The sequence below is a fragment of the Trichosurus vulpecula genome, chromosome 3 (assembly GCF_011100635.1).
Source record: "Trichosurus vulpecula isolate mTriVul1 chromosome 3, mTriVul1.pri, whole genome shotgun sequence".
NCBI classification, from domain to species: Eukaryota; Metazoa; Chordata; class Mammalia; order Diprotodontia; family Phalangeridae; genus Trichosurus; species Trichosurus vulpecula.
The window spans coordinates 58,164,694-58,308,872 of NC_050575.1; the positions used below are offsets into that span (position 1 = coordinate 58,164,694).

Here is a 144,179-nt window from a genome sequence, read left to right on the forward strand (position 1 = left end):
ATAGCTTATACCTTTATATAGTGCCATACAGTGAATCAAGAGCTTTCCTAATAATCCCATAATGTAAATAGTACAAGCTCCATCCATTGTTTACTTTAAAAAGCAGGCCGAAAGATTGTGGCTTAAGCATAGTAACCCATAATTTATAGATTGAGGATTTAAACCCTAGTTCTTCTAAATCACGTGTTCTTTTCTACTACACAGATGTATCCAGTTTCATATGTCCTATCAAGATCTCCCACCTAACTGCATCTTCAGTTCTACTGAACTAACATATATACTTCAATATCCATCCAGATAACCGACCTTCCCCTAAAAATCATGTCCCAAACCAAAAGCGTTATCCTCTCCATGATATCATCTCTGTTCTCTCACCCCTTCCTCTGCTTCCTTCTTCACATCAAAATAATCCCTAAATAAAAGGCAACATTATATTAAATGAGCTATAAAGTGCTTTGCAAACCTTAAACTTTTATATAAATATTAGTTGCACTGAAAAACAGCTGGACTTGTGTCAGAAGACCAGGTTGAAATTCTGGCTCCCTCCTGAGTCCATCCCATCTTCCAGGATAGGTACCCTTAATGCCCAGGCCTGACCCGTGCTACTCTATCTCAGAAACCTTCACTTGATCACTACTGCCTTCTCCACTCCTTCATACATTCTACATTTCAGCCAAATGGACTAATCCTCATTCCCAGATCATTCTACCCTTTCTAACTTCTGTACCTTTGCATACACTCTACCTCACTGGGCTCAGTGGTGAGAATACAAATACAAAAACAAGATAGTCCTTGCCTTCAAGGATTATAGTCTAATGGGGGAGATTATTCCTGAAGGGAACTAGTGACCAGGAAGGACAATTTTTGCTTGAAGTTACCTGGATGTACATAGAGGCTCAGGGGAGCAGATTTGGCACACCAGTAGCAATGACAATGGTTCCTAAAAGTGGAAGGGGAGATAGGAGGGTGGGAAGGTAAACAAATGGGCAGATCAGGAAAAACCTCATATAAGAGGGTATAAAGTAGCATTCCCAAAATGAGAGAGACCAGGAAGGTCTTCATGTTGGAGGTGATAACTTACATCCTCTCATAAGTCCTCCTGGGAAGTCCACTCAGCATTTACTACATTAAGTACATACTATGTGGGCAGCTAGTGGCAGTTGGTAGGGGGCCAGGCCTGGAATCAAAAAGACCAAAAAGTTAAATCTAGCCTGAGGACACTTAGTAGCTGTGTGACCCTGGGCAAGTCAGGAAGAGTCAGACACAGTTGGGAGATGACTGAACAACTGAATACACTGTGTGCCAGGGGTCCTTCATATTTCTCAGCATTACATAGGTATCATCATATCACATATTTTATCTATTTTCCCTCTCTCTCACTATATTACTGGCCCACCTATTCCAAGTACTCATCTCTTCAATAATACATGCTTCTATTGTACAGTTGTTCATTTGTAATCTACTGCAGGCTAGGCAGCTAGGTGGCACAGTGGATAGAGCTCTGGGTCCAGAGTCAGGAAAAACTAAATTCAAATCCAGCCTCAGATACTTACTAGCTGTAGGACCCTGGACAAGTCATATATCACTGCCTCAGTTTCCTCAGTTGTAAAATGAGGACAATAAAGCCATCTACCTCTCAAGGTTGTGATGAGAACCAAATGAGATAATATTTGTAAAGCTCTTATCAAGGTATGTGCCAGGTACTGGGATACAAAGAAAGGCATAAGATAGTCCCTGCCCTCCAGCTACTCATAATCTAATGGGGGAGACATTACATAAAAAGATGAAAATGGTTGGGTGTTACAGGTGGGGAGGGGGGGAGGGAGAGGTGGGAAAGGATCTGAGTTAAATAGTGGAGGATATGGAAGAAGTTCTTCAATGTTCATCTTCTATGCTCTCCAATCAGATGGAGGGAGGTGCTCCAGGGGCCCAGTCTCACATCTGCCACTGACTTCTAGGCATCTTCAACTGGATGTGCCTTAGGTAACTTAAGTTCAGCATGTCCCTCAGCCCTTCCCTCTTCCTAACTTCCCAACCAAGGTATCACCATCCACTGAGGCTTGAAACCTAAATGTCATCTTTGACTCCTCATTCTCACCTTCCATATTGAAAAAGTTGTCAGAACACTAATTCACTATTGGTGGAACTGTGAACCAATCTAACCATTTTGGAAAAAAATCTGGAATTTTACCCAAAGAATTATAAAACTGTGTATACCCTTTGACCCAGCAATGCCACTATTAGTTCTGTTTCCCAGAGATAAGAGAAAAAGGAAAAGAACTTAACATGTTCTAAAATATGTATTGCAGCTCTCTTTGTAGTGGCAAAGAACTGGAAATTGAGGGGATCCCTGTCAATTGGGGAATGGCTAAACAAGTTGTGGTATATGATTGTGATGCGATCAGAAATGACTAGCTGGTTGATTTTAGAAAAAAACATGGAAAGACTTGCATGAAATAATGAAGAGTGAAATGAGCTGAACCAAGAGAACATCGTATACAGTAACAGCAAAATTGTTTTAATAACAACTTGGAACAACTAAGTCATTTTGAGTATTATAAATACTCAAATCAACTACAAAGGACCTATAAAGGATGATGCTATCCACCTCCAGAGAAAGAACTCTTAAATAGAAGTATGCATAGTGTGGTTTTACATACATGTATAGTTGTGTCTAATGGTAGCCTTCTCTAGGGCGGAGGGAGGAAGAAGGGAGAAAAAAAATAAAAAGTGCACATCAGAGAACAAAAGAAAACTTAGAAGGAAACACAGAAAAGCAGGGTAGCTTTGAAAATGATGTGTAGTATTTATTACATAGTTTTTCAAAAAAAGTAAACAGTGTGAAATGGAAATTCATGGTTTTATTTTGAATCTTCTTTTTATGTTGTATTGTGCACATGGAAATGGTGTTTGTTTTGGGTTGTTGTTTTTTTTTTGTCTTTTTGTACTGAAGTTCAAAATAAATTAAAACAAAAAAAGAAATAGTTGTCAATTCCCATCATTTCTACCTCCACAAGATCTCTCATATGTACCCTGCTCCATCCTCTGACACTGTTACCACCTTGGTACGGGCCCCTACCACCTCACACCTGGACTGTTATAATAACCTGCTGGTTGGTCTCCTTGCCTCAAATCTCTTCCCCACTCTGGTCCACCCACCACTCAGCTGTCAAACTGGTCTTCCTAAAGCAGGAATCTGACTGAGTCACCCCCACCCCCCAACCTCCCACCTGACACAATAAACTCCAGTGACTTCCTATTCCCTCCAGGGTCGAACTTAAAATACTGTTTGACTTTTAAAGCCTGCTATAACCTAGTTATTTCCTACCATTCTAGTCTTCTTATACTTCACATCCTTCCACATACCCTTCGATCCAGTGACACTGGCCTCTTCATGGTTTCTTGAACAAGACACTCCATCTCTCAACTCAGGCATTTTCATGGTCTTGCCCTATGCCTGGAATTCTGTCCCTCCTCATCTCTGACTCCTAACTGCCCTGGCTTCCTTCAAATCTCTAATAAAATCTCACTTTCTACAAGAAACTTCTCTTAGTCTCCCTTAATTTTAGTGCCTTTCCTCTGAAATTATTTACAATTTATCCTGTATATATCCTGTTTTGCATATAGCTGTTTGCATGTTGTCTCAACCATTAGACTGTGAGGTCCTTTAGAGTACGGTCTGTTTTTTGCCTTTATATCCCCAGCACTTAGCATAGTGCCTAACATGTAACGGGTGTTTAATAAATGCTTATTCTTGTTAAGGAAAAATTTCTAGTCATTAAGAACACTGCACACCTTCCCAAGTGTTATGCAGCTACTCACTCCATAATTTAATCTTCCAACTCAATTCTGGGCCTAGACTCACAGCTGTGATAGGGCCATGCTAGACTGTAATAATATTGGGAAAACCCTGGCGCAAATTACTTTTTTGAAGCATTTTGCAAAAAATGTATATGTTAGGTTTGAGACCCCATAGCTGTGAAAATAACTGAGTATAGTATTTCCCAGAACTATGCCCCCAGGCTCTTCCACAACTTTTAATTGAGTGGGGGGAGGGGAGGGAAGAGGTTAAAAAAAAAACCTTACGTATTACCCTCTAGGGTCCTGTATAACTTATTAGGTATAGTACTTATTTGGCAGCTATACTGCCTTGTATCACTAATTATCCTGATACATTATTACAAACTGCCTGCAATCATAGTTCTTCGTCTACATTTATTGTTCCTATTACATTGGAAGTTCCTCAAGGGCAATGACTTTGTCTTACATATCTTTCTATCCCCTAGAGTACCTTGCATGTAGCAGTACTCATTAAGAATCCATTGAATATATGGAGAATTGGAATCCTCAGTGGAGAAGCTGAGATCATATGCGATTGAGCAAATTACTCGAGTGAATGTACAAGCAGAAGAGCAAGAAATAGAAGTGGAAAAGAAGGAGCTCACAATCGAGCCAGAGAGATAGGAGGAAAGCCAGGACAGTGCAGTATATCAGAGCTGGTTCCTAGTACAGCTGTAAACATTAAGCAAGAAGGAGGGGAGAGCGTGACCATATGCTCTGGTAAAAATAGAGGCTGCTGTGGAGCTGGAGACGCGTCACTCAAATTGACAGTTCTGACAGTTGTGACTCTGTCATCCTCCTCCACCTTATCCTTATACCCAATTAATCCACTTCCTGGAAACTGCCTACATCTATATTTTCACTTGAGGAATGATTCACCCTTGAGTCCTTACGCCTGGCTGCTGTCTGTCTTCTCTGGGACAGACCCCCACCAACTTGTCATAGAATCAGGTACTGTTAGGCTTGCTTCTAGGGACCTTGGAGATCTTCTGGTTCAATCACTTCTTTTAACAAATGAAATGAAGCTCAAAGAAGTAAAGTAACCTGCCTAAGGCAAACAGCATAGCAACGCTTGAACCAAAACTTGAACCAGGTTTTCTGCCTTCCAGTCCAGTGCTTTTTCCACTACACATGTACTTGCTCTGGTCTCTGACCTTTATATCACTGACATTGACCACAACCAGCAACCTTTACTTCCTGCTTCCTTCAACCACCTCATCAGCCAGAGGGTAAAGAGTCTTACAGGTCAATCATACCTGACCTTGGGTCTTATAGGTTTCCATTGGCATCCCCCTTAGCCCACCCTATTTGTCCCTATGTGAAGAGAGCCTCTGGTGGAAACAATGCTTACTCTGCAGCATGAGTGGCCACTCAGCATGCTCAGAGTGCTGCTTGCCAAAAGCAACTGACTCAGCTCACAAAAGAGAATTCCAGATACCTCAGTGAAAATACTATGATCTAGGTTACCCTTACCTCCCTTTGAGAGTAAAACAAATGGCTTCAGGAGCAGGCCCAAATGGATCACCTCCATCAAAGTAATCAATACCCTTGAGAAGTTCTCAGCAAACTTTCCAGAAGGCTCCCTAACTTTCTGATCTAAAACAGATTACCTTTTGGCCAAAAAGACCTTTGTATCTTCACAATTATCAGAATCTAACTATCAGTTGGATATCTGTCCCTCATACCAAGAACCCTTTGCTGAGATGCTGGAAAGATTTTATTCAGGAACTCGGGGAGGCTTTCCATGACCTAGTTTACTGCCTTGGAGTTATCCTTGACTTTTTCTCTTCCTTACCCCTCATATCAAACCAGTTGCCAAGACCTGTATATTCTACCTTCTAACCCTCTCATCAGTCTCCACTCAAAAAAAAAGGCTAATTCAGGCCCTCTCAGCCTTACTGTAACAATATCCCTCTTAACTGGAATCCTGGCATCCAGTCTCTGCCCTTTCTAATCCGTCCTCAATACAGGTGCCTATATGATATTGTCAGAACACAAATCTGACCATGTCCCTCCTACCCACCCTCAAAACCCCTCAACCCCCAATCAGACATCTTCAACAATTCCTATTGCCTCTAGGATAAAAGACAATATCCCAGTATTTAAAGCCTTGCACTGGCTTCTACCTTTTCGGTCTTATTTCACATTACTCTCCTTCAAAAACTCTCCATTTTGGTCAAACTAGCCTGTTAGTCTTGGAAAAGAATTTAAATCACTCATAAATGAACCATAAAGAAAAACCCCAGGACCACATGGATATACAAGTGAATTCTACAAAACATTCAAAGAATAATTCCAATATAAATTATTTACCAAAATGGGGAGAGAAGAGTTCCTATCAAACTCTTTCTATGAGACAAATATGATTCCAATACCTAAACCAGGGAAAGAAAAAGCAGAGAAACAAAACCATAGACAAATAGCTATGACAAATATTTAAATTAATTGATAGGTTTAGTGACATAACAATCAAGCTACTAAAAGGTAACTTTGTAGAGCTAAAAAAAATAGTGAAATTTATGTGGAAGAACAAAAATGAGAAATAGTGGAAAAAGTAGGAGCAAAGAGGGCTTAATAGTGTCAGATATTAAACTATATTACAAAGCAGTAACCATTAAAATGATTTCTTATTGGTTAAAAAAATGTATAGGAAAGTCAATTAGTAGAACAGATTAGGTACATGGGACCCTGAAGCAATAGAATATGATGTAGTGTTTGATAAACCAAAAGACTCCACTTCTTGGGATAGGGACAAAACTGTTTTGACAAAAACTGTTGAGAAAGCTGGAAAGCAATCTAGCAGAATTTAAGTTTAGACCATCATTCACACCATAATACTAGAATAAGCTCCAAATGGATATATGACCTAGATACAAAAGGTCACATCATAAAATTAGAGGAGTGGGGAAGGTGATACTCTTCAAACTATGGATAGTGGAAGAATTCTTAGCCAAACAAGGAATAGAGAGAAATACAAAAGACAAAATTAACAATTTTGATTACATGAAACTGAAAAGGTTTTTTTCACAAATTAAATTGATGCAGTTAACATTAGAAAGACAACTGTTAATTGAGAAAAATCTTTGTAGCAAATTTCTCTGATAAAAGTCAGACATCCAAATATAAAGAGAATTGATACAAAAATGTAAGAACAAGAGACATTCCCTAATAAATGGTCAAAGACAATTTTCAAAGAAAAAAACCTAAAAACTAAAAACTTCCCCAAATAGCTAATAAAAGAAATGAAAATTAAAATGATGTTGAGGTTCCACACTAAACCCCTGATAACAAAAAAAAAAAAGGAAAATGACAGTTGTCAGAAGGGTTATGAGAGGACAGTCACATAAATACAATGTTGGTGGAAATATGAAATGATCCAGTCATTCCGGAAGGTGATTTGGAACCATACACTAAACTGTTCATACACTTTAGCAATATAAGTGTTAGACTTATACCCCAAAAAGATCAAAGAAAGATGGAAGGGAAAGGATTCATATGTACAAAGATATTTATAGTAGCACCTTTATTATATCAAAGAACTGGAAACAAAGTGGATGCTTATTAGTTGGGGAATGGCTGAATAGAATTAGAAAGTCATGAAATATTATTACATTGTAAGAAGTAAAGAGAGACTTGGAAAGACTCATATAAACTGATACAGAGTGAAATGGGATGAACAAGAAGAACAACGTATATGGTGTCTACAATATTGTACAGGAAAACAACTGTGAATACTTAAGATCTATGATCAACAAAAAGACCAGTCACAACTCCCAAAGACTGATGACGAATCATGCTTTGTACCTCTTGGCAGAGAGACGATGGACTAGAGGTGCAGAATGAGACATATATTTTTTGACATAGCCAATTTGTGTATCTGTTTTTCATGATTATAAAGATTTTTTAATAAGGGATTAAATAATAATTTGGAGGGGAGGGAGAGTTAGGAGGTATTGATAGTCATGCCAAAAAAAAGAAAAAACAGCAGCAATGAATCATTGAAAAAAGAAAAAGAGAGCCAAATGAAGTTCAGAAGAAGACAAATAGGGAAATATTAGATCTAGGATGGTAAATTTTAAATATAAAAATCTCAAAAAATCCACCACACTATACATAGTGAACAGTCAGAACTTTGTATTCAGTCTTTTATTTTTCTCTGATTTTCTTTGTACTGGGAAATGTTTGTATTGGGTTTTTTTTTGTCAAGTTCATAACAATAAAAAGGGAAATTTTAAAAATCAAGGCAGCATCTATATGGAAGATAGATTGGAGAAGAAAGAAATCCATCAAGATCAATTAGGAAGCTATTCCTATAGTTCAAGTGAGAGGTGGTGAGGACCCAAGCTGGGATGGTTGCTATGTGAATGGGAAGGAGATAGTTGGAAGACATATTGTGGAGGTAGAATTGCTAAGAGTTAGCAACTTATTGGATATGAGGGTTGAGGGAAAAAGAATTCAGGATGATTTCAAGGTGGCAAATCTGGATAACTGGAGAGATGGTGGTATTCTCAACAAAAATAGCAAAGTTAGGAAGAGAGGAGGGCTTAGAGGAAAGATAATGAGTTATGTTTTAGATACATTGAGTTTGAAATGCTTATAGAACCATAGCCTGTATGGAGAGATTGTGTTTGATCCTTAGCCTTGGCCTCTACTTCCAGGTCAGGGGATTTCCATTCTTTCGAAAACTTTTGGTCCTACAGGTCTCACCATTTTTTCCCCTCACACACACAAAAGGGTACCTCAGAAGTCTATCTGTTCAATTCCTTCTTGTACCATTCAAAAAAGTCTCTTTTCAATTCTATGCTATCTTATCTTGTCAGTCCCACTCAGCCTCACTGCCTACATAGCATGTTTTCCACTCACATAAACACTCTACCACTGAGTCTAAGGTTCAGAGGAAACATTTCCATTCTGCTTGGCTTCCCATCCCTTGTTGTTCTCCAAAGAGGTTAGAATGGGTGATTCAAATTACCCAAAAGGGATTGAGGAAAGGAAGAACTGGATCTTCCAATGTAGATGCTTATTCTAAGGGAGAGGAATATTCTGTAGTTCCTGGTGCAAAGGCAAAGGAGAACTAGAAGCATTGACTACTCTGGGCAGTGGGGTATAGCTTCACCCCAACAAAGACCAATCATTCTCAAATGTTTATATTCCTCATAATCTCAAAACAAAAATGGCTCTGATTGGATCCTTTGAACGTCCTCTGTGGATTTAGCCTTGACGTAATTCATTAGGGTTACTCTAGCTCTCTCTAAAGTTGGTGAGTTCTTAGAAGATTCAATTTAGCTAATGTGCCTCCTGCCCCTCCACACTATCAGAACCTTATAACTTGTATGCAAATATTGATGATATGATTATTAAATTTGGGGATGACATGAAACTAGGAAGGATAATTAACATAGTGTATAATAGATTTAAAAACTTTAAAAATCTCCCATGGCTTGGATGGGAAAAAAATGCATAAATTCAAGATTGGGGTGGACAAAGCTAAATAGCATTTCATGTATAAAAATACCTGGGGGGGAAAGGTTAGTCAGCTTCAAGTTCAATATAAATTAACATTGTGACAAGATAGCCCCCAAAATGAACACAATCTTACACTGAATTAATAAAAGTATGTTCATAATGAGAGAGGTGATGGTTTCACTACATTTTGCTCTGGTTAGATCACAGTTGGAAAACTTTGTGCCGAATTACTTGTCATATTTTAGGAAGGACATTGACCCTAAAAAAAGAAGATAGCTGTCTTGACGTAGGTGAGGGGTTTTCATGGGGAAGAGAGGTTATATTTATTTACAAGATCAGTCCACTTTGTTTTCTGACAAACTGCCACTCAAGCCAACCCAGAGGAAGCAGTAGAATCATTCATGAGACAGATAGGTTAAGCTACTGTCATCACCTTCATCATCTTTCCTTCAAACCTTAGTGGAGACAGCCCAGGATCCAAAATCCACAGTCCCCAGGAATAACGGTGCCCCCAGACCAGTGGTCTGAATACCAGCCTAGCCCCTGTCCACAGAAGCAACATTTTTCTAGATGTTACCTGTCAAATCTTCTACAGGGACCTGCCTCTCAGAAGCCACAGCTACTAAAAATCCAGAAAAGAAAGTTCTTGCCACCAAAGTCTTTGGCATTGTCAAATGATTCAATCTCTGAAACAGATAAGGTTTTATCAATGGAAATTACATTAAAGAAGATGAATTACCGTCTAATTTTGTACTGCATCCAAAGGACCATTGGGTTTTTCAGTTTGACTAGAGCTTACACCTCTTCTATGCATTGTCTCCCTTTATTAAAACAGGAGCTCCTTGACATCAGACACTGGCTTATGGTTCCAGTTATATCTCCAGTACCTAGCACAGTCCTTTGCACATAGTAGGTGCTTAATAAATGCTACATTCATTCATTTTCTGTGACTTTGGAAAAGATAACTAGGACCAATTCCTCAAAGTCACAGAGAGGTAGGCTGTAGTTCAATGAATATAAGGGAAAACTTCCTAACAATTAGAGCTGTCTAAAAACTTGGTGCCTCATGAGGTAGTAAGAGAGAGAGGAAGCATGACCACTTTTCAAGAGTCTTACAGAGTGGATTCATGCATCCCATAGGGGTTCAGACTAGATAACTTTTAAGCTCCCTTTGAAATGTAAGTTTCTATGACCAAAAAAATTCATGGATCTCACTTTTTTGTATGTCACTGGAAAGACCCTCATTTGGGTAGTCATTGAAGTTACAAGATGGGGGGAACCCTACAAGTTTTACTGACAGCCAAATATCCTGATAAAAATATTATTAGCATTACAAGAAACTTCTGAGGAGGGAAGGGAGAATATATTTTTCTAAAGATTTTTTATGAAAGAAGATTAATTTCTTAAATTGTTTTATGTGCAGCCATATCTGGAAGTAAGGAGCATAAACCTAATAATCCTCATAGGCCTTCTGACCAAGGAGGCTTTCTAAATGCAGGCAGGTGGCCTAGTTCTCACATCTCTACTCCAGCAAAAACCTAAAAGTAATACCAAAAAAAAATCAATAAATCCAATGAACAATTGTAGTAAATGATTTGTCTACCCCAGAACAGCATAAAAATTCAACTAGAAATTCGCAGGCAATAAGAAAGAGGGCCTACCAGCAAATCATGCTCACACAAACAAGCCAGTATGCTCCCGGTACACTAGAAACTACTCAGAGGCACATGTAGCTTACAAGGCTCTGTGTCTGGAGGCAGGAAGAGAATTGACTCTCCCAAGAAAACACTATCATGTACCTTGAAGAAACCAAGAGCCTCAGTGGCCAATGTTGTATGTTTGTGGTCATAGCAGCCCTCACTCTAGGAAGCCACAGGGACCTGGTCTCCAAGGTCCCTGGTACTCTTTCCTGAGATATCAGCTGTCAGTGTGCTGGAGCTAGCAAGAATTGGTTAGTGAGAACTGATGTTAAATTTTCAGTGTGAGCATTTGCACCTCAGAAATCTGAAGACACTACAAATAAAGGCTTGATTTATTGTTTCATTGGCTGTCTAGACATATGAAAGTGATGGAGAAAATGTTAATAATGCAGATTAAACATGCTTAGGGAATTTTTGGAGAGGCAGTTGCTGAACATTTCCCAGCATAACCTTCTATAGAGGGCCCTAAAGATCCAAGGCTTTGAAATTCAAAGATTCAAGGGGGCCTAATCCCAGGAGCAGGACTGACCTAGTTTGAGACCAAGCAAGGCAGACCACTACATCCAAAAGCACAGTAGAGAGGAGAGCCTGGCACTGGCACCAAGTCCCAATTCAGGAACTAAGGCAGGAGAGATGAATAAATAAAAGAAGATACAGATGTCTAAAGAATTATAATAGCTCCAAAGATAGCTTAGAATAGAAAATGGCAAATCTTACCTAAGTAATAGACTCTGAAAACTATAATAGGCTAAACAAAAATCAAATGACTTCATAATTCAGAGAGAAATATTATAACAAAGGCAAAAATGTGAAAAATAGAAGAAAATATAATGTACTTGCTATAAAAAACAACTAACCTAGAAAACAAGTCAAAGAGATATAATTTAAGAATCATTAGACTTCCTGAAAATCATGATAAAAATTTTAGATGCTATATTCCAAGAAATCATAAATGAAAACTGCTCAGATCTATTAGAACCAGATAGCAAAATGAAGAAAGAATATATTTATAATCCCCTGTAAGAAACCCCAAAAGGAAAAGTTCCAGAAATGTCATAGCTAAAATCCAGAACTCCCACATCAAAGAAAAAATACTGGAAGAAGCCAAAAACAAAGAGTTTAAGTACTGACATAGTTAGGATCAAATAAGATTTAGAAGCTACCACTTATAAGGAGAAATAATCATGGATTGTGGCATCCCGAGAGACAAAAGATACAGGCTTACACCCCAAAATACCTTACCCAGCAAATCTGAGTATCATACTACATGGGGAAAAATCAATCTTTAATGGAATAATGGATATTTAAGACTTCCTGGGGCAGCTAGGTAGTGCAGTGAATAGAGCACCAGCCCTGGTATCAGGAGGACCTGAGTTCAAATCCAGCCTCAGACATTTGACACTTACTAGCTGGGTGACCTTGGGCAAATCACTTAACTCTGATTGCCTCGCCTTCCTGCCCCCCCCCCCCCACAAAAGACTTCTTAATGAAAAGAATAGAAGCTGAGTGGGAGCTTTGAGATGCAAATACAAGAGTCAAGAGAAACCCAGGAAGTTAAATTCATTTGGGCAACTGGAAGGGATTGTAAGATGATGAAGTGCTAATAATCTAATAGGAGAAGAAATCTGTCCCTTCAGGACTTTAATGTCTTTGGAAGAAAATGAGAATGTTAAATTAAGAAAAATAGAGGAGGAGTGAATACAAATTAATTCTGTTCCAAGGGCCTGAAAAGGGAACTAAAAGGAATGATAAAATGAATATACTCCTGTAGAAAGAAAGTAGAGAACATGAGAAGAAGAGTATAAAAACATGGGAAGGAGGAAGATGAACCTTACTTTTATTTGAACAAGAACACACACAAAGTTAGGTGCAGAAATTTGCCAAACTCAACAGGGAAACAGGTGGATATGTGGAGAGAGGAAGGGAAGGAGGTTAAGAAAGAGGATAATACCAAAGGGAACAGCTGGAAGCAAAGCAAACTTATTGATCCTAAAGGGCAAATTAAAAGGAAAAAAATAAAGAAATAAAAAGATCTGGAAACTAAGCGGTGTAATGGCAAGCAACGTGGGACTTTTTGCTGTTTTTTTTCTTTTGGAGTGCTTCTCAGCGCTAAGGCAATCAAGTGCCTTTGATTGAGTGTTGCCTTTGTTTGAATCAAGAGTCATTGATTGAATCAAGAGTCTTTAATGACCTGCTTAAGTCACAAGAAAGCCTAAGTCACATGAGTTTGAGTCACATGGTTGTGATACACGCTGACCCTGAGGAAGTGTATATATACTCTGAGGTCAGCATTTTGTTTTGGGCCCTACTCATTGGAAGAGTTTTTGTATGATTTGGCCAGATGAGACTCTGGGTAGGAGTTATGGAGCCCCCTGGCATTGAAAACCCAGATATTTGTGCTTCTCTCTCTGGTAACTATGTATGTATTGCTATGGACAGACAGAAGCCCTGTCTGCTGATTTGTGTTATTTGCTCTGTTTATGTAATTTCTGCTTGTAATTTCTGTTTGTGCTTTCTCTGAAGTTCAGGGTTCTGACTTTTTCCCCTGAACTAAGTGAATGATATATGTATATTTAGTTAAAGTGAGATTATAAACCCCTTAAAGTTGCTTTCCCAAGAAAAGCAGATCAAATAATCTGTCCTAGCAGCCCTCCTGTGTGCTGGTGTTACTGGCCTTACACCTCCACAGTAGCTGCAAGTAACATTGTTGTTACAAGGGGTTGCCCATTACCTGGGGAATGGCAGAACAAATTATAATATATAAATGTGATCAAATATTATTACTCTGAAGAAGTGATGAAAGAAATTATTTCAAAGAATCCTGGGAAGTATAAACTGATACAGAGTGAAGTAAATAGAACCAGGAGAACAATTTATACAATAACATTGTAGCAAAAAACAACTTTGAGAGACTTAAGAAGTCTGATCAAAACAATAATTAACTCTGTCTCCAAAGGACCTATGATGAAATATGTTTTTTACTTCATGACAGAGAGAACTGATGGACTCAGGTTGTGGAAGAATGCATACATTTTTGGAAGTGGCTAATGTAGGAATTTATTTCCTTGACTATATGTTTTTGTTACAAGAGTTTAATTTTTCTTTTTTTCTTTTTTCAATGGAGAGGGTTAAGGAGGTGAGAGGAGAGAAAATAAATACTTGATAATTGGGGGAAAAGAAAAGTTAAAAAGAAAAAAGAATTCCTGTGATATATGGTTGCAAGTTTCTTCTATTACTAAGATTCCATGATTCTATCTTCCCTGACCCCAAGTATAAAAAGGTTCTTTGTCTTCAATATGGGATCTATTCTTGACAAACACTATGATTTAATAACAAGCAACTAAGCTAAGCATGTTTCATATCCCCTTTTAATAATACATTCATTAGCCTACCACTCCCTTCTTACAGCTACTTTAAAATAATGCCAGAGGCTCTAACTGGTTTGCTAGTAGTCAGCAGAACAATATGCAAATATGAAAACATAGGTGATGTGTTCTGACAGAGAGGAAATTCATATTATTCATTTCCCCCCAAGTCGCTGAAACTCTGACCATACTTATGTTCTCTAAGATATGCTGTTCTTCTTGCCCCAATCTATTATGATTGATATAATTAAACAAGTTGAATTTGTATATTTTTGTTTTAATCTTAGTAATAATTACTAGAAATTCATTCTTTTTGAAAGCTTAGGGTATTCTTATTAGCAGTTTTCATTTGACAGGAATTTATTAGCATGTTGGAGTTTGATTTTTTTTTAATGCTCCTTTATTAGGTGAGAAAACCCTTTACTTAAACAGAGTAAAGGTGAAGGGCTCTATATCTAACTACTAGCCTTAGAAAAATAGACTGGCAACTAGGGACCTTATGTCCCTGTGCCATCCTCCTCTGTAGAACTAAAATGACATAAAGAAGTAAATAACTCATGGTGAGAGTGGGGGTAGTAAATAATTTTTAGCATCAGAAAATACCTATGAATGCTTCAGTGTGGTCATGGCCTCATAGAGAGGTTATTCAAGGTCACTAAGTAAATTAGCATCTCTAAAATGATAGTATAAATCAATGGGGAAATAGGATAAGCTTTACAAAAATTCACCTGCAATCCACTTTTCAGAAACATATTTTTAAGTGGGTTCAAACTAAATGATCATTGAGATTCCTTCCATCTTGAAATCCTACGACCGTGTGACCATTCAATAAAGTGAGGATCATCTGCATCCTCATGTTCTGCTGCATCAAAAGCTCCAAACCAAGTACAGGGAACACTGCCTGCCTCTCTGTTCCCTCCCCATTCAAACCAAAGCCAGGTTCCCAAAGGTATATGAAAGGAGCTTGCCAGCCCTACTTTTATCAAGGATCTGGCTCCACCCAAGGACTGAGCTAGATTCTTGGAAACCAGAGTGTTAAGAGGGAGAACAATGTAGTAGAAAGAGCCTTGGATTGAGCCCCAGGAGGGCTAGGTTCTAATCCTGGTTCCACCACTAACTTGCTGTGCCATTTTGGTCCACTCATAGGCCTTCCTTTAGCTTTAGTTGTTGCCTCTGAAAAATGAGGGGGTTGGGAATGATTTCTAAGTGCCTTTTCAGCTCTGGCATTCTACTTCCAAACAAGTGCCCTTCAGAAGGTCAAGAAAAGAATGTTTGTTCTAGGGTTGTCAAACCAAACCGCTGCATGTTAAAATATCTGCAGTTAGAGCAAGTGGGAGGAGACACTATTTCTAGGCTAAGCATTAGAAATTTGACTTAAGATAAAGAATCTTAAAATAGTACCAAGGCTGCATACTCATTTTGAAACAAAAATATCACCAAATACACCTGTTAGCCTGTCCTTTCATTATAAATTGAGTTGTTATTCAGTGATACAGGTAGCTCCTCTTCTTGTTATGGCCCTCTTCAGATGCTTCAACTGCTTGAAGCAGGTTTATACCTATGTCTAGAGAGATATTAAAAAACCTAAACTGTGTATATCAAAGTTAGACTGCATTACATCGGCAATACACAGAAACAAACCAACCCTAGGCACCTAGGGGGAATATTTTCCCCACTGCTGTATTTATTATAATAATAACTCAAATTTACATGCCATTTCTCTTCTGATCCTCACAAAACCTTTAGGGTGCAGGTGGTGCTGGAATTATTATCTCTGATTTGCATATTTGGAAATTGAGCTTCAAAAATGAGATGTTTAAGGTCATACATCTAGCAAGAGGCATCACTAGGTTTGAACCCAGATCTAGATTTTCTTTTGCCTGGTAACTTTCCCATCTCCCTTTGTCTTAATCTCTCTCATTCTATCTCCTCTGCCTCTTCCTTTCTCTTTCTCCCTTCCTTTCCCCTAATCCTCAAAGATTCTCAGAGTTGGAAGACCTCAGAAACTATCTAGAGTAGACCACCTACAAATGACAAACCCATCTATGGCAAATCACTTGCCTTCTCTGTGCCTCAGTTTCCTCATGTGTGAAATGGGTGAGTTTGGAACAATATAAAGGAAAGAAAAAAAAAGAAATTGAATTCCCTTAAATAAGAGTGACAAAGTTTGGACTTGCAGAAGAGTTCAGAAAATATATTTCCCTCTCTTCTCTGCAGAATTAGGGAATATGGGTATGCAATGTTGTATGTATTGTCAGACATAAATGAAGTGTTGATCAGTTTGGTTGAACTGCCTTTTCCTCTTTCTTTTAAAAATCTTTGTTCCAGGGGATGGCTCACTGGTTAAGAGAGGGAACAGGGATATATTTTAGGAAATGAAGGTCAGTCCTTCGGTCAACAAGAATTTATTAAATACCTACTATGTGCCAGGCACTATGCTAAGCCCTATGGATACAAAGAAAAGTAAAAGACAGTCCTTGCTCTGAAGGAGATAACTGTCTAGTTAGAGAGACAATATGTAAACAACTTTGTACAAACAAGGTATATACAGTATAAATTGGAAATAAGCAACAGAAAGATGGCACTAACATTAAGAGTGGTGTAGAAGCAAAAGCTATCAATAGAAATAAAATTTTAAACTGAGAGGGTTGGACTAGGTGATCTCTAGAGTTCCCTCTCTGATCCTATGATTTTAGATACGTGTTCATTCAGTCTCTGCTTTAAAAGACTTCTTCTATTGTCTGTGCAGCAGGATATTTCACTTTTGCACTTATTATATCCAGCTGCAACCTACCTCTCTGAAACTTCCAATTCCAAGAATCACTCCCATTCCTCTTCTAAGAAACACATTTTGAGGATCACTGATGGTGACTACACCCCCATGTGCTGAGGCCAGCTCTACCTGGCTTGGCAAAATGGATTGTTCTATTTTCAGTGTGAGCATCTACACCTGAGAAATCCTAATCATTACAAATCAGGGCTTGACTATTTGTTTTGATGGTCTAGACTTATAGAAAGGGTTAAAATGCATATTAAAATTAAAGGTATGAGTACATACTCTCTCCTTCACCCTCTCCCCCAACCTAGTAATTAAACATTTACCAGTATACTCCTGTACTGCTCAGTAAACCTTAAACTCACCAGGACTACAGAAGAAAGCTCAAGGATGGGAGGTGTCACCAAGGCCAAGTGACTGTAGGTTAATGGTGATGATGACGATGATGATAACGGCATTTATACAGGGCTTTAAGGTTTGCTGGGGGCTTTATGTCCATGATCTCTTTTGAGCCTCATAACAACCCTATGCCTGACTGTAATCCCTGCTACCAGGGAAGCTAACACTGGTGGATTGCTTCAGCTCAGAAGTTGTAAGTTGAAGTGGGCTAAGTCTTTGTGGTCCTTACTAACACCAGCACCACTATGGTGAGTTCCCAGGAGTGGGAGGGAGGGGTGTCACCTGGCTGCCTAAGGAGGGGCAGATCAGTACAGATTGGAAAAGCCTGTGAATCAAAGCTCCCATGCCAAATACTAGTGGGATTTGGCCTGTGAGTAGCTTCTGTTCTTCTAGCCTAGGCGAGATAGGAAGACCCAGACTCAAAACAAAAAATCAAATACCTAAAGGCAGCTATCATGTCACCATCAAGTTATCTTGAGGTTAAACACTCCCCTTTTCTTCAAGGATTACTAGTATGGCATAATATTTATGCCTGTGAACTAACCTGGTAACCCTCAGAAGAATGTGCTGCAGTTCATCAATGTTATTCCCAAAGTGAGGTGCCCAAATTGAATACCAAGCCTCAGATGTGGTTTATCCAATGTAAGATGTTTGTATTGCCAAAGTAGGTTATGTATATGTTCATCTGAGTTATCTAAGTGATGCTCTTTGGGAGACATGAATAGTTATTTCTGACATCTTGGCTACCTCTCTCCAAGGGACATTTTGATTCCTATCTGGAGGAGAGGTAGAGAAAGTGCCATGAGGATGCTCAATTTTCCTTTGATAGAGGGGCACCAAACTAGAATTACAGTTTTCTTTATCTGCCCCACTAAATATTGCTAGTCTAGGAAATGATTTTGCTTAGGTTCAAGTCATTTTTGGTTGCTATCCCTTAATGAAGAATGGATACCCCAATTTTATAGCCAAAGGCTTGATTCCTTTCCACCAAGTGCTAGCACAAGGAAACTCCAAGTGTAGAGAGGCCCATGGGTGGTGAGGGTGTGGCTCAAAGAGAGACAGAATAGATAGCTCTAGCTTCTTTTCCCCCTACCCTACTCTAAGGAAGATTTTCATTCCAGCTAGGAGGGAAAGCAGGAAGTTGGGGCTGAGGCCACTCTGTTCTTCAAGAGAAAGGGTACCAGGCTAGGATTATATCTACTGTTCTCTTAAATATTATTAATCTAGGGGATATGATTAAATTGAATCTAGCTTCTGATCACTTTGTTATTATGGGGGGTGAGGGGAAGGGAAGGAAAACCTCAAGTTCTATATTCAAGGCTTGACCCGCAAGTTCCACAATTAACACATATAGCAAATAGCAAAGAAACTCATTTATCCAAATCATAGCAAAAGAGAAATCAGAGAAGGCATGTATAGGAAAATATATGCCACACAATACCGACTGAAGGAGCTCTCTCACTGGGAGTGAAAGAGCTCTCCCACTAGATAACTGAGCTCAACCCCAAGGGAAAACTCCCTGAAGTCTCTGGAGCAGCAAGCTGGGTAGCGTCTGCTAGCATCATTCATGTCTTCCTAGGGTCTTTTCCTTCAGCAACTTGAAATGAAGTTGGCCTCTTCTATCTTCTCTCTTGAAGTTGGAACCCAGAAGCACCCAAAGCAACACGAACCTTAGAGGAGACATAAAGCTTGAGGAGTCCTGAAAAAGATTGGCCTTGAAGAATCCCCAAGAAGATTGAAGGATAGACTTCTGCTCTTTACAACTCCACTCCCACCCCCCACTCAGAACTGGACATTCATCTCTAACAATAAGCAGAGAATCCCATCCTAATGGGCTTTGAAATGTGTTACACTAGTTACACAAAAGACCATTACAAATATTGAATAGCATGTAAATTCATTTATCCAAATAGTTAGCAAACAGAAATCAGAGAAATGGTACAGATTATAACATAGCAGACAATACACAGAGTCAGTGAGTTCTCCCACTTAGAGTAAGATATCTCTTACTTAGAGAAACCTATATCTCACTCAAGAGGAAATTTTTTAAAAGCTCTAAGAAGGCAACTTGGAAATCAGGGACATGAAGAATTGGGCTTCCCTTACATGTGCGCTTTCCAAAGCTTGTAATCTCTTTCTATAGATCTCCCCCCAAAGAGACACTGGAATCCTGTGTGTCCTCCCACCAAGCTGGAAGAATGTCTCTCTTCTCTTAAGCTCTCTCATTAATACTGCCCCCTATGAAGATATGCATTGTTGAGTGATCCTCATTCACCAGAGAGGCGAGTCTTACACAAATGCTCCAGGCTTGAGACTTGGGTTATACCAAGGCAGCCTATCACCTTCCTCATCTTGGATACTGTGTCCTAATTAATGTAGTCTTAGCATATAAGAGACCATGTGGCAGAATGGAAAGAACTTCAAGTCAAGAGACTAAGGTACAAATTCTACCTCAGAGATTTACTGGCTGTGTGGCCATGGGTAAGTCATTTGGCTTCTAATAGTTTCAATTTCCTCAGTTTGAATACAGGGATAAGAATACCTACTCTGAAAAGCAATGTGCTGTAGAGAATCAATCTTGGAGTCATGAAGACTTGGGTTCAAATCTCAGCTCTGACACATACTGGCTGTATGAGTCTAGGCAAGTCATTTGCCTCTCATTTACCTCCCAGGCAACTCCAAAAGACTATAAATGGCAAAAGAGTTGCTAATTGAACCAGGTAAGAAAATATCCTCTTTAGCAGTTTCCCTCACCAATGAAATCACGGGTTTAGACTAAAAAATAATGGGATTGTTGTAAGGAAAATGCTTTGTAAATTATAGCATTACAAAGATGTGAGCTATCAAGATGACATTAGCTAATGTTAACTATTTTTGGTTGCTCCATCATACTGTTTATTCATATTGAGCTCTTGGCCCATTAAAACCCCTAGATCTTTTTTTGCTCAAATTGTGACTTAGCTACATATCTCCCATCTTGCTTTTTATAAAGATGATTAAACAAAAAAACCCAAGTGAAGAATATCATATTTATCTCTATTAAATTGAATCCCTATCTGATTAAATATGTCTCAGTCTTCTAATCAAGATTTTTTTGGATCGTGATTCTGTGATCTAATGTTTCAACTATCTCTTCTAGCTTTGTCTCAGCCACAAATTTAATAAACATTCATTTATGCTCTCTTTCCAGCTATTGATAAAAATGTCTAACAGCACAGGGTAAAGGTCAGATCCCCTGAGTATTCTGCTATGTACCACAGGTCATGGTAACATCGATTCATTAATCTCTTCCCTTTAGGTCTAGTCTATTCAATTGTTTTCTAATCTACCTAACTATACTATCAACTAATCCAAGCCTTTCCATCTTGTTCATGAATGATTTTGTCAAATGCCTTGCTGAAATCTGGATATACTAGGTCTACAGCATTCTCCTGATTTATCTGTATAATGACCATGTCAAAAAAAACAACATGAGGTTAGTCTGGAATAATCTTTTCCTGATGAATCCACACTAGCTCTTAGGGATCTCCCTTCCTTTTGTAAATACTCACAAACCCTTCCTTTAATAATGCTTTCTAGAATTTTCCTAGGTAACAAAGTCAAGCTTATTGGTCTATAGTTTGAGAATCTACCTTTTTTCCTTTTTTGAAAATTGGAACATTTTCCTTATGGCTCAGCAGCTTCCCTGTGCTGCATGATTTTTCAGAGATCACTGACAAAAGTGCTGCCTTCACAGCCTCTAGTTCTTTCAGTACCTCCAGCTTCAGTTTCTCTAGAATTGGTGGCTTTCAATTCAATGACAGCAGTCAAATCTTCTCTTACTATCTTATCTCTCTCCTTTTTTCCCCCTTCTTTACTTCCATCCACCACCATCCATCTCTTCCTTGATCCTTCTTCATTTACTTTAAATGGCAGAATAGTTGCTAATCTGAAAAGGGTGAGAAAAATATTCTTTCTAGGAGTTACCCCCACCAATGAAATCATGGAGTATAGACCAAAAAAAAAATAAATAATGTGTACTACCTACATCGTTGGGTTGCTGTAAGGAAAATGCTAAACTTTAAAGCATTACAAAAATGAGAGTTATCAAGATGACATTGGCTAGTTCCTTCTTTCTCCGTCTCTTCCTCCATCTCTCTCTCTTCTCCTCTCCTCTCTAATATGTGTGTATGTATATGTATACACACACAAATGTATATATGTTAGTAGATAAAGATTATTATTCTCCATTTTGAAGAAGAACAGACGTAAGATAGTAAGTAGGAAATATTATTCTCCATTTTGTAGGAGAATTAACTGATAGGCAAAACATGAACCTACATTAAAGCACTTAGCACAGTGCCTGACGGATGGTAAGCGTTATATAAATGTTAGCTATTAATGGTTATTAATTAACTCTAGAAGTACTTCCCTGGGAGCCAAGAGACCTAGATTTTTATCCCAGCTCTGCCTAAATTAACTTGCTCTGAGATCTCAGACGTAATATTCCTTCTCTGAGGCTCAGTTTCCCGCATCTGTAAAATGAAGGGGATAGCCCCGATGATAGACGGGCTCTTGTAGATTACAACGGGATCTGCATAATTCTAAAATAGAAAAGCTTGCAATCAAGAAATTTGTGGTTTAAAGCCTATGTTAGACTTTTCTCTCCTGGAACCCACCCACCGGGATGAAGCTCAATTTGAGGTTGTGGGTAGATGAGATAAAGAAGGGGCAGAATAGCCCGGAGTCAGCCGAGAGCCCTCAACTGGCTAATTGCCCCAAATTGGCTGCTTTGTCAGCCATTGGACTGACTCTATAGGACTCAGTCTTTCAGCCGGGGGAAAAAAAGCAATCTGAATGACAATCAACAAAAGGAGCCGAGGCTGTTCGTGCGCATGCACGGTACGGTGGAGGCAGGTCCCGTCCCGCCTGCCCGCTTGGTTCTGCCTGCTCCGTGGGCTGGCAATGGAGAAAGAGCCAGTTGTTTATTAATATTTTTGAGAGGCAGGGACTACCTTGGGCAGCCTGAGCCGAGGGGAGGAGGCTGCAGGAGTCCTGTCCCCTGTGGATTGGGAGGTAAGTTGAAGACAAGTGCTAAATGCCAGGAATGGTCCGAGATCTCCCTCAAACAGGTTGCCAGGTTAGGAGGAGACAGCTGAAGGATGCCTGTCGCCGTAGGAGTTCGGTGGGCAGACAGACCACCCAGCTGAGCCACAGCCACTCAGTCAGCCTGGTGACGCAGGGCTGGGGGCAAGGAAAGACAGGGTTTGTCAGGAAGGAAGGGACAGGACCCACACCAGTTGGGCCCGACAAAGCAATTTGGGGCGTTGTTTCTATACCAGGCTGGGAATAAACTCTGGAAGCTTCCAGGGAAAATAAAAAAAAAAGCCACGCTCCGTGCCAAAAGTCCTGGTTCAGTTCTGAATGCGCGCTGTGACTTTTCAGGGAATTGCACTCGGCCCTTTAAAAAGCAGGTGGTGTGCTGATAACGCAATCCTAAATTGGCAGCTGAGCAAATCTGGGTCTGTGGGCTGGAAGAAATTGGGGCACATCTCTATGATTTTAGGTTATATAAATAGCATTTTAACATGGGAGCCCCAGGAAACTCGAGTTCAAGTCCTAATTTTGCAGACCTACCCCCTGAGATTTGGTAGGTCATGTGACACCTCCTAACCTTGGTTTCCTTATCTTTAAGATGGTGATAACAACCCTTAGACTTTCTTTCCCATCTTCTTGTTCTAAGGATCGAGTGAGATAATGGGTGAGAAAGGGATTTATGACACAATTTGCCCTATTTTTATTGTTATTACTCGTAGCACAAATACGGGTATCCCTTGCTTAATGAAATAGAAAGATTCTCTGTAAAGTGAATCCTGTCTTTGCATTGATTATACAGTTGAAGATGCATTGTGATGGAAAAGGAATAAGTCCATTGTTATAAACAACCTATTTAGTAAAAATCCTTAAAATTTAAAGTGCATCCAAGATGCAGATAGCAAACCATCCATGCCTAACCATCTTGAGCAATCCTTCCCTATGTTCATTTATAGACTTGTCCACGTGAATTATACAGTTCTAATTTTTAATGTTCTAATTAGCTTCCTACTTCATCTTGACAACAAATATCTCAGAGGTTTACAAAGATTTACTGCTTTAAATAGATTAGTATGGATTTCTTTATTGGGTTTTGCAACAATGTCATAACCTTTCACAGCTATTGACCTAATAGCAAATTTCTATTAACATTTTGTTTTGTTTCCTTTATGATCAGCATAATACAACAGTTTATACAAAATCTGATTAATCTTTTCTCTCTTCTTCCCCTGAATCCCTCACATAATTCATACCAATGTGTCTGTCCCCTGCCCCCAAGTTAAAGTTTTTAAAAAGCTATAAAGGACATTATACATTGTACATTAACTCTGAAATTCCACTGTATTTCAAAACCGTTAGAAGCAATTGAGAATAGCAAAAAGAACACTGGATTCAGAATTAGAAGACCTTGGGTTTAAGTCTTGGCCCTGACAATGACCTTGCTGATTTTTTAACACTTATTAGCTGTGTAACTATGGGCAAATTACTTCACCTATGAACTTGAATTGAATGATCTGCAAAATGGAGGCAGAAACACAGGTTTTCAATTAGGAAAATGCATTGTAAACTGAAATGTGTTGAGTAATTGAGACTATTAATATTGAAAATAATAAGAATAATGATGATAAAAATATTTGAAATAAATTAGCAAATAAAGGCTAACCTCTTTACGTATTCCCTTAATCCTTTCTCTTCCTTTCTTCTCCAACAGACTGCAACCTTCGTGGTCCCTTGTTCCCATATTCAACTTCTTCTTATGTGTGGGTTCCTTCCCTATTAGCTAGAAACATTTATAAGTCTCCCTCATCCTTTTAAAAAAAATCCTCAGTAGATTTTATTATCTCCTTAAATCTGGCATCTGTGAACTTTTTCTTTTTTAATATTTATATAATTATTTCAATTTATTTGGGTTCCTTTGTAATCCTGCGTATAGGCCTCAAGAGATTGCCAAAGGGGTTCCTAACACACAAAAAGGTTAAGAACCCCTTATTTAAATGATTGAGGTATATCACCTCTATTTCTTAGCCAAACCTCTAAAAGAAATGCCTATACTCATTGCCTCCATTAACTCTTCTTTCACTCATTTCCAAGATCTCATAGGAAGTTGATGTTTAGTGCTTTTTTGCATTGTACTGCCTATTAACTGATTTGGGGCATATGGAACTAGAAAGGGAGGGGGTGAGAAATGACATGTAGGAAAATCATTTTTAAAAAAATGTTAGAGATCTGACCCACCAGATTCTCCCATTAGTTGCATGCCCCTGGGTGAGTGACTTCACTGCTTTCAGCTCCAGTTTTCTCATCTGCAAAATTGGACAGTTGAGTGAGGTGATCTCTAATGTCCTTTTCAGCTTCAATGAAAGGAACTGAGGAAGATTGACCTGGAGAAGACAAGACTTGAGGATGTTAGGGGATTATGATGGCTTCGTGAATTAAAATGCTATCCTCCAGAAAAGTTGTTAACCTTATTTTTCTTGACTCTAGCAGAGGATTGTAGGGAGGAAGAAGTTGAGAGCCATATTTCAGCTCTGTGTAAGAAAAAAAATTCCTCAAAGCTATCTCCCAAAAGGAATGGGCTGCTCTGCGGAGCAGTGTCCTCCTCTTTGTCACTAGAGCCAACAGGCAAAATGATCCCATGTTGTGAATGTTGTTGACCTACCTGCTTAAATATGGATTGAATGAGATACCTTTTAAGATTTTAGCTCTCAGATTTTAGGATTCTTAATCCTGGCTATGCTACTTTGCAGGCTGCAAGGCCCTGAAAAAGTCATTCTGTATGAACCTTGCCTATGTTTTACAGGTCTTCATCCAGTCCTGAGTGGGGGGGAATGGAAGGGGGAGGAAAGCAGAGGTCTAGAGGGCAAAACTTGATAAAATTCAGGGAAAATAAAGAATTATAATGGGTTATGGTCAGGCATTTAATAGGGTCAAAAAGCCAATCAACAGGCTGAGATTGGAGCTGGTCAGAAGGAAATATTCAGCCTAGGCTTGTAGATTGGAATAATTTGTGTTGTTCCATAGAGAACTCCAGTCTTTATGCTGGAGAAATAAGATTGCCATCTGATGATGCAGAGCTTTTTGGTCACTTGGAGATTGGTTCCTCCTCACCTTTCCATCTCTGGAAAGGCTCCAGGTGCAGTTCTGCCTTTTACTCCTAAGAAAAGTGCATTGTGGCAAAGGACATTCTGGTTCTGATTTATGCAATTAGCCTAAGGAAATACTATCTAGAATTACTGGCACTCTTTCTCCCTCTCTCCTGAGAATACTGGTGGCCACTACTCTTGCTCCAGCTAGAGGCCAGGAGGAGGAAAAGGGACATAGTTCTTGCTCCCTACTGTGGTTTCCAGATCATTTCAGTCCTATTGTAACCCCCAGGCTATCTGCATTCCATCAAACTGGCTTTCTTATTATTCATGGAAATTGTCATTCCATCTTCCACCTCTGCTTTTGCACAGGTGTCCCTCCCCCTACCCCCATGCCTATATTTCCTTCTTCCTTTTCCCTCTTAGAATCCTAAGCTTCCTTCAAGATTCAGCTCCAATGTCACTCCTGATGGGCAGCCTTTCCAAAGGCTTAAGTGTTCTTTCCTTCCTCAAATTATCTTGTATTTACTCCTATAGCCTTCATCTCTGACACTGCCCCCTGTAAACTCCTTGAGGACAGGAACTATTTTTCAAAGTTTTTGTTGTATTTTAACACAGTACCTTGCATAGGGTAGATTGTTATTAACTTTTTTTTAATTTGTTGAACGTTGTCCCCTTCCCAGCCCCATGTGGGGGGAAGAGTGAAAACAGTGAAATTCTTCTTTCAGGAAATTTGCTTGTGTCATTCTTCTCCCATCCTTCTGGCTGTCATCTGTTAACCACTGGGTTGTTCTCACTTTTTTCTTTTTTAGAAATAATGATTTATTATAAATAATATCAAGCACTAATACAATGGATTAAAATTGGCAAATATTTACATTTAAATACATTTCAGTGCATTTCAGTCATTTAACTATCCATTGAGATTCTTGATTTGTCCATTTATTTCTATTTATGATTCCTCTTTTATAACCATACTTAATCTGTATTTGATCCTTTTGGTTCTGCTTTTTTCATTTTATAATATTTCATAAAGGTCTTCCCATTTTTCTCTATATTCATCATACTTGTTTATTTAATTCCATTATGTTATTTCATTCTATTAGCTTACCACAAAATATTTAACCATTCTGTTATCACTTGTTACAAAGAGTTGGACATGACTGAAATGATTGAACAACATTGCTCATTGCACTGATTTGAATTTGGATGTCTTTCAATATTGTTTTCCTGAGATTCTATTGTTAAATTTTTAGCACATGAGCATTTACACCTCAGAAATCAGTAAACACCATGAATCCAGGCTTGATTTATTGTTTTGTGGATTGTGTAGACTTAATAAATTGGTGGTGAAAATGTTAGTAAAACAAATTAAACTGGGGCAGCTAGGTGGTGCAGTGAGTAGAGCACCGGCCCTGGAGTCAGGAAGACCTGAGTTCAAATGTGACCTCAGACACTCGACACACTAGCTGTGTGACCTTGGGCAAGTCACTTAACCCCAATTGCCCTACCTTCCCCCCTGAAAAAAATACAAAAAAATATAAAAAAAACAAATTAAACTTTAAAATGTATCCTTTTATGGGAGATCTTGTTAAACATTTACCTGATAAGGATTGCAGGAGGGCTCCGTGGAGATTAAATAACATAAATTTGTATCTCAGTCTCTTGGCACTGTGCTATACAGATAGTAAACTCTAAATAAATGCTTTTTGGGTTAGATGTAGATACATATTTTTGCCGTATTAAGTAAAAGTCTCTCCACTTCTATGCCGTTTTGAATTTTTAACATAATTAAGTCAGTACTGTATCTTGTGCAGGTTTTTTCTGCCTCTAGTGATATAATCCTATGTTTTTATAAATAATGAGTTGTGATGCAAATTATTTTCCTAATACTAAATCTCCTTGCATTTCTGGTATAACTACAATGTGGTCATAATTATTTTTAAAAACATATTGCTACATGTATTTTTGTTGTTGTTTAGTCATCACTCCATTTGGGTAGTCTCAAATTCAATCCAACAATCCATTGAACACTTATCATTTAAAAATTATAGGTGTCTATTGATGTCTTTTATTTTTGTACTACCTAGATTTCCTTCATTCTCTTCCCTTCCTTTTCTCAGGGAGGTTTACAAATAATTTTTAAAAATCAGCAAAATCAATCAATGCATTTTAAAAATCTAGTATTATATGCAATCTTTCACATTCATGGACTCCTTCCCTTCTGCACAGGAACAATTTCATATCCCTTTTTGAGGTTAAGCTCATTCTTTATAATTTCACAACATTCAATTCAGTTGTTGAGTAGTGGTTACTCTTAACATTTACACAGATATAACTGTGTAAGTGTTGTAAATGTTTTCCTGTCTCTGCTTATTTCTCTTTGCATCAATTCATGTAAGTCTTTCAGTGCTTCTCTGTTTATATCATCATTATTTCTTACAGCAAGGTAATACTGTACTACATAACATTCCTCTTTTGTTGTTGTTTAGTTGTTCAGTTGTATTCAACTCTTCATAACACCATTTGGGGTTTTCTTGGCAAAGATACTGGGGTGGTTTGCCAGTTCCTTCTTCAGCTTGTTTTACAGATGAGGAAACTGAAGCAAACAGGTTTAAGTAACTTGCCCAGGGTCACAGAACTAGTAAGTAACTGAGGCCAGATTTGAGCTGCATGTATAATCTATATCAAATTGCTTGCCTTCTCAGGAGAGGGCAAGGAAGGAGGGATAGAGAGAATTTGGAACTCAAAATTTTAAAAAACAAATGTTAAAAATGTTTTTACATGTAATTGGAAAAAATTAAAGTAAAATTTCTAAGCATATTGCTAGAATTTTTTTTTGCCAGAGTTGGATAATTGTTTCATCCTCTCCAATTATTGACCAATAATTCCACATCCCCCCACCTTTACTGTTCCCTAGTTTGGGAAGAGGACCATGTTTGTCACATTGGAGGTTGTGCTGCTCTCTTCTTTTTCTATTTGAAAAAGGTTTCTGTGGCAAAGGGATTTTTTTTTGTACTTTATGTTATTCAATATAATTCATTTGTGAAGCCATTTGGAGCTTAAGCTCTTTTATGGTTTCCCAAATTTCTCCTAAGATCTGGTTATTCACTATTTTGGCACTTTATATTCCTGTATGTATGCATTCATTTCACTAGAGTTTTCACTTTTATTGACTTATAATTTCATACATTAATTTCTGATAATTTTATTTATTTTATTTGGGGTGATTTCTCCCTTTTTTTCTGTATTTTATAAAAGTGAAGAGCTGGCCGAGGAGTCAAGAAGACATGGGCTCTATTCTCACCTCTGACATGTACAGACTACATGACGTTGGGCAAATCTTTTAACCTAAGAGTGCCTAAGGTAGTTCTCTAAGACAGTAACACAGAAAGTACTGATCTGCTTTAATGGATAGTGCTCCTCTTCCCATCTACCCTGATGAAATCCCAAGCCTGGTTAAAAAAACCAACAAAAACCCCTCAACAACTCACCTTTAATTAAATTTGAGGGTTTATTACTTTGTTACATGTTCCAGTTGTCCTCTCATTTGCTGATATGTATTCAGAATATGTTTTCTTCTTTAAAATTTTGGCTTAGTATTTGTTCTCCCTCCTTCCAGTCTCCCCCCTTTAACTAGCTCTTGCTAGTCCTACTTTGTTATGGAACCTGCTAAGGCACTTGGGTTGGAGTCAGGAAGAGTTGAGTTTGAGTTTGACCGCTCCTCATACATTTTCATTAGGTCTCTATTTCCTTATCAGAGAAAACCTGAATTCCAGGCATTTAAAATCCCCACTCCACAATCTGTCTCTAATCTACATTTGTGGTTTTATTTCATGTTTAGAGGTCGTACCTCCAAATTCTCTATATACTCTATTTTCTATATACAGTCTTTTTTTTTAATTAGCCAACTGATAATGGTTTTCTTTTGGTTTTGAAAATATCTCTACAACAAGGTATGAAGTTCCCTTAAAGGTAATTCTTTGATCTTGTCTTGGGCTTATCTGAGTTAATCCCATCTTGTTGGTTAAATTCCTGCATACTTATTGCCATCCACTTCTCACTCGTGATGAAGTTAACACCTGAGTTGCAAACACAATTAGAATGGACCTTTAAAATTAGTACTGGAGAACACAGAGAACGAATGTTGACTAGAGGGAAGTGAAGAGAGTGATCTGGGCCCTATGGATCGGGGAGAAGGGAGTCTTTGCATTGTAGTAGGTCCCCTAGGGAACATCAGTCCAGAGATGAGAGCAGAGGCAGAGCAGGGAAGGAGTTCCAAGATCAAGGAGAGGAGTTTCAGGAACAAGCCTCTTGGACTCACAGGATGAACTCCTGGACTGAATTCGGTAGTTCTGGGACCGAACTTGCATGATAATCAAGGACCAAACTCAGATCTTACTAATACTGTGAGTTATATAGACTATACTGGTCTGAGAGGAAAGGCATGAACTTTTTTTTTTGCAAATAGTATTTTATTTTTTCCAATTACATGTAAAGACAGTTTTCAATATTCATTTTTTATAAGATTTTGAGTTTCAGATTTTTTTTCTCCCTCCCTCCCTTCCATCCCCTATCCCCAAAACAGCAAGCAATGTGATGTAGGTTATACATGTTCAATCATCTAAACATTTTCACATTAGTCATGTTGTGAAAGAAGAAACAGAACAAAAAGGAAAACACACACACACACACACACACAGAGAGAGAGAGAGAGAGAGAGAGACAGAGAGAGAGAGAGAGAGAGAGAGAAAATCGTATGCTTTGATTTGCATTCAGACTCCATAGTTTTTTCTCTGGATGTGGATAGCATTTTCTGTCATGAGCCTTTTGGAATTGTCTTGGATTGTATATGTATTGTTGAGAAGAGCTAAGTCAATCATAGTTGATCTTCGCACAATATTGCTCTTATTGTGTACGATGTTCTCCTGGTTCTGCTCAGTTCACTCAGCATCAGTTCATGTAAATCCAGGTTTTTCTGAAATCTGCCTGCTCATCATTTCTTATGGCACAATACTATTCCATTATATTCATGTACCATCACTTGTTAAGCCATTCCCCAATTGGTGGGCATCTTCTCAATTTCCGGTTCTTAAAGGCATGAACTTTTTAGTGAACCCTGCCCCCCCCCCAAGTGCTTCCCCTTTATTTGGGAGCTTCTGCTAGTATTTCCAGTAGTATTCTATATCTTGAGGACTGTGTAGGTTCCTGGGGTAAGGTGGGTGGGGCTAATTGAAAGAGTTAATTACTTGTCTCTCTGGCAAGGCCAAATGAATTCCTCTTTATGGGGGGAGGTGCTACCAAAAGTAGCACTACAATTTCTGTCCTTTGTTTGACATCTTGTTAGCCTGAGTGTTTACATGGGAGTTGAGAGTATGTTTCCAACCCTCAACATAAAGACCTATTCATAAGCTAAATTTTGATGTTCCAAAGGGATATCATGAGTGGTGGAATAAACCATAGAAAGTATTTATAAAACATGACTGCAAGATTGAGCTCAGCCTATAAAGACTTTAAATTCTGGGCCATGAGTTACCATCAGTACTTCCTTTTACATATTGTGTTTTCCAGTAAAACTAGACTACTAGATTCTTCCTCATTTCTACCTGTCACAATTCCTCTGGGCTCAGCTCAGGTGCCACCTTTCCCATGAAGTTTTCCTTAACCCTATCATACCCCAACTCTCATCCCAGCTGAAAAGGTCCTTTCCCACCTCCAATTTTCCTAGAGCAATACCTTGATTTCTTCTCCTTCTCTTCTCCATGCCATCTTAGATTTTGTACATCTGTATTTCTCTCCAAACAAACTGGGTGCTCCTTGAAGGCAGAAAAGTTGTCATTGTTTTTCATCTTTGTATCCTTGCCCATTAGTACAATGCCTTGTTCACAGCAGGCCGTTAATACATCTTTGTTAAGTGTAATTCAAATGAATTTCTCTCTATAGCAGTTATAGCTCTAGCATGTTGATATTCAGAGTGTTTTTTACATAGATTCAGAGGAGCCCTTTAGAACTCAGAAAAGTCTGAGTTCTTTTGGGGGACAATTACTCTTTTGGTGTTCTTGGTGATGCGTGGTTGGTAGACTAAGGTTCAGGTCTAAGAGAGTTGTAAGGGAATGTTAATAACTCTGTCCAGATAAGTTAGCACAGAGTAGAAAGTCAGTGAGCTGGCCCACAGGTGACATAGTTCAATATAATCTGTTTTGGGAGAAGGGGTTTTGTTTTGTTTTGTTTTGTTTTTCTGAGAGAAGCTTTACCAGGCCAGGGAATGTAACAGGAAAAATGCCAAGATTGCTCTGACTCCATTTGGCTTTGTCTGCATTAGAAATCAGGGACTGAATTAGTGAAATATTGAATGAATGTCTTAATCCCTTACTCTGTCAAAAGCACTTTACAATTTATTCAGTGTATTTTCACATACTTTATATATTCATGCTCACAACAGTCTTGTTGTGGCCAGACGAGATATAAGGCATAATTGAGCTCACAGTTTTAGAAGGACATTGATAAGCTTGAGAGAGAATCCAGAGGAGGGCAGCCAGGATGGTGAAAGGCCTTGAGTCTGTGCCATATGAGGATCTGATGAACAAACTGGGGATGTTTAGCCTAGAGAAGAGAAAACATGATAGCTGTGCTCAAGTGTTTGAGAGGCTGTCCTATGGAAAGGGGGTGAAACTTGTTCAGTTTGTTCCCAAAGGGCAGAGCCAGTGAGAACAATGGATGGAAACCACAAAGAAGCCAATTTAGACCAAATGTGAGGAATAACTTCTTAACAATTAGAGTTGTCCAAAAGTTGAGAAGGATGCCTCTATAGGAAGTGGGCTTTCCTTCCTTGGAAATTTTCAAGCAAAAGCTAGATGACTGACTACTTATCAGATATTTTATAGTGGGGATTACAAATATCATCTCGTTTCATCCTCACAACAACCCCGGGAGGCAGGTGTTATTATTAGGTCCAGATGAGGGAACCGAGGCAGACATAGGTCATACAACTGAGATTGGATTTGAACTGGTATCTTCCTGATTCCAGGTCCTGAATCTATCCACTGAGCCACCTAGCAACTCTATGAGTGAAACTAAGTGGCTGCTGAGATCCCTTGTACCTCTCAATTTCTTTGATTTATCAAAGGCAGAAATTGAAGCTCCTCAAGAAATCAAATTGACTTATTCCAGGTCAGAAGGCTATGATGTACTTGAGCTGGTACCTTCTGAGAACTATGCTTCTCAAGCTGTTTTTTCCTATAGCAGGTGGACTCAGGCCTTGGTAAATATTTGTTGACCTTGAGGACAGAAGCTGTGTCTTATTTCATCTTGGTAAATGACCTAGTTCAGAGCATTGTGCTCTTTGTGGGAGGGTAGGCTTAATAAAAATTCCTCTTATTTGTTAAATTGAATGAATGAGACTTGAAAAGCGAATGACAGAGACTTGCAGTTCCTTTCTGTTTTATTGTATATATGAAAGAGTCCAAACTCCGACCATGTGAATCCCTTCTACAAAATCCCCATCAAGTTCCTATCCATCTTATCAAAAGATGTTGAATTGTTCTATTTGTAAGAAAAACTACTGAACCTCCACCTGTGAAACCAGGAGTCTTTGGAAGTTGGAGAAAGGCAAGAGCAGGGGATCTTTGTGGTCTAGAACAAACAACCTTGACTGGTCTAGGGCTCCAGAAACGGGGGCTGAAACTTCACCTACCCCTGGTCCAGATAAAGATCACAAGATGGAATTTGGGTCTCAGCTAAGCAAACCCTGCTGTTGCTCATTTTAGTTGGTGCTCATTAAGTTCTCAATTTTAAAAATGGAAAAAAATCTTAAGTGAATTGAATGGATATAATTTAATTATTTCCATATTCTTAAGGCTAATAGCTAAATTTTATTGATTCAGGCTTTCCCTGCCTTGCTTTCAGGAAGAAAACAAACTTTATTTTATATCAGCTGTTTGGATGTGAAGAAACATACATCTTACTAATTACAATTGAATTTTGTCCAATTTATAAGTAGAGAGATATGTTGACTCATCATAAATCCTGATTAGGTGGGATCCAACTGTGTCCTCTTACCATTGGATAGTAAATAGGCAGGCAAGCTTTTGCTACCAACTTAGGGTAGGGCCACATACCAGAAATGAGGAGGCATCTGTAGTCAAATTCCTGGCAGGATTCAGGAATTGGGGTGTGGGGCTGGGTCAGGAATCAAAAAGGACCAGACTGACTGGTGGTGTCAACCTGTGTGGGCACTGTTTCTCTCTTTACCAAAGTTCATAGGATCATAGATCTAGAGCTCGAAAGGACACCCATCCCCTCCTTTTACACATGAGAAAACCAAGACCTATTAGGGTTAAGTAAATTGCCCGGAGTCCTGCAGGTAACAAATGTCATAGGTGGGATTTGAACCCAGGTCTTCTTGACTCCAAAGTCAGTATTTATTCCATTATATTACCCCACTTCTTTTGCTGCCCTAGGCAGGTACCCTATTTTCAGAGTGTGGTAAAGGCAGCTTCCACTTTCCCACTATGGCATGGAGGTAACATCTTGGGTTCTGAAATAATGCCAGTGGAGTTGAGCAGAGGACCTGGTAGGGGCCTTACAAGCTGGAAAGGCTTTGATGAACTAAGGGTTAGGAGTGTCATTTAAACATTCAACAAGTAGAGAGGATCATCCCCAATTTTTTGGTCAAAGCAATGTACAAAATTGTTCACTTGGGAAATGAAAGCAGGGGTTGGGTTCTGTGTCAGTCATGGTGGTGAGAACCTCCACCTGTGAAACCAGGAATCTTTGGACGTTACAGAAAGGCAAGAGCAGGGGATCTCTGTGGTCTAGAACAAACAACCTTGGCTGGTCTAGGGCTCCAGAAACGGGGGCTGAAATGTCATCTACCCTTGGTCCAGGCAAAGATCAGAGGGTGGAATTTGGGTCTCAGCTAAGCCAGCCCTGCTATCGTCTATTGCTCATAGTTTGGACATGAGCTGAAAAATCCTTTCGGTTGTCTGAATGGTCTTACAGTCTGTTAATATTCAGTAGTTTTTCTTACAAATAGAACAATTCAACGTCTTTTGATAAGATAGATGGGAACTTGCTGGGGATTTTGTAGAAGGGATTCATGTGGTCAGAGTTTGGACTAAGCACCCTCAAAGGTATCTTTCAGGCCTGAGATTCCATGATTCCTTGAGATATTATCTGAAACCATCAAGATATTATTTATACTCAATTAGTCATTCAACAAGCATTTATGGAGGCTTATTATGTCCCAGGAACTCTGTTAAGCTCTGGAGATTAAAAAAAATGAAGAAAGCCCCTGCTCTCAAGGAGCTTATGTTATAATGGGGAATACAATGTGTGCAAACACACACACACACATACACACACAGAATATTTATAAGATACATAGAAAGTAGATATACAAGGTAACCTTAAAGAGGAAAGTGCTAGCAGTTGGAGGGACCAGGAAAAGCCCATTGGAGGCAGTGGTACTTGTACTGAGTCTTTTTTAAATATTTATTTTATTTTTAATTTATGGACTGAAACAAGCATTTCTATAACGTAGTATAATAAAAAAGATGATTGCACATGAAACTGCAAATCTATCCTATACAACCTGCTATTCCTTTTAAATATATAATAAAGTTATATAAATTTCTTTTTTTCTTTTTTCTCCCCCCCCCCTCGAGATGGCTACCATTAGACACAAATATGTATATATGTGTAAAATCATTCTATACATACTTCTATGTATCAGTTCTTTCTCTGGATGCAGATAGTATCTTCCTTCATATATCTTTTGTAGCTAATTTGGGTATTTATAATAGCCAAAATGACCTATTTTCTCAAAGTTATTCTTAAAACAATATTGCTATTATCGTTCTTTTGTCAGCGTTCTTTTGGTTCTGCTCATTTCACTCTTCATTATTTCGTTCAAGTACATCACTGTTTTTCTAAGATCATTGAGCTCATCCTTATAGCATAGTAGCATTCCATCACAATCACATGCCACAACTTGTTCGGTCATTCCCCAATTGACAGGCATCCCCTTCATTTCCAGTTCTTTGCTACCACAAAGAGAGCTGCTATAGATATTTTAGAACATATAGGTTCTTTTCCTTTTTACCTAGTCATCTTTGGAAATAGACCTAGCAGTGTTATTGCTGGGTCAAAGGGCATAGGCAGCTTAACAACTTTTGGGACATAATTCCAGATTTCTGTCCAAAATGAACTAAGTCTTAAAACCATGGATTCAGTGGTGGGATTCATCTGGTTCCCACTGGTTTGGTAGAACTGGTATCTAACTTTAGGTTGAGTTCAGCAAACTTGTTGTTAGTGGGGGGGCAGCACCTTGGCTTGGTTCGTGGAGAACCAGTTGTTAATTCATTTGAATCCCACCACTGCATGGATTCCAAGAGGTAGAGGTGAGGAGGGTGAACATTCTAGGCATAGAGGATAGCCAAGGCATAGAGACAGGAGATATTAGAGTCCTGTATGAGGAACTGCAAGTGGACCAGAAGGGCTGGACCAGAGAGCAGGTGGAGGGGAGAAATGGATAAGAAGACTAGAACTATAGGAAGCCCCAGTAAGCTTCAAATGCCAAACAGAAGACTTTAATCTTAGAGATAATAATGAGCCACTGAAGCATAATGAAAAGGAGAATGATCCCATGTTCAGATCTGCACTTTGGTAAAAATCACTTTGGTAGCTATGTAGGGGATGGATTGGAGTGAGAAGAAACCTGAGGCAGGAAGACCAATTAAGAGGCTTTTGTAATAGTCAATTCAAGAGGTGATGAGGGCCTGTACTTAGTAACTGTGAGTGGAGAAAAGGGACCTATGTTAGAGATGTTGTGTAATTAGAAATGACAAGATTTAGTCACCAATTGACTCTATGGGGTGAGTGAGAGTGGAGTTGAAGATGGGTGAGGGGGGAAGGTGCTACATCAATTACTGGAAGGATAGTGGAGTCTGAATCAGTAATGGGGAAGTTCAGAAAAAAGAGATGAGTTTTTGGGGAAAGATAATGAATTGTCTTTTGGGTATGTGGGTTTGAGATGCCCGTGAAGATGTGTAATATCCAATTGGTAGTTCGTGATATGGGGCTGTAGCTTAAGAGAATGACTAGGGCTGGATGTATGGATTGACTAATCATTTGTGTCAAGATAATTGAACCCATGGGAGTGGATGAGATCACCAAGTGAGAGTGTAGAGGGAAAAGAGAACATTGGACTGAGCCCTTGGGTGTACTCACAGTTGAGGGAGGAGCATGAATGATGATTCAGCCAAGGGAACCGAGAAGCTGTCATACAGACAGGAGGAGAAACAAGAGGAAGCAGCGTTAGGAAAACTTAGAAGATGGAGTATCTGGGAGAAAAGGTGGTCTGGAGCTACACAAATGATGAGAATTTAGAAAAGGTCATTATACAATAAATCCCTGATGACACTGGAAAGAGTAGTTTCAGTTGAGTCATGATATCATCAATGATTTCTTAATTGCCAAACCTAACAATCTGATTAATGTTAACTAATACTAATTGAGTCACACCAAATTGCATAGGTTAGGAAAGAATGAGAATGAGAATCTAGTGATTCCCTCTCAGGAGCTGGGCTCCAGCTCTTCAATCTTCAACTGAGAAACTTAACCTCCACAACTGGACAACATAGGCCTAGCAGTGGGTCTCAGTCCTTCAACCAATCAGAAGATGTTTCCTAGATGCTGTCATATGTCTTTATTCAGTGGCCCAAACCCTACAATCCTCTTAAGTTCATTCACTTATTCATACGTTTGCTGGAATATTGTGAAAACTCCTGAATATCTAGTTTATGCTGTTCATTGATTCAATTTGAGGGCTTCCTATGATTACATTAATTGAAGAAGGGGTAGAATCCCAACCCTTATTATTTATTGAGGAAAATATAGAGACCATTAACTCAGTGCTCCTTCTTTTCCCCTTCTTTATATCTCAAAACTCGTTGACATCTCTCCTCCTAACCATTCTCTCCTCCTTTACTTCAGTCCTTGATGAAGAGGTGGTTCACCAAGGCCTACTGCTCCACTTCTACCTTTGATCCTATCCCCTTATGCCTTCTCTTTAGCAGATTTCTCTGACATGTATTTCCTTTCTCTCCAATCTTCAGTATCTATGTGTGTGCATCCTTGCTTCCTATAAATATGCCCAGATTTCCCTGGCTAAACCTTAATTACTTTTACTTGATTCTTCAGTGCCCTTAAGCTGTGTTACCTTATATCTTTCCATCCTCCACAACCTCCAAAGTGATAGTCCTAAAGCACAGGTCTGGCCATGTCATTGCCCTGATCAATAAACTTCAGTGGTTCTCTATTACCTCTACTATCAAATACATTCTGTTTGGCATAAGTCCTTCAAAATTTGGCTCCCAACTACTTTTCTAGCTTTAGCGGAAAAATACCCTACTCACCTCCTGCAGGCAGCTAGGTGGTGCAGTGGATAGAGCTCTGGGCCTGGAGTCAGGGAGACCTGAGTTAAAATCTGGCCTCAGACACTTACTAGTGACCATGGGCAAATCACTTAACCCTGTTTGCCTCAGTTTCCTCATCTGTAAAATGAGCTGGAGAAGGAAATGGCAAACCATTCCAGTGTCTTTGCCAAGAAAACCCCAAATGGGGTCACAGAGAGTCAGACATGACTAAAAAACTACTGAATTTCTGCACTTTTTGGTCTAGCCCAAACTGGCCTTGCATATTCTTCATGACATTCTACCTCCCATATTCCTTCCTTTGTACCACCTGTCTTCATGCCTTAGAATGTACTCTCCTTACCTTTACCTTTTACATTGCCTGATACCTCCTTCAAGAGTCACCTACATGCATGGGTCTTCCCTCTACGCCCAGAAAAAAAAATTGGCCTTGAATTTATTTTGTTTGTAATTTGTGTCTTATGTATGTACATGTCGTTTCACCTGATAGAATGTAATCTTGCAGGCAGGGATCGTTTTGTTTTTGTCTGGGTATCCTCAGTGCATAGTAGACACTTAGTAACTGTTTGTGGCTTGATTAACTGAAGAATTTGCTTGACTTTTTCATTTCTTAGGTTCTCCTGCCATGGCCAGTTACCAGGAGGATGAGCCTCCCTCTCCTGGGGAGAGCTCAGGGGATGAAAGTCAAGAGGATGAGGCAATCAGGATCCTTGAAAAAATGAAGCAGAAGCAGAGACTTGCCACCAAGGAGCTGGTCAGCACAGAGGCCAAGTATGTGCACAATCTCCAGCTCTGTGCCTCTGACCTCCGGAGCCGGCTACTTGAGGTAATATGCATGTAGGGATGGAGAGAAAAAGGCTGTTTCTGCTGGGAGAGGCAGGGATCATAGTGCCCAGACCAGCCTGTGATCCTCTCAGTCACATTGAGGGGTGACACCACAGATCATTGTAATAACAATTTGGCTAGCAGCAGCTGCTGAGGTGTAAGACCCAACAATACCAGCAACAAGCTGCCAGCACAGGTTCTTTGATCTGCTTTACTAATGAAAGTAACTTTAAGGGGTTAACAGTCTCACTTTAATCCAGCATACAAGTGTCATTCACTTAGCTCAGGAGGAAAAGCCAGCAACCTGAACTTCAGAGCAAATATAAACAAATCGCAAGCATACATTAAAAACAGACCAAATACAAACCAACATCTGGGTTAGCAAAGCCAGGGGGCAGTTACAAGGGCTTGCCCAGAGTCACAAGTGAGAGCCCCCAAACCAAACATCTGGGTTTCTTCAAAGCCAGGGCTCCTTAATGAGTGAGAGCCCCAGACAAAATGCTAACCTGTTCAGGGCCGGAAGGATTCAAACCTAATTAGTAAAAGGGTGTGAGCCCGAGCCTTAGCACCTAGTAAGACCTAATCAAAGGCACTTGATTACTTTAGCATTCTAAAAGAGAAAAGAGTAAAAAAAAAAAAAAAGTCCCACCTTAATTACCAATACAATCATTAGCACTATACTTAGCCCTTAGTGACCTTCCAAGAGTAGAGGGAATGAGGTCTTAGTACTCTGAGAGGGGACCACCAACGACTCCCAAGTTCCAGGTCTATCCCCACATATAGGACAGGGAAATTAAGGTAGATCCTGTGATCAACTGAGCCTTGTCCCTATTCCCTTGAGTCATGGGGATCCCTGCTTTCCTGCTTAGCTCTGCTATTTATAACTGCTGTAATTTTGGGCAAATTACATCCCTCTCTGGGTCTCATCTAGAAATACTTTGAACAGGGGAATTTATGACTGTGGCCATATTCAAGGAAGTTATTTGGCAGCAAAATAATCATTGGAACAATTTGTGTTTATTTAGCACTTTACCTTGTGTAAAGTGCTTCACAAGCATTGTTTCATTTGAGTCTCAAAATAACCCTGTGAGCAAGAGACTATAGGTTATCCCCATTTTACAGATAAGGAAACAGATTCAGAGAGGTTTAGCAATCAGGAATCCCACAAGAGGTGACATTGAATTCATTTCTTCCTGATTCCAAGGTTAACACTTTATCTATTACGCCGTGTTGCCTCTGGGGAGAAAAAAAGGACCACAATGAACAAAATATTCAAAACAGCATTATCTATGATTACAAAAAGCTGGGGGGTGAGGGAAAAAGTGTACCCAACAATTGGGGAATAGTTGAGCAAATTGTGGCATATGAATGTAACAGAATATTGCTGTAGATATTAAGAATTCCAAGAAATGTAGGAGGTCAAGGTCAAATCAAAAGAACAGGCAAAATGACACCAAAATGCAAATTAATTCCATCAGTCAGTTAGTATTTATTAAGTGCCTATTTTGTGCCAGACACAGTTGAGAACTGGGCTTACAAAGAAAGTCAAAGAAGCACCTAAACTGGGGTCAGTACAGTGGTCTGTGCTAATATAATGTTATCACAACCCAAAGACACATTCCTTTTTGTTAACGATTTATAAACAAATTGTTTGGGGAAGATGTGCTTTGTAGGGGATTTGTATGCGTGTTTGTTTTGTTGGGAAGTTATATCAAAACATTTTTCAGTAAATTTTTGTTTAATGTTTTTTAAAAAAGGAAAATAATGTCAGGGTTAAAAAAAGGAAGATAAAATGAGGAAATTGATCTAGATGATCTCTGAAGTTCCTTCTGGTTTATTATTTTTTAGAGGTCATTGTGGCTCACTCCATCTTCCTAGGAGGGCAGGGAGCTCTTGCCTCCTCAACAAGGTCCATGCCAAAAGGCAGTTTGACCTTTTCTGATTCCTGACCCACCCTGTACCTTACTGCCTGAGTCCTGCCTTATGATTATGCTACGATGAAATGAGATTTCTCTGCTAAAATAAGATGTCCATCATAGCCCCTAGTTTTAGGAAAAAGACTCTGTTCCTTACTAACTGCCATAGAAACTCAGAGTTGGAGGTCTAGTCTAACCTCTATCCAAGGCAGGAATCCCTTCTCTGTCATCCCTTCTTTGGGGAGAAGTACAAGCTGAGAGTGATGCTTCTGTTTCAGTTTCCACTGACAAGGAACTTACTAGTGTTAGCAGCAGCACCATTTAGTTTGCTGAAACCTGAGTGTATATTCTGCCTCTGACGCTTACTAGTTATGTGATGATGGGCAAGCCATCAAGCCATTAAAGCTCTCTGAGCTTTAATTTTCTCATCTGTCACATGGGGATAATAATACCTTTAGTAGTTACCCCACAGGATTATTGTGAGGAGTGTCTCAATAAGAACAGTTTGTAAATGTGCTTTGTAGACCTCAAAGTATTTTGTGTAAATGTTAGTTATTATTTTCTATTGTCTTCTGTGGTGGCCCATTCTTCAGAATCACAGAATTTAGTAACCATCCAGTCTAACTTATGCATGAAAGGAATGCCAGCTGTAATCTACCTGATACCTGGTCATCCAGTCTCTGCTTGAAGACTGTCTTAGGAGGGAGAACTTGCCACCTCTCAAGGCCCAACCCATCCACTTTTGGAGAGCTCTGATTGTTAGGAAGTATATCTTGACCTCAAATTTAAATTTGCCTCTTTGTAACTTCCACGTGTTCCTGGTTTTGTGCTTGAGCCAAATGGAGCAATCTAGTCCTTCCTCCACAGTGAAGGCCCTTCAAATACTAGGACAGCCATCATAGCTCCCCTCTCCTCTCCAAGTCTTCTCTTCTCCAAGGTAAATGCACTCAGTTCTTTTAACTGATGCCCATGAAATGTAGATTCAAGGCCTTTCACTATCCTTTTTGCAATCCTACAGACACTACAGCTTTTCAATATCCTTCTTAAACTGAACACCATTGCATTGGTTAGACTTTTCAAGTCTTTCAAAGTTATTTTTCTTTGTAGTACTGTTATTATAAATTACCCTCCTGGTTTAGCTTACTTCACTCTGAATCAGTTCATATAAATCTTCCCAGGTCTCTCTGAAATCATCCTTTTTGTAATTTCTTAAGGCAAAATAATATTCTTTTACATTCGTGTATCATAATTTGTTCAGCTATTCTCCAATTTATGACTACCTACTTTGTTTTCTTTTTTTTTTTTTGCTATAATAAAGAGAGCTGTGATAAATATTTTTGCACATAAGGATCCTTTTCCTTTTTCTTTGTTTTTTTTGAGGTATAGGCAAAATAGTAACATCATTGGGTCAGAATTTAATGACTTTGTGGATATCACTCCAACATGCTTTCCAGAATGGCTCCAGGGGTGGGGAACCTATGGCTTCAAGCCCACATGTGGCCCTTTAGGTCCTCAAGTGCAGCCTTTTGACTGAGTCCAAGTTTTACATAACAAATCCTTTTATTAAGGGGATTTGTTCTGTGAAGTATGGATTCAGTCAAAAGACTGTACCTGAGGACATAGAAGGCCACATGTGGCCTCAAGACCACAGGTTCCCCACCCTTGGGAGACCATTCATAGCTTACCAATGATACATTGATAATTAATAATAATAATAATAACCAGCATGTATATGACACTTTAAGATTTGCAGAATGCTTTGTAAGTAAATATTGTCTTTTCTCCCTAGAGTTCTGAGAGGCTGATGCTATTATTATGCCTGTTATACAAATGAGGAAAAATGAGGCTGAGAGGTCAAGTGACTTGCTCAGGGTCCCACAGCGAGTAAATGTCTGTGGGGTCCAGTGCTCTATCTGTTGGACCACCTAGCTTCTTCGTAGGCGTTAGTGTGTCCATTTTCCCAAAGCCCATTGGATAATTGTCATTTTACTTTTTTGGTCATCTTTCTCAGTCTGAAGGGTGTGAGAAAGAACCTCAGAGTGGTTTTAATTTTCATTTCTCTAATTGTTACTTATTTATAGCATTTTTTGCTAGTAAATAGCTTCAATTTCTGCCTTTAAAAACTACCTCTTTATATCCTCTGGCCATTTATCTACTGGGGGAATAGCTCTTGATATAGCTTTTTATTGTAAATTTAAATCAGTTCCTTACATATCTTGGATAGGAGACCTTTATCAATAAAACTTTCTGCAACGATTTTTTTTCCTGGTTAGCTGTTTTCCTTCCAACTTTAATTGCATTGGTTTTTGTTTATGCAAGAACTGTTAAGCTGCTTTTGGGTCCTGACTCTGCCATCCACTGCATTAATTATCTCTACAGCCTTGTGCCATCTGCAAATTTGATGAGCGTGTCACCTGTGCCTTTGTTTGAATCATTAATAAAAATGATTATTTCATTCATTTATTTATTTATTTGCATTCATTCATTCATTATTTATTTAATAAAAACAGATCACTGGGGTATTCCACTGGAAACCTCCTGCCACAATGACGTTGAGCCATTAACAGGTATTCTTAGAATCTAAACATCCAATCAGTTCTGAATCTAGGTGATTACTTTATTGATTCATTTGTATCTTTCTGTCTTCTCCACAAGAATAGTATGATATACTTGATCTAAACTTTGGTAAAATCCAGGTAAACTATATCCATAGCATTCCCTTTATCTACTTATCTATTAAAAAAAAAAAAAAGAAAATGCGGTTACTTCAGCATGGCCTGTTCTTGATGAAACCATGATGGTTCATTGTAATCACTATGTCCTTTTCTAAGGGTTTGCCACCTATCTCTTTAATGGTCCATTCTATAATTTTCCCAAAAATTAAAGTTAAGTTCACTGTCCTATAGTTTACAGGCTCTGTTCTCTTCCCCTTTTGAAAATTGTGACATTTACCCTTCTCCTATCTTGGGGCACCTCTCCCATTTTCTACGTTCTTTCAGATATCGCTGATAATTCTCATGGAACCTGAAGATGTAGCTCATTTTGGCCGGATGAGTTGAATTTATCAAGGGCAAATGGGTACTTTCTTACTATATTCTAGTGAAAAAAAAATCACTTCTGTTTCTCACTCAATTGATCTTAATTTAAATATTATCCATTATGCTTTCTCCCTCTGGCTTCTATATTTTCTCACATGCGTATACCTTCTTAATATACATACTACCCTTCTCTCCAACACCCCCCCCCCAACACTCATCTATCTTGTTTGTTATGAATAAAGTATGCCCATCCAAAGCCATGGTTCATTTATGGGTTTCATTTCACCAAGTCTCAGCAATGCTAGTGAGATCCAGTTCACATTCTTATGGATCCTTTTATTTCTTGCTTCAGCTCTGGGCACTTTTATGCCAAATATTTGAGGTGTTATTACTGGCTTCTTTCTTGAATTTTATCTCAATCGCTATTCTTCTTCATTTTTTTTTTTTTGAGTACAAAAAGTTTGTTCCTCCTCCAGCTCTCTTGTCTTCAGGAAGTGCCTCAAATTTATTTGTTTTTTAACTCGAATTGTGCAGCTTTCCTTTTCCTTCCCTTTCTCTGTTGTGGAATACTCTTCCCCTTTCCAACATCATGACAGGGGTTAAGTCTCCCTTCTCTGACCTCAGATCCCTTTCGCCCCAGCCTCATTAAAGCTTTGCTTCTGTTTCTTTAAGGAATACTTCATTCTTCCTAACAATTTAAAGCTTAGATAGGCATTTTTTGAGTCCTGTTGCCTACTTCTCTAGGAGAGAAATCAACCTACACTTGGAACACAGATAATAGTCATCCATCTGTGGAAGAAATACCGACATTGCACTTTTACTGCACAACTTCCCCTAGCCTCTGAAATGTTTGAGATGTTCAGCCTTTTTTAAAAAAAATACTTTAAAGGGTTTATGTCTCCACCCTAAGTGTCTCATTAAAACTTTTAGGCTAGTTATCACCTCTTAAGTACTTGATGACCCTACTCCAACTTCATTTCCTTAGTCTCATTATCAACTGTTGTAGTATCTGCTAGGCCTTCAGCCTAATGCCAACCTTCAATTTGTTTTTACTGGTTTTCTCCACCTACCAATCCACTCTCTCAACTTGCTTTACCCTCTGATTACTTCACTTACATGTTCTTACTTAACGCTGTCTTCCCAATTTCCTTCTTCTTTTCCTTCTTGAGTCTTCTGTTTCTTCTTCTATAACTTTCTTTTACAGAAGATCAAAGAATTTGGTTGTTGTTCAGTTCTCATTTTTAGGAAGTTTTTCCTTATGTTGAACTGAAATGTACCTCTCGCCACTGGTCCTAATTATGTCCTCTGGGGCTGAGCCGAGCAAGCCTGATCTATTTTCCATTTGAGAACACTTTATATGCTTGAAGATACCTATTATGTCTCTTTCCCTCACTGGCAAATCTTCCCTTACCTAGATTAAACAGCCTTAGTTCTTCCAACCTATACTTATTTAACCACAGGGGGAAACTTATGACAAGGGGCAGGGGCCCAAAAGCTCCAGGCACTGATAAATGTATATTTTAGTGCTCCTACTGACACATGGCTGAAGTCTTTACCCTTCCCTGCTGGGACTAGGCTGGAAAGGGAGCTGCCACTCAAGGCCTCACAGACTGAATGTAGGTATTCTTTCCAGGTCACAGACTTTCTGACTCATATGTTCTGGGGATATTTTTGTTGGTCTCAGGTAGCTAATAAAGTTCATGTGTGCCCCTGAAAGACAAGGATAACAACATCAGGATTCATTCTCTTTGGCTCTACACCCCCATCTCAACTTTTCCGAGCAAAACATTTTCTTTCTCTTCTGTCTTTAGCACTCTGTGCATTCAATAACCTCAGAAAATAGCTAAGATTTGTTGGCCAACAAGTTCTTTATAAAGAATCACTAGTTAAATGACATAAACATAAAATTAAATGGGGGAAATCAGTATTTTCAGCAGTGACTGAACCATCTGGAAAAGGAGAATGGGAAATAGGAAGTGAAGAGATTGACTAGCAAGCAGGAAAACTTAGCCCTTCTCTGGAGTGAGGATAGGAGAGAGAAAGTTACTTTCTTATCCTTCCAATTTGTATCTGGGTCAGCAATACATGTCCTACATAAGACCTCAAAATCCTAATACATTCACTGTCTTCTACTCCAGCCATTGTCCTCCTCCATACTTATCTCCCCCATTTTGACTCTCTGTCTGCTTTCTCTGCTGTCTCCCCTGAAGTTGACTATGATGGCTTTTTCCTTTTTTTCCCCAAGAGCCTCTTTAAAGTGTAAGGTACCTGAAAACTCTTTAGTTTGTCCCAGATAAAGTCAAGACCACACAAACTTGGGAAATTCTGGGTAGTATCCTCCACTATCAAGGTCCCCCAAGGTTTCTATGGACATGGCAAAAAGCAGTTTACACTTGCAGGGTATGGTTTTGTATCTCTTTACCAACTTTCTTTCTTTCGGCCTCTCTCTGTGTCTCTCTGTCTCTGTCTCTCTTTCTCTCATAAACTCTAACCTGCCAGTGTCTTTCTAAAACATGGAACCTAGAACTGTCCTAATACTCCATGTTCGGTCTGATCAGAGCAGAAGACAGCAGAACTATCACCTCCCTGCTATTGGAAACCAGACTTTTCCTCTGTTATCATTAGAAGCTGCCAAGCTAGACAAACAGGAAATCTGTGGAAGTGAGAATAGGTGCTGACAGGGGTAGGAGGCTCTGTTTAGATACTCCTTAGAGACTATAGAAATGCCTATTAGCAGCTTTTGCTCAAGTGGAGAAATGACTTGGTTTGCTCTGCATGGCTAAACTTGACAAGCCTAACCTTGACTAATTAGGCACTGTAGAGACATGGAACCCCTTAGACCCTGATGTCTCATGCCCCGACTGAATATCTCACCATATTAGAGAAGCTAAATCTGTTTTGTGAGTCTGAAATAACCAAAACATCAAAGCATCTAGAATCAGTCAGGAACACTTCTTGGTTTTGTTCAGCTGCTTTTATTTTTTTTTTTTTCCTTTGACAGGGGAAGGATCAGTGAGGGGGTAGGGAAAGTGATATAGCTTGGAAATGGATGTGATATAGAAAACAAAAGATATCAATAAAACTTTCAAAAAGCGACCTCAGCATGGGAAGGGATTATCTAGTCCCACCTACTATGTAGAATGCTGTATGAATGGGGATTGTCTTTAGATCTCTTGGGTCCTGGGTTCAGTTCTGTATCCTATAAAGTTACTCCAAGGTATTGAGCCAAGGTAGTGGTCATTCCTGTTCTTCCTGTACCTGGCATTATTCTTTGTGTTCGAGGCCTGTTGTCAAACAGAGTAAGAGCTTGCCTAATCTGGGTGAGATTTTTTTCAAACCAATAAGGATTGGTCTGTATCCTAGAGAAAAGGTAGGGAGGTGGGTTGACTTTCCAGAGGGTAATCCAGTCTTTCTAAGATGTTCAGTCACTGTAGCTAAGTAGCTTCTAGAACTGAACTCAGCATTTACATGTATAAACTGACCATCCCAGACTCAGATAATGGGCCTCTTTTTCTCTTCTGTTTTTTTTTTTTAAATCAGGGGTCAGCAGTCACAAAACTACAAACTTTAATCCTTAGAGGTCAGTCTTCTAATTTTGCAAAAAGAGCTCTAAATTTGGAGTCGGGAGACTTCTTAAATGCTGGTTCTGCTACTTATTATTTGTGAAACCTTTATAAAATCAGAAGACAGGAGTCTCTGGGCCTCAATTTCCTCATCTGCAAAATGAGAGGGCTGGCCTATATGATTTCCAAAATTGTTTTTATAATTGTCAAAATTGGAAAATTGCAGGTTGCCATAGGATTTAGAGATGGAAGGAGCCCAGTAATGAGCCAAGTACATATGTGGCCTGCAAGGCTTTTTGTCTAAAGGGAGTAAGAATGAGGGGCTCCCTCTAGAAAACCCCAGAATAGTCAAGGAAGCTAGATAAACCCTATTCCAGGGTGGGGTCCTTGGGAGTGCCAGGGAGCGACTCTCGGCAGTGACCAGCATGGCGCTGCAGTGCTCTGACCAGGATTCCTCAAGCTCAGGGACCCTGAGGTCCTTAACACTCTTTCCTGACATGTCAGAGAGAGCGCTGAATATCTAATACTCCGAGCCTCCAAGATGGAGTGAGTGGCTAACCCCAGGAGATAGAGATCAGCACAGGCAAGCCAAGGCAAGACCAAGCAAAGCTGACCACCCCACTCAAAACTGTAGCAAGAGCGGAGCCTGGCTCTGTCACAAAGCCCTAACTCAGGAACAAAGGCTAGAGAGGCAAGTAAGTCAAAGAAAACACTGACTAATATAAAAAATTATTGGAAACCTAAAGATTCTCTCCGAAGAAGGATTGAGTAACCCCATAATAACTGCAAACAGAGACTCAAAGAGAAAAATGGACTTTCCACAAGGACTACATGAAGACATGAACTAGGAAGTTAGAAAAAAAAATGAAGTAAAAGCTCCTAAGGAAATGATTGGAAAGAGAATAAATAACTTAGCACAGAAAGTGGTAAAGCTTAACAGACTTCCTGAAAACAAAATCAACATTATCATTACTTTTTGAAGGTGGTGACAATCTGTTGCCACATGGCTCTAGTAGGAATGCCGTCTTGACTGCCCAAATTCCTTACTCCCTCGAATCTATCCATGCCAGACTTATCCTCTCCCTCCCACTCTACCCTGTCTTTTCATTGTGCCCTCTGTGACCCCTCCCCACCCTCCACAATTCTGTTGATTACAAACAGCCTTTCCTATTCAATATTCACCTTCCCCATGTAAATTACTTTGCATTTTGTATTTAATTTTCTATATATATGTTGTCCTTTCCTTACAATATTAATGTAAGTTTTCTTAGGGGAGGCTTTATATCAATTTTTTTTTTGTCTTCGTGTCCCCTGGGTCTAGCAGTGTGCCAGGTACAAAGTAGGTGTTTAATAAATATTTGTCAAATTGAATTGAGTTTTCTTCTTTTTAAAATATAAATTCTTCATTGATATTCTTGTTTGTTTCTCCCTATAAATTCTAGTCTCTCACCATAGCATGTAGTGGGCTCTGAGTTCATGACTATACCAATGGAGTTTAAATTCTGCCAATCCTACTAACCTGGGAAAACCTTGAGTGTGGTCTTGGGGACAAATTGTCCCTGCTGTCTGAGGACCAACCTAGCTAAGTGTGGAGAAGTTCATTAGCAGCTGTTTAGTCAAGAGGTGATTAATTCCATGCCAAAAGTAAGCCGTGAAACCCAGAAAAGTTAGAAAATGATCCTTAGTCTTGAATAGCGCTTTTCCATTTGTACAATGATAGTAACAGAGGGGTCAGAAGTTGAGTAGAGGGTGCTAATGATGTAACTGCTGTTAGACCATCCAAGTACATTGATTTAACTATTAGTTTTTTACCTATCAGATCTTTGTCTACTACCCCCAAATCGATATCCTTCTGGAGTAACTGAATCACATCAATATTTTTTTCTTCTTTTTGTTTTTTAAAAATATTTAATTTTTTCCCAAATACATGTAAAAACAATTTTTTAGCATTCATTTTAAAACTTTTACGTTCCCTCCCTTCTCCTTCAGAAGGCAAGCAATTTAATATAGGTTATACATGTGTCGTCATGTAAAACATATTTCCATATTAATCATGTTGTGGAAAAAAAATTTTAAGTATGCTTCAATCTTCATTCAGATTTCATCACGCCTTCCACTGGAGGTGGATAGCATTTTTCATCATAAGCCCTTTGATCCAAAGTCTTGTGTTGCTGAGAACTAAAGTCATTCACAGTTGATCCTTGTACAATATTGCTTTTATTATGCGCAATGTTCTCCTGATTCTGATCACTTCACCTTGTGTCAGTTCATATAAGACTTTCCAGATTTTTCTGAGAGCATCTTGCTTATCATTTCTTAGTAGCACAAAAATATTCCATCACAATCATTTGCCACAACTTGTTCAGCCATTCCCAGTTGATGGGCATCCCCTCAGTTTCCAGTTCTTCGCCACCACCAAAAGAGCTGCTATAACTATTTTTGTACATGTAGGTCCTTTTCCCTTTTTTTATGATCTCTTTGAGATATAGAGCTAGTAGTGGTATTGCTGGGTCAAAAGGTTTGCATGATTTTATAGCCCTCTTGGCATAGTTCCAAATTGCTCTCTAGAATGGTTGAATCAGTTCCTAACTCCACCAGCAGTACAGTAGTGTCTCAATTGTCCCACATCTCCTCCAACAGTTGTCATTTTCCGTTTCTGTCATATTGGCCAGTCTGATAGGTGTGAGGTTGTACCTCAGACTTCTTTAATTTTTTATTATTAGTAAAGTTCAGTACTTTTTTAAAGTGATAATTTACAATTTGTGTTTCCTCTTTTGTAAACTGTAATAAGCATATATATTTAGTCTACCATTTGTGCATTTGGGTTTTGCCTTTGATTATTTTTGTTGATTCCTTTAAAATTTTAGACATTAAGTGGATTGTTAATTTTTTTCTATTTTCTATTATATTTGCCATAAACACTTCCCCAGTTTTTCTTTTTCAGTCTTATATATGTAAGATACTTTTCATTGTTATAAAATTGAATATCTCTACCTTGTTCCCAATAATTTATTTGCTTATATATAGAAATTTATTTCCCTTTTAGAATTGAGATAAACATATTTTTTCTTTGATCTTTTTAACATGTTTTAAGAGTTTTTATGCTTGCATATAATCCAACTGAAATTAATGTGGTGTTCGGTGTAGTTGTGAGGATTTTTGTTGTTGTTTTTTGACATATTGCTAACCAGCTTTCCCAACTCTAATTATTAAATGATTCAAACTTGCTCACCCTAAGATTGTCTCTTTCCTTCACTTTTTCCCTCCTCTGCCATCTTACTTGTTCCTTTTTGTTTTCTTTCAAAATACTTGACTTTGATAGCTAAGTCTGACCCAAAGTCCCTATGCTTTTCTGGTTGTATAAATCAAAATCACTTTTAAGATTGGCCCTTCCTTCTATGAATTTCACAAGTGCATGTAGCTTTAAAAATTGTTACCTTTCATCTTTTAAGAAAGTTTTATTGATGCTTTAAAAAATATTGGCTCGTTTCCCAATAACCTTTCTCTCTGAAATATGCCTAGTCCTCCCTTGTTAAAAAAAGGAGTACAATTAAATCAAACCAACATATCGGCCATATCTGATAACATATGCCTCAATGTTTATTGACTGGTAATTAGTGTCTAGTGACTTTTCTAGAATAATTCCAAACTGTTTTTCAGACTAATTCATAGCTCTGTCAACAGAATTAGTATGCTTCACATTGTCCTTCAAACATTTACTGTTTAGTTTTTTTTTGTCTTGGCCAATCTGATAACTATGAAGTACCTAATATATTATTATTAATGATTCAGAACGTTGTTTCATATCACTGTTGCTAACTTACATTGCTTCTTTCGAAAACTGCCTGTTCTTATGCTTTAACTACTTGGGGAACTGCCTTCGTTCTTCAAAAAGAGTGCTTATCTTTGCTGGGAAATTGATTTTTAAATGAAGTCTAAACATTAGCCATATCACATTTTTGCTTCTGTCATTTTTTTAATTGTAGAGAAATCTTGTACAATTAGAATTGTTTTTTTAATATGATATGTTTCTTGATTGCTTATGATATAATTCCCTTGTCATTTGAGTCTTGAAGTTCAACAATAATGTGTCTAGAGGAATTAAACTTGGGGTTAACATCTTCTGATAGCATGTGAATTTTAGATTTAAAATTGGAAGGGACCTTATAGTTCATATATTTCAATTCACTCATTTTAAAGTTGAGGGAAGTAAGGAAGGCCAAGAGAACTGACTTGCCTGAGATCTTGACTAATAAATGGCAGATCCATGATTCAAACCCAAGTCTTCTGACTCTAAATCTACTGCATCATGCTTCTGCCCAATCTAACCCTTGTTTTCAATATTTATGATAAATTTTCTTGTACAATTTAATGTAACATGGTGGTCAGATTATCTTCTTATACACAGTCTTTGGGAATCTTGATACTTCTTAGTTTTCATACTTTACTCTGTCTTCCATATCTATGACTATTGTGTACATTGATTTAAAACCCTTTTAAAAATTTTTCTTCTAAAAAATTGTTTTTCTCCATTATTTCTGCTATTATTTTAATGTTAAATAAAATATTTCCTTCTGTCACCAAATCTGCACCTTTTGTTATGTTATCTATAGATTTTGTCAGACTGTTGAGTTTGATCATCATCTTCTCCAGAGTTTCTTTAGTTTAGTTCCATCCTTATTTTGAAATCTGATTTTTCTAATTATATTTAATAGCACCATATATTTATTATCCATTTTATTGTATCTTGAGAAATCTCTAGCTTTGTCGATGGGATGCTTGTTGGTGATGTTTTGTTGTCTTTTCTTCTGAGGGTTTCTGGTAGTTTTGCAAGAGTGCTGGATTTAGATCTCAATAAAAAGACCCTGACTTATTTCATATTCATGCTTTTGACTTCCTGTTGTGATCTCTATGCCTTTTAGCTGCCAGAGGAAGACTTGGACGTGATATTCTCAAACATTAATGATATTGTCAAGGTCAATAGCCGTTTCCTCAAAGGCCTAGAAGAGGCAGAGTCTGATGAACAGCAGCTATACTTACTTGGTAAGTACACGAATGCTCAGCAGAATGTCCCTGAGTTAGCTGGCTTGAGCATCTGGCCCCAAGTGAAATTCAACTACTTATTCAATACATGTTTATGAAGGGCTTTCTATGTATAAAGCCTTATGGGAGACACTTAAAATGCAAGGTAGTGATGGACTGTGTGGCAGGGTTTACACCTCTATCAAATCGCTCCCTAGATGGGTGGGTATGGGAATCATGGGTTTAGAGGAAAGTCTAGCTTTAAAGCCAGTTCTTATTACTGCCTCCAGGCCCATAGTAACTTGACCAACTCAAGACCTGTTTTTAAATACTCTTAGAAAAACGTAGTGATACTCTTATCAGCTCAGCACAACTAGGTTAGTGGATGTTACAAGAGAGCAGGTGATCTCACAATATAAAGAATAACTTCCTAACAACATGGGATGGGCCACCTTGAATCTCTCATGCTAGAGGTGTTATCGAGTGAATTCCTCCATTAGTAAAGCCGGACTTCTGAAGTATCTCCCAACTCTGAGATTCTGTGATTTTTCTAATTCAATTCTGATTCTTCATTTCCTTTTTCCTGTTTCCATGCAGCCTCCTGTCCCTCTCTTCATAACAATGTTAATTCAGGGAATTGTAGATACTTAATAAATCCTTGTTACCTTGACTTGTTAACAGCAACAGTAATAATAATAGCTTACTTTTTATAGTCTGTTGCAAAGTATACTATATTCATTATCACATTTGATCTTAATAACATTATAAAGGAGGTAGTATAAGCAAATTTTTTTTCTTTCTATTTTTCAGATGAGGAAAAAAGGCTCAGAGAAATTAAGAATTGCCCGTGGGTTCATAACTAGCCAATCACACTCTCCCAATCCAATGTTCTTTCCACTGCCAAGTAGTTAGAGTACAGTTTATTTTATGTTAATTTCAATTGTCTCAATAATGACATTTGGGAGACATTCTAGTTTCTTTGGCATACACTTATAAAGACCATATTGGGGGAGTTATTTCTGTAGCTGGATCATCGCTTATATTTTACCATATTGTTCCATATTGTATGATCCCACATACGTGTGCTATCCCTAAAATATAGCCAGGGCCATGGTTTGCTAATAAAAATATACCTGTTTATTAAACTAATAGTATGAATTAAGTAACTTATTATTAGATAACTAGTCACAATTAGGCACCGTTTAATGTAGAATTATAATAAAAAGTATGATTGAAGGGAAATATGAATGTTAGGAAAAAGGTTAGCATTATCAATAATTCAGTGTATCTCTGGTTTCCTCAATGTGAATATTATGTCAAACCATGCAGATTATAATCCATCTGTGCCTTCTCATCCTATAAGATTCTTGCTGGCATCCTTCCCATAATACTCCATTATGATCTGCACCAGATGTCTTTCTCTGACTCTTTTAACATTTCATGATTACCAATATAGCACTGGGACTATTCATCTCTTATCACATAACTGTTTCCCTTTCTAGCTATACATTTCAAGATGATGTCATGCCACTGCATCTACAGATATTATTCAGTAAATACCTATTAAGCGTCCACTATGTGTAAATCAATGTGGCACTAGCAGAGAGCTAGAAAGATCGGGTTCGAGTTTTGCCTCTGACTTATGACGTCTATTGGCTGTGTGATGCTGGGCAAAGTCAGTTCTCAGTGTTCTAGGCAACTCGAGGGTATGAATTATTGTGAAGGTAGAGATCTGCATTGTAGAGGGAGTTTCCTCAATCCAGGAGTTGCCTTTATTAATGAAATCACTAGTCTAATCCCAATTCCCTGTCCCCATGTGCAAGGTACTGTGCAAGGTACTGTGCTAGGTACAAAGACCAAACAAAGTCCTTGCTTTCAGGGGACTTACATTCTCCTGGAGTCACTTAATAGGTACACAGATATGTTTAATAAACTTTGCATTTACTTAATAGAAAGTAATTTCAGAATGGAATGAAGACTAATAACTGGGAGGAAAGGAAAGGGCTTCATATAGCTATATGGTGCCTGAACTATTTTTGAGAGGAAGCTAGGAATTCCATATGGTAGAGATAAGGAGGGAGTGCATAAGAAATGTGAGGGACCATTTTATGCAAAGGCGTGAAAGATGAAGATGGAATGTTATATATAGGAAACAGCTAACAAGCCAATTTGACTGAAGTGGAGAGTATAGGATAGAGAATACTATGAAATAAATCTAGAAAGTTATGTGAGAACCAGATAGTGAAAAGTTTTAAGTGCAGAGTGAGGACTTATGTCTTATTCTAGAGGCAGTAGGGAGCCATTGGAGATTTTTGAATAGGGAATACCGTAGTCAAATCTGTGTCTTAGTGCTCTCGATTTGTTGTTGTGTTTGTCCTTTGTTCTTAAAGAGGACCATGACATCAGGGAAATAATGACATGACTTGCACTTGACTTTGATTTGAGTGAGGAAGGGCTGTGCAAGGTCACCAGCCTCACTTTCTCCTACAGAGTCATCTGGGTCCAGTGGCTTGATATTCACCAGGACAACTGGAGATGGCCCAGGATGCATTAGAAGACCTTGGCCCTTTTAGGGTAAGGTCTTTTCAGGTTCATGGGAGAAGGATTGGTGAGAGAGGAGGTGAAGACAGGGAGACCAATTAAGAAACTGTTGCAAATCGTACAGACAAGAGGTGATGAGGGCTGCATGAATTGGGAGAAAGAGATAGATGTGAGAGCTGTTATATGACCAACAGGTATTGGCAACTGATTGGGTATGGGTATTGCATGAAAATAGAGTTAAGGATGACTCTAAGTTACAAATTTCAGTAACTAGAAGGTTAGTAGTCCCAACAAAGAAGTAGGGAAATTTCAAGTACTGATAGGTTTTAGAGGCAATATAGTAGCATTATGAGGAAAATAGTTATATTAGAAATAAGTCTTGTTTTGTTTTGTTTTACTTTGTTTGCCAGGGAGAGTACTGTCATTGAAAATACTGTGCAGTTTCCCAGATATGATGTAGTCCACTCACTTTCTTCTGTTCAGTTCTGGATCTAGCTCTTTGTCCACCTATAATGCCTATTCAAGATATATGAATTAATTATCAGTTAAAGTCTGCCTGTCCAATTGCATGTTTCAGTCTGGACACTAGACATTCTTCATTCATTTGGTTTTTCCTATATGGATTGTTAGATTTTTTCGTATCATCATGAATCTTATTAAGGAAACCCTTTAGTACTCTGAGGTTTGGTATAACCAACAAAATACAACGGTAAACAAGAGCATTTAGAAATGTCACCATCTATAGGATATCCATTTTCATTTGGATTCTATGCAGAACATCTTCCATGATACAGGTGAACACTCATCGAATATACAACTTCCCCTCCACAACAACTTTATTTGTGTGAAAAGTGTTTTGTAATTGTGTTCATATAGTTCCTGGGTTTGTCTTAGTGGGCAGACTCCCAAGTATTTTGTATTGTCTATAGTTATTTTAAATTGAATTTCTCTTTCTATCTCTTTCAGCTAGACTTTGTCGGTAATATGTAGAAATGCTGATAGTTGATGTGGGTTTATTTTATATCCTGCAACTTTGCTGAAATTGTTATTTACACTAGTTTTTTCAGTTGATTCTCTAGGATTCTCTAAGTATACCTTCTTCAGTCTTTCGAAGTTGTTTCTTTTTTTTTCTTTTATTAGTCAGGAGGGCTTAGTTTAGTCATTTTTGTCAAGTCAAGTAGCACTATGTGCCAGGAGCTGTACTAAGCTCTGGGGATACAGAGAAAGGAAAAAACAAAACCAAAAAAACCCAACAGTGCCTGTTCTCCAGGAACTCAGTCTAATGGGAGAAATAACATGCAAACAACTATATCCTCTACATAATATACCTTCCTGATGTTTGGTGTTGCCATTTGTCTTTCTTCATACCTCAACTCTGTGTGTATATTTTTTTTTGGTGAAGGAGGCATTATCTCTTTTTGAGCAGTGACTTTTTTTCCCCTATCAATAAGCATTTATTTTCTCTCCCTCCTTTCTTCCCACACCCATCCCATTGGGAAAGAAAAGAAAAAACAAACTCTTATAGCCAATACTTATGGTCAAGCAAAACAAGTTCCCAAAACAAATTGGTCATATCAAAAAAATTATGTCTCATTCTGTATCTTGAATATATCACCTCTCTCTCAAGAGATAGGTGGCATGTTTCATCATTGGTCCCTGAATTGTGGTTGTCAATGCATGGATGAGTTCTTTCAAGTCTTTCAGAGTTGTTTGTCTTCATATTCATGTTATTATATAAATTGTTATTGTGCTTTTGCTTACTTCATTCTACATCAGATCCATTTCCCAGTTGACAAATAGATGAAGGATATGAATAACCAGTTTTCTAAGGAAGAGAGCAGCTACGTGGGGGAAAAAAGTATTTCAAGTCACTTCCTAGTTAGAAAAATGCAAGTTAAAGAAACTGAGACTACACCTCACATTCATCAGATTGGCAATGATGACAAAATGGAAAATGACAGCGAGAGGAGCTGTGGAAAAACAAGCACATTAATGCTCTAATGGTAGAGCTATGAACTGCTCCAGTCATTCTTGAGAGCAATTTGGGACTGTGCCCAGAAAGTAACTAAGCAGAGCCTGCTCTTTGACCCATTGAAACTACTACTAGGCTTATACTCCAGAGATACAGAAAGGAAGAAAAAGACCCATGTGTACAAAAAATATTTATAACAATTTTTGTAGTAGCAAAGTCCTACAAACTGAGACAGTGCCCATCAATTGAGGGATATCCGAACAAATTATAGTATATATAATGGAATATTATTGTGCCTCAAGAAACGATGAAATGAATGGTTTCAGAGGAAGTCTTGTATGAACTGATGCAGAGTTAAGTGAGCAGAACTAGTAGACGAAATTATACAGCAGCAACGACATTAAGAAAACAAACAGCTTTGGAAGACTTAAAAACTCTTATCAAGGCAATGATCGACCATGTTTCCAGAGGAACAGTGATAAAGCATGCTACTTCCTGATAGAAAGGTTATAAATTCTGGGTCCAGAATGAGATCTATATTTTTAAAGGTAACTCATGTGAGAATTCATTGTGCTTGACTAGGCAGGTTAGTTACAAGGGTTTAGTTTTTCTTTTTTTCCCCTTTTTCTTTTTCCATAGAAGGAGTTGGGAAGGAGAGAAAATAGATTTTTATTAATTAAAAAAATAAATAAAAACTAAAAAAAATACATCGACCTATATCAATTCATACAAGTTTTCCCAGATTTCTCTGAAATTGTCGTTTTCCCATGTCTTGTAGTATAATAGTATTACATTTATATGCTGTAATTTGTTCTGTCACTCTCCAATTTATGGGCACCTCTTAATTTCCAGTTCTTTGACATTACAAAAAGAACTACAATAAATATTTTTGTACATGTGGACCCTTTCCCCTTTTCTTTGCTTTCTTTGAGGTGTAGCCTTAGTAACAGTATCATTGGGCCAAAGGGTATGTACAGTTTAGTATTTTGGGGGGCATAGTTCCAAATTGCTTTTCCCGAATGGCTAAATGAATTCATAGCTCTACCAAAAGTGCATTAATGTGCTTGATTTTTCACAGGGCCCCCCCAAGATTTGTCATTTTCCTTTTTTATCAGTCCTCCCAATCTCATAGGTATGGGGTACAAAGTTGTTTGTCTTTACAATGCTGTTGCATAAATTGTTCTCTTGGTTCTATTTACTTCACATTACATCAACTCATATAATTCTTCCCAGGTTTCTCTGAAACCATCCCTCTTGTCTTTTCTTACAACACAGTAGTATTCTCTTACACTCAGTTTGCTTAGTTATTCCTCAGTTGATGGGAACCCCCTTCGTTGCTATAATAAAAATAGCTGTTATAAATATTTTTGTATTTATGGAGATCTTAATATATTTGTGGTACCTTGTTGGAAGAAAGTCTTTAAGGCAATTGTTTTGCTCTGCAGAATCAAATGCCTTAAAAATAACCAAACAGCGAATGTAACAAGATCTTGACTTTTCATTCTGTTATGGACTCAGTTATACTTACCGATCCATTGAGCATCTCCACCACCATGAATACTCTCCTTTCCTGTGAGGCAACTACCAGAGGCTCAGAGAATTTTTTGGACAATTAACCTAAAAGTAAATCTGATTAATTTGTACTCATCACTGCTTCCCTAAAATTAGTTTTACTGTTTGGAAGATCATGAGGACCTGGATCCCCACAGTTCTCTTGGGCACTGTGTCAGTCTAACCCTAAAATCTCTTCATATCAAAGCTTCCTCCCTATCACCTCAGCAGGCTCTCTCCTTCAACCCCAAACTCATATAAATCCTGAGGTTCCTGGATACTTCAGTCTCAGCTTGGTCAAATTCAACAAACTTGAGTACTTACTATGTGCAAAGTCCTATCCTGGATATTGCTATCATAAAGATAAAAATAACATAATCTTTGCCCTCAAGGATCAAGTATCATTCCACTGATAGAATCCTCTCTCCTTACCTTTTCCCCTTCTTGATTTCCTAATCACAGGGTCCTTACTCTTTTTACTCCTTTTCCTCTCTTAACTACACTCTCCTTCCCAAATTTCCTTGCATACTTCACATACCCATTGACATTTGTGTCAATCACCACAAATTCTCTAACATCAGTTTTAAGCATATGTCTTGGGGCAGCTAGGTGGTGCAGCGAGTAGAGCACTGGCCCTGGAGTCAGGAGGACCTAAGTTCAAATCCGGCCTCAAAAACTTGACACATGTACTAGCTGTGTGACCTTGGGCAAGTCACTTAACCCCAGTTGCCCTGCCAAACAAAACAAAACAAACAAACGAAAGAGTATGTCTTGATGCTCTTGAATCAACTTAAGCCATGATGGGCAGCTATGTATGCTTGTTCCCCATCCCCTAACATACTTCTGTCCTCTTGAGTCTCTATTATAAGAAATTGCTTGAGTAAGCAGATCTCATCTGCTATGGGATATCATTTGTGAAAATCTACCTATTCCCTTATCATATTTTTTATCATGGATACTCTTTACGCAAATGTGCATTCATGCACACATATATAGCCCTCATAAGAATTTTATATTTTTTAAAAGTAGCCACTCTGGTAAAATGCAAGACGGCCAAAAGAGTTTTATTCTCATTTCTGTCTCCTTAGCACCTAGCACTTGTATAGTGCATTGGATATTAAGGTGTTATAGGGTGACATTTCCACTGTCATTGATGACGAAAATGGATCACTCTTTAAATGCCTGTGAAACTGTGCGTTTACCATCTCTTTGTTCTCCTCTTTCCTGTTGGATCATCTTAGGATGAATTGAGTTATTTGGCTTAATTGAGCATCCTGCCAAGCTTTTTTCACTCTCCTTTTCCTCTCTGTTGCTTTTATGGTTTATGAGTTAATAATGCTCATATCTTTCATCATTCTGCACCATAATGTTTTGCAAATGAATTTACGTTCCAAACCAGCATTTGGAAGCTGCCTGGTTTCTCTGCTTCACATGGAGATCAAGTAGTTACTAAATGAGGTGGTTTCTCTTTTGGGCTCTTCATTATGGCAACTCCTGCATGATGATGAAACATTTGGAAGAATTGGGGAAGATCAGAGTTGGAGTTGTGTAATAACAATTTAGATTTGAAGATCTTTCCCACCCATTAATAGACCATGTGACATGCTTATGTCACAGGAAGCCTAAGTCACATGTGGTGGGAGGAGCTTGCTGAGAGGAAAAGGAAAAGGTGTCACAGGAAATGCTCAGAGAGAGCAGTTAGTGCTGAGGGAGAGAGCAGATGTGTGGTGTGCTGTGAGTTTGTTGGTGGCAAGGCCCCAGCAGGGGGGCAGAAGGTTATGGGATGGCGAGGCTCCATGCTGTGATACTATGTACTGAATTCTTTACTGCTGTGATGGATTGGGCTTATTGGTTTTGGGATCTGGTTCTCTGGTGTCTGAATCAGTGGTTTACTTCTTCTACCTTCTATGTGGAGAGTCTCTTATATTTTGTGATACAGAACCACACAGGCATTTTGACAATTATCGTCTATGTTGTGATTTTTACCTTGCTAATACAAGTTGTTTTCCTCTTCGGATTTTCTAATATCAAGAGTTTGTCTGAACAGGCCAGTTTGTAGCTTTTAAAACTGAACATACCATTGTCTTCACATATTGCTTTTAGTTAAACTTTAACAACTTAATATTTTGTCATTCCCCATAGTGAGAATATGTATCCATTGAAAACCAAAACATTTAGTCCTAGATCCATAATTTCCAAGATCAAGGGTGGAAACTAGCCAGACAATGGAGGGCTAGGCTAGGTTAGAGTAACCGAGCCTAGAGATTTGGGTCTAGCAAAAATGAAAGGCTTATGGCCTCAGGCAAATGCGTCATCTAGTGGGAAGATTCAAGGCGAGTTCAAGGGGTCTCCCACAATTTAACCTCATCAGCATTCCTATTTTATTCCAGGCACCGTGTTAGGTACTTGGTATACAAATACAAAAATGAGAAAGCTGTTGCTTTCAAAGGAACTTAGATTGTATTGTGAACAACACATTCACAGAACAACTATTTGCAATGAATAAATACAGGAGACATACAAAATAAATACAAAGTCATTGGAAGGGGTGGCACTAAAACTTGAGGGAATCAAAAAAGACCCGTTAGAGGAGGTAGCACTTAAGCTTAAAAGGAAAATAGAGGTCGCCAGAGGCAGAGGTGAGGAGAACATTCCAGGTATGGGGGTCATACAACAGCACGGAGACAGAAGAGAGAATGGCTCCACAGGGAATATTATGAGGGCAAATCATATATAAGCAGCCTGAAAAAAAGTTGATAAGAGCCAGACTGTAGACAACCTTGGACACCTAAGAGAGAAGCTTGTATATTATCTTAGAAAAAATGGGAGCCATTAAAGTTTTTTTGAGCAAGTAAAGAGGAGACAAAGATCTGGACTAGGGTGGTTGTGGTATGAGTAGAGAGAAGGAGTGGATTTAATTATTAATTAACACTGTGGAGATGAAATTGACAGGATTTGGCAACTGATTGGATCTGGGGATTGAGGGAGGATGAAGAGCTGGTGATGGTTCCTAGGTTGTGAAGCTGGGTGACTAGGGAGAGTTGCTGTAGAAAGAAATAGGAATATGAGGAGAAGTGGGTTTAGGGGGAAAAGATAATTAGATTTTGAATGTTTTGAGTTTGAGATGTCTATGGTACATTTGGTAGAGATTCCAAAAAGTGATTGGAAATACTGAACTAGAGCTCAGGAGAGAGAGGATGACTAAATATATAGATTTGGGAATCCTATGGGTAGAAATGAGGATTGAATCCTTGGAAACTGATGAGATCACCAAGAGATAGAGTGTAGAGAAAATAAAGAGGAGAAGCCTTAGCTCCTGGAGACCCATACTTCGATGAGATACTGGAGACAGAAAGATCTGAATTCATATCCAACCTCAGACACTTACTAACTGTGACTCTGGGCAAATCACTTAACCTCTGTTTGCTTCAATTTCCTCAACTCTAGAATGGGGATATTAATCGCACCTACCTTCCACTTCTGGGCAGCTAGGTGGTGCATTTAATAAAATGCTGGGCCTGGAGTCAGGAAGACTGAGTTCAAATGTGACTTCAGAATAGCTGTGTGACCCTGGGCAAGTCATTTAACTGCTTACCTCAGTTTCCTCATCTGTAAAGTGAGCTGGAGAAGGAATTGGCAAACCACTTGAGAATCTCTGCCAAGAAAACCCCCAATGAGAGGTTGGACACAACTGAAAACAACAACAACCTTCCACTTAGCACGGTGCCTGGTACACAGTAGGGGCTATATAAATGCTTATTCCCTTTCTTTCCACCTGCTCATACAAAGGAGATGGAGAAGAATCAGTCACATGGGTAGAAAGAGAAGCATAACCAAGTTGTGTCCCAAAAACCCAGGGCAGAGAGTCCAGAGGTAGGTGTTGTTCAACAGTGTCAAATGATGAGGCTTTTTAAGCTCCTTAGTTCAACTTTCTCCTAAAGCAGTAATGAAAGGCTGTAGTTTCTATTGTGTGATCACTGAATAATTTTGGCTAGAATTCCTCTGTGTATTTCTATAGAGAATTGCTAACTAAGTGTGAGTGCCTAATAATTATGCTGTTTGATAGTGACAGTACTTCACTGTACTGGAAAGCATGCTTTATTGTACTGAAGAAGTCTAGTTCAGTTAAACTTTCATCAGTTTACTTTTAAATATATCTTTTATCACTTTGGATTCTCTCCAAGACTTATTTGTGATTTTTCAAATGTCATAACAAAACTAAATATACCTTTTTAGCTCTAAATTGCTTCCTGAGAAAGAAATAAGCTATTACTCTTATTTTTTTTCCTGGGTCCCCTAATTGTTATTAACCATTTAATCATTCCTTTCTTTGTAATGGAATTGTCCAATTAAGACATAGTCACCTTGCAAACTAGGTCAGGCCTAACAGGGTGACATATCAGCCAAAAAGGGTAAAATTGTGTGTAGCCTAAGTTTACTGGCCATGAAATTCACTGCTGAATGCTTGTACAGCAATATTAGACTTCTTCATGGAAAGTCCAGCTTAGGTTTTCTTAAGAGAACCATAATAGGGAAGTTAGGTGGTGCAGTGAATATAGCGCTGGGCATGGAGTCAGGAAGACTGACTACAGTTTGGCTGCAGACACTTATTAGCTGTGTGACCCTGGGCAAGTCACTTAACCCTGTTTGTCTCTGTTTCCTCATCTGTAAAATGGGCTGGAGAAGGAAATGACAAACCATTTCAGTATGTTTGCCAAGAAAACCCCAGAGGGGGTCACATGACTGAAAAGACTCAATAACAACAAATGTCAAAGAAGGAGATAGTGGGTCCACTCTACTCTGCCCCGGTCAGAACATATCAGGAGTATTATGATTAGTTCTGGGCACCACATTTTAAGGAGGACTTTGATAAACCAGGTTGGTGAAAGGCCTCAAATCCATGCCACATGGGGGCCAAAGGACCTTGGAGAAGGCTTAAAGATTTGGGAACATGAAAGCTGTCTTGAAGTATCTGAGAGGCTGTCATGTGAAAGAGGGGTTAGATTTATTCTACTTGGACCCAGAGGGTAGAACAAAGAAGCAAGTTTCAAATACGTGGATTTAGGCTAGAGCTATCCAAAAAAGGAGAATGGGTTGGCTGATCATGTCTTCAAGAGAAGGCTAGATGTTGTGGAGAGAACTCTTGGCCAGGTATAGGTTGGTCTAGATGGCCCCTCAAAACTCTGACATCCCTTAGCTCTGTGAGAGGCCAAGAAGGAGAAGTGCTAAGAAAAAGCCATTGCATTTAGGAACAAAGAAATTATTACTGACCTTGGAAAAACTGTTTTGTGGTGACAGAAGCCAAATTGTAAGAGCCTGAAAAGCAAGTGGTAGAGGAGAAAATGGAAGCCATGAGCACAGATACCTTTTTCTAGGAGTTTGGCTATTCAAGGGCGAAGATGACAACAGTAGCTTGGCTGGGGGCAGGGGGTGGGAGTGGGGGCAGGGGGGGGGTAGCAGAATTGAGTGAAAATAATTTAAGGACTGGGTTATCTGGACATGTTTTCATACTGCAGGGAGTGAGCCAGTGGGTAAAGAGAACATGAAAATTAGGGAGGGAATGAGAGAATGATTGAAGGGACAAACTCCTGGAAGAGATGGAAAAAGATAAGAACCAGGGCATCAGTAGAGGGGGTTAATATCACAAGAAAAAAGACCATCTCATCCTCTGAATCAAAGGAAGGGAGAATGGGTGATGTGAAGCTGATTTGAAGTGTGGAACTGAGCCCTAAAGGAAGCTTTGTGACAGATGGCCTCCATTTTTTCGGTGAAGCATGAAGCAAAGCCTTCTGCTGAAGAGGAAGGAGAGACGTATATCCACAGGTGGCATAAGAAGAAAAGATTTGGAACAGACTCTGTAGGTAGTGTCTGAGAGAGACAATTAGTCAGGGCCTAGTTGAGAGTACAGAGCATACAGAAGAATGGACCCAGTCAGCACGATTATGTGTCCCCCTACAGCGCCATTCGAGTAGCAAAGACAGGTGGTGGGTAGGATGATAATGGAAGACGTCCATGGTTGGAATCTTGAAAAGGATGAGCATTGATAAAACAGTGGAGCAAGGGATTCAAGAGCACAGGATGATGTAAAGTTGAACTGGAAACCTAACTGGAAACCAAAATTTTGAAGGGAAGAAAGTAAGGATGGAGTAGGGGGCATGGCCTGAAATTAAGGAAAGGTGGAATGATGAGAGGTTGGTTAAGGGCAGAGTATTGGTTTAGGGAGGGTAAAGTACAGGTAGAGATGGAAGGTCAGGAGGTATGATCAAATAGAGGAATGTTTTAGAATCATGGATTGTGGAAGTGCCACCCTTGTGGGTAATGACCATCAAGGGTATGACCATCCCTATGTGTAGCTGAGATGGAAGGGAAGGAGAAAGGAATAAACATTTATTAAATGTCCACCATGTGCCAGACACTGTGCCAAATGTTTTACAAATATTAAATCTCCTTTGGTCCTCACAACAACCCTGGGAGGTAGGTGCTATTATTATCCTCAAATTACAGTTGAAGAAACTGAGGCAGCCCAGGGTCCCACAGCTCATAAGTATCTGAGGCCAGATTTGAACTCAGGAAGATGAGTCTTCCTGACTCCAGGCCTGTCACCCTATCCACTGTACCATCTAGCTGCCCTGAACTATCACAAAAGCCTCCTAATTCATTATACTATCTGAAGTATCTCTCCTCTCCAACTTATCCTCCAAGCCAAAGCAATCTTCCCAAAGCCATAGTTCTAACCACATCACTTCTCTGCTTGAGAAACTCTATTGGCTCCTTGTTCTATCCAGGATCAAACACGAATCTCCTCTGTCATTTAAAGTTCTTCACAACCTGTGTACAGCCTACTTTTCTAATCTCACTATAGATGACTTCCTTTCATGTACTCTTTTGTCCAGCCAAACCTGCCTTCTTGATATTTCTTATACAGGCCATTTCATCTCCCTTGCCCAGGTCATCCTATCACACCTGGAACTTATTCCCTCCTCACTTCTGCCTCTCAGAATCCCTAATTTCCTACAGATCTCAGTTCAAGGCACCATTTCTTACACAAGATCTTTCCTAATATCCCCAGCTACAAGTACCTATCCTCTCTCCTCAAAATTATGTTGCATTTATTTTTTATATATTTGTATGTATGTTGTCTCCTCAACAGACTGTAAATTCCTTGAAGACAGGAATTGTTTAATTTTTCATCTTTGTATCATCCCTATTGTCTAGAACAATGTTAGGCAAACAGTAGGTGTTAAATAAATGCTTCTGGGTTTTTAAAATGCTTGTTGAGTTTTGTTTAATGCTTGTTGACTGATTGATGTGAAAGAGTGGGAATCGGGAACCCAGGTCCTAGTCTAGGCTAACATTTACTAGCTGTGTATTCCTAGACACAAGGGGCAGCTAGGTGGTCCAGTGGATAGATTGCTAAGCCTGGAGTCAGGAAGGCTTGAGTTCAAATTCAGCCTCAGACACTTACACTTGTGTGAACCTGGGCAAGCCACTTAACTTCTGTTTGCCTCAGTTTCCTCATCTGTAGAACGGGGATAATAACAGCACCTCCCTCCCAGGGTTGTTGTGAGGATCAAATGAGATCGTTGTAAAGGTTTCAGCACAATGCCTGGCACATGCTAAATATCAGTGATGATTCAACCACAAAACCATGGAATCATAAAATGGAAAAAGAACTTAAAAGGGATCTGGTCTGTTCTATATCCGAAGTATGAATGTGAATTCTTTTAATCTAATTTCAGTTAAACATCTCCAACAATGGAAAAAGAACTAAAAAGAGATCTGGTCTATTCTATGTCTGAAGTATGAATGTTAATTCTTTTAATCTAATTTCAGTTAAACATCTCCAACAAGTGCTTGCGTTACCTTTACTGATCTTCAGTGGTGAAGGTGAAACCGTGTCATATAGGGACCAGGTCAAGTAACTGGGAGTTATCTAGCCTGGAGATGAGACTTAGTGTAAATATTTTAAACACTTTAAACACTTGAAGACTTGCTGCCGAGTAGGAGAGGGATTCAGAAACTGTTATGCTCGACTGGGAACCCAGGGCCACAGCTTCATAGAGGCTTACAGGAAAGGTTAAAGGAGAACCTTCTAAATCATCTTTACCCTTGAGATTTTCCATTAGATGCCAATGTCACCTCAAATACCCATGCTTTCTAGTTCCCCAACCTTCTCAACTCTTATTATCTACATTTTCAATCCATCACAATAACCCTGTGAGAAAGTTGGTACAAATACCATTATCTTCACTTTTAAAGGTAATAAAACTGATGATCATCGAGGCAATGCTATTAGTTTAAGCTAATTTAGAATACTTAGCATGTGACTCAACCAGAATTAAGTGCAGGTTTTCTGACTCCAAATTTGGTTCTCTTTCCACTATGCCACACTGACTTGGCAGAATTCAGCTAATTATCCTGATTTCCTTATGGGGGTTTGGGACTACAACCCCGACTAGGTCTTTTGATCTTGTCTTCAATGCCTTTTCTACCATATCAGGCTGCCTGTTGGACTAGGACTATGAAGTAGATAAATTATAAGCAAGTTGGGATCAACTTGCTCAGGGTCTGTGGATCAGGAAGAAACCAGGGATGGAATGGATGTCACATTCTAGAGTATAGGTGATCTTGGGGAAGATGGGTAGAGTTTGGGCAGGGCTCACCAGCAATCCGTAATAATAGATGCCTCATGCTTATAGGTACAATGGATACTGCTAGAACAGAGGCTGGCTGGTACTCCTTATGGGCTAGCACTCTGATGAGGTGACTGAAAGTCCTGAATTTGGTCTGTAAAATAAGTCTTAGAAGTCTCCATGGGAAGAAATTTGGCCCTTGACCCACAATCGTTGGGAGTACGCTAGAGTGGGTTTTTTTTTGCGTGACAAAAGGGATTATTATTATTTGTGTGTAATGAGTTATACAAAGAAATCTGCCTTGTAAAAAATCATTATCCGTATTTTTGGACCACTAGGTAATCTGTTTCTTGAATTCCAAGAGGAGATGGAGAGCGCCTATAAGGTCTACTGTGCCAGCTATGATCAGGCCTTGGTCCTGGTGGAGTCATATAAGAAGGTACCCGAGCTCCAGAAGGCAATTCAAGATGTCATCGCGGCACTGGTGTGAGTTGAAACACCAGGGAGGGTTGGGTAAGAGGTAGGAAGCAGCTAGAAGCAGATTTTTAAACTTTGTGCCATCTTTTAAGGCTGCTATCTTATAGAACTGGTTGTCCAAATGTCTTACACCCGGGTCACATCGCACCTAAAGGACAGTGTCCAGTTCTGGGTACCACATTTTGAAAGGGAAGTTGACAAGTTGGAAATTAAAGAATTAGAGATTCTTAGTTTGAAGAAGAGAAGACTTAGGCGGGGATGGGGTCAAACATTTGAAGCCTGTCTTAGAGATAAGGGATTGTATTTGTTCTATTTGACTCCAGAGGAAGCAGCCTGGCAGAAGTTCCTCGGAGTCATTTTGGGGCTCTAACGAGTGTCTGAGTTTGTTTTTGCAATGGAAGAAGTTGCTGTGCTCCTGGAGATGTTCAAACAGAGATTGGTTGACTTCCTGTTGTAGTAAAAGAGATTCCTGCATTGATGGGGAGGGAAAGGAAGAGATGACCGCTAAACACCTTTTAAGCTCTGAGATTCTACAATGCTAGCCATAGGTACAGTCTCTGGGGAGTTCCTCATGATTACAACTTGGTCAGAGTATATGTGAGCAGAGCTGTGAAAAGTTTATAATTACAGTAGATCTGCTATAATACAACATATGAATTCCTAAAAACCACCATGCTATATCCATGTAAGATCTCACAATAAAAACCACAGAGCTTAGGGGTAAAATGAAGTTGAAAGCGCAACACTCAGAAACTTCATCAATGATGCATTTAAAAACAAGATAGGAACTTTATTAAAACAGTAGCCCAGTTTTATACATGTTAAATGGCTTAAAAATACACAAATACTACAATAAATAGTAGTATCTGTGGCCTCGCCATGCTGCTCAGCCTGTGCCCCAGTTCCCACTTGGGTTGGAAAAGTCTGCTAAAAGTTCAGTAGACCTGAGGGGCCTGAGCAGCCTTCCACCGCCTACAGCTCCTATTGCCTTTGGGTCTTTGTTCGCTTGTAGATGTGGGTGACATTGTAGCTTGTGAGTTATTGTGAGGTAGTTCTGCGTTCTCTTGATGTTTCTTGAGGATGAAATGGCAGGATTTATGTTATGCTTGAATCCTTCACCAATATATGAATTGTTTTGGGACAAATTTGTTTTCTTTTTTTTTCTTTTTTTTCAAATTTGTTTTCAAAACAAATGTTATAGCAGGACTATTGTATGTATATTTTATTATATTGTATTATATTTGTATCATATTTATATATATTATATTGTATATATGTGTGTGATTTATTTGAACCTGTGATGTCACTGGTATTACAAACTACCTGTACACTAATTCCCTCTTCTGATAGTGATTGGCAGCTTATATTTAACAAATGGTCTTAGAGTTGGGTGGAACACTAAGATGTTAATGACTTGTCTATGGTCATACATCTGGTATGTATCAGAGCCAGGATTTGAACCCAAGTCTTCCTGTATCTAGGGTTGGCCTTCTATCTACTTTATCATGCTTCTTCTCAAGGCATCCTTGTACCTTGAGAGTCTACATTCATTTTGGGGCAGATGATGATTAAGACCAAAGAAGGAATGAAATATTCTCTGGTTAACTCATTGTGCCTAAGTTGTAATGATGACAATGATCTCCATAAGATAGTTTGAACCCATTTTCCTAACACAGATGATCATGCCCAGACAGTTTCCAGGTTGTTAGCTGACGCTATCTTCCTTTTGCATAGGCAATCAAAGCGTATTTTTGCTTTTAATTGAAGATCAGCTGCTGCTGTCATGTAACTATAATCCATTTTAGCCTTCACTGCCCTTTTGTTCTGCAGCTTTCTACAAATCAACAGTCACACTTCTACAATGCTTAAGTGTAGAAATCACCTTCCCCTCAAGAGCCTTAGGAAGGAGTTTAAAATGGTTTATGAAAAGAATCCTTAGGAGTAAAAGCCCTAGACCACTAGTCCTGCTGATTCCCACCCTCTAGGCTAATCTTTCTCCTTCTGCCTCTCCTTCCCCCTCCCCCTCTCCTCCTTTTCCTCACCTTTCTTTTTCTAGGCTAATCTTTAGGCTTATCTTTCTCCTTTTCCTTCCCCTCCCCCTTCTCCTCCTTTTCCCCACCTTCTCTTTCTCCCTGTCTCTCTCCTTCTCTCTCTTTCTCCCTCTCTCTCCTTCTATCCTTCTCCTTTTCTCTCTCCTCCTCTCCTCCCTCTCCCTCCCTCTCCTCACTTCCCTTTTGTCCCTCTTTCTGTCCTCTCCTCCCTCCTCCTTGTCTCCCTTCTCTTTCCCCCTCTCCCTTGCCTCCTCCCCATCTCTCTCCTCCTCCTCTTTTTCCTCTTTCTCCCTCTCTCTACTGCTTCCTCTCTCTTCTCTCCTCCCTCTTCCCCATCTCTTCTACCTCTCTTTCTCCAGAAAATAAAAGGTTTTGCCTTTAAGAAGAAATGCCAGTGGGAAGCATTCTATCAGACTAAGGAGGTTCTATCTCAGTTATCTCATAGACAGTCATTTGTGCTTTTCTAAGGCCTGCCTCACCCTTGTTTAATATTGGAGGATTGTTTGCTGAAAAGACTGGGCGGGTCCTGTTTTGCCGAGCTGAAAAGCAAACCTGTCGTCAGCATTTCCTAGCCAACCACTGCTTTCTGTTCCTATGTAGAATGCCATGCAGCAGCCCATGTTGGTGGAATTTGGGTCTAAGCTAAGGAGTCTCCTAATCTATCCTTCTGGTTATCCAGTCTTCCTTACAGAGGAATGACTCATGAATTTTTAGCTTTAATACCACCAAATACCTAGAGTCAATTCAGAAACTGCAGAGGAGAAGGTACGATAAGCATGCATATTTCAATTCAAGCTGATCTTAGATTTATAGAATTTTTAGGATTAGATGGAGCCTTAAATGTTATCTAGTCCAACCCTCTCATTATATAAATGTAGAAATGAAGGAGTGGGCAGGGGACTTGGCTAGTCACATGTAAATTAGTAGCAGAAACAGAACCCATGCCTTGAAATTCCCAAGTCTCTCTCTTTCTACTGGATCCCGCTGCCTCCTGGTGATATCTTGAGCTGTTCCAGAGATGCCTGGAAGTTATATTCCTCCATTGTAGAGAATTTAAGTTTCTCCCTTGGGGGAAATAAGTTGTTTATGGGGCCTACCTATTTTCCAGCAATTTGACTTAGTTCGACAAACACTTAGTCCCTAGTATTTGCAGAGTACTGTGCTAGGCATTGGGAAAAGGCACATGGAAAGGGAAGGAAAGGGAATCAATACCCACTATGTGCCAGGCACTGTTGCAAGCACTTTTCAAATATTATCTCATCCAATCCTTACAACAACTCTGGGAGATAAGTGCTATTGTTTATCCCCATTTTCCTGTTGAGGCAGCTAAGGCAGACATAGACTAAACCTGTACAACTAGTAAGTGACTGAGGTCATATTTGAACTCAAGTTTTCCTGCTTCTAGGCCCAATGATCTATCCACTGGGTTACCTAGCTACCTTGGAACTTTCTGTTAAAGTATTCAAATCCACAATTTCAGATCCAGAATCAAATGTTTTATTTATTAAAGCATATGCTCCATTATTGCATGAGCCCCCCCAAAAGTATATATGGCTTTATCAGCTTTATTGGTGGCTCTCTCGGTTAGGAAGAATTACACATAGCCAAGTTTACTATTCATACTCCCATAGGAACTCTAATGCTGGATAAGTAGATTTGGTTGTCATTTGCATTGAGATGGTAATTAAAAGCTGACTTAGCAACTAAGAGGGAAAATAGAGACTCTAGACAGAGCCTTGAAGGACCCTGAGAGAAATATTATTTCTCTCCTGCATTTAATAATTAATTGTCGAATTAGGACCAAAGTTTTTACCTTTTTTTTTTCCTACTTCTTCATCCAGAAATCAACCAGTGTGGGAAATCTTGGCAAAGACTTAACCAGGTTAAGATCTAATCAAAGGCAGTAAAAGAAATTCTAAGTTTAGGCCAATGGAGGGATTCTTGCTCATTCTATTTACTCAAACAGATCTCGGAAACTGTGGATTCTCTCTGCCTTTTGTCAGATAGGTGATATAGAAATTGGTAAATCTCTTTGACTTGGTTGATCTAAGTCATATACTCCCAATACCCTCATTAGAATGAGCCCGCATCTCATTGTAATATTCGTTTTCTCATTAATTGATACCCAATCAGAATTGATTGCCACCTGCAGGAACAACTACCTTTCCAAGGGCATATAAGCATTGAGTGGGTTGCATGAGAGGTTTTTAACATTTGAGAGTGCCACTGACCTCTTTTAATAATAAAGTGTTACAGTTATTAATAAAATGGCTAATTACCCAGAAACTTTGTCTCTTGAACTTTTTAAATGTCACAACACCCATGGTTGGGAGTGAAACATGGATGTTAATCTGGCAAAGGAAAATTTGAAGGAATGGTAAAGCAGTGGGCAAAGAAGAGAGGTGTCATGAAAATTGATGAAAGAGAGAGTATTCAGGATGAGGGACTGGTCAAGAAGAACAGGGAATGAGAAAAGGCCATTGGATGCAGCAATTAATAGATTGTTGGTAACTTTGGAGAGAGTGTTAATAACCTGAAAGAGAACAGTTTTGGTCAAAAGATAAGAGTGACTGGGTAGGAAGCTAGGTTGCCAAGTAAGAGGAGGAGAGGAAGTAGAAAAAATGACTGGAGACATTTTTCCCTTCGGAATGTGGCTGTGAATGAGAGGACACAGGAAGAGGGGCTAGTCTTGGCTGGGAGAAGGAACACCTGTTTATCAGTGACTAAATCAAAGGAGAGAATGAGGGTGATTCAGTAGGATTTTGAGGTTCAGGATAAGGAAGGAGAGAGGAAGTACACAACAGATGGCCCTTATTTTCTCAGTGAAGTAGGAGGTAAAATCATCTGCTAACAGAGAGTGGGGGAGGGTGGTAGAAGACTTGAGGAAGAAGAGAAATTTTAGAACAGCCAGTGTGGGAAATGCAATGAAGAATCAAATAAGGAAGACTAAAAGTATTGCTTTTATTGAGGGCCTAGTCAATTTGATTGTGTGACTTTCTTCAGTGGTCTTACACAGGAGCAGGAGAACAGAAAGCAAATGGTAGTGGGATAACCAGGTGTACGCTGAAGCCGGCTGAACCTTCTCTCAAGAGCTGATTTTTAAAATGTGAACATTTGCACCTTGGAAATAGGCAAACGCTACAAGTCAGAGCTGGAGTTATCGTTTTGTTGACTTAACAAAGTGATAGAAAAAATTTTTAATAAATCCGAGTAGACTTGAAAGTGTGTTGTGTATACATTTTTTTGAAGAGCCTGTTGTTAAACATTTTACCAGCACATCCCCCCCAGGGGAAGGGTAACCCAGGTTGTAGTCCGCCAGTTTTCTTCTATCACATTCTCACTGAAGGGCTGAAAGAACCCTTAGTAATTATCTAGTTCAGGGGTTCTTAACCTGGGGTCTGTGAGCTTGCTCTTTGAATATTTTGATAGTTGTATTTCAAAATGAATGGTTTCCTTTATAATCCTATATATTTTATCTTATGCATTTAAAAACATCCTTAGGCTTTGCCAGTCTGCCAAAGGGGTCCATGACCCAAAAAATGTTCAAAGAATCCCTTATATAGTTCAAACTCCTCATTTTACAAGTAAAAAAAAATGAGGCCCAGACAAGATAAATGTCTTTCCCAGGACTACTCAGTGAGTTAGTGGCAGAGATGGGGTTAAAACATAGTCTCCAATTCCTAGTCCCAAATCTCTTTCCAGTCCACAAGTTTACCTGATTAATTTGTCCCCCCACTTTTTCCCTTAGGCCACAGGCTGGAGCCTCAGGTCTCACTTTCTTGCTGGTGATGCCTGTGCAGCGGGTGACCAGATACCCACTCCTGCTGCAGAAGATCCTGGAGAACACGCCACCTGATGACCCCGCCTACGAGGCCTTGCAGAGGGCCACCAGAGCTATGCAAGAGGTCAATTCTAACATCAATGAGTACAAGAGGCAGAAGGAAATTGGTAAGGATATTGGCCAGTTGGGAAAGACCCCCCAGACTTCTAGATTATCTGTATCCAGGCATTTGAAAAATGCAAGTTGATGCCATTCCAGGTTCCAAAGAAATTGAACTTTAAGGAGGTAATGTGACCCACCAAAGACAAAAAGTTTCCCAAGCCCCGAGAAGCCCAATATTAACAATTATAATAAGTACAGTGCTTTAGGGTTTACAAATTATTTTCCTTATGATAACCCCATGAAGTAGGCAATGAGAATATTATTATCCTTATTTTGTAGATGAAGAAGCAAAGACTTAGAGTAGTTGGTTGGCTTGCCAAAGGCCATATGTCCAGTAGGAATAGGGATGCGAACCCCCAGGTCTTATGACCCCAGGACTGTCCAAGTACAGTGTGCTTGCTCTGTCTACTCCAACATGTGGCTTCTCAGCACTGGAAGCCCCCATCACCCTTCTGTGGTCTAGGGACCTCAGGTCTCTGCTTTTCTTGTCTTTATGGTCCCTAGGCCTCACCTTACTTGTTGCCCTTACTTGTTTGTTCTGTTACAAAGCAGTGACCCCACACTGGCCCTAGACCAACTTCTCAGGGAAAGTCTTATTCTCTTATGTATCCCTTTCCCCCCTGCTCTGTTCCTTACTCCCCCACAGTCACTAAATACAGCAAGTTGGAGCATCTGACAGTCAGGGAGAGGTTGGCCCGGATTAATACACACTCTATCTCCAAGAAGACTCTGCGTCTAAGTCAGTTGTTCAAGCAAGAAGCTGGGATTGTGACCAGGGTGAGAGTCCTTTGTTACTTATATCTCCTGGTACTTTGCTGTCTTGGGCTCCCTAAGCTGTAGTGGGAAGTTCTGATGGAAGAATCTGGATGTCTAACTAAGAATTCTTTTTATGTGGGGCAAAAGCAGTTGGGGGAGAGTAGGGAGATACTTGGGATGGGAATGATGGGCACAGAGAATAGTTTAGTCAGTAATGAAGTGGCAGCGCGTCCCTTCCCCTCCTCTTCATTCTCTGGTACTCTGTTCTATGACCCTTTCTCTTGTCACCTGGGGGCCTACCTTTCCCCACACACCTCCATGGGTGTGAGTCCTAGCACGAAGACATTTTTTTTTTTTGGACCAACATGGCAGAAACACTCCCACCTGAGAAGCACTTACCCCTTAGCTTTGGCACCTGTGGCAAAGCCCAGACCACAACACCCCAGTTTTGGCTCTGCAGGAAGGAGATTCAGAGGTTGTCAGTGTCCTGGGAATGTCACTTGTCCTACATGTAATTATAATTCACTTTTCTATAGCATGTTCATATTGACAAAAAGTTTGCTCATGATAATCCTGTGCATTAGGTAGTACAAGTATTCATTCTCTCTATTTTATAGGTGAGGAATCTGAGGCTCATCTAGATAATGTGAACCCTAAATCAAATACCTCTGAAGTGTGGAGCTGGGCATTGAACTCAGGGCTCCTGCTTCAAGACTGGCGTTCCTTTTATTATATCCCATTTCCTCTCACCAGAAGAAGAAGCCTAGTTGTGCCTTGTATAGACTAGAGAATATAGGTTTCAATTGTTCTGATCTTTTTTGTCACCCTACAAGTATGAAAAGTGTTAACTATTCTAGGATGTGGGAGGCTGTAGCTTGCAAAATCTATGCATTTGCTAATTGCCTATTATGTGCAAGACTTGGTGCCAAGTGCTTGGGATACAAAATCAAAAATTAAATTATCCCCGACTAGGAGTTTACATTTTATTGGGAGGAGAGAAGCAAAAGGATGGTGTGATGGGGAAATTGAGGGTGACTTTGAATATTGGTGTATTAGTGGGATTAGGGATCAAGCTGAAGAAAGTATGGAGAGGCTATCATTCCACATAAATCCACGTGTGGCTCTAGAGTTAAAGAGCAATCTAGTAATAATATAGTGGGCATTAACCACATTTAAATTTTTCCACCAAAGCCTCAAGAGACAGGTACTGTCAGGATATGGCCTAGTGGAAACCTTTTAGAGACCCAAAGGGATGGTGTCAGCAAAAATAGTCCAGAGCCTTCACAACGTGGCTACTCTGGCATAGACCCTGTTGCTGCCATTACCCACTCCAATGTTGCCACCAAGGACCCTTCACTTCAGCCCATATGAGCCTATTTCTGATGCACCGACCCCAACTTCAATCTGTGGACTTCAGACCTTGGTTCTTGACTTTGGTGACTTGAACCCTTTCTCCTGTCTTAGGGCTTGATCTCTGAGTTTTCTCTCAGGCCATACTGAGTCTATTCATGTCAGCACCTGGAAATCTGTTCCCCAAAGGACTTGAGACATCAGCAAGAGCCCACTGGGCCTCAGCTGCTGTAGCTTCTCACATTGAGGCTCTCCTGCCTCCCAGAGCTCTCAAATTCTAGGCTCCCCTAGGATAAGAAAGGCTTGATGCAGTACCATTTCATTTCTGTGGAAACTCCTGGGGCCCCCAGGGCTCCCCCCACCCCCAAGATTAAATGGTCCTGTAGGAACACTTGCTATACAGTCATTGGGTTTGGATCAGAAAACACCTATTACTTCCAACATTTTGTGTTGATTCCAGCTGATTCATGAGAAAGGGGAGGAAATATTTGGGAAGGTTTGCTATTTTAAAGGTCATTCTGTGACTTCATTCCCAGTGGGAGTGAAGGTTGTTAATTCATCGTACATTCTTTTGGAGCCTGTGCCCTAATGCTTCCTTGTGAACATTTCTGAGCAGTGGTTGAATGGTTTCACTGTTTACATGAGCTCCCATTCTGATTAGGTGACAGAAAGTCCCAAATTTGGTTTGTAAAATAGGTTTCCTCTCTAGCTTCTTGACTTAAAAATTTTCAGTGAATGGCTTCTGATACTTACTGAGTAAAATTCAAACAGCCTGCCATTCAAGATCCTCCACAGTCTAAGAGACTGTTTTTTAGCCTTTTCTCATACTAGCTGCTAACCTTTGCTCATACAATAAGCTCTAGCCAAGGTGGGCTCTTGTTCCTCTCACCCCCGCTATGTTCTATGTTCTCATTACTCTATGCCTTTGCTTACACCATCATCCAAGTTCTAGCTGTCCTTAAAGGTCCAACTCAGATCCCCACCCTCCGTAAAGTTTTCCCTGACCCCTGACTTCTCCTTTTTCTAATTCCACAGGGCCCTTCATTTTATGCCTGCTCTTAGGCAATTATAGTATAGCCTTTGTAAGTTCCATAAGGGCACCATTTGTTGTTGCTCTCCTGTTTAGTCGTGTCTGACTTCATGACCCCATGGACTATACTGTTCGTGGAGTTTTCATGGTAACCACTGGAGTGGTTTGCCATTTCCTTCTTCAGTGGATTAAGGCAAACAGAGGAGAAGTGACTTGCCCAGGGTCACACACCTACTAAGTGTCTAAAGCCGAATTTGAACTCAAATGTTCTCATCTCCAGGCCCAGCCCTCCATCCACTAAGCCACTTAGCTTCCTTCTAGGCAAATAGAGGTTAAGTGACTTGCCACAGCTAGTCTTGTGACTTGTCACACAGCTAGTGTCTGAGGCCATATTTGAACTCAGGTCTTCCTGACTCTAGGCCCAGCCCTCTACCCACTGAGCCATCTAGTTGCCCCATTCTGCACGTAGTAGTTGCTTAAATAAATATGGCATAATGCATAGAATTCTGGAACTAGCATCAGGAAAACCTGGGGTTCCAATCCTGCCTCTTGTACTTACTAGCTCTATGATCCTAGGGGAGTTACTTAACCTCCTTCTGAAATTATTTCCTTATCTATAAAGTGGGCATATTAATACTTGCAGTTCCTATCTCACTGGGTTGCTGTGAAGCTCAGATGAAGTAATGTATGTAAAATGCTTTGCAGAATCCCTAAGCACTATGCAACCATCCATTATTATTATTATTTTTGAAATGTAACTTTCATCTCCTGGATTTTAGACTGAAGACAGGGAGTTTGATGACTTGGAAGAGAAGTTTCAGTGGGTGGCGTTGTGTGTGAATGAACTCAAGGGCAATGTGGCATCGTACCTGGAAAATTTGGAGGTAACTGTCCTTTGTGCCAAACGAGACCCTAAGGGCCCCACACGTCATCATAATCCAAAAAGTCAGAAGGTAGGGGAGGTGGTGGAAGGTGAATACTAAGGAACTGCACAATCCTGTAAAATGGTGTCAGGCTCTCAAGTCGATGAGGCGTACCAAGAACAAGACATCCAGTTGCTGTTTTTAAAGCCATGTTGGGGAGAAGAGGAGCGACCAAACTGGAAAAGGGCCTCTGTCTGAGGTTGGTGGAATAATGATGGCAGAGACAGGATAGAATGACTTAACTCTTATTTTTCCTGTTTTCTTCACTGAGAAGGAAGATCTATTGACCCGGATGGGGCAGAATGAAAATGAGTAATGGGCAATTGAAGCCAAAAATAAATGAGATGTTGAGAGTAGTTAGTTAGTTTCTAGAGTTCAGTCATTTGGCCCTGTTTCAGGTACAGGTTGATTCAGAGGTCCTTTCCAGCATTCAGACTCTATGATGTACCCCAATGAACCTGTTCAGGTACAGGTTGGACCTGTTAGACTCGGAGTTCCTTTCCAGCTCTTGTCCAGCCCCTTGTCCAGCTTCTAGTAAAGTACCAGCTTTAACAATGACCATCAACTGCCAAAGCTTGAATCAACTGGTGCCCTTTAAACAAAGGATACCACTGGCCTCCTGGGCTCAACTTCTGAGGCCATTTTAGAACCTCTTGGCCTGTCTCAGTTGGTGAGCAGATTCAAATTGGTGCAGACTCAGAGAATCTACTCTGGAGGGATCCTGTTGGAGTCCTGACCAGAACATGTTCTGGAGGGGAGGATGCCCATGGTCCTTTTCCAGCTCATGTCTGTGAATTCTCATTGCCTTGTATAATGTCCCTTATTCTGGCCCAGACTTTCCTCAGGATCAAACCACATGAATGTGATCTGGAGATGGAAGGTGGAGCTGTGCAGCAGTATTGCTGCCTTACAAGAAACCTGCACCTTCTGGTCTTCTTGGAATTTGTAAGTTCCCTTGTTTCTTCCTCGGGTAGATGATGGAGCCTGTAGAGTAAGGGCACTTTTAGTGTGTGAAATTCAGGACTGGCATGAGCTTCCAGGGTGGAGAGAGATTTCTGGAGCATTCTAGACAAAGCATGCGAGGAGAGGCAGGAGTATGGCCTCCTCAGTCCTTCCTTGGCCTTCTTGGCCTTGGTCCTTTTCTTTTGGACCTGGAACAGAACACTTTCTACCCCTTAGTGGGACATATGTGCAAAAAGGCAGAAGATAGCATATAAAAGGGAGCTGAGAAGTTGGGGGTGGGGGAGGTAGCCAGGCGTGGGAGGCAAGGTGGAGTGGATCCAAGGGAGGAGGAAGCATGGATGGGTTTGCTCCTCAAATCAAGGTTCCAGGGAAGAGCTCCCCTAAATTTCCTTATCTTATATTTACGTTATCTACCTCAGAGGGTTGTCATAAATAAAGTACTCTCGAAAAGCACTATGAAAATGTGATGTTGTTATTATTATAATTAATATTAGTTGTTGTTGTGATTATTCTAAGGATGATCATCAGGCATTCTTTATTTCTACCTGTGGATAGATAGAGTTGGAAAGCCTAGGGTATAGAACAAGGGATTTAGATACACAGAATTTATTGATTGTCTTTTTCAGGCTGGAGAGGAGCTTTAAAAACAGCTTCTCATTTTCATAGCATCAGTCAGATTTGGTTCTGCCTCAAATCAGGAGGTTAGGTGCTATGCCCTCTTTTATTTGTTTCCACCTATGAAAGTCCTCAAAGCCTTGATATAATCAGTTCCCAAACTCCTGCCTGGATTGTACACTCCAGGGTATGGCAGGATCTCCTGAATGATGCTTCTCTCCCACAGAAGCAGCGGCTGGAAAGACTAGTGTACCACCCACTGGGCCACCTGTCCAAAGCCCTGCTGGGGCCTCAGAATCTGATCAAGAAGCGGCTGGACAAACTGCTGGACTTTGAGAGGATAGAAGAGAAGCTGGCTGAAATGGGCAGCATGACCTATGAAGAGGAAGCCACCAGGCACACCTACCAGGCCCTGAACTCTCTGCTGGTGTCTGAGCTTCCTCAGTTTAACCAGGTGGCCACACAGTGGCTGGGTCAGATCTTGCACACACTTATGGCCCTCCAGAGGGATCTTGCCCAGCAAGTGTTGCAGAGGGCAGAAGGAGAGTTGGCTCAGGTAAGGAAGGCCTCTAGGTCCTTTGGGTTCTGAGCAAAAACTGGAAAGAACCGCCCATCTACCAACCCCTTTGTGATTCTTTGGAATACTCCTCAATTGGCTGCCAGACAGATGAGGATAGAGGTGGCCATGACCTAACCTTTCTTCTTTTGTCCCTGCTTTCCAGGAATAATCCCAGATGATGAGACTAAGAACAGGATGAAAATCTGAAACTGTTGTCCCCATACCCTTAAAGGGGTGAGGAGGAGGCCACCTCCATCCTGGGGAATAGTGAGTGACTAACGGGCTAGGGAGTCAACAATAAGAAGCAAGAAGATAGCCAAACACAATGTCCCAGGGATCCCAGACAGCAAGCTCAGAACAGAGCAGAGACTAAGTCTAAAACTTTAGAGGTGGCTGCTTCAGAGAGCCAGGCAGGGAAGGGAAATAGCATCAGAGTTTGCAAACCTCGCTGGGGTGGGGAATTCCCACTTGGAGCTGGTTTAAGGAAACAATACAGGGGGAAAGTGCATTCTTTTGATTTCTTAAGAGTTTGTTGCCTACAAAGGCCCAGCTGCAGCCTACCTGATACTTCACCCCACCACCCTCCACTCCCTCTTGATCCTAATCATTCCCATGACTGCCCGATACAAAATCCTCTCCAAAAGTGCTCTGTAACTTTCAGACACAAAGAACGTTGTATGCTTGATGCTGCTTCAGGGGAAAAATACTAGAAGTAAGGGGTATCCTTTGACGTTTGTAAGCTAAGGATTTTTGTTCATCCAGACCTGTGATTTCATCAGCCTGGGGGAACTTCCAGTGTGGAAACTTCCTCCACACGTGCAACTCATCTGTAACTTCTAACCTTAGAGAGGTGCCTGAAGTGGGGGATGGGGCGAGGCACTGAGAGATTAAGTGACTGGCTAATATGTATCAGAAGCAGGATGGAACCCAAGTCTTCTGGACCAATTCTGGCCTCCTGTCCATCATGCCACATTGTCTCTCTAAGAGAAGTTGGTGATGTATAAGAGGAAGCATCCAGTTGTTAACTTATAGAACTTTAAGATATTTATAATATTATAATAGAATATAAACTAAAATTTATATTATGGCATAAGCTAAAATACAAATATTAGATAAATTCATGGATGACAAATCTGGCATAGTTTTTTTGAGGGAAACTAGAATGTTTGGGGGTAGGGACAGCTATGGTATTTGAAGTTGTTGTCATAGAGACCAGCCATAATCTTTCACAGCACACACATCCTTTGATACTCCTTATTGGAGGCAAAATCCTGGACTGAATGGATCAGAGAGTCTGACCTAATAGCACCGTAGGTTCACTACATCTCATTCTAATGAATCATCATCCCAATCTCATGCACACGGGTACTTAAATACTTCAAAAGAGCCATAATTTCATCAGCATCCATGCCTCCTCCTCCTATGCATCCCATAATCCTTCCCTGATTTAGTACACGGTTGAATGAGTTGCTATGGCTAGAGAAAACTCTGCCCTCTGGTGGCCAACTGCCCTGCGCTTAGCTCAATTGGTCCTCAGGTGAGAGAAGGATGGCTGGTAGGACCTGCTGGAGTTTATTCTCATTAGTATATCCTTCAAGAATCCAGGGTCATCTCCATGTCATGATGAGAGGATTTAAGTGAACATAGGTCATTGCTTCAGCGATTTCATATAAATAACTGGCTAACCCCTTGGCTGTATGATGAACATGCATTCTTTGTCCAATGATGTACTGTGTTAGAAAATTTTTTGAGCTCCCTTTAAGACCTGTGGTTCTTGGGGCAGCTAGATGGCGCAGTGAGTAGAGCACCTGAGTTCGGGTGTAGAGGAGTAGAGGAACTGAGTTCAAATCTGGTCTCAGACACTTGACACACTTACTAGCTGTGCGACCTTGGGCAAGTCACTTAACCTCAATTACCCTGCCTTCCCCCCTCCAAAAAAATAAAAAAAAGACATGTAGTTCTCTCGGTAGGGTTTTGAGGTTGCCTGGTTTTCGATACAGGCTGTACAAGGATGGAAAAGGATATTGGATTCTTGTGGGAGAAAAAGGGCCAACTTCCCCAAACTAAGAATCCCTTTTCCCAGTGGGTTGGGATATCTGAATGGTCTTTAGTTTGTGGAACAATATTTCCAAGCTACAGGACAAATGTGTAGAGTATGGAACAATATCTTATCCAAAAAAAATTTTACAACCTTGTCTCTCTTCTATACTCGATCAATATTTGACAATCTCGTTGGTGTCTGTAAAAGTTCTGTAGTGGAAAACTCAATTCCCTCCATTACCTCAGACTCATCTTTCCCCTTAGGGACATTGACCTTATTTGGAATCAGAATTTATAACCATTTACTAGCATTGCCTTGTTATTGGTGTTCAGTCGTTTCAGTTGTTTCTGACTCTTTAGAATGGTTTGCCCTTGCCTTCTCCACTTCATTTTACAGTTGAGGAACTGAGGCAAAGTTAAGTGACTGGCCCAGGGTCACACAGTTAGAATGAGTATGAAAGTTGGGATTCACTGAGTCCTACTTGGCCAGTAGGAGGCAGCTAGTTGGCTCAGTGGATAGATCACTGGGCCTGGAGTCAGGAAGACCTGAGTTCAAATCTGGCCTCAGACACTTACCACATGTGTGACCCCGGACTAGTCACTTCACCTCTCTTTGCCTTAATCCACTGGAGAGGGAAATGGCAAACCACTCCAGTATCTTTGCCAAGAAAACCCCAAATGGGGTTGTGAAGAGTCAGACGTGACTGAAGAACAGCAATACATGGTCAATAGGTTAACTGCTTAGAACATAGAAAATGATATTGTCAAATAAGCAATAATTTTGCATACACTGCATGGGACAAGGATCTTTGCATTCTTTTATCTCTTGCAATCATCCCCTTCTGCCTCATCTGACTTCAGTTTCTTTTCCCCAGCTGCCCCACAGCCATGTTTCTGAATCTGACTTCAGGAAGCTGATGGAAGACACATTGGGCAAGACCAGTGCCCAGCTTTACTTCTTCCGCCAGAGCTTCGAGAAGGTGTTGCCAGTTCCAATAACACAAGTAAGTGTTCCCAGTGGGCCCACCCTCTCCCCACCCCCTGCATGCCTAGCTCAGACAGGGCTGTGCATGAAGTAGAAACAAATACGTATTCATTGGTTGTAAAAGCAGGATTTTGCTATAGTGGAATACCACCCTAATTGTACATTTTTGGTTTAGTTTTCCATCTGGGGAACAGCTTTGCTGGCTCTATGAGGATTTTCTCAATTAAAACTATAGCATCTATGTGGCACGGTTAATAGAGCATTAGCACTTGAGTCAGGAGGACCTGTGTTCAAATCTGTTTACACTAGCTGTGTAACCCTGGGCAAGTCATTTAACCCTGATTGCCTGCAAAAACAAAAACAAAAACAACCCCCAAAACTTAGTACTGTGGAGTTAGAAGGGAACTTGGAAATGAAGTTTAGACTAAGAGACCAATAAGCTAGTTCTTTTTCAACTCCAAGATTCTGACATCTAAGTCCTGCTCCTCATTTTATAAATGTGGAATCTAAGGCTCAGAAAGGACAAGACACTTGCCAAAGGTCACCCAGCAAATAAAGGATAGACTAGAACGCAAGCCTATCTCTCAACACAGGGCTCTTCACACTCCATCAATGGTTGGGTTTGCCTGAGAAGACAAAGCCAGCCAGAATGAAGAGGGATGTTTAGTTCAGTATAAAGAAAACCTTCCTCATGATGAGATGCCTTTTGGAAGTAGTGAATTCCCTCTCAAGCAGAGACTGGATGGCCACTTATCAGGCTGTAGAAAGGAAATTCTCAGGAATAGCTTGGATTTGGTGTCTTCTGGGAGTGTCCCTTCCAACTGGGATATTGGGTGATGCTGTGACTCCTCACAACTTCTCCTTTGTCTAGCCACTCCAGCCTGCTGCAGAAAGGCAGGTCCAGACCCTCCTGAGCAAGTACGGCCCTAGCAAGCTCTACCAGGTGACAAGTAACATCAGTGGGAGTGGAAATCTGGCTCTGACTCTTCAGAGAGGGCAGGTTGTGGCTCTCCTTCAGGACAGGGATACCAAAGGCAATACTAGTCGTTGGCTAGTGGACACTGGAGGTATGTGCACTGGAAAGTCTCTCTTCTTTCTCTGGGGAAAGCCTACGAGCCACTACACAAAGACTGACAGGGAAAAAGCTCTTCTGCAGAACAGTCAACAAATCATGTCAACCATGTCATGTACGGACTAATAGAAGAAACAAAAATATTTGTTTTCCTGGAGAAGGGAAGACTTAAGAGAGTACATGATCGGTGTTCAGATATCTGAGGGGTTGTCATGGAGAAGACAAATAGAAGTATTAACATCTCAATTTGTGTGTCACTTTAAGGTTTATAAAGCCCTTTAAATACATTATCTCATTTTCATCATCACAACAATTATCTCTATTTTATAAATGAGGAAATGGTGGTTAAGGAATTTTCCCAGGTCACATGACAAGTCAGCCTCAGAGATTATCTCTGAATCTAGTTCTTCATGCCTCCAAATCTAGCATGATCTACTTGACCAAGCTTATTATTATTAAATTATTAAATTTGTTCTGCTGGGCCCCAGCAGACAAAACTAGGAGCAAGAGGTAGGTATTCAGTCGAAAATGAAGAATTAATTCCCAACAATCAGAACTGTCCAGCAATGGAATATGCTGTCCTGTGAGGCAGTGAGCTCCCTCCTATTTGAGAAATACTCAAGATGGCTCAATGGATAGATCACTGGGCCTCAAAAGGGGGTTTCTGCTCAAGTTAAGGGTTGGACCATGTAACTGACCTCTGTGGTCTATTCTAACTCTTAGATTCCTGGGCTCATTGGTCAATTCTGAGTGAGTTCTTATCCTATATGTGTTGGAGGCCCCCATTTCAGGCCTTTGTATTACAAAAGTTGGCATGAGACTCCCATTTTGGGTGGCAATTGCAGTTAGTATCAGATGTGGGTGCCCGCACTTCCTCTTGGCTGAAGCATATTTGAAGTGCTTGGGCAAAGCTCCAGGATGCCCTATGTGTTAAACGATAGGCTTTGTCTTATGTTCACACTCACAGAGCCTTTTTTCATTGTCCTGTCCTCTTCTTAAAGGTGGCCAGACTCGGAGGAGGGGAAACACATACTATCAGGAGGTGGGCACTTAGGGCGGTGGGCCAGAGCTGATTATAAGCACAGGGCATGGTACTAGGTGTCATATGGAGGATTCCCAATCCTTCGGCTTCATTCATTTATATAATCTCTAACTGCCTTACTTGATTTCCCCAACCCCTCAGTCATTAATGACCTTCCCCCTTGGACCACATGTAACGTTTTATTCTTCTTGTGAACTTTGTTATGCATACCTGCATTTATGTCTGACCCCTTTCCTATAACATAAGCTACATGAAGGCAGATATACTATTTTATCTGAACTTTGTACCTCCCCACCAGGACCTAGCACAGGGTTTTATCCTCTTAATAAGTTGTTGTTGAATGTAGGAAATTGGAAACTTGTTTATCCCCACCAGAGAACTAACTACCCATCTCAGAAAAATTTCCATGTGCATTGCAGGCTATCGTGGGTATGTGCCATCTGGAAAACTAGAGCCGTATCAGGTGGTCCCACCTGAGGAGCCCAGAATGCAGGTAGGGTCAGGCGATGGTTTCGGGTTCCCTCCAACAGAGGCTCCCAGGGCATCAGCCTATGCTGTCACACCTGTTTTTCAGGTAGGTTTGAAAGAAAGGACAACAACTTGAATTTATGTCACTCCTTGTACATAAATGTTTCTATTTTCTCCTTTGCTAGAGAGCTCAAATTTTAAAAGTTTTAATAATGCTGTTTTATATCAATTTCCCTTCTCAATGACTCATATCCCTGCCTCCACAGACCTTTCTCTTATAACAAAATAATATAGGTAAGAAAAATCAAAGTAACACATTGGTCATGTCTGACAACATAGTCCTCATTCCATCTTATGCTGGTTATTGTCTGCGTCTGGGGAGATGGCTTACTCAGAGCCTGAGGACTCAAATAAACATGTCTTTTAATAAAAAAACTCATTCAGATATCCCCATGGGCAAGCTCTCTTCAAGGCAGTTGGAAGGTATTTCTCTGCAATAAAAGAGTTTGGCGAGGAAGCTCCCTAGCATCTCAGAAACTCTCTGCCAAAGTCCTAAAAACCCCTATTTCATTCTTCTTGCCCAAAGGTTCCCCCCACTGCATCTCAGATCAATTCACCTGGAGGCAAAGTGAACTCAAATTGCCTCAGATTTACTCCATAGTGTCTTAGTTCACAACAGTCCCTGATGATATTGTGGGAGTGGGGAGGAGAGGGATGAAGAACTCACCTCCCCAGTTCCGCCAAGATCCTGGCCCGCAACACAAACCTATAGCCCTGACTCCTCTGCTGAAAGATGGGAAGAGTGTTTCCCCATCAGTCCTTTGAAGTCAAAACTACTCATTGTGTCAATCAGAGTTTTAATGCCTTTCAGTGTTATCTTCCTCTTCATTATGGTGGTCATTATGTATATTGTTGTCTTGATTTTCCTTATTTTTTTTCTGTATTAGTTCAAATGAGGTTTCCCATGTTTTTCTGCATTTGTCATAGTCATCATTTCTTGTGGCACAGTATTCCATTATATTCATATGGATACCTCTCCTCTGGGTTTTCATGATATTACTCTTCCTGGTTCTTCCACCATTCCTCCCACTACTTTCCAGCACCCTTTGTAGGTTCATTTTCTCTGTCCCTTTCCCTAACTGTGGGTGTATCAGAAGGCACCGCGCTAGACTCTCTTTTCTTTTTTCTTTATACTCTCATTTGGTGATCTCATTGGTTCCCATGGGTTCAGTTATTATCTCTTTGTACATGATTCCCAGACCCAGGTATTCAGCCCTAGTCTCTCTCCTGAGCTTTTGTCCTATATCATATATACGTGCATTTGAACTGGATATCTTACAGACATCTTAAACTAAATGTGTCTAAAATGGACGTCGTTATTTTTCATCCCCAACTCATTCCTTTTTTGAACTTCTCTTTTAAAAAAGCACCACCATCCTTGCAGTTATACAAGTTGTCATCCTTGGCAACCTCCTTGACATGCTCATTCTACACATCTGAATAGTTGACACATGCCCCCCTTCTCTTTACTCATATAGCCACTGATCTATTTCAGTGCCCATAATCACTTATGTAGACTATTGCAATAATCTCCTGATTGGTCTCAAGTCTCTCCCTTATTCATTCTGTCCTCCACATAGGTATTTAGCTGTTTCCAGGGCTTGATATTCCTTACTTGACCTGTGTTCAAATCCTTGTCCCCCCACTTACCATCTGGGAACCTTGGAAAAGTCATTTCATTCCCCATGGCCCTCCTCTTCTTCATCTCTAAAATGAGGGAGCTGAACTTTGATAGACTTGGCTCTTTTCAGCAATACAAGGTTCAGAGACAGCTCCAAAAGACTCAAAAGAATTACAGAGTCTGAATGCAGATTGAGGCGAACTATTGGCTCTCGTTTTTTTTTCTTCTTTTTCGGTTTTGTTTCTTCTTTCTCATGGTTCATTCCATTGCTTATAATTCTTCTTTACAACTTGATTATTGTGTAAGTAAGTTTAATATGAAGATGTATGTAGAACCTATATCGGATTACATGCCATCTTGGGAGGGAGAGGGAGAAAATTTGTAACTCAAAAACTTGTGGAACTGAGTGTTATAAACTAAAAATAAAAAATAAATTTAAAAAAAGTATAAAAATGACTAAAAAAATAAAATGAAGGAGTTGGACTAGATAGTATTCTAGGGTCATTTTCAACTTTAGTTTTATGATCCTATGATTCAAGTAAAATTTAAAACCAGGATGCAAGCAAAAACTGGAAACCCACAAATAATAAAGACTTCATGGTCAGATTAGAGACATAAGAAGCCTTTGATAAAGTATGCCATTTTAATATTTTAAGTTGTAAAATGTAAGAATATAAGAATCTTTCCTTTATATGATTGAAAAGTATGTATTTGAAGCCATAAGTTAATATTATATACTTTGGGAGAAACTGGATGGACATTCACACTAAAAACAGGTATAGAATCAGTCATCTATCAATCAAAAAACATTTTTAAGTACCTCCATTATGCCAGGCATGTTGCTAAGTGCTGGGGATACAAGGGACAAACGTCCTTCAAGGAGTTTACACTCCAACAGAGAGGGTGATATGTACCTAGATAAGTGTAATATAAGGTGGTTTTGGTTTTTAATAGAGAGAGCACTAATAACTGAGGGGAATCAGAGAAAGGCTTCATATAGAAGGTGGCCCTTGAGCTGCAACCTAAAGGAAGTGACAGAGTTCATTCCAGGCACTGAGGAAAGCCAGTGCAAAAGTACAGAGATGGGAGATATGGAGCCTTTTGTGTGTAGAATGGAGGGTAAGCCAGTGGGGCCAGATCTCAGAGTGTGTGGAGGGAAGTGACGTGTAAGAAAGGTAGATGATGAGTCCCTGGAAAGGTTGGAAGGACCATGTTGGGAAGGGCTTTAAATGCAAACAGAGGCACTTATATTTGGTTCTAGCAAAAATAAGGAGGCACTAGGATTTATTAACAAGGTAGGTAACATGGTCAGACCTATGCTTTAGGAAAATCATTTCGGCAGCTATGAGGAGGATGGATTGGATTGAGGAGAGGCTCAGACAGGACCCCAATTAGGAGGCTGTTGAAACTGCTTAGATGGAAGATTGAGAGAGTATGAACTAGAGTGGTCACTGTGTGAGTAGCGAGAATCTAATTTGATCTAACGCAAGATTAATTGAGCAAATAGAAATGACAAGATTTGTCAGCTTATTTGATATGTGGGGTGAGTGAGTGTGAGGAATCAGGGATGCCACTGAGATCATACACCTTTGTGACTAGAAAGGTAATAGACAGGAGGAGGTGGGTCTGAAGGGAAAGAGATTGAGTTTGAAATTGGATATGTTGAGGTTGAGGTATGGGAATGAAGCTCAGGAGGGGGGGAATAAAAAGACACTTATCCATAAGCATCAGTCCTATTTGACATGCTCTTAAAATGTTAGTAATTAAACAGTCAGATATGGCTGCTTAATAGTTTTTCTTTGTTAGAATGGAAGGCTTTAGAGTGTGTGCAGAGAAGTTATAGCTGGAAATGACTGTCATGTGAAATCATGTCATCAATAAATCTTTAAAGAAAAAGAGAGAAATGTTAGCAAGAACAATAAAGACGTTAAAAGAATAATTACTGACAATAAAGAAGCCAGAAACATCTGTATTTATAGATGACATGATTATATATCTACAAAAACCAGCACAGTAAACAACAGAATTAATCGGGGTAAAATTAGTCCTGTAGAGTTTGGGGGTATAAGATTCTCATAGAAATAATTTTCATGTTTATATACCCCCCCGAAGAATCAAGGTTAATTGGGAGAGAAATAGCTTGTATAATAACAACAAAGGATATCACATATTTGACATTAACTTAATTAAGACATATATGAAATCTATATAAAGACAACTTCAAAATGTTTTTGATAGAAACCAAGGACAAACTTCCCAGAGGGATGACTTTGGCTCATTGCTAGGTTAAACAAATATAGTAAAAATATGAATACTTCCCAAACTAATTTACAGATTGAACATAATACCGCTCAAAATATTAATAGATTGTTTCAATGGAGGGGTGAGGAGAAGCTTGGTTCAGACCTTTGATTTTGTCAGTATAGAGAAGACTGACAGTATAGAAACAAGATGGGCAAAAATATTTACAGCAAACATAGCAGACAAAAGCTTGAAATCTAGAACCTGTTGGAGCTGTATATTGGGTACATAAACTTGTCTTGGGTGCTCTGCTGAGCACACACATACTACCACTGAGGAAACCAGTTTTACCAAAGCAGATCAGAAACAGCTCTGCAATTGATAGTCTTGTGATTGTACCAGGAACACTGAGTTTAGTGACTTTTCCAAAGTCACACAACCAGCATACATCAGAGGTGGAACTTGAACCTATGTCTTTCTGGCAAGTTTCTAACCACTGTGCGACTCTGCCTCTTAGGTCTTTTCTTGGAATTACCCATAATCCTGACAAAATTCATATGGGAACATAGACAGGAAAGAATACCAAGAAAAGCAATAAAAAAGAAATGATGACTAGAGACTTGTCTGATTATATTTGTAATGTGCTCTAGAGCAAGAGTTATTAAAAACTGTCTGGTACAAAAGAAAACAAGCAGATCGATGGAACAGAATAGAGAACCCAGAAATACAGAAATAGAAACAATTCATATTCTCTCTCTTTCTCACTCTCTCTGTATATATGTATATATACACATATAAATGTACAAATATGTAAATATTTTAATGTACTTTTGGGATATATATATATATACATATATATGTATACATATATAGTATGTGTATATACACACAGTGTTTGAGAAGCCTATGTTTAGAAAGACCTAGGGAATGGAATCAATATCCAATAAAAACTGTTAGGAAAATTGGATAGCAAAAACTATTGGTTCCCCTACTCATACCACACATGAAAATAAATTCTGTATCAACAATCTAAATATGTTTAAAAATATAATATACTAAAACCAAGAAAGAATACTAGGCTTAGCCACGGTGAATAAGAACATTTCCACCAATCAAGCAAATGGAAGAAATTATTGAAGACGAAGTCAGTGCATTTGACTATACAAAAATAACAGGATTCTGAACAACAACAAAGAGTAACATCTCTAAATTAACAGAAGAGAAAGAGACTAGTAACAATATTTGCATCGAATCTATTAGACAGAAACTTGACCTCTAGAATTGATAGTATCTGTATGTGGAGTCCTTAAAGTTTTCTAGAATGCTCCACTTATCACAAGCATTCACATTAACTTTGCCTATAACATTCAGTTACTCACTTGAGTAATCCCAGCCAAGTAGATTGAGGCCCCTTCCTTGAATGGGGTCCAGCACTGGGAATTCACTTAGCTGATTGGCCATGGATGCCCTGATAAGGGGGCAGGTAGGTGATACAGTGGATAGAATGCAGGACCTAAAGTTAGTAAGATTCATCTTCCTGAGATCAAATCTGACCTCAGACACTAGTTGTGAGTAGCAAGTCACTTAACGCTGTTTGCCTCAGTTTCCTCATCTGTAAAATGAGTTGGAAAAAAAATGGCAAACTATTCTGATATCTTTGCCAAGAAAACCACAAATGGGGTGACACGACCGAAACTACTGAACAACAAAAGGCCTGATAAGAATTTTTCACAAACGTGGAAGCACTTTATCAACTCGTAGATAAAATTCACTATCAATCCATTAATAATCAACAAGCATTTATTAAGCACTTGTTCTGTGCCCGGCACTGTGTTAAGCCAAGTGCGTATGGCAATAAGCTTTTCTGTATATGTCTTCCCTAGGCTGACGTTATCTCCCCTGAAAGAATGTAAACTCTTTGAGGGGAGGAACTGTTTCATTTTTGGTTTTGAATCCTTAGCTTCTAGCAAAGTGCTTCACACATAGTAGGCATGTAACAAATGCCTATTGAATCACTTACTGATTCCTTGTGCAGAAGTTCCCCACACTAATGGCATCATAGGTTTCTATGAGTACATTTGAGTGCATACACAGGACATGTATTTGTGTATAACAGACATATACATATATGTGTGTGCCTGTGTGTATATATGTGTATATGTGTGTGTGTATATATGTGTGTGTGTGTGTGTGTGTGTGTGTGTGTGTGTGTGTGTGTGTGTAGGATAGGGTCTAGATTTGTGAATTAATTAGTATAGGAAAATCTTGGGTGAGGATATTCCCTCTAACAATGTAGATCAGCACCTTCTTAACTTACAGTCTTAGAGAATTATTTAGAGCAGAGCTGTCCAAAATGTGGCCCTTGAGCCGCATGTGGCCACAGTGCTCGGCTGCCTACAAGCATAGAAATTTACATAAATGCTTTAGTAAAGGAAGCTGAGCTACCACAGAGCTCTCACTAAAATGGCAAGTCAAAATATATTGTCTACTGTTTCAATAAAAACCTAAGGTTGGACAGCCTTGATCTAGAGCAGAGATCTCAAACATGCCTGCATTGTGGCCCACAACATTTCTGAGTGAGATTAAAGTGTAATTGGGAAATATTTAACAAAATACATATAAATGAAATAGAGCATAGATAATGTTAATACATCATTTTCTAAGTCAGTATTCAGTCAGCAGGGATGCTTATGTACGGTTTAGTATTTTATTTGAGATTGACATCCCTGGTCTAGAGCCCTGAAAAGTTAAATGACTTGACCAGGATGACATAGTCAGCAAGTGTTAGAGGCAGGATTTGTGCACGCGCACACGCGTGTGCATGTACACACACACACACACACACACACACACACACTCCTATCTCTGGCTACTGCCAGGATTTCATAGATGCCATACTTTCTGATACAGCCCTGAGAATTTTTGACAGGTGAGAAACAGTACCTCTATTGCCTGGGGAAAGTCAAACCCCCCATTCAAGGATGGCCAAGTACCAGTCAAAATCGGGGATCAAAGAGAAAAGACACTGGAAGGGAAATGAAAAACAACTATGGGCATGAACCTGGGATGAGTGAACCATTGTCCTCTTGGGAGTATGGAGTGAATAATGCTAGCAAGGGAATTAGCCATGGAAGGTCACCATCCTTAGAAGTATTTAAGTAAAACCTGGCATACCATGAGTCATGGATATTGTCCATTTTGGGTTTCTTGTAGCTCTAACTGTCTCTGGTTCTTTGAGAGCCATCGATCTCTAAGCTAGAGAAAGAGCTGGAGATATTGTCAGATCCCTCATTAATAAGTGACCAGCAGTGAGAGAAATAGTGAGATGAGGTAGTGACCAATAGAGAGAATGGGAAAGTCTGGGGATCCTTGGAACATTGACTGAGAGCTGGAAGGGACCTCAGAATCCAACTGGTTTGACATTTTACAGATGAATAAACTGAGGCCCAGAGAAGTGAGATGATTTGTTCATAGGTAGTGAGTCGCAGAATCAGGGTTCAGACCCAGGTCCTCTGACTCCAAATACAATCCCTAAGTCATTGATGGCAAAAAAAAAAAATGGATTTGAACCACTTTGCTTCAGTTTGTTCTTGGATTATTATGTCTTCCTTGATCTCCCTGTTTCCTTATTCTCTGTGTGTTTTTAGGTGGTGGCTGCATATCCGTTTGCAGCCAGGAGCAGCCATGAAGTAAGCCTACAGGCTGGACAGCCGGTAACGGTCCTGGAGAGGCAGGACAAGAAGGGGAACCCAGAATGGAGCCTCGTGGAAGTGAATGGACAGAGGGGTTATGTGCCCTCCAACTTCCTGGTCCGCGTTCCAAGCCCCGCACCCTGGGGCTGGAGTTTGCCCCCTTGTAACAGCCCCACATCACACATGTAACAGCAGGGGTGGGAGGGAGACTATGAAGGATTTTCAGTGGGACAGTGTGGGTTGATGGGGGTAAGAAGGGTCTCAGAGCAGAACACAGGACTGGGTGGGTATAAGACAAGGCAGTAGGAAAATAAAGCAAACCTCCTAGCCACCATCTCCTTTGCTGCTGAGGAAGTGGGGTGGAGGGTGAGGGTGAATTCTCCAGAATCTCTCTCCATGGAGCCTTTGTGGGCAGAGAAGTTTGGTCCATGAGGCCTTGGCCTCCTGACTTGGAGTCACACATTGCAAGAAGCGATGTATGAGAGAAAGGTATCACAGTGCTTTGGAAAGAGTGCTGGAGGGGGCCTTAGAGGATTTGAGTGTGATTCTGGCTCTCCCAGTTACTAATAATGTGGCTTCAGGTAAGTCACTTATCCTTACAGATCTTCATCTGTAAAATGAGGGGTTTGCATTAGGTGGCCTCTGAGGTCCTTTCAGCCCCAGACCTGTGATATGACGATCCTAACATGAAGCTCTCAGCCCAGGAGCTGTAAATGTTCAGAGACAGCTTCTTACTTACTGGGGAGGAGGTCTGTGCCTAGGTGTGTGTGCCTAGATTGGACTGCAGTTTCTCAATGTGCATGATCTATAAAATGCCCAGCATATAGTAGGCGCTTAATAAAAGCTTGTTTGTTTGTTTTTTCAATCAGCATCTTGGGGCACAGTGGATTAGAGCACTGGGCCTTGAGTCAGGAAGACCCGAGTTCAAATCTAGCCCCAGACACACAACAGCTGCGTAACCTTGGGCAGGTCATTTAACCCCTATTTGCCTCAGTTTCCCCAACCGTAGAATGGAGATAATGCTACCACCTACCTCCCAGGGTTGTGAGGAGCAAATGAGAAAATATCGGTAAAGTGCTTAGTGCAGTGCCTGGCACACAGTAAATACTATATAAAGGCTATTTATTATTATTATTATCTATGCTAGCTATCTAGGGAAGATTCAGGAAGTCCTGGAAGCTTCCTGTTTGTTGGTTGGGTTTGCAGTTCAGTGATCATCTCGAGACAGTCTGTGATTCTCAGCAAATTTTCCTCAAATCTGGAACAAAATTAGAATTCCAGTTATGAATGTAGCACATGCTCGATGATGATTTCAGGGAAAGTTTGCCACTTTGGGGTGGGGTGGGGCAGGGTTAGGGCAGGGGTCAGTCTGACATAGCCACCGGTGTCCTAAAGCTAGCCCAGGCCATCAGCAGGGTTTGTGTAGAAGCTCGTCATCGGCCAGCTCTTCAAAGATAACTTGTCTAGATTGCGAGAGACCATGTTTATTTTTAGGGCTGGCTAGAATTTGGGGGCCAAAGTCAGAATGTCTGTGCTTTAGTGAAGGATAAAAAACATTCATTGTGAGACACACAGCAGAGCAACTGGTAGATACCGTGGAAATGTTTTTAATCATGAAGATTAGATGGAACAAAATCAAAATTAGAGTGAGTTTCCAAGAGTGAGAAGAGGTAACAACTTGATTTAGTAATAAAAGGAAGCATCAGACCAATGTCTATCCTGTTGTTGCCACTGTAACAGCTAACTCAGCCTGAGCTATGCCTTCTGAAGTGGCCACAGGAAAAACAGAGCGTTATAATTAGGGGTACCAGGAAATTCATTTTCTGGTGTTCTTCCAAGGGTGACTACTGTCTGGTGATGAGAGAACCCCAGTTCACATGGTCCTTTCACCAGCTCCAAATCCACTTTACCTAACATTCCAAGTTCCCTGTCTTCCCTGCTTCTGGAGCAATGGAAGGAATAGTGGAAGCAGGAACACCATCCATGCAATGGGACCAGCTCGTGTCCCATTTAGCTCTGAATTAGGCTAGGTAATCATGGAGCACTTTTGAGAAATCCCTAGTGAAAATGTGATTTCAGAGGCCAGATTAAAATGGGACCTGTCGATCTAGGATATCCTGAAGATCCATTTTTTTGAATGTGTTTTATGAAGAGCTGCACAAAAGATGATTTTTTTTAGACATATAGGAGATAGTAAAGGAGGCCTGGAGCACCTACATTTCCTATGTAGGGTAAATAAAAGTTGCTTCATAGCTTGTGGGAGAGGATTCATAGCCTGTTATAGAGCATCAGAGCATGAGTACTATTGTTTGTACTAGTCAATAAACATTTATTAAGAGCCTACTATGTGCCAGGCACTGTGCTAAGCTATTAATAGCCAAGTGCTATTAGTATTAATGATAAATTTGGAGGGAGTGGGAGTTTACCCCTGTAGTGTACGAAATTCCCAGTGTAGATTCCCCTTCCATGGCTAGTATATGTCAGAGGTTGGCCTTGAACCCATATCTTCCTCAATCCAAGGCCCATCTCTTCTCTACTAGACCAGCCTGGTTCTCAGTAACAATGATAATAACTCATATTTCCATAGCACGTTAAGGTTTACAACGTACTTTCTTTCCATCCCTGTGATATAAACAATTTTAAGTATTATTCCCATTTTAGAGTTAAAGAAACTGAGGCTCAGAGTGGTTTAGTGACATGTCTAAGATCACACAGCTACCAAGTAGCAGAATTGGGATTTGACTCCCGCCGATTCTGAGACCAATGTACATTTCTCCCAACATACTGCCTCTCTTAACCTGGCCTGAAGCTCCCACATTAACCAGCAGAGGGCGCTGGAACCATGCCTAACCAGTGGGTACTTCCAAACTCTGGGGAAAGCCCTTTACCAGCATGTGTCATGATAGGTGTCCTACTGAGAGCTGTGAATGAGGGTGACAGTAACCAATGAATAGAGCCTGATACTGGGGCCCAGATAAGTGTCACTGGGTTATGATGATGCTGGAAGGGAGTGCTGCCCTTAACAGGACGAATGAAAGGGAAAAAAATGTGAAGCTCTGGGAGCTTGGGGCCAAATTCTGGTGAGGCTGGCTGGGTCTACGATGGCTATTTCGGGGCAGTTCAGATCTGGGGCAACTTGTGGTTAGTAAGCAGCCTTCTGGGTTTTTGCCTCCTCTGACTTTATTCACCTCTAGCTCTTTGTGTCTTTGAAAAAACCTACACTTAGCCTCATCATGCCTGCTGGTCACTATCTCTTTTCCTGCAAACCCTTTTGAAATACTCAGTGGTCCTGCTCACTTTGGCCTCTTAAATGACCAGCAGAAACCTTGTTCCCATGAACTATGTGGCTAGATTAAGATTTATTAGATTTTGAGATAGCAGTTGTTTGGAAAAGATGGGATGTGAGTCCTTAGGTATCTTTAGGGGACTTAGTGGAATGTGCCTTTGTATTGACTCAGAGCCATTAATTGCACTGTGGTGTATTTATTACTCTATAAATATTTTAAAATTGGCTACATGTCTTAGGTATTATTTATTTTGCCCAGGCCTTGAGCCCTAAATGGCTGATTAGCTCAGTGACAGGAGACCTGGAATCATGAAACTAAATGCTTTTTGGGGGTGATCTTATATAAAACAATACCAAAAAGAGTTTCTATTTTATGAACTATTTATTTCCTCCATGTTCTTGTTACTGACCTGGGTGCCAACCTTGTATATCCTGTTTGTATTTAGTGAAAGGATTTAAATTTTCTTTCTTTAATTATCTGCCTAATTGATTTGATCTCTCTGCATCAAAGGTTCTTAACTTTGGGTCCATTAACTTGGATGGAGGAGAAAACCTACATCTTTACTTCAATAGAATTGGTTTCCTTTTTATTTTATGTATTTAAAAATATTATTCTGAGAAGGGGTCCATGGGCTTCACCAAATTGCCAAATGAGGCCATGACACAAAAAACCTGTTAAGAATCTCTGCTCTAGATCATGAATTTGCATTTAGGGCCAGTGTGTTCATGGCCTAAGAATGTGCCTTCATAAAGAATTAGAACCGTCGTACTGTGATATATTTATTACTTGGTAAACAGATGTTTTATAATGTGCTATGCTATTTGAGTTCTGAATCTAGAGCTTAAATAGGACAATTTCTATTTATTCCTGGGAGAGAGAAGATATGTCCAGTTTTATCCCTCCCTGTGATCTACTTACCTCCCTTATAACTCAACTTCCTGATCTAGGAAATGAGGAAAATTATGCCTATGTTACAGGAACATAGGAATGAAGGAGAATGTGATGAAAAATAAATTGAATGTTGGCTGTGTAGAAAATTGAGGACTACTTGAAATAAAGAACTTAATTGTATGAAAATTTGTTTTACATTTTTTTTTCTTGTCAGCACTGGGCTGCTAGGCTTAAATAACTTTACCGAGCTTCAATATTTATTGAGGACTTACTAAAGGTCTAGGCCTTTGGGAAAAACCATGACCTCTAGAATTAAAAATGACTATCAATTCCAATGCCTTCATTTATTTTATTTTATTTTGTTCTTTAGATGAAGAAACTGCAGTCTAGGGAGAGGAAATAAATTTGCACAAGATCACACAGCTCTATGTGATTTTGTTCCTGCCCTCAAGACGGTCATGAAGGAAATGGGGCTAAATGGGTGTGATAGGGCCAACTAAAATATGACTGCCATGATACATTCTGTAATCCAAGGTCTGTTTGTCTATACCCCTTTCCTTAATGGACAAAAGAATGTGTCTATTATTTAGGACTTCTAACCCTACAAATGCTATTCTAGGAAACGAATAGATGTTGCTGTAATAACAATGTTGCTAGCAGCTGCTGTGGAGGTATAAGGCCAATAACACCAGCACACAGGAGGGCTGCTAGCAGAGGTTCTTTGATCTGTTTTTCTAAGGAAAGCAACTTTAAGGGGTTAACAATCTTAAAACATACATACATCATTCACTTAGTTCAGGGGGAAGAGTCAGCACCCTGAACTTTAGAGCAAATACAAACAGAAATTACAAACAGAGAATATAGCATACATCCACAGACTAGCTGTCTGACCAAAGCCATGCACACATAGTTACCAGAGAAAGAAGCACCCAACATCTGGGTTTTCAAAGCCCAGGGGTGGCGGTGGGGTGGCTACTTAACAGCTACCCAGTATCTCCACACCAACACTCTTCCAATGAGTGAACCCCAAACAAAATGCTAACCTCAGATTATATATATATACTTCTTCAGGGTCAGAGTGCTTCACACCTCTCATGACCTAATTAGCAAAAGGGTGTGGGTCTTCCTACAAACAAAGGTGAGACTCAATCAAACAAGCTTGATTGCCTTAGTGCTGAGAAGTACTTCAAAACAAAAGACACCAAAAAGTCCCACTTTACTTGCCATTACAGTTGCTTGCTAAAAATGTATAAAGGGAAAGTTGTAAGGCCTTAAAGTAAAGACTTTGTTGTCAGTTAACCAATAGAATATGCCTTAAGGCAATTCTCCTTGGCAACTGTCAAGTTATTTAGAGAGAAAAACTTTGTTTAGTTCATACTGACTGTTCTGTTTACCTATATGATCCTTACCCAGTTACCCTACTTTACCTTATGCTAAACTGCTGAGACGATGCTAAACAAAGCTAAATTCATTGTCAATTGCTAATTTTAGCTCAAATGAAGTAGGCTTTTTTTTCCTTGTTCTTTTTTTTTAGCACCCTAATTTCTATAGATAACAAATTTATGAATCCTAATCAGGTAACAAGAAAGATGAGTCTTCTGATACTATGCTCTCCATCTCATTTAGCCAATCACTGCCCTAAAGTCTCTGAGAACTAGGAAACTGAAACATTATCATTGTGTGTCAGCGTCGGGACATTTTCTGGATTAAAAAGGGAAAGCTGGTTCTATTGCTCTGGTCCCTGTACCTGCCCTTTCCCACTAGCCATTATCGATGTTGGTGCCCCATCTGAAAGGCTCCTAAGACATCTAGGAGTTAGCAAAGTCCACTAGGTGATCTGAGACCATAGGACTGTGCTGCTCAGATGACTGACTGGTGGAGAGCCAACTGGAGACACAGACCTGAGGGTAGTCTGGGCTAATCTTCAGCCCTCCAGAGACCTCTACTGGCTACATAGAATATCCTTCAATTAACCTCATTAGACTGTAGGATGTCCATGTTTGCTTTATTTCTTCCCTCCCCAGGTGTAGTGATTAATTTTTTTTAAATCACTTATTTAGAGGGCAATTGCCATTAAATGTAGGAGGTAATAGGGATAGCGGATCAGTCTAGGTTGGGAGGAAAGAGCACTACCTCTGGAGTCAGAGAATCCAGGTTCTAAACCTGTTTCAGATAATTACTAGCTGTGTGGCCAAAGGCAAGTTTCTTAGCCTTCCTGGACTTCATATTTAAAATAAGAGTGGCCTAGATCAGCTTTTTTTTTTTGGAGGGGGAAGGCAGGGCAATTGGGGTTAAGTGACTTGCTCAAGGTCACACAGCTAGTAAGTGTGTCAAGTGTCTGAGGCTGGATTTGAACTCAGGTCTTCCTGACTCCAGGGCCGGCGCTCTACTTACTGCACCACCTAGATGCCCCATATATCAGTATTTCTTAAACTGTGGGAGACCCCACATGGGGCCATGGAAATTTTGGCAACAGTAAAAGGTTTCTAAATGCACAACAACCAAAAATTGAAAAACAAACACATAATGAATCCGAGGTATTTCCAGCAGCATTTGCCTGTGTTGCATTGTGCAACTTCATTGTAGCTTTGGTTCTGAACACAAGGCATGAATACTTTGCACAGCACATGCCGTCACACCATGCAACCACAACGAATGCTGCCAAAACGCTAAAAGGGGTTGTAAGTAGAAAAAGTTTGAGAAGCCCTGGCCTAGATCACTTCTGAGATACCTTCTAGCTCTAGCCCTGTGATCTTATGATTTGATTAATTTGCCTTTTCATTGGTTTCTAAGGGCATTCCAGGCCAAAGATTCTGCAGGAAGGTAGAGATTAGAAGGTTTTAGGGAGAAAAGGACAGTTTTCTATGGATTTTTCCCCAGTGTCAAGGCCTGGGGCAAACTTGAGTTGGTCAGAAGATCAGGAGAGCTGTGTTGCTGCTCCTGCTTTCCTTTACTGGGTCCATGGGTATGAGCTGCCCTCCTTCGCCTTGACTGCTAGGGTAGGACTCATCTCTGGAGTACTTAGAGGCATTTTCATCCCTATTTTACAGATGAAGAAATTGAGACTCAGAGAGTTACTTGATTTACCAGTGATCAAACAGTTAGAAAACATCAAAGTTAAAATGTGAACTCAGATTTCCTTATTGTAAATCCAATGCTTTCTGTAGAGTATCATACTGTGCTGCCCCCAACCCCTCTCCCTTCATCTCTCACCAGTTGAGAGATGGGACACAAGATAGGAGTCAGTTAGATGAAGAGATAAGGAAAGTTCCCTTGCATGAGTTGATAACTGGGAGTTGGGGTGGTAGGGGGATCCCCAGAGTCTGAAGGGGATGGACACTATAGAAAGCATATATAACCCTTGAATGAAAGGGCCAATTGCACTGGGCTCTTTCCTCATTGGTGGGGATTGATGACTCAATACCCTGTGATTCCATGAGGGGAAGAAAAGAAAGAATGCTGGGTTTTCTTCTGGCTTCCAGAATCAAGAGAGAAGATGCACCATTCCAATCTCTCTTCAGGTTCATGAAGGGAGAAAGACTCTGGGGAGAAGTTAGCAATCGCTTTGATCTCCATCTTACTACACTAGAGACTTCAGAGAATATCCCCTTGGATAAGATCTGAGACTCTGGAGTCTCAGTTGTCTTGAGTTAGCATATCTTGCTCTCAATGGGAGAGAGCATTCACTCTATATTGTGTGGTATAAATTCTACAGTTACTTTTTCTGATTTCTGGTTTTGCTATTGACTTGGATAAATGGTTTTACCTGCTATGTATATTCATTGTGGAAATGGCATTTGGTGGGAAGGGAGTCAAGCCTTGGATATATAGCTTGGGACATTTCTTCCCTATTAAAAGAATAATATTTAAGGGAGCAGATAGATATATTTCTAGCCCAGTACTCCCTCTCTCTGAAGAGAGTAGAATGGCCATTCTCTGACCCCAACCTCCTGCTTCCTCTTCTTCCAGGAGTCGAAGTCTTCTTTGGGGAAGGTAGGAAGATGAGATGGTGGAAATATGTAGATTCTTATAAGCCACATCTACAGATACTCGTTTATGTAATTTGGTGTGTTATGAAACATGGGAACATGTAACCTGTTTGGGCAAAACCAAAATCATGTACTGTGCACACCTTGCACACATAAAAAGAGGCATGCACATTTAGGGCTAAGGTTTTAGGGGAAAAGCTAGAACTAGGAGTACTTTCAGAAACCACACTCCTGTGCACTCAAATTCCTAGGTAGGGAAGAGATTGCTCCCCCACTACTTCTTTTTCCAGAATATTGGAAGATGAAGAACATCAGCTCCCCCACTATCATGGGGAAGATGGGGATTAGGGTTCAAAGCCATATTCCTGTTTCTTTTTGAAGGACTGTAAGTTTTCAAATGCTTTCTCATTACCCTCGTGATGTCATTGGTCCTCTTTGAGAAGAAAGGACAAATAACAATAACTGATACTGGAGGGTAGATGTGCTTTGGCACTCAGTTCCTCAGGCTTGTCCACTCTGGCCTTGGGAGACAAAAGACCACAAGGCCTCATGTTTAGTAATCTACCTTTCTTCATGTCTGAAAATCACGCTGTTGTCCACTTAAACCCTGAAGGACATAGGTACAGTTTGAGAAACGCACACTGAGAAGGCAGAGGTGGGCTCCTTTGTCAACCAATTTTCCCAAGTAAATTTGTTAATCTTATGAAAAATAGATGAATTGAACACACATAATACACATACATGCACAAAAATGTATACTTTGTTGTATGTGGAGAGAGAGAAAAGAGAGAGAGAAGAGAAAAGAGAAAGAAAAAAAGAGGGTGAGAGAGGGAAAAGAGAGGAGAGAAAAAAGAAAAGCAAGAAAAAGAAAAAAGGGAAAGGAGAGGGAGAGAGAGAGACAGAGAGACAGAGAGACTGAGAGAACATGGAGTACTGGATAGAGAGCTGGCCTTAGAATCAGAAATACCTCAGTTCAAGTGCTGCCTCTGACACACGCTAGCTGAGTGACCTTGGTCAAGTCATTTCAGCTCTATGGCTCTAAGCAACTCTTTTAAGATTAAGATGTTGGGCAGGTGCAGCTGTTCATGGGAATATAGATGTACAACTACAGATACTTATAAAAATTAATTTCCGTGCAAAAATACATATAATTAAAAGAAAAATAACAGATTGGGAAAAACATTAATGGCAAATATAGCAGATGAGAGCTTGATATCTAAAACATATAACAAGCTGTTAAGTCACAGTGGTAATTAATTACCAGTTCATGATATTATAAATGGTCAAAGGACATGAACAGATCATTTTCAAAAGAGGAAATAGAAATTGCTAATAATCACTTGAAAAATATTTGACTTCCCCAATCAAATGACATAGATTAAAACAACAGTGAGGTACCACTTTGTACCCACCAAAAAGGCAAAAAGTAATTAAAAGCAATGACAGAATGCTGGAAGGAATAGGAAAAATTGGTGACCTCAGTCATTGCTGGTAGAACTGCAAATTTGTAGAATATTTTTGGAGAACAATCTGGCAGTTTGCAGAAGAAGTCACAAAAATAAACATATCCTTATACTCTGAAAATGTTATTAAATATTTTAAAAGGTATTCAACGTTTTTCATAACAGCATTTCATGAAATTGCAAAACACACACACACACACACACACACACACACTAGAAACAACCGAAATGTAATGGAATTGTAGAGAGCAATTAAAACCAACCAGCAGAAGAATCTGGGAAGATCTTCATGAAATAGTACAAAGAGACGAGATCAGAACCCGAAGAAGGTAATGCACATTAACTACAACCGTTTTGAGGGTAGGGAGGGGTGAAGGGATGTGTAAACTGTAATGTAGGTAACTCGCTCTATTGATGCAGAGCAATCTGCACCTTCAAGTTTTAAGAGTTTTTTTGGAGACAATGATACAAGTGATTTGCCTAGGTTCTTGTGGCCAGCATGTGTCAGAGAAAAGACTTGAAATAGATTTCCTTGATTCTGAAACTCTCTGCTACGGCAATAGTGTTCAAACTTTTAAAAAAGTATACACATAATACAAAAATTTAATTTATGTATTAAATTTTACTTACAGTAAAAAAAATTGAATTATCATATACCCCCAGTATGTGTATATTAATTTGGTTGTTGTCCTTCGTTCTCAAAGAGGACCAAAATGACATCACTATCTTAGTTAGAGTCAAGTTATAGTGTGTCCAACTGTGGCTGATCAGACCAATAGGAGCTTGGAAAGCTCTGCCGCAGATTGGGCACAAATAGTCCGTGTGAACATTTGCAGTGGATTCTCTAAATTTGTGTGTCGCCTTTCTTTTGAGCTACTTCAATTCTGCTTTACCTATAGAGCACAGCACCTTCTCTGACCGCCATGCTGGGTGGTCGTGTGCCAATGTCTCACCGTGTGAGCTCTTGCCCTATGCGAGTTCTCCATAGAACAGTCTTTTTGGCAAGCGTTTGGCATTCAAACAACTTGGCCAGCCCATAGGAACTGTGCTCTCTGCAGTAGAGTTTGAATGCTTGGCAGTTTAGTTCAAGAAAGGGTCTCAGTGTCTGGTATCTTATCCTGCCAGGTGATCTTTGATAATTTGATATTGATTTATTCATAAATTACATACACATCTGCAGAGCCTTCATGTGTGATATTAAGGATAGCCATTTTCTTTTCTTTGATTATAAGTTTATTTTTTTATTTTTATTTTACAACACTCAGTTCCACAAGTTTTGGGTTCCAAATTTCCTGTCCCTCCCTCTCCTCCCCTCTTCCCCCGCAAGATGGCATGTAATCCAATGTAGCTTCTACATACACCTTCACACTGAACTTATTTACATAATAGTCCAGTTGGAAAGAAGAATTATAACCAATGGAATGAACCACGAGAAAAAAGAAACAAAACCAAAAAAGAACAAATGGTTTGCCTCATTCGGCATTCAGACTCCATAATTCTTTCTCTGGATGTGCATAACATTTTCTTTCCATCATGAGTCTTTTAGAGCTGTCTTTGAACTTTGTATTGCTGAGAAGAGCCAAGTCTATGAGAGTTAATCATCACAGATACCGTGTGTCTGTAATCATGTACAATGTTCTCCTGGTTCCGCTCCCCTCACTCAGCATCAGATCATGTAAGTCTTTCCAGGTTATTATGAAGTCCATCCGCTCTACATTTCTTACAGCACAATAGTATTCCATTACATTCATACACCACAACTTGTTCAGCCATTCCTCAATTGATGGGCATCCCCTTGATTTCCAATTCTTTGCCACCACAAAAAGAGGTGCTATAAATATTTTTGTACATATGGGTCCATTTCCCACTTATATGATCTCGTTTGGATACAGCCTTAGAAGTGGTATTGTTGGGTCAAAGGGTATGCACATTTTTATATCCCTTTGGGCATAGTTCCAAATTGTTCTTCAGAATGGCTGTATCAGTTCCCAACTCCACCAACAATGTAACAATGTTCCAATTTTCCGCTGTATGGGGGGATAGATAATAGAGGGAAGAGGCCTGGGGAACAGGATCTAATTAGGAGGTTGTTGCATTAGTCCAGACAAAAATTCCTAATGAAGATTTCAATTTAGAAGGAATGACAACAAAAATTATGCTTTGATATTAATCCATTTAAAAGTAAAAATATAGGCAAATTTAATAGATTGTGTTGATATTCAATGTCTCCAGTAAAACTTTTTTTTTTAAAGGGCCCCAGTCTAGAAGTCAAGAGACCTTGCTTTTATCTTTAGCTCTTCCACTAATGAGAAAATAAATATTTAGATTCCTGTCCTCAGAGAGTTGGGATTTGGGCCCAATGAGAAAATGGGGGTTTGGAGTCATGTGACATGTACAACTGTAAGTGATCTCCTGGGGTCTCAATTCCCCTGAGGGTATAGATAAGTTGATCTCCAAAGCTCTTTCCATCTCTATGGACAGTTGAGAGGGAGAGGCTGTGTCCTGTTTCATGTAGTGCATGTAGGGCTTTTTACCACTAGGTGGTAGTAAGATCCCATCTTAATTACCTGCTTAGCGATGCAGGAGAAAGAAGGCACCTTGTTTAAATGCAGAATAACCTGGATTGGGCCGTCAGGCTGAAACGTCATCTATGAGAAGCAAATTCGACAGAATCCTATCCCTCAAACCTGGAAAGGGGCTCCGAGGTCATCTAGATCAACCTTTTGCCCATTATAACAATAACAACCACAACATCCCCGACAAGTGGTCACCCAGCAAGTCCCTTTTTCTAACAACAAATCCAGTGATGGGGAAACTTAATCAATCAATAAACATTTGTTAAGTAACTACTATGTGCCAGGCACTATGCCTATCAGCTATCTGACATTTAATTGTCAGATAGCACTAACTTGTAGAATGTTTTTCTGTTGAGTTGAAATCTGTCTCTGTGAACCTTTCAACCTACTGAATCTGGTTGTCTTTGGGGTAAAGGAGAATAAGTCTAGTCTCCCAATCATATGATAGTCTTTCAGACATATGAAGAAATCTACTATATACCTTACCCCACCAACTTTATCTTCTCCGGATTAAACATCCTTAGTTCTTACAGACTTTCCTTGTATGTAATGGCTTTCAGTCTCCTAACCTTTCTGGTTATCTTCTTTTTTGGCCCAAATCACTTTGGAAATGCCCCCTTTAAAATATGGCACCCAGAGCAAAACATAAATACTCCAACTATAATCAGACCTGGGCTAAGGCTACCTCCTCTGCCGTTCTTGACACAATAGATTCTGTTAAAAACAGCTCAAGCTGACATTTGGGGCAACTAGGTGGCACAGTCAATAGAGGGCTGGACCTGGAGTCAGGAAGACTCATCTTCCTGAATTCAAATCTGGCATCAGATACTAACTGTGTGACTCTGGGCGAGTAACTTCACCCAGTTTGCTTGCCTCAGTTTCTTCATCTGTAAAATAAGCTGGAGAAGGAAATAGCAAACTACTCCAATATCTTTGCCAAGAAAACCCCAGATGGGGTCATGAAGAGTCGGACACTTCTGAAACAACTGAACAACAACGAAAGTGATAATAGCTTATATTTTTTTTCCTACTATGCGGCAACACTGACTTATGATGAGCTTTTGAGACTCTAGAATCCCAGTTTGTTTTTTTTTCCCTTCTCTAGAACTGTATTCCATTCAGGTCTCTCCCAATCTATGGTTGTTCTGTTGGTTTTTTAAGCTGTAGAATTTATCACTATTTAATTTTCACCTTTTGTTTTTTAAAAACTCAGCTAAGTTTTTTAGTATGTCGAGGTATTTCTGGATCTGAAGTTTGTCATCCAATGTACTGGCCAAACCTCCTAAGCTATATTTGTTTTTATCTTCATCTAAACTGTAGGGGGCTTTAAGTGATGAAAAAGAAATAGAGGCAAGGCCTGAGCAGTCAGAACTCCACCAGAGAACCCCTTCAGAGTAGACATTATCTATTAACCCACCCTTTGAGTGTTGATTTTGATAGGGCGTGGTGGAAAGTTCTGAGTAGGGCTGTTGGCCTCCCCAGATAAAGATCTCTAACCAATAGATAGACTCATTCCACAGCGAAAGTATAAATGTTTTCTAAAAGTCCAAAGGTTGTGTTCATTGTGAAAGTAAGTGAGGCCAGTCCCAGAGTCTTTTTTCTTTGGTCCAGTAGAAGCTGCCGCCTCAGGTGACCTCATTCCCAGGGAGTGTAAGCAGTATCACAATCCATTGAAGTCTCAGACGTAGATAACCTTGCTGACATGCTGCAGGGTAGGGCGTGGACCTGCTCTGGGCTTTACTCAGGAATTATTGGGCAGGATACCCAACTGCCACAGTAAATACACACTCCCCAGGACTATTTGACTCCTCCCTTCGAGTAAGGGTTGCACATTATTTGTTACAGCATAGCGGATCCTTTTTCTTTGACTCTTCCACGAACGGAATTGATCCAATGTGTTTTATGTTAGAGGGAGGGAGGTGACACAGTGGATACAGTTGGGAAGACCTGAATTTAAATCTGGCCTCAGAACACTTACTAGCTGTATGACCCTGGACAAATCACCTAACCTCTTTCCTCAATTGTAAAATGGAGATGATAATAGCACCAGCTAGGTGGCGTGGTGAATAGAGTACTGGCCCTGAAGTCAGGAGGACCTGAGTTCAAATCTGGTGCAGACACTTGATGCTTACTAGCTGTGTGACCTTAGGCAAGTCACTTAACCCCAATTTCCTTGCCTTCCCCCCTCAAAAAAAAGTTAATATTAAAAAAAGATAATAGCACCAACCTCACAAGGTTGACGTGAGGACCAAACAGATAACATTTGTATTAGCACTTAGCATGTGGCACATAGTAGGTGCTTAATAAATGCTTGTTCCCCTCTCTTCCCACTCCCATACCCATGGTAAAGTTATGATCAATAAATCAAAAGGAATCATCTTTTAAATAAGAGCCAAATACTGCAAGGCTCTTTGATTTTCACTGGAGTAGGTACCCCCTCCTCCATTGCAGATAGCAAGTTTTTTGTGCCTCAGGCAACAGCCTTTGTTAGTTACTATTGCTGAAAAAAATCACCCAGGGGCTGGTCCTTCAGAAGGGTGACGAGCCCCTCTGAATTTAGCCAGGTTGGCCCCAGGTGACAGATAGTGCATCATCAAGCCAGTATTTCAAGGCTTTCTAGCTTCTCAGAGACAAAAGAGAGTTTGGATTGTGTTGGCATGGGCTTTGAAACCCAGGGGCTATTTGACCTTTGGTGGAGCCTAAATATTTGTTGGAAAAGTGTGTATGTGTGTCCAGCTTATCCCTTACAATAGCATCCATCTTCTTTAAGAGAAAAACAGTCTGCTGTGGTTTAAAAAAAAAAAATGGAACCCTGGCCTGGAGGTCTGGTTTCCACATCTAGCTCTTAAAATAACTTGCTTTGTGTCTTTGAGGAAACTCCTTCAAATCTTGGTTTGAAGACCTCCAGCTTTAGGCTTCCGAAGAAGCACAGTCCACATTTGTATGGTTGTAATTATTAGGAAGGGGCAGTTGGTAGCATAGTGGATAGAATGCCCCACCTAGAAGTAGCTGTATGACCTGGGGCAAGTCACCCAACACTGTGTAGCCCAGTTTCCTCATCTGTAAAATGAGCTGGAGAAGGAAATGGCAAACCACTGCAGTACGTCTGCCAAGAAATCTCCAAATGAAGTCATGAAGAGTTGGACACCACAGAAATGACTGAACAACAACAAATCATTAGGAAGCTTTTTCTTTTTTACGTTGAGCTGTATTCTGTCTCTCTGTATCTTGTTTTTAGTTCTATATTTTGGGATCAAGTAGAGCAAGGTTTATCCCTTGTCTACCTGGTAGTTCTTCAGATGCTTGAAGACAACTGTGAACTACGGATTTTCGGAACTGGAAAAGAACGGAGGTCTTTTAGTCCAAGCAGCATCTAACAGGAAGCCTGACTACGGGAGCCAAGATGAGAAGTCATCAAGTCTCTGCTTGAATACCTCCAATGAGAAGAGTCCCATTCTTTCCCAAGGCAGGTCATTCCCTTTTACATAGCCCCAATTATTAGGAAAATTTCCCTTACGTTAAAATATGCCTTTCTACAAACCTAGTTCATTGCTCCTAGCTTTGGCCTTGGGGGCCAAATGGAATGAATCTGGTCCCTCTTCCATCTGACAGGCTTTCCAGTGTATCTCTCCTCTAAACACCGTCCCTCCTAAGTCTTCACTTCAAGAAAATAAATTTATCAGGAGGACCTAAGTTCAAATCTGGTCTCAGACATTTGACAAATTTATTAGCTGAGTGACCTTCGGCAAGTCACTTAACCCCATTTGCCCTGCCTTCCCCCCTCAAAAAAAAAGAAAATAAATTTATCAGAACCTGTTATACCCAATTATATGCCAAGAAACTGAAATGGATGGATATTTATAAAAACATAAAATACTCAGATTAGCAAAGTAGGAGATGGAGAATTTAAACTATTTGATATTAAGAAGAGAATTCAAGGAAGCCTTACCTGAAATCCCAAAGTGAGGGGAGGAAAACTTAGCCTAGTTCAGATAGATTTTGAAGTGAATTCTATCAAACACATAAAAAATAAATAACTCCAGTGCTACATTCACAGCATAAGGGGAGGAAGGTACATCACCTGACTCATCCTATGAAACAAATATGGCTCTCATAGTTAAGCCAGAGAGAGAGAGTGAAAACACTGAAAGAAAACTATAGAGCCACAGCATTAATGAATGTAGTGGCAAAAATATTAAATAAGATGGTCGCAAAGAAGCTACAGTAATATTTTTAAAAATTTTCACTAATAACCAGTTTGGATTTGTATCAGGAATGCAAGGATAGCTCAACATTAGGAAAACTCTAAACATAATAAATTTGATCAATAACAAAATATAAAAGTCACATGATCACATACTTACTAACTGACATCATATCAATAGATTTAGAATCCAGAGGGCCATTGAGGAAGCATACTAGTTACCTCCTGATAGAGGTGATAGACTCAAGGTGCAGAATGAAACATACATTTTTGGCCATGGTCGATGCAGGAGTCAGTTTTGCTTGACCAGGCATATTTGTTACAAGGGTTTGGTCTTTTTTTTTTTTCAGTTGTGGGAAAGAAATGCAAAGGAGAAAAATTATAAGTTTGCTAGTTGAAAATTTTTTTAAAAATTTAAATGGACCTAGAAAAGGTTTGACAAAACATAGAAAGCATCTATGTTCAAATATGCTCAAATCACAGAAATAAAAACACTCTTCCTTAACATGATCAAAAGTATCTAAAACAAAAGAGGCAGCAAGGTAGTGCAGTGCATAGAGCATGGGACCTAGAGTTGGGAAGACTCCTCTTTCTGAGTTCAAATCCAGCCTTAGATGCTTAGTACGTGTGTGACCCTGGACAAGTCACTTAACCCTGTTTGCCTTAGTTTTCTCATCTGTAAAATGAGCTGGAGAAGGAAGTGGCAAAGCACTCCAGCACCTTTGTCAAGAAAACCCCAAAAGTGGTCATGAAAGAGTCAGACATGATTGAAACCTGAACAAAAGGCAAAGAGGAAGTAAAGATGATCTCTATTCACAGATGGCCTGCTTAGAGAATTCTAGAGAATCAATGTTCTCCTGACTAAACATCCCCGTTTGTTAGGTGATTTACCTGCGGCATGGTCTATTGTCCCCTAACCACCTTAGTCACCCTCCTTTGGATACACTCCGGCTTATGAAGGTCACATGTAACTGAATACACTATTTCACATATGTCCTGATCATATTAGAGAACACCAGGGCTTCCTCATCCTGGGCCATCTGCCTGCAGGTAGCCTAGGACATTTGCTCTTTGGCTATTGTCGTTGGTTCATCTAGAGCAGCCAGTGGGGCACCATGGTGCACAGAGCAATGGGCTTTGAATCAGGAAATCTCATCTTCCTGGTTTCAAATCTACCTCAAACACTTACTAGCTGTGTGACCCTGGGCAACTCACTTAACCCTGTTGACCTCAGTTTCCTAATCTGTAAACTGATCTAGAGAAGGAAATGGCGAACGATTCCAGTATCTCTCTGCCAAGAAAACCCCAAAGTGGGGTCACAAAGAGTCAGACACGACTGAAATGACCGAACAACAACAACAAACCTGATTCATCTGGATCATTATTGGTATCACTATTGACTGATCTTGAGCACACTAAAACACCAAGCCCGCTTTCACACGAACTGTTGTCTAAGCACCCCTCATCGATCTTGACCTTTGAAGTGAATTTATTTTGACCTAACTGTAGGATTTCAGATGTTCTCTGTTAAAAATCATTTTATTAGATTCAGCCAAGTTTTTTAGTCTTTTGAGATCTTCTTGGATTCTGACAGACATCCAATGCTTTAATTATTCTTCCTAGCTTTATATGATCTGCAAATTTGACAAGCACACTTTCTATGCTTTCATCTAAGTCACTAAAAACAGCACGGAGCGAGGCAAGAGTGACGGGAAATTATGCCAGAGATTTCCTTCTGAGTTGATATTGGGCTTGTAATGACTGTTCTTTAAGTTCATACAATCAGCCACTTCTCCAGCTAGGATTTATATCAGATTTTAAAGTTTGCAAAACACGTTACAAATATTATGTCATCTTATTTTCACAACAACCCTGAGATGTAAGTGTTATATCATTTTACAGAGGAGGAAACTGAGGCAAATAGAGGTTAAGTGACTTGCCTAGGGTCACACAGCTAGTAGGGGTATGAGTCTGGTTTTGAGTTTCAAAGGTGAAGATATATGAGGGGTGGTTAGACATATGAAAAAGGTCTTGGGGTTTTAGTGTACTCAAGATGAATCAATAGTACAATATGACAGCCCCCAAAAGGCTGGTGTGCAGTGGATAGAGCACAGGGCCTGGAGTGAGGCAGACTTTTCTTCCTGAATTCAAATCTGGCCTCAGACACATACTAGTTGTGTGACCCTGGGCAAGTCACTTCACTCGGTTTGCCTCATGTTCCTCATCTGTAAAATGAGCTGGAGAAGGAAACAACAAACCACTCCAGGATCTTTACCAAGAAAACTACAAATGGAGTCATGAAGAATCAGACATGACTGAAAAACAACTGCATAACAACAACAAGACATGTGAAGTCAGGCAGATGGCCCAGAATAAGGAAACACTAGTGTTTTTATTTTTTTTAGAAGGCAGAGGAAGTATAACATTTATTTAGACTCCAGAGGACCAAATCCAAGAACCAATACCCCCAATTTGATATAGTAGCAGTTATATTCCAAAACCAGTAAGCCTGCCTCAATGTAGTAACAAGGAAATTATAACACAGTGTTATAGCAGGGAACCAAGTAACCTTCCCCCCCTGCTAGGGCCGTCCTGTAAACAATCACTCATGAATCCTAACTCTCTGCTTAGCAGTCTCCTCTGTAGCTCTGCCTAGTTGGTTCTCTCAATGTCTGCTCTTCAGCACCATCTTTTATAAAAAAAAATTATTTATTTAATTTATTTAATATTTTTAGTTTTCAGCATTGATTTTCACAAGAGTTTGAATTATAAATTTTCTCCCCATTTCTACCCTCCCCCCCACTCCAAGATGGCATATATTCTGATTGCCCCATTCCCCAGTCAGCCCTCCCTTCTGTCACCCCACTCCCCACCCCATCCCCTTTTCCCTTACTTTCTTGTAGGGCAAGATAAATTTCTATGCCCCATTGCCTGTGTATCTTATTTCCTAGTTGCATGCAAAAACTTTTTTTTGAACATTTGTTTTTAAAACTTTGAGTTCCAAATTCTCTCCCCTCTTCCCTCCCCACCCACCCTCCCTAAGAAGGCAAGCAATTCAACATAGGCCACATGTGTATCATTATGTAAAACCCTTCCACAATACTCATGTTGTGAAAGACTAACTATATTTTGCTCCTTCCTATCCTATCCCCCTTTATTCAATTTTCTCCCTTGACCCTGTCCCTTTTCAAAAGTGTTTGTTTTTGATTACCTCCTCCCCCTATCTGCCCTCCCTTCTATCATCCCTCCTTTTTTATCTCCTTCCTCCTTCTTTCCTGTGGGGTAAGATACCCAATTGAGTGTGTATGTTATTCCCTCCTCAGGTCAAATCCTATGAGAACAAGATTCACTCATTCCCCCTCACCTGCCCCCTCTTCCCTTCCAACAGAACTGCTTTTTCTTGCCACTTTTATATGAGATAATTTACCCCATTCTATCTCTCCCTTTCTATCTCTCTCAATATATTCCTCTCTCATCCCTTAATTTGATTTTTTTTTTAGATATCATCCCTTCATATTCAACTCACCCTGTGCCGTCTATATATATACACGCATATATACATGTATATTCCCTTCAGGTACCCTGATGCTGAGGTCTCATGAGTTATACACATCAGTTTTCCATGTAGGAATGTAAACAAAACAGTTCCACTTTAGTAAGTCCCTTATGTTTTCTCTTTCTTGTTTACCTTTTCATGCTTCTCTTGATTCTTGTGCTTGAAAGTCAAATTTTCTATTCAGCTCTGGTCTTTTCATTGAGGAAGCTTGAAAGTCCTCTATTTTATTGAAAATCCATATTTTGCCTTGGAGCATGATACTCAGTTTTGCTGGGTAGGTGACTCTTGGTTTTAATCCTAGCTCCATTGACCTCTGGAATACCATATTCCAAGCCCTTGGTTCCCTTAATGTAGAAGCTGCTGGATCTTGTGTTATTCTGATTGTGTTTCCACAATACTCAAATTGTTTCTTTCTGGCTACTTGCAGTATTTTCTCCTCAATCTGGGAGCTCTGGAATTTGGCTACAATATTCCTAGGAGTTTTCTTTTTGTGCTCTTTTTCAGGAGGCTATCGGTGGATTCTTTCAATTTCTATTTTACCCTCTGACTCTAGAATATCAGGGCAGTTCTCCTTGATAATTTCTTGAAAGATGATATCTAGGCTCTTTTTTTGATCATGGCTTTCAGGTAGCCCAATAATTTTTAAATTATCTCTGCTGGATCTATTTTCCAGGTCGGTGGTTTTTCCAATGAGATAGTTCACATTGTCTTCCATTTTTTCATTCCTTTGGTTCTGTTTTATAATATCTTGATTTCTTATAAAGTCACTAGCTTCCACTTGCTCCAATCTCATTTTTAAGGTAGTATTTTCTTCCATGGTCTTTTGAACCTCCTTTTCCATTTGGCTAATTCTGCCTTTCAAGGCATTCTTCTTCTCATTGGCTTTTTGGAGCTCTTTTGCCATTTGAGTTAGTCTATTTTTTTAAGGTGTTTCCTTCAGTATTTTTTGGGGTCTCCTTTAGCCAGTCATCGACTTGTTTTTCATAGTTTTCTTGTATCATTCTCATTTCTCTTCCCAATTTTTCCTCTACTTCTCTAACTTGCTTTTCCAAATCCTTTTTGAGCTCTTCCATGGCCTGAGACCAGTTCATGTTTTTCTTGGAGACTTTTGATGTAGGCTCTTTGATTTTGTTGACTTCTTCTGGCTATATGTTTTGGTCTTTGTCACCAAAGAAAGATTCCAAAGTCTGAGTCTGAATCTGAGTCCATTTTTGCTTCCTGGCCACATTCCCAACCAACTTACTTGACCCTCAAGTTTTTCATCGGGGTATGACTGCTTGTAGAGTATAGAGTACTTTGTCCCAAGCTTGAGGGGCTACACTGTTGTTTTCAAAGCTATTTCTACACAGCAAGCTCTGCCACACCAGCACCCCTCCTCCCCCAAGAACCACCAACCCGGACCACGACTCAGATTTAAGCTGGCTCTGCACTACTGCTCAGATCTGCCACTTAATTCCTCCCAGCAGGTGGGCCTGGGGCTGGAAGCAACTGCAGCTGTAGCTCTGTAAGCAGCCTCAGAACTGTACCACCTCTGCTGCCCGCAGGGTGGTGGCTGAACCGTGAACTCCTTTCACTCTGTCCCAACAGCTAACTAACCTTCTCTGTTATCTTTGGTGTTTGTGGGTTGAGAAGTCTGGTAACTGCCACAGCTCACTGATTCAGGGCGCTATGGCCTGTTCTGCCCGCTCTTGGTCTCGTTGTTCTGGGTGTGGCCTGTGCTGGGCTCTGCTTCGCTCTACTCCCAGCATGCTGTGGTAGACCTTATCTAGGGTCCATCCAGGCTTTCCTGGGCTGGAGCCCTGCTTCCCTCTGCTATTTCATGGGTTCTGCAGTTCTAGAATTTGTTCAGAGCCATTTTTATAGGTGTTTGGAGGGACCTTGGAGGGAGCTCACGCAAGTCCCTGCTTTCCAGCTGCCATCTTGGCTCTGCCCCTTCAGCGCCCTCTTAATGTCTGCTGCCTCAGTGTCTTCCTCTCAGTCCTGCTGCTCTTAGTTCTGCTGCTCTCAGTTCTGCTTCTCCTTCAGTTCTCAACCCTGTTGTTTTCTACCATGATCAGGCCACATCTGGAATATTGCATTCAGTTACAGGTGCCACATTTTAGAAAAGACATTCATACACTGGAGTGCATCCAGAGGAGAGTGACTAAGGTAACAAGGTTAGGGGAGAGGAGACCACACCATAGGAAAATCACTATTAGCAAATGGAGATGTTTATTAAGAGAAATTTCTGGGGAAGCTAGGTGGCACAGTGGATACAGCACCAATCCTAGGGTCCAGGAGGATCTGAGTTCAAGTGTGGCCTCAGATACTTGATGCTTACTAGCTGTGAGGCCCTGGGCAAGTCACTTAACCCTGATTGCTTCAGAAAAAAAAAAGAGAGAAAGAGAGAGAAGATCCTGAATCATCCTAACTCCAAGCCCTGCTTCTATGCACACTGCACCACCACGTTCTGTTCTGGGGACACTTCTCTTCTTCCTCTATTTTATTTGATTTGGAAATTTCATCAAGTCCAATGAATTCAATTATCATCTCAATGCTGATGATTTCCAAATCTACTTATCCAGCCCTAACTTCTACGCTGACCTCTAGACTTATATGTCCAACTGCTGTTGAAGATCTTGGAGCAGACATTCTGTAGATATCTTAAACTCAACATGTCCAAAATTGAACTTTTTTTCTCTGAAACCCTCTCCTCATCAAACTTTCCAACTGAGGGCACCATCATCCTCATGATAACCAGGGCTCACAAGCTAGTTGTCATCTGTGACTCCTCACTATCTCTCATCTTCCAAATCCAATCTATTGGCACAGCCTGTTGATTTTACCTTTGCAACATCTCTTCAGTATGCCCCCTTCTCTCTTCTGACAATGCCACTACTCTGGTACATCATCAGTTCATGCCCAAACTACTGCAATCACCTGCTGGTTGGTCTACCCACCACAAATCTCTCCCCACTCCAGTCTGTCCTCCACTCAGCTGACAAAATGATCTTCCTAAAGTGCAATTCTGGCCATATAACTCTGCCTCCCTGACTCAATAAACTCCAGTGACTCCCTATCACCTCCAGAATAAGAAATAAAATTCCCTGTTTGGTTTGTAAAACCCTTTATAGCTTGCTACCATCCCCCACCCCTAGATTTCTAGTCTTCACACGCCTTACACCCCTCCCCCTCCACGTACTCTGCAACGCAGTACTATAGACTGCTTTGCTGTTCCTAGAGCAAAACCCTCTGTCTCCTGACTCTAGGCACTTTTGCTGGCTGTCCCCTTCGCATTTAGTGCGGTATGGGGCACAAATGCTTAATAAGTGTTTATTAAATGATTTTTGAATTCACTCTTCTAACATTCTCTTCTTCTATCTTGTCCACAAGGATAGTATCATGTCCAATGCTTTGATGAAGTTAAGGCATACTATATCTATAGCATTCTCCTAGTGTCTCTTTCTAGTTTTAGGAGGACTCATGGAGTGGAGGGGAATGGATCCATAGCTATGATTTCACTGGCTTGAGACGTTCTTGGTATGGAAATTCCCTCCACTAATGTAAATCAGCAACTTATCCATAACACAGTTTTAGAGAGTTTACCAATGTCACTGAGAGTTTTGATTCCTTACCCACAATCCCCTAGCTATCAGAAGTGGAATTGAAGTCAGGTCTTTCCTACTCCAAGGCTCATCCTCTACCTTTAATTTCTTGCTGTCTTTCACCTGTTTTTGTAAGAGAGAAATGTTTCTCATTGGCGTGACCCATTCTTGATCTAGCCTTGCTTGCTCACCAACCATCCATTTAATTATATGCCCTAGATTTGCCAGAGTTTGAAGTCAAGTTTGTTGGCCCATAGCTTGCAGATTCTAACCTCTTCCCTTTTTGAAAAATTGATATATTTTCCCTCCTCTGATTCTATAATACCTCTTCAATGTGTTCTCCATGTTATTTTAAAGATCACTGATAATGGCCAGCAATCATGTCCACCACTTCTTTCACATCCTGGGTTGTATTGTGTCTGGACTCAAAGATTTAAACTTATGGGGATGGGGGTGGGAAGGACAGGTAGGTGCTTTCTCATCTTCTCATTTATCTTGAATTTCAACTCCCTGTTAATCATATTACCCCTTTTCTTCAGTCCAAAAATGATTCTCCTTTGAAAAGAAAAAGGAAGTAAAACAAGAATTGAGTAGTGTAGCTCTCTTTTTATAAGCCTTCTCATTATCATCTAATACATTATTATCATTCCAGCTACATCAGGCAGTGATCCTATCCCTAGTCTGTTCTCACCTCCATTAGGGTCCTTTAAAAAATGTTCCCGGTTACCTTTAGTGTTCACTGCCAGTCTCAGCTCTTTTTTGTGCTTTAGCATGCCTGATACAAATCTCATGGAACTATCAGATCCTTTTGGATTCATCTTTAGTTACCTACTCATTTCCATCAGCTTTTTATGTGTCATTTAAAAATCTGAATTGATCACTGAGTTCCCTATGTAGTCAACTCCCCTGTTCATTCTTCATTGAAATTATTTCCATTTGAAGACTCATGATGGAGAATCCTACCCAGTTCCTGAGAGAGAGTTGATGGACTGAATATGCAGAATGAGGCCTACATTTTCAGACTTGACCAATAAGAGAATTTGTTTGTTCAGTTATTCAAATTTCTTATGAGGTTTTGGGTTGGTTCCACCCCAATTTCCCCTTGCCCCCTACATTACCTCAGTGAGTAGGGAAGAGGGAAGAAGCGAAAATAAATGCTTGATAACTGGGGAAAATTATTTATTTATGTTTTCAAAATTTCATTCTTCTTCCCTACTTCCTTCTTTAGGATTTTTCATCCTTCTTGGATCACCTTTTACTAAGGAACTTTGGACCACAGCACACTGCCTAGTTATTCCATGAATTTTTCACATCCAGTCTCTCGTAACCTAAAGCATAAGCCATTCCCCAATAGTTAAGTGGTCAAAGGATATGAATAAACCTTTTTCAAAAGAAGACTTACAAACTATTAACAACCATATTTAAAAGTTCCAAATAACTAATAATAATGAGAACGAATTAAAATCATTGACATTTCACTTCATGACTATCGAATTGGCAAAGACAGTGAAAGAAGAAAATAGTTGGTGATACAGGGACTGCAAACAGACAAGTGCATTAAAATACTGTTAATGGGACTGTGAACTGATCTAAACATTCTGGAAAACAATTTGGAATTATTCAAGAAAAACCACAAAAATGTTCATGCCCTTTGACCCAGTATCCCACTATTGGACACGTACTCCAAGGAGGTTAAAAAAAAAGGCAAGAAAATTCCAAATATACCAAAATATTTGAAACAGAACTTTTGTGGTAGCCTCCCCCTCCCAAAAAAAAATGCCAAAAAACAAAAACCCAACCAGGAAACAAAGTGGATGTCCATTGACTAGGAAATGGTTGAACTGTTATATGAATGTACCAAAACACTATTGCACTGTGAGAAATGATTGATATGAGAAAATCAAAAGAACATGGGAAGACTTGTATGAACTGATGCAGTACAAAGTAAGTAGAATCAGAAGACTAATGACTACAATAATGTGAACAGAAAAAAAACCCCACAACAGTAAAAGGAAGCCAAACTTTAATTAATTATAATAGTCAATGTTGACTCTATAAGCCAGACAATGAAATATTTCTCCCTTCTTTTGATAGAGAAGTAGGAAACATTAAATTATGTCTCTGAAGCAGGTACTATGTTAGTTGAGTTTATTTAACTGTTTTTATTTTTTACAAGAGAGGGTTCAATGGGTAGGAGTTATATTGGGATATAGTTGTGATTTAAAAACAAAAAGCAATGATTAAGAAAAACAACTGTAATGCAATACTATTGTCTTGTAAGAAATGATGAACAGGCAGACTTCAGAAAAACCTGGAAAGACTTACATGAACTGATGCTGAGTGAAGTGAGCAGAACCAGGAGAACGTGGTACAAAGTAGCAACCACAGTATGCGAGGACTGATTTTGATAGACTTAGCCCTTCTCAGCAATGAAAGTACCTAAAACATTTCCAAAGGATTCATGATGGAAAATGCCATCCACATCCAAAGAAAGAACTATGGAGTCAGAATGCAGAGCAAAGCAGACTATTTTCTCTTTTGTTTTGTTTCCTTTCTCATGGTTTCTCCCATTCGTTATAATTTTTCCATGCAACATGACTAACGTAAAAATGTGTTTAATAGGAATGTATGTGTAGAGCCCATATCAGATTGCCTGCCATCTTGGGGAGGGAGGGGGAAGGAGAGGGAGGAAATTTAAAACTTATGGAAAGGAATGTTGAAAACTGAAAATAAATAAATAAATTTTTAAAAAGAAAGAAAGAAAAACAACTAAGGATACGCATCTTATTATGCTTGGTTTTCATCTCTTTTGCCATAATAAATTCTAAAATGAAGTGTCCCCTTCCTGTGACTCCCATCATTTCTGCTTTAGCAGCTGGTTCATCTTTGTTGATCAGAAATAGTAAAGTCCAAAAGAAAGAATGAATGAAGGAATGAGTGAATGAATAAATGAATGAAAAAGCATTTATTAAGTGCTTACTATGTGTCAAGAACTCTGTGAAGTTCTGGTGATACAAATGTAAAAGTGAAGACAGTCTATACTTTCAAGGAGCTCACACTCTAATGAGGGAGGACAATATTTATGGGAGGATTCCACTGCAGGAAAGATGGAAGGGCCGGTGATCCTAAGGGTTCAGTTAAAAGAAAGGCATCAAGTCGCAGAGATCCTTAGGGTCCATTTAAGGTCAGATAGCAATGCTTGGGGGTCTGGAGGACATAGTTGCAGTTCAGATTGTAAATCTGAGTGGAACAGAGAGTGTAGTGGCAGGACAGGTGCTAAGGCCCAGTGGTCTTCTATCTTAGTAGAGAGGTTGTAGTTGTTAATTACTTGCTTATCCAAGAATGTGAGTGATCATGTCTATTTAGCCAAGGAGAAAGGGTGGTATTGGAGAGACCCAACCCATCACCACTGAGAAAGGGGGTATAGGCCTGAAGGCTAGAATGAAATGAGGATTTTAGATTCCTTCCAGAAGTGGTGGACATGGTGGGAAGGGAGTGGTCATTGTCCAGCCAGAAGAGGGAAAAGGGAAGGGAACACTGACAGGAAGGTTGAAAATGGGGGGAAAATTTCCTACAGTGCTTGTTCCTGCTTGTGCCTCTGGATAGGTGGGCCAGTGGTTGTGCCAGAAGGTTAGTCAATTAAGGTTAGTCAAAATGTTATCAACTGCTCTGCTTTTGGCAGATTGCCAGCAGCATTTATGAATGCTTGAAATTCTCCACCACAACGATGTCATCCTTCCATGCCAGGTTAGTGATCTGAACTACTTGTCTATTCCATCCTTCTGTCCAGGTGGACTGAGGTATATTCCCATAATGTTATCATTAAGGTTTTTCTGTTCTCTAATCCTACTCAAAAATGTTTTCCGCCTTGTTGAAAGTTCCTTTGGATTCCTAGAATTCCTTACAAAAACATTACCTTTTCAATTTGGAACTGTGACTAGAGAGTTATTAAACTGTGCATCCCTCTGATCCAGTTCTATCACTTCTAGGTCTATACCCCAAAAAGGTCAAAGAAAGAGAAAATGACCGATATGTATAAAAATATGTATGTCAACTCTTTTCATAGTAGCCCAAAATGGGAAATTAAGGGGGTGTCTACCTAATAGAGAATGCTTAGGGCCCAGGGGTGGGGAACCTGAAGCCTTGAGGCCACATGTGGCCTTTGAGTCAAAGGGCCACACTTGAGGACCTAGAGGGCCGCATGTGGCCTCAAGGCTGCGGTTTGCTCCATGCCTTAGTCAAATAGTGGTGTATGCTTTATACTGTTATTGCTCCATAAGAAATGACAAAATGGACACTTTTAGAGGACACTGGGAAGTTCTTTATGAACTGATTCAAGGTGAGGTGAGCAGAAGTAGAGAGACTTATATAATAAAAACAATCTTACAGAGAAAAATAACTTTGGAACTCTGATCAAAGCAATGGAAAGCCATGAGCCAAGGGGACTGAAGATGAAATGTGCCACCTTCCTCCTGACAGACAGGTGATGGACTTAAGAGACAGGATGAAACATATTTTTGAATGTGGTCAATGTGGGAATTTGTTTTGCTGGACTATGAATATTTGTAACAAGGGTTTTATTATCTTTTAAATTGTTCAGTGGAGGAGCAGGAAGTGAGAGGGAGAGATAAATGCTTATAAAAGAAATACATTAAAAGTAAATAATAATAATTTAAAAATATATCTTTTTAATGTAAAATGCTCTTCTACCTCATCCCTTTCTCTATTCAGTTCCTTTTGAATGAAATATAGCCTTCCAGAGCCATATGTCAGTCATAGCTCCCATACCAGCAAGTTTAAAGTAATAGCAATGATATTCAAGTACAATGAAATACAAATTTGTTTTCTTTTCATTAAGGTCTCTAGTTTACCCTATTTGTTACACATAATTTTTTCAACTTGTACAGAGACCTCTGAGGTCATGGGTTTTATTGCTGGATTCCTTCTTAGATACTGTATGCTGGGAATAATTGGTTCTTTCTTTTGCTATTCTCCTATTTGTAGCTCCTACAAATGGTAAAGGCAATACTGTACTGTGCATACCTGCACAACTTGGCAGTGGATAGGGGCCAAAGTTAAAACAGGCTAAACTTCTCTGAGCCACAGATAGGTTTTTAGTGACTCACTTTCCAAGTAAAGGTATAATTAATGATTAAACTATTTTACAAATAAACCATATAAAAGGGGGAAATTTCAATTAATATCAATTTACTTAATAATTACTTAAGATTTTTATTTATCACATTAATGTTAAAAAAATTATTTTGCTAAGTGGTACAAGTTTTAGCACATTTTTCAGATTTTCTTACTGTTCACATTTAATTAATGGAATGTATTGCACTTGACAGCAATCAGTTTATCATATTCTGGAAGCATGTTTGAAATTGATTTCTTTAGAAATCTGAAAACTAACCTTAGGAGCCGCCACATTTTCTGAATTTATTTTCTTGGAAAACATTGTTCCCCATTGAGATTTTTCAACAATTTGGATGCTTTAATTTCTTCTTCATTGGTATCCAATTTGCGTAAGTCAGGATGTTTTGATTGAAAATGGCAATGAAGATTGTATTCCATTGGAACGGCTATTACTTCTCAGCAAACAAGGCACAGTATTTTGTCTCTTGTTTAAGTAAACAAGTATCTATTTATCTGCTCTGGATTAACACTCTATGTTCTGATTTGATCATCCATTTCTTTTTATCACACATTTTACAAAGTCACCCTAAAAACTTTAATGTTAGAACCAAAAAATCTCCACAGCAACTGCTCATACAAAGAAATACTGAACTGAGTGTCTAACCTTGGAGAGAGTACCAGACACTCATATAACTTGCAGGGCAGCCACACAATGAGGGAGGAGAAGAAGCCCTTGTGTTATTGCCACTCATTGCATAGCAGCCATCAGCTGCATTGGTGCATGCCTGCACTCACTTTGGCCCTGTTCAACACGAGTAATGACCAGACTAGTGACAGACTGATGATGGTGGGTTGCCCTGGGTCATGTGACAAGCAGGAGAGATTGCAGAGTGGCAAGCCACTTGCCAAGTTACATGATGGACACAATAATGACTAATGGAAGGCAGGTTAAGCAGGGCATGGACAAAGCACATTACATCTTTACTTTCTTTTATATTCTCTACATTCTTTGAGGGCTGCCAGAAATCCTTTGGCAGGTTGCAAGCAGCCTGTGGGCTGTATGTTGCGCAGGCCTTGTATAATGGATAGAGAGCTGATCTCAAGGTCAGGCTAGCTCAGGTTCAAATCCTCCTACCTCTAACAATTTTTGGTCTCAAGACCCTTTTATACTCTTATAAATCCTTAAGGAACACCCCCCACCAAGAACTTTTGTTTATGTGGGTTATATATATATATATATAGATAGTTGCATATTAGAAATTAAAACATCTTTGTACTATTATGAGAATAATTTTTATCTCATCAACCCCCAAAGGGGTTTCAAGGACCTCCAGGGATCCCTAAAATAAGACTACAAGAAAGCATTTTTATTAGTATGTATTAGACATATAACTTGGGGTTCAACCAAGATGATTTACATAAGACTTTCCACATTGATGGAGAGGAAGATAACTCAACACTGCCTGCCAAGAGGAGGGATAAGGTTGGATTTGGAACATGGGAAACGAAAGACATTCTTCTTTCTTGCTTTGACAGAGGACATATGGTTTTCTAGAACCTCTTTGGGGAGAAACAGAGCAAAAGACAGAGAGAGACACAGACAGACAGATAGACACAGAGAGAGAGAGAGAGAGAGAGAGAGAGAGAGAGAGAGAGAGCTTTAAGAGACACCTACACTTGGGAGCAAGAAGAGGAGGGAAAACCAGCAAGAGATCTAGAAGAAATGGTCAGACAGGTAGGAGAACCAGGGAAGAGCACTATCACAGAAGCCAAAGAAAGGAAAAATATTATATTTGAGAAAAGACATTGGTCAGAAGAATCAAAAGCTGAAGAAAGCTCAAGGGGCATGAGGACTGAGAAAAAACCATTTGATTTAGGAACTATAAGATCATTTGCCACATTGAGAGAGGATAGATCAGAGTTCAGACTACAAGTGACTTTGCGGGTCACAAATTCACAGTCACTGAGAGTTGGAGTTGATGTGATTAAATAGTCATTGCCGTTCAAGACATCACCTTTGAGACAGGATCTAGTGGTGATTGTCTGAAACATGTTTGAATGTTCATAAAGTACTAGAGAGGAGAAAGGTGTTGGAAGAATGACTGAGATAATTTTAGTGTCAGTGGAAGTATTCTGGGGGGCAGCCAGGTGGCACAGTGGATAGAGCCATTGGAGTCAGGAAGACTCATCTTCCTAAGATCAAATCTGACCTCAGACACTTACTAGCTGTATGACCCAGGGCAAGACACTTAACCCTGTTTGCTTCAGTTTCCTCATGTGTAAAATGAGTTGGAGAAGGAATGGCAAAACACTCCAGGATCTTTGCCAAGAAAACCTCAAAATGGGGTCATGAAGAGTTGGACACAACCGAACAACAACAACATGGAATTACTCTTCTTTGCACTGGTTCTGAGAACATTAGGGCTTATTTTCACAAAGTTGGTCTTACCAGGATGCAACCACCAATCTACTCTTCTATCAATGTCCCAGAGACCCTGGGCCTCCTACTCAGAACAAGCCTGTTGTGTGTGTGCTATAGTGCACAAACCTAAACAGGGCTCTAAGAAGATGACTATCCACTGGTATGATGAAAGGACCATTGGATTTGTCTTTGGAAGGCTTCCAGGGCTGCCTTTGAGTCTTGGTTCTAACACCAGCTGTCTTATTTGAAGTAATTCCCTTCAAAGTGCAGTGGAAAGAGCATTGGAGTCTGACTTTTTTTAGAGTCTGAAGATCTGTCATTTAATAGTTGTGTAACCTGGGACAAGTAACTTCTCTGAACCTTGTATGGAAAACGAGAGGGACAAACCAGATAGTCCCCAAGGTCCTTTAGAAGTTCATGAGCCCAAAACCTTCAGTTTCCATGACCGCAAAATAAGGTTAATAATACCCTACCTACTACAAGGGATTGTTATGGGGAAAGTACTTTATAAGCTTGTGAGTGCTGTAGAAGTGTGAGTTATTATTAGCTACAGCCAGCTGCTAACAGGGTATAATTCCGTCCTTCCTCCTTAGAAAAATAACAACAGCTGATATTTGCATAATATTTTGTAAAACACTTTTCATCCATTTTTCTCACTTGACACTCAGAAAAGTCTCATGAGGGCAAGTATCATTAGTCCATTTTACAGATGAGGAAACTGTAGATTAGATAGGCTGTGACTTAACCTGGGTCTCAGAGAATCCTGGTCTCCTGACTCCAAGTCCACTGTTCTTTTCATAACTCTAGGCCACTTTCCTAAAATAATAATAATAATAATAACTGACATTTACATGGTGCTCAAAGTTTTGCAAAGCACTTGACATGCAGTATCTCATTTGATTCTGTCAACTCTTTTGCCCCCAGAAAAGGGATTGATAAGCAAATCAGCATTACCATGGCTACTCTTAAGAATGTGACAATTTATTGTCCTGTGTCTTCACTCTGAATCCCTGGGATTCTGAATTGTAGACTGCCCAAGCAGAAATTCCTTCACTAGGCACCATTACCTGTTCTCTTGTATCTATCCAGGTTAGTCTTATTCCTCCTATGTCCCTATCCTGTTCTACCATATCCTTCCATTGTTTCTTTTGGAACCCAATTTTGTTAACAAATATTAGACTTGTGGTGTTCTCCACATCTTAGGCAATACCACTGTGTATGTGTGTGTGTGTATGTATATATGATATAAATGTGTATATATAAAAATATGTATATATGATATATACATATATACATATACATACACATACATACATACATACATACATACATACATATATATATATACACACACACACATATACATGCATTGCTTTTCCCAATAGAATATAAGTTCCTGAAAGCCAAGGACCATCTAGGTTTTGTCTTTGTATCCCCTTTGTATGTATCTAGGGGATAGTGCCTGGCAAATACACACACACACACACATGCATGCACATATATAGTGTATGTATATGTGTGTATATATGTATGTGTGTATATATATGTGTGTTTGTGTACTTTAAAAGTGCTTGTTGAATTGAACAGAAATCAATCCATAAGCATTTCTTAGGAGCCCACTATGTGCTAAGAACTGGGGAATGATTGTATTTATTTGGGAATTCCTCCAGAAGACTGGAAGTGTCCACCCTTGCCCAGCCTGTGCAAGCCTCATCCTTGTCCTGTCCATCTTTTTCTACACCTGCCTCACTTTCTCCCTATACACCATGATAGCTGTAGAGCATCTTTGCTTTCCATCTGTCAGCTCTCACTCTTGCCACATCACCAAACCACCCTCTCTTTCTCTCACAACACTTTGATGACATCTGCTGTCCCTCAGTTGTGTGTTGTAGTTTGCTCACACTCACCATGCTATTACTGCTGTCTTTTTTCAGTTATGTCCAACTCTTCGTCACTCCATTTGGGGTTTTGTTGACAAAGATACTGGGGTGCTTTGCCATTTCCTTCTCCAGCTCATTTTACAGGGGAGGAAGCTGAGGCAAAGAGGGTTCAGTGACTTGCCCAGAGTCACACAGCTAGTAAAAGTCTGAGGCAAAATTTGAACTCAGGAAGATGAGTCTTCTTGACTCTGGGCCTGGCCTTCTATCCACTGTGCCGCCTAGCTGACTATCTTAAAAATACAAGGGGGAAAAAGCCATTAGAGCATATCCTGGGATGAGGAAGTATGGTATAGGGAGAAACCCACTGAACATGGATTGGTAGAGACCTGGGTTCAGATCATACCTCTGTGATCCCTCATCTCTCTGCATTTAGTTCCTTCCTCTGTACAACGAGGAAATAGAATGAAATAATCTCTGATATCCTTCCTAGTCTGACATTCTGTTATCCTATGTAAAAACCACTTTAACCTAGCAGCAGGGTATGCTGGAGCCAGCTCTTACCGTCTCCCAAGCCGATGGTTAAATTTTCAGTGTGAGCATTTACACGTCAGAAAAGCTGCAAACGCTATATATAAATCAGCGTTTGATTTAATGTGCTGGTGATTGTCTTGACTTAAGGAAGTGTTAGAGAAAATATTAATCAGGAAAATTAAACTTAAAAGCATTTCTCCAGGAGGGTAGGTTGTTAAACATTTACCAGTACACTCCTTGTCAAGCAGTCCCTCAATTCAATTCAATACGTATTTGTTAAATACCTGTTAGGTAGAGAAGGTACTACAGGGTGGGGAGGAGGCATAGTGAATATAGTAGCAAACCTGGAGTAAGAAGGACTGGAATTCAAATCTGGTCTCAGACACTAGCTGTGTGGCCTTAGGTAAGTCACTTAATCTTGTTTGCCTCAGTTTCTTCATCTGTAAAATGAATTGTGTCTGACTCATCATGATCCCATTTTTGGCTGTCTTGGCAAAGATACTGACATGGCTTGCCATTCCTTCTCCAGGTCATTTTACAGATGAGGAACATGATAGAGAGGTTATGGACTCAAAATTCATGTGACATAATTTGGATAGGATGGGGGGGGGAGTATAGCCTACATAGGTGTTTGTTTTGCTTGACTATACATATTTGTTATGGGGGGAAAGGGTTGTTTTTCTTGGTTTCCCATTTGGAGAGAGGGGAAGTGGGAGGGAGAGAAGATGGATCTTCATTTGAAAAATAACATTTTTTTTAAAAACTAGGTATATTGTTGAATATTGTTTGTGAAAGCTGGCTTGTTCCATACTAATATTTTCATCAAGGATGCCCTTATAAAGCTTTTATGTAGATGGGAGGATAGGGATATGAGATCATGGTTGATGATATTTTTCGGGGGGGGGGATCTTCTTTTGAAATCAATAAAATCTAAGACTTTTTTCTATGCCTTTAGTATCTTCTTCTGTTTTAGGTACTTTGTAAATCTGTCCTTCAACGCCTTCATAATTATAATCCCTGTAGTATGGATTCCCTCTCCATATACTTGATTCAATCCAGTTGCTTTTTTCCTCTTAGTTTTCTTTAGGAACATTTCTATTTCCTCTGTAAGTGCTTCTGGGATTGTGATGCTAGAGTCCAAGTGGTACCATTATCCTTGATGAAGAAGATTTTTGCAAATCTTTTCCATTTTTCTACTGTTTGTAGTCCTCTATTTTCATCTTTGAATGCCCTTGGGATGATTTTGCTTCGTTGGATATCTTGCCAAGCTTTCTTTAGATTGGTTTTACCCTCCACTGCTTCTCATTGCTTTATAAAAAATAATGCTGCTCATAATTATTCTTCTTCAGTGGATTTTACAAATGACTTCATGTTCTCACTCAATGTTGCCAGCCTGCCTTTGGAAGTCATCTCTCTCTATTTGGTAAACAGGTCAAATTTTTGTCGACTGAGGCACTTCGGGTTCTTTTGGTCTTTGTGTTGTAGCAGTTAATTCACATCTGTTTAATTCCTGAATGAGATCATCATAATCAGCGTCAGTGTCATTTCTGTTGTCCATTTCCCATTTTTTGCTTTCAATTCCTTGTTTAAATAATTTAGGTTTAATCTTCTTAATTGTAGGCTTTCATTTTCTCATTGCTATACTTTTTTCCTGGTTACTGCAAATTCTGCTCTTAATTCTCACAAATTCATAGTCTGTCTTAAGTATAGCTGACTCAAGTATAACTCTCATATCCATGACAAAACTTAATTACCCATACTAAGCCATTGGGCATATAAAGAGAAAAACAAAATAATCTTTGCCCTTAATGAAGATACATGCCAATGAGGAAGACAGTCTGGTCATATACAGGTAAATGTAAGATATATACAAATCAAATACAAAGGAATCTTGGAGAGGAAGGCCCTAATAGCTGGGGCAAATCAGAAAGGTCTTTCTCTGTGGAGGCTCTTGATCTAAGTCTTGAAGGAAACCAGGATTCCAGGAGGCAGTGGCGAGGAAAGAGAGTTCTCCAGGTGTGGGAGACCTCTAGTAAAAAGGCATGGAGGTAGATGAAGTGTAGCATTTGGATAGCTAAGTAGTGCTAGAGCAGCTTGGTGGCACAGTGGATAGAGTGCCAGGAGTCAGGAAGACTCATCTATCCTGAGTTCAAGTCCAACCTCAAACACTTACCACCTGTGTGACCCTGGGCAAGTCACTTAATACTGTTTGCCTCAGTTTCCTCATCTGTCAAATGAGCTGGAGAAGGAAATGGCAAACCACTCCAGGATCTTTGCCAACAAAACCCCAAATGGGTTTGCCCCCAAAAGTGTCAGACATGGCTGAAATGACTGAATAAGCACAGAGATAATTCACAAAGTGAGAGAATAGAGAGAGAAAAGAAAAGAGGACCTAAGAAAAAAAGCCTTGGGGGCTGAGGGGCATACAAAGTTAGGAAAAGGAACATAGATGATGATCCAGAAGAGGAGACCAAAGAGAGCCCAAAAAGGTAAGAGGAGAACCAAGAGAGAGCAGTGCCACGAAAACCCAGAGAGGAGGGGGAGGGGAGTGTCTCCAGGTGGAGAGGGGAGTTAAAATGCTAGGTGCTACAGAGATTCAGGAGAAGAAAAGTCCATTAGAGCAAGCAGTTAAAAGATCATTAATTCAACAGAAGGAACAACCTTGATTCCAGAAGACCAATGATGAAGCATGCTATCTATAAAGGGACTGAGGGTACAGAATTAATATATATCATTATATATTAAGATATATTTGGATAGAACATATTTATATGTATATATATATGTTTGTGTGTGTATATTTGGACATGGTTAATGCAGGAATTTGTTTTACTTTTCTATGCATATTTGTCATAAGGGTGTTTTTTTCTTTTTTCTTTTTCTAGTGGGGAAGGGGCAAGTTGGAAGAAAAAACAGATGTTCATTAATTGAAAAAAATGGAAGAAAAACAAGAGCTCATTGGTGACTGGACAAAACAATTCCAATTGAAACATGAAGCCAAAAGAATGGTTTCAGAGGGCTAAGAAGAGAGAAGAGAAGAAGTAGAGGCACCTTTTTCTCTACCAGTCTGGATAAGGGAGAGGAGAGAGACAGGTTTATAGCTAGCAGGGATAGTAGGAACTAGTGAGAGTTTTTGTTTTTGTTTTTTAAGGATGGGGGAGATGGGCAGAGAAATAACAAGTATGGGAAGAGATTGAAGATTACAAAGAGTGAGGGGATGGTAGTGAGAGATAATCCACTAAAGAAAATGGGAGGAGGTGGGATCAAGGGTCCACAGAGGGGTTTGCTTTAGCAAGAATAAAGTCCACTTCTTCATCAGATCCTGGAATAAAGTAAGAAATTGTGTGTGTGGGGGGGAGGTAGGAAGGGGACTCAAGGAGTTGAGATGAGAAGGATTTTATGTTAAATGGCTTTGATTTTCCCACTCCGAGGTGAGATTCTCAGCTAAGAAAATGGTGGGAGAATTGTGACAGGTTTGAGGAGATTGGGAAGGTCTGGAACAACTGCAAAGGCAAATGAGATAAAGCTTTAATTAGGGAGGAATAAAAGGATTTCTTTTCTATGCTGAAGGTCCATTTGATCAGATTGCATAAAATTATAGTGGACCTAGTCAACATGGTCCTGTAACTTCCTCTAGTTCTGTTCAGCAATGCATTAAGTAGAAGTGGAAAAGGAGAATGGCAGGAATAATTCAAAGTTGGAGCAGTGGCAGGACAAGAAAGGAAAGAATTTGAGAGCAGAAGACAGTGTGGGGTTGAACTTGTTCTTAATTGGTCAAGATTGGGAAGGGAAGCAAATATGGCCAGAGCAGGGGTGATGGCCTGGGTGGAGAGATTGGTGTTCCCAGGGAGGATAAAGAACAGGCATAGTAGGAGAGGTACAGAAAAGAAAAGATGTTAGGAGTTGTTGATCAGTTAGAGGAATTCCAGAGTTTGGGGACATGAATAGTTAACACCTGTAAGTGATAGCAAGACCAAGAGTATGACCATTCCCATGTGGATCAGAGGAGTGAGTCACAAGGACTGAGGAACTGGAAAGTTGGAGTATTTAAGGGAACATCCATATATATGTTGAAGTCCTGTGTTGGGAAGTCCAGATTTGGGGTGGAGAGGGAGATTGTAAGCCAGGGACTGAACTTATTGGAAAAAGAGGAAGAATATCTTGGGGGTTGGTACATAAAAGTCAGCAAGATCTTGATCATGGAGAAAATAAACCTCAAAGAGGATAAATTGCTGAGCAAGGGTAATAGAGAGAAAGCTTGGTAGGGAACAAGGAGTATTCTGACTCCCACTCAGGGGATATGAGAGACAGAATGAGTAGCAATGGAACGGATGGTCAGGATTTAGCATCACCCAGGGAGGGCTGGGTCTCACTCATAGAAGATGGGAAGAGCAAGGGAGGAAAAGATCCAAAATGAAGGGAAGTTTATTGATTATAGATTGGGACTTTTAGGACAAAGTGGAAAGGGATGGGCAGAGTTAGAGTGTGGTGTTGGGGGTGGAAACGTTAAGTTGGGGATGACAGACACTAGAGAAAGATTTATTCTTAGGCAGTTAGGGATCTAGAATCACAATGACTGGGAAATCAAGAGGGTTTGAAAGTTGATAAATGAGTCTAGATGGAGTATATGTGGACGGGAAGAAGTCCAGTGAAGAAAGCAGGTGATAAAAAATGGATATGTCTGATGCAGAAATTTGCTTTACTTGACTTCATATCTGTTACGACTGGCTTTGTTTTACTTTTTTCTTTCTCAATAGGAGAAAAAGAAGAGAGAGAAAATAAATTTTTGTTAATTGAAAAAATAAAATTAAAAAATGTATTATTTGAAAAAAAAAGGAAAATAAAATGAGCTGCATTTTTAAAAATTCAAGGTTTTGCTTCAGGATCTTCTATCCCCGGGGTGTTGTTGTTGTTGTTGGGTAGGGCCTCCATTTAGAGTTTTCTTAGCAGAGATACTGGAGTGGTTTGCTATTTCCTGGTCCAGCTCATTTTACAGGTGAGGAAGCTGATGCAAAAAGAGTTAAATGAGTTGCCCAAGGTAAGTGTCTGCTAGTAAGTGTCTGAGGTCAAATTTGAACTCTAGGTCTAACACTGTAGCCTCTGCGCCACCTAGCTAACCTATCCCTAGGGTAGCAGTATGCAGCTTCAGTTCCCAGGAGAATTCTCTCCACCCATAAGGCAGAGTAAATTGATCCTCATAGAAGGGTTATGATTGACCTCATTTTACAGATTAGGAAACTGAGGCCTGGAGCAGTTTAAGTGACTTGCCCTTACTGGAAGCATTTCTTTTTAGGCCCATCTCAGGTCTCTCTTCCTCCAGGAAACCTTCCCTGGCCACCCCAGTCCTTTGGGTGATACTTCCCACCTTGAATCTCTACAGTATTTAGTCTGCCACTCAATATACTGTTATTTTTCTCTTTTTGTGTTCTATGAGACCTGCTAAGACAGACTCCCAACTCTGAATCCCCAGCACCCTGCCTGGGGTTCTGCAACTAACAGGCACTTACTATGTGTGCTGGACTAGGAATGCAGGTCAAGAGCCTTTCAGGTAAGATTGTCTCTTGTCCCATACTTTAGCAGGCATCCCAGGCTCCTCACTACTTTTACCTGGGTATAATAAATCCAGGACTTAGCTAACTTTTGTGGAATTTTGAATAGGAAAAAAGAATGCTCCTTTGGACTTGGGCTTACCTTGACTGCAAATTGAAGGAAGACATACTGTAAGCCTTTGGGTGAGTTTCAAGTCTTAATTGCTCCCATCAATGCCCACACGTGGCTATGAATACAGGCCTCATTTTTTTTTTGCCCTTGTGTTCTTTCCTACTCTAAGGTGAAGATGTATTGGACTAGGCTGTGGCTTTGTGAGCTTTGAATGTTGGGAGAGTGAGCTTCCGGAGGTCCAAGAGTAGGAATTGATGCCATATTTTGCATATAGTCAATCCTAGTGAGGAGAGGAGGCTTGACCAACTGACTCAGCATAGAAATAAATCAAAGACATCCAAGAGGGAGTCCCAGAAGGGAATTTGGTGGGGTTAAAATTATGGAGAAAATGCTCTAAATTTGAGCAGGCTCTCCCTAGGGACCAAGGCAGTGGAGGTGAGAACGTGCCCTTGGTGCTTGGAGGAAATTTCTGTTCTTGCTAGGGGAAAGGAATAAGCATTTATGTAGTTCCTACTATGTGCTAAGGGGTGTATGGGGTGTTCAGGAGGACTGACACCTCTGATATAAGGGCTTGCTGAGCCCTTTTCAGGGCTGCTCATCCACCTTTGGTATCTACCTGTCACCTAACTCTCACCTGTGGCTTCAAGAAGCTGTAACATGCACAGTGGCCACACTCTGGTAAACCATCTTGGGAGAAGGGCTAAACCAAGTTGAGGGTAACAAAGAGGCCTCAGACTCTTTGGTGAATCAGGGAGTGATCTACCCCAAGCATGTGAAGACTTACCCTGGTGAAATGGGCAGATGAGAACAATTGGTTCCAATGGCAATGAAAATCAAGCAGGTGCTGTGGAGCACCTAGAGCTTGGTCAGACGTGGAAGGTGCAGAGGCCATCCACTGCATCCCTTACCATTGCCAGCCATCCTGACTTTTGTCTTGCCTTTGGATATCATGACTCTGGAAGAGTGAAGCTGACACTTTGTACAACTCTGCCCTCACTTAAATCCAATCCACATATGAATCAACAACAAAAAGCAGTCACTGTGTGCAAAGTAAGAAGTTTTACAATAATTATCTCATTTGATCCTCACAGCAACCCTGGGAGGTAGGTGCTGTTATTATCCCCATTTTGCAGTTGAGGAAACTGAGGCAAATAAAGGCTAAATGATTTGCCGAAGTATCTAAAGCTGGATTTGAACTCAGGTCTTCCTGACCCCAAGCCCAGCACTCTATCTACTGCATTACCTAGCTATTATATCTTCTTAGCAAATATCTCTTTGAAAAAAAAACACACTAAAAAAAATTAAATACCCCTTTGGGAAGAAAAGTGCCAGTGGAAAGATTGATCTGTGGAGGGAGAGGGAGGGGAATCTTCAGCCAGAACACAGACTCAGTCGGCTCCTGCTTTGTATGAAATTGCCAGCTTACTCTGCTATGCTTTCTGAGCTGTAGCATCATTCCAACATCTCTGGAGGCTACAAGTGATGTGCTTCCTGCCACCATCCCAGCTGCTGTGAGTATAAGTCAGATAGACAGGCCATAAACACCCCCAGATGCCCCAAGTGCTTGGCCTGCTTAGCAAATCCCATCAAAGCCTTTTGGGTCGATGCCGGCCATGGTGCTGCTAAGCCAGCCAGTGACATCTCCACACACATAACCTGCATATCTTCTGAGTCAGATAAGCCATTTGGGGCACCAGTCACACTTTTGTCTCTGATTCACACTGAGCAGAACGTAGGGTGAAGTCACGATACGGTCTACTTCTTGGCTAAGGCTCAGTGTACTGCTGGAGAACATCATTGCCACACCAAAAGGATCCATCAGCAAGTGTTTTCCTGATGTGGAAACATCTGCTGATGGAGTTGGAATCAAGAGGCACTCACGTCCAGTACTGGTTAGTTGTGTAGCCCTGGACAAATTATGTAATTTCTCAGAGATTAAGTTTCCTTATCTGTAAAATGGACTTGCCCTGTCTTTCTTCCAGGCTTGCTGTGAAGATAGTGCTTTCTAAACCTTAAAATACTATGTTGTTGTTTAGTCACTTTGTTACCCCATTTGGGGTTTTCTTGGAAAAAAAAAACAGCCCTCTGGAGTGGTTTACCATTTGCTTCTCCAGCTCATTTTACAGATGAGGAAAGTGAGGCAAACAGGATAAGGTGACTTGCCCAGGGTCACACAGCTAGGAAGTGTCTGAGGACAAATTGGAACTTAGGAAGATGAATCTTCCTAACTCTAGACCTGGCACTCTAACCACTGAGCCACCTAAAATACCCTACAGATGTTATTATTATCTCACTTCAGTGCTCTGGGGGTAGGTATAACATCTAGTGTTTCCTCCACCACTTTCACTTCCATTATACTCTCTCTGTTGCTGAGTTGAGATGTATGATGGGAGGAAGGTAAGCTCAAAATGCTATATCTCAGACAGGAACCTGTGAGCCAACTTTCACCCTAGGCACTTGCATCAGGGGCTCTGCTGACTTAGGACTATCAGTCAAAACCAGCATTTATTAAGCACCTATCTGCCAAGCATTGTGTTGGGTGCTGGGGATACAAAAACTGTACAGAAAGCAGACCTTGCCCTCAAAGAGCTTATATTCTACCAGGGAAAACAGTATATACATACATATGTATATACAGGCTGTATAGAACATAAATTGAAGGTAGTTTTGGGAGGGAGGGCACAACCAGCTGGAGGGGTAGAGAGATCAGAAAAGACTTTCCATAGAAGGTGATGCTTGAGCAAGTGTTAAAGGAAGCAAGGGGAAGGGGGAGAGCATCCCATGGACAAGGAGCAGCCAGAGCCAAAACGCAAAGGCAAGAGATGGCTAAGAGATGGTGAGGGATATCAGAAAGGCCAGTTTGGAAGAAGAGCAATGTGTAGTAAGAGTGGCAAGGTGGGTGTGGCAGGTTGTAAAGGGCTTAAAATGCCAGAGGAGTTCATATTTGATCCTCTAGGAAACAGGACCTGCTGGGGTTGATTGAGCAGAGGAGTGATACCAGCTGAGCTATGCTTAAGGAAAAATCACTTGGGCAGCCATCTGGAGGATGGCCCTGAGAAGGAAGAGATTTAAGGCAGAGAGATCAATCAGTAGGCTGTTGCAATAGTCCAAGTGAGAGGTGATGAGCATATAAACTAAGGTGGGGCTGTTGGTATAGTAAGAAGGGGTAGGTAATCATTCCCCAATAGATAAATGGTCAAAGAATATGAATAAACAGTTCTCAAAAGAAGACTTGCACAATATTGACAACCACATGAAAGAATGTTCCAGACCACCAATAATGAGAAATACAAATCAAAACGATCCAGGACACCTTGCAAATTGACTCAGTTGACCAAAAAATGGGAATAGGGAATGTTAGAGGGTTTGTGGGAAGATAGGCACGCTGATACATTGTTGGTGGAACTGTGAACTGGTACAACCATTTTGGACAGCAATTTGAAATTATGCAAATAAAATGTCTAAAATGTCCATATCCTTTGATCCATAGATACCATTATTGAGCTTATACCCCAAGGAAGTCACTGATAAAAAAGAAAGTTCACATATATACCAAAATATTTATAACAGCACTTTTTGTGATAGCAATGAACTGGAGACAAAATAGCTGCTCATCAGTTGGGGAATGGCTAAAAAATTTATGGTATCTGACTGTAATGGAATATTACTGGGCTGGAAGAAATTGATGTGCGTGATGAATACAGAGAAGCATAGAAAGACCAATATGAACTGATGCTGAGTAAAGTAAACAGAGCCAAGAAAACAATATACACAATAATTACAGCAACGTAAATGGAAAGAATAACCACACACACAAATCAAAAGTGAGTGTTGCAAAATCATGAAGTAAAAGCATGGCTCAAAAGAAGAGACATGAGAGAACACCCCCAACCAGCCCCTTCAAGGAGGGATAAGGTTCACAGGCGTTGCAAATTGCCCACGTTTTTGAACCTTTTCAATATAATGATCAGTTTGTGCTGATTTTTTCCTCTTCTTTGTCTTTAAAAATAAATTATTTGTTATATGAGATGGCTGTCTGGGAGAGGAATACTAGAGAAAACTATGGTAATGAAAAAAAGACATCAACAAAAGCTTATTTAAAAAATAAGAGATACAATGTAAAAGAAATAAAGAAATGAAAAAATTTGTCAATGGTATCCCTTCACTGATCCATTCAAGGCAGGAAAATACAGGAAATGTACTCAGGGACAGCGAATAGTACATTTTGGCTGGATTGTGGAGCATGCAGAGAAGAATAGTTGAAATAAGACTGGATAAGAGGGTATCAAGCGTCTGACAAAATAATCTGACCTTTATTTAGATGACAGAGAGACAATGGAAGGGTTCTAAGCAAAGGAATGACATGATTAGCTTTGAACACATTGAAGGTCACGGCACCTTGCAGCAATATGGAGAATAGTTTGGAGGGCTAGAAGTAGAAAGGGTATGGAAGGAGGAAGATCTGTTAAGAAGCTATTGCACTATTTTGGGAGAGTGATAATGAGGGCCTGAATTAGGGTAGGGATAATGGGGACAAAGAGAAAGGAATGTACATATAGCAGGGGTCTTGAGATAGTTGAACCGGTTGGACTTGGATATGAAGAGCTGAAAGAGAAGGAATAGTCAAAGGTAACCTCAAGGTTTAGAACATGGTAGACCAGGTGAATGATGTGGTACCGTGGACAGAAATACTGGTCAATAGCATAAGCAGGTTTACAGGGGAAAGTAATAAGCTCGGTTTGGGACATATTGAGTTTGCAGTGTTGAGGAGACATCCTATGAAGATATCCTGAAGGCAGTTGAACATGCAGGGCTAGAGCTGGGAAGAGAGGTCAAGGCTGGAGCAACATTTTGGGGAGTCATTTGTATAGAGATGATAATTAATACCATAGCAATGGATGAGTTTGCCAAGAAAGAATGTAGAAAGAGCAGAGGAGAGTACTTCAGACTTTCTGCTGGTCTCATTGTGGCCTTGATAACTGGATTAGCCAGTGATTGTGTTCCAGCTTTGTTCCTGTGACTAAGGACTTGTCATAGATGGGAGGGGAAAGAGAGGGGGACAATCCCTTAGGCTCTGCCTAGCCTGGGTTATCTGACTGGGTTAGCTTTATCATGTTGGCCATTCATATGAGGTGGTGATCCATCCATCATATACACTTAAGTAATTTTTTTCATGATAAGTGGTCCATGCTTCCATTTCTAGTTGGTCTCTGGAAGAAGTCCAGTATTTGACTTTACTAATCCATATTAGGGCAGCTAGGTGGTGCAATGGATAGAATACTGGGCCTGGAGTCATCCAGCCTCAGACACTTACTAGCCATGTGACCCCGGGCAAGTCACTTCACTCTGCTTCAGTTTCCTCATTTGTAAGATGAGCTGGAGAAGGAAATGGCAAATCACTCCAGTACCTTTGCCAAGAAAACCCCAAATAGGGTCATGAAGAGAAGAGACATGACAACAACAACAAATCCATGTTGGAGCACCACCTAGGAAAAAGCAGGTAACTGGATGCTTTCTACCCTCCATTGGGATCAGGATCATAGATCTAGACCTGGAATAGAATTCAAAGGTCATCTGGTTCAACTCTCAGAAACATTAAGTCACTCCAATCATGCTTTTTCCACCTCCTATCTTAAACCTTTCTAACAGTTTCTAGGCAAAGGAAAAATATCCCTTTCCCTTCTTCACCATCCAGCTTTTTGGCACAATTTTTTTGGGGGGGCACTTATTTTAATTGATCCTTCATTTAACAAACATTCCAGAGAAACTCCAGGTACTGGCCCCTGCCAGGGAGAAAGCAGAGAAGAATCAGATCTTCCTTATCTCAGGAAGCCTACTGGTCAGCAAGGGGGATATGGCTCATTTGTATACACAGATAACTTCATTACAAAACAGTTTGTGATCACAATCCCATCTTCAAGCAGCTATCAGCTAACTAGAACAATGGAGACATTTTAAGAGGATAAAAGTAAATCCCTGCTTTGGGTTCAAAAAAGTCAACTTCATAAGTCCAAGATGGAGGAGACATAGCTAATACAAGCTTGTGTGGAGAAGATCTAGGAGTTTGGGGTTTGTTTGTTTTTCTTGCCTTGCAATTTTTTAAAATTAAATTTTTTTCAATTAATTACATTTATTTTACCTCTATCCCACTTGATGGGATGAAGAAAACAAAGAAAAAAAATCCACTAAAGCCTTGTAACAAATATACATAATATGCAAAACAAACTGCCACATTGGCCATGTCCAAAACATGTGTGTCTCATTCTTCATGTTTTGTCACCAACTTTCTATCAGCATTCTCTATCATCAGTCCTCTGGAATAATGGTAGCTCAGTGCATTAGTGGATAGAGTGCTGGGTCTGGAATTAGGCAGAACTGAGTTCAAATCCAGCCTCAGGTACTTACTAGCTGTGTGATCTTGGGCAAGTTGCTTAACCTCTGCCTCAGTTTCTTCGACTGTAAAAGGGGGATAATAACAGCACCTACCTCCTAGGCTGTTTTAAGGATCAGATGAGATAAAAATTGTAAAGTGCTTAGTGCAGTGTCTGGCAAGTAGTAGGTGCTATATAGATGTTAGCTATGATGATGTCGATGGTGATGATATCTTTCACAGCTGTTCATTTAGACAGTATTGTGATAGCATAAATTGTTCTCCTGGTTCTGCTCAGTTCTTTCTGTATTAGCTCACGCAAGTTTCCCAGGTTTCTTTAAAACTCTCCCTGAGAGAGGCCTAGGAATTTAATTGGACTATGGGTTCCAAGAGTCAATACTGTGGACATTGAAGCCAAAAAGTAATATCACCATAGCCTGTGGAATGAAAACAGAGCATTCAGAAAGAGATTATGGCCCCACTGTTCTCTACCCTGGTTGCTGGTGTTGTTTGTGCAATGTTTTGGAAGAGGACCAATGCCATCGCAAGGTGACATCTTGAATGGTGCGTGAAAAGGATTTAAGTGAGGTAGAGTTGCACAAAGTCATCAGCCTCACTCTCTCTCCCTGAGTCATCAGAGTCCAGTGGCAAGACAAAAGTCAAGATGACTAGCGATGGCCTGGGATGCAGTGGATCTTCTATCTTCTATGCCTGACCAACCTCTAAGCACTCCACAGTACCTGCTTCAGGCACCTTCATGACCATTGGAACAAACTTCCTATCTACCCATTCCATCGGGGGGAAGTCTTCACTTGCTCGGGGTAAACATCTCCCTAACTCACCAGTAGGTTTGAGACCTATGGGTGACCCTCGTTTAGCCCGTTGGCCGAGTCCAGTTTACCAAGGTGTGGTCACTGCACATGCTGCAGCTTCTTGGAGCGACAGATGAGAGCCGGGTGACAGGTAGACACCAAAGTTGGATGAGCAGCCCTGAAAAGGGCTCAGCAAGCCCTCACAGAGGTGCTAGTCCTCCCTGAACATTCCGTACAAATATATAGTACACCCATATATTCTCCCCTGGTTAGCTCACCTCTGGAGTGGTGGGTTCAGTCTACACACAACACTTTGGGAAGGACAAGCTAAAGCACTTCCAAAGAGGGACAACCAGAATGGCATCTGGAAACTATATCTTATGGAGATCAGTAGTTGAAGGAACTGAGGAGGGTTTGGCTTGGATAAGAGAAGACTCTGAAGGAACAAGCTCACTTTTTTCCTTCAATGATTGAAAAGGTCGTTGTGTTGAAGAGTGACTGCACACATTCTGTTTGACCCCAGAGAACAGAACTAAAAGGAATGTGGACATGTTTCAGAGAGGAAGATTTTTTGTTTTTTTTATTTCATCTGTATTTTTAACATTTTCTCCACCACTTTCTTAAGTCTCTAGACAATCAACAAAACAATAAATTAAGCCTTGATATGTAGTGTTTGCTGATTTTCCACCATGTAAATGCTCACACTGAAAATTTAACAGTTGTCTCTCTGGAGTCTGTATGAGCTGGCTTCCATGCACCGCTGGCATAAGCCTAGAAAAACAGGCTGTGGCATGATCATGGAGCACTCCAAATGTCAATATAAGAAATCTGAACTTTGGAGTCCGTAGCCCAGGCCCTGGGGTGACTGAGGTTGTCCGGTCGTTTCAGGCAAAGGAGAATGCAAAGCAGGCAAAACTTTGCCCTCAGGGAACAGTTTAATGTTTTTGTAGTGGCTGATAAAGTTAAATCTCTAATCTAGTTCAACAGTCAGGCCACAAGTAGGGCTTTGCTAGGGAGACAACGGCGCTAGTACTGCATGAACATGTGTTTGGATGGCAGAAGCTGCTGGCATTTGCCAACTGACCACATGATACCCAGGATGTTGGACAGGATGGTGAGAGCTCAGGATGCTAGATTAGATTTGGATCAGGACAGACCCCTTTAATAAAAAGTTGTAGGTGGTTCTTGCAAACCCCACTAAAAACTCCCCCCCTCCAAGTTATTCACACTGGTATAGCTATTCCTGGAATCTTTGGGCTGGAATTGAGCCAAGGTTTCATCATTTAACATTGGGCTAGCATTCTACCCCAGGGTTGTAGGCCTTGAGTCTCTGCTTTATTGCCTCTTTCTCCTTCCCTGCTCAAAATCTAGTGCTTTCTCTTACAGCCCTGCCCTGCCCTGACAGAGAGGATAAGACCAGAGCTCATGAAGAAAATAGGGCCTGAGAGGAGTGGGACTCTGTTAGTGGGGCTCTGTAGCTAGACAAATGCCAGGACATCCTGACTTTGGTCTAATCGAGCATGTTACCTAACTTTTATATTTGAGAATAAATAAATAAACTCTTGTGATTGAGAATAAATTCAATAATAATAATAATAATATAACATCATTAATGATAACCTTTCAATTTGCATGGCTCTTTACAATTTCTCTGCGGGGAAGGGGATATGCCATTTGACAGATGAAGTAACTGAGGCAAGAGGTCTTATGGATAGTAAATGGCAGTGCTGGAACTCTAGCCCAGCCCTTCTAACTGCTTATCTTTCTCTTGAATAACTCATATATTTAGAGGTGGAAGGGACCTAATAGCTTATCTAATCCAACCACATCATTTCACAGATAAGCAGTCTGAGATCTAGAGAACAAAAATGATTTGTTCAAGGTCACATATTAATAACTGTGGTTGCTGTTTTTCAGTCTCCAACTCTTAGTGACCCCATTTGGAGTTTTCTTGGCAAAGATATTGGAATGGTTTATCATTTCCTCGTCCAGCTCATTTTACAGATCAGGAAATTGTGGCAAACAGAAGTTAACTTGCCAAGGTTCACACAGCTAGTAAATGTTCAGGGTAGGATTCAAACTCAGGTCTTCCTGACTCCAGGTTCCATATCCTATCCACTGTTCCACCTAGCTGCCAAATAGGAAATTTAGAAGCTGAGGTTTGAACCCAGATCTTCTGTCTCCAAATCCAATGCTCTTCTTACTGCATATTCTTGTCTCGTATATGTGTAAAGGCAGAAAAGTGGGACCTTTTACTGTTTTTTTTTTTTTTTGGAGTGCTTCTCAGCACTAAAGCAATCAAGTGCCTTTGATTGAATCTTGCCTTTGCTCGTAGGATAGCCTTTTGCTTATTAGGTGATGAGAGGTGTGAGGCCCTCAGGCCCTGAAAAAGGGTATATATACCCAGAAGATAGCAATCAATTGAACTCAGAATCAAGAACTGAGAATCTTGAGAACTCTCAGAACTGTGGGAGGAGAGGTTTTGCTTTGGGGGCTCACTTACTGGAAGGGTGTCATGTGATTTGATCAGACCAGACTCTGGGTAGCTGTTGGAGCCCCCTGGCTTTGAAAACCCAGATATTGATGCTTCTCTCTGGTAACTATATCTATATCTATATATCTATATATACACACACACACATATATATGTATGTATGTATATATGTGTGTGTATATATATGTGTATATATGTGTATATGTATATATATATGTATATGTGTATACACACACACACACACACACACACACACACACACACATATATATATATCATCTTTGGTCAGACAGCTAGAAGCCTATCTGTTGATTTGTGCTATTTGCTCTGTTTATATTTTCTCTGTTTGTATTTGCTCTGAAGTTCAGGGAGCTGACTTTTTCCCCTGAACTAAGCCAATGGTATATGTATGTTTAACTAAAATGAGATTATAAACCCCTTAAAGTTGCTTTCCTTAGAAAAGCAGATCAAAGAACCTGTGCTAGCAGCCCTCCTCCATGCTGGTGTTATTGGCCTTACATAGCCACAGTAGCTACAAGCAGCATTGTTGTTACAATATTACCTTCCCAAATTTTCAAAAAGGCAGGAGATGAAAGGTCATGTACTCAGTTCAGGCCAGTTTCTCCTGGAGAGTCCATGAGGGGGAGTAATAGTGAAATGAGATTGTAATGGTAGGTTTCCATTTTAGATAGATTTTGAACGGCTTTAAGTACTAGGACTGAAGAATTTATATTTTATTCAAAGTCAAATAGGGAGCCACTGACAATTTTTGGGTTGGGGAGAGTGCTGGTAACATCATATAAATTTTGCAGCTCTGTGGTAGATGATTGGAAGGGAGAAAGGCTAGAAATAAGGAGTTAAATTGAGAGGTATAACAGAAGTTTGCAGTTTTATATATAGTCTTTTATGTTCCTTGTATATTGAAATGCTCATTTGTTGATGCTTGTTAAGGTCATAATAAAAATTAAGTATATTTAAAGAAGCTGTTGCAACAATCCAGGTAAGAAGTGATAGAGGTCCATCAAAGGAAGAAAGTACAAATTTTCAAACCATTGTTAAGACCAATGAACACTATTGTGCCACCTTCCTCTGCAATGCCTGTTCTATAATTAGCAGACTTCTTTTCATCTTAAATCTCTTCCTTCACTTCTGAACAAGATGACCACCTTAATGGAAAGCAGATTGCCCAGCTCCCACATACTTACTCCAGCAAAACCCTGAAGCTCACACCAGGCTGAATAATGATTGATAAATACAATGAAAACTGCTTAGAAAGAGACTCCTTCTACCCCAGAACTGCACAGTCAGCCAGAAGCCCCTGGGCAATAGGAAAGGGAGGTTCTCCAACAAAGTGAGTGCCAACATGACCAGAGGTAAGACACTTGTAGCCTGCAAGACTCTGTGTCCTTAAGTAGCAAGAGCACAGGGCTCACTTAAGTAAGCTCCAGGGTGGTTAGAAAGTCCCAAGGATTCCCTGGAAGCCTCAGGGAGCAGAATTGAATAGCAAGATACTGACCCGTAGGAGTAACACAGCATACAGACATGGACAGTGTATGCCCAGGGACTCTGAGCTCTCTGATATTCTGTCCTGAGATGCCAGAGAGGGCCTAGAAGATCCAGTGCTTTTCCAGCTGTAAAGATACAGAAGGACCTAATCTCAGGAAGTAGAGATATATACAAAAATAGGGCCCATCACCCCACAGAAAAGAGTGGCAGAGACAGAGCCTGGCTCTGAAACCATGCCCCAATTCAGGAACTACAGCTGGAGAGAGGAATGAATCAAAGAAAACCAGTAAAACACACATACATATATACACATCTATACAGGTAGGTGGCACCATAGTGTACAGAACACCAGGCCTGAAGTCAGGAAGACTCAACTTCCTGAGTTCAAATCCATCTTCACACACTTACTAGCTGCATGACCCTGAGCAAGTCACTCAACCCTGTTTACCTCAGTTCCTCATCTGTAAAATGAGCTGGAGGAAATGGCAAACCGCTCTAGTATCTTTGCCAAGAAAACCCCAAAGGGGGGGAGGGAGGGGAGAAAAACTGGAACTCAAAACTATGTAGAACCGTGTGTGGTAAACTAAAAATAAATAAAGAAATTTATAATAATAAAAAAAAAGAAAACCCCAAAGGGGGTCATGAAGAGTCAGATATAACTGAAAATGACTAAGTAACAAACAACATATATGTATATAACACACACATTATATGCAGTAATATATAATACAT

The 144,179-nt window shown here is 40.1% G+C and overlaps 1 protein-coding gene across 1 annotated transcript; it reads left to right on the forward strand.

The window, feature by feature from the left end:
* Positions 1 to 22,497: 22,497 nt before the first annotated feature.
* On the forward strand, positions 22,498 to 94,023 carry ARHGEF37 (Rho guanine nucleotide exchange factor 37). The gene is made up of 13 exons (XM_036748414.1): positions 22,498 to 22,601; positions 38,751 to 38,962; positions 52,401 to 52,521; positions 67,536 to 67,683; positions 73,474 to 73,673; positions 74,315 to 74,445; positions 77,584 to 77,688; positions 78,562 to 78,672; positions 79,532 to 79,861; positions 82,780 to 82,908; positions 83,761 to 83,956; positions 85,423 to 85,577; positions 93,041 to 94,023. The coding sequence occupies exons 2-13, from the start codon at positions 38,762 to 38,764 to the stop codon at positions 93,272 to 93,274; spliced, it is 2,061 nt and encodes a 686-aa protein (XP_036604309.1). The 5' UTR covers positions 22,498 to 22,601; positions 38,751 to 38,761; the 3' UTR covers positions 93,275 to 94,023.
* Positions 94,024 to 144,179: the final 50,156 nt, after the last annotated feature.

Coding starts and splice junctions, on each gene's coding strand:
- ARHGEF37 (XM_036748414.1), top strand. CDS start 38,762: ATGGCCAGTTACCAGGAGGATGAGCCTCCCTCTCCTGGGGAGAGCTCA. Junction 74,446..77,583: donor AAGCTGGGATTGTGACCAGG/GTGAGAGTCCTT, acceptor CCTGGATTTTAG/ACTGAAGACAGGGAGTTTGA. Junction 79,862..82,779: donor CAGAAGGAGAGTTGGCTCAG/GTAAGGAAGGCC, acceptor TCTTTTCCCCAG/CTGCCCCACAGCCATGTTTC.